The sequence below is a fragment of the Muscardinus avellanarius genome, assembly GCF_963383645.1.
Source record: "Muscardinus avellanarius genome assembly, contig: SCAFFOLD_46, whole genome shotgun sequence".
Lineage (NCBI taxonomy): Eukaryota > Metazoa > Chordata > Mammalia > Rodentia > Gliridae > Muscardinus > Muscardinus avellanarius.
Genome location: NW_027664364.1, coordinates 28,830 through 170,014, shown reverse-complemented (window position 1 = coordinate 170,014; position 141,185 = coordinate 28,830). Strand labels below are relative to the sequence as shown.

The 141,185-nt window shown below is 49.3% G+C and overlaps 4 protein-coding genes across 12 annotated transcripts in view; 2 read left to right on the top strand and 2 right to left on the bottom strand.

Annotated features, from left to right (window-relative positions):
* Positions 1–28,221, bottom strand: part of XYLB (xylulokinase) — a gene marked incomplete at both ends in the record, with an annotated part of 37,236 nt that extends 9,015 nt beyond the window's left edge. The window contains 14 exons of the mRNA XM_080720115.1: positions 1,329–1,402; positions 2,304–2,419; positions 3,778–3,893; positions 4,668–4,708; positions 6,569–6,650; positions 9,881–9,999; positions 12,272–12,344; positions 15,769–15,834; positions 17,531–17,659; positions 18,248–18,334; positions 19,767–19,847; positions 21,960–22,029; positions 26,181–26,263; positions 28,165–28,221. Of these exons, the coding sequence (XP_080576241.1) occupies positions 1,329–1,402; positions 2,304–2,419; positions 3,778–3,893; positions 4,668–4,708; positions 6,569–6,650; positions 9,881–9,999; positions 12,272–12,344; positions 15,769–15,834; positions 17,531–17,659; positions 18,248–18,334; positions 19,767–19,847; positions 21,960–22,029; positions 26,181–26,263; positions 28,165–28,221 (1,194 nt within the window). The remainder of the gene's footprint in view (positions 1–1,328; positions 1,403–2,303; positions 2,420–3,777; positions 3,894–4,667; positions 4,709–6,568; positions 6,651–9,880; positions 10,000–12,271; positions 12,345–15,768; positions 15,835–17,530; positions 17,660–18,247; positions 18,335–19,766; positions 19,848–21,959; positions 22,030–26,180; positions 26,264–28,164) is intronic.
* A 16,351-nt stretch (positions 28,222–44,572) lies between these two features.
* On the bottom strand, positions 44,573–54,845 carry LOC308279596 (3-ketoacyl-CoA thiolase B, peroxisomal; the record flags this gene model as incomplete). 2 transcript variants are annotated; one of them, XM_080720113.1, is made up of 12 exons in its annotated part: positions 44,573–44,648; positions 44,931–45,076; positions 45,174–45,229; positions 45,509–45,688; positions 45,826–46,016; positions 47,850–47,930; positions 48,220–48,318; positions 50,245–50,287; positions 50,783–50,862; positions 52,909–52,966; positions 54,414–54,507; positions 54,675–54,845. In XM_080720113.1, the coding sequence occupies 12 exons, from the start codon at positions 54,843–54,845 to the stop codon at positions 44,573–44,575; spliced, it is 1,275 nt and encodes a 424-aa protein (XP_080576239.1). The 2 variants fall into 2 exon arrangements, with proteins under 2 accessions (XP_080576239.1, XP_080576240.1); XM_080720114.1 differs by lacking the exons at positions 45,509–45,688; positions 48,220–48,318.
* Positions 54,846–57,120: 2,275 nt separating this feature from the next.
* MYD88 (MYD88 innate immune signal transduction adaptor) lies at positions 57,121–59,271 on the top strand (the record flags this gene model as incomplete). 8 transcript variants are annotated; one of them, XM_080720105.1, is made up of 5 exons in its annotated part: positions 57,121–57,448; positions 57,982–58,116; positions 58,463–58,643; positions 58,792–58,883; positions 59,117–59,271. In XM_080720105.1, 5 exons carry the CDS (start codon positions 57,121–57,123, stop codon positions 59,269–59,271), a joined length of 891 nt encoding a protein of 296 aa, XP_080576231.1. The 8 variants fall into 8 exon arrangements, with proteins under 8 accessions (XP_080576231.1, XP_080576230.1, XP_080576233.1 ...); XM_080720104.1 differs by having other exon boundaries at positions 58,463–58,697; XM_080720107.1 differs by having other exon boundaries at positions 58,463–58,624; positions 59,117–59,238.
* An 8,401-nt stretch (positions 59,272–67,672) lies between these two features.
* Positions 67,673–130,106, top strand: OXSR1 (oxidative stress responsive kinase 1; the record flags this gene model as incomplete). The annotated part of the gene is made up of 18 exons (XM_080720103.1): positions 67,673–67,742; positions 84,901–85,013; positions 88,182–88,290; positions 90,479–90,620; positions 97,022–97,077; positions 98,788–98,897; positions 101,899–102,000; positions 105,313–105,446; positions 111,831–111,879; positions 112,463–112,528; positions 117,504–117,626; positions 119,683–119,718; positions 122,682–122,828; positions 124,040–124,104; positions 126,925–126,977; positions 128,308–128,376; positions 129,404–129,468; positions 130,032–130,106. 18 exons carry the CDS (start codon positions 67,673–67,675, stop codon positions 130,104–130,106), a joined length of 1,584 nt encoding a protein of 527 aa, XP_080576229.1.
* Positions 130,107–141,185: the final 11,079 nt, after the last annotated feature.

The following is a 141,185-nucleotide window of genomic DNA, read 5'->3' as shown; positions in this document are numbered from 1 at the left end:
CTATAATTTGAAGCCAGGCGTGGTGGGCACGCTTGTAATCCCCGCGCTTGGGAGGCGGAGACAGGAGGATCGCGCAGGTTCGAAGCCAGCCGCGCTGGCGTAAGAGACCCTGTTTCAAAAATATAAAATAGGTCTGGGAGTGTAGCCCGGAGGTAGAAGGGCTTCCAGGAACCCCAGTACCACCAAAAACCAAAAAAAAGGCACCAGGGTTAATGTTCTAACTTCCCCCATTTAGCTCTGTGACTTTAAACTGAAACATAAATCATGCCCAGCATCACTCTATTTTTATTTTATTTATTTATTATTATTATTTTTTGCAGTACTGGATATTGAACCCAGGGGCATTCTACCTCCAAGCTGTACAGCCAGTTCGATTTTTTATTCTTTATTTTGAACAAGGTCTCACTAAGTTGTAGAGGGCCTCACAAGTTGCTGAGGCTGGTCACAAACCTGTGATCTTCCTGTCCCGGCCTCCCAAGTACCTGGATTACATGTGTGCGCCACCACGCCTGGCTGCATCCCGCCCATTTTATTTTTTGTTTTGAAAACGGTTTGCTGAAAGTGTCACCCAGTTGCTAAGGCTGACCTCCAATCAATGATCCTCCTGTCTCAGCCTCCCAAGTATTGGGATTACAGGCATGCACCACTGTGCCTAGCTGTTATTCTCTTTCTTAACAAAACCCAAGGTAATAGTGGCTCCTGTTTTCCTGGGTTGTTGTAATGACCAAATTAAATGACAGGGTTTGATGTAAGTAGCTGATACTTTTTTCCTTTCTTTTTTTTTTTTTTTTTTTTGTGTGTGTGTGGGAATTGAACCCAGGGCATTCTACCTCTGAACTACACCCCCAGCCTATTTTATTTGGAAACAGGGTCTCGCTAGATGGCTGAGAGCCTCATTAAGCTGCTGAGGCTATCCTCAAACCTGCAATCCTCCTGTTTTAGCCTCTCAAATACTGCAACTTAGTGAGCCTCTGTTTCAAAATAATAAATAAGAGCCGGGTGTGGTGGGCACGCTTGTCATCCCAGCATTCGGGAGGCTGAGACCGGAGGATCGCAGTTCGCGGACAGCCTCAGCTACTTAGTGAGGCCCTCTGCAACTCAGTGAGACCCGGTTTCCAAATAAAGAATAAAAAATAGGACTGGGGTGTGGCTAGAAGGTAGAATGTCCCTGCGTTCCATCCCCAGTATATAATAGTAATAATAATAATAATAATAATAATAATAATAATAGGGCTAGGGGTTATAGCCCAGAGGTAGGACATCCCTGGGTTCTATCCCCAATACCACAAAAACAAACAAAAAAACGGGAGTCAACGTAACATCCATACCTCCTGGTCTTCTGCATTAAACCTATGGCGCCCAATAATTTCAGGGGTGATCTCCATTACATCAAAATAAAAACCTGAAACAAAACCAAGAAGAGATTAGCTGTTGAGGTCGAAAGCAGATTAGCTTCTCAATAGACTTGGAAAGGAGCAGGGTGGAATGACCTAGATCTGCGTCCGGGGCCTCCCTCACCCCAGGAGAACCTTGGGAAATCCTCTGTGCCTTCTCTCCAACAGGGCGGGGGGGGGGGCAGGAAGGTCGAGGCTGGCTCTCCTTGGAGGTAACACTTTCTATACCCTCTTGACTGCCTGTTCAAGGAAGCAGCTGTCCAAACAACCTTGAAATACCAAGACGGGCTTAATCCAGGAGGGAGAGCTCCTCCCTGCTCCGAAGGCCCGCTCAGGAGCTGGGCACATTTCCTGGCAGAACCTTGTGTCCAGGGACAGTCACTATCATGGCTGCCATTTCTAGTGCTGTTACCTGGGGCTTCAAGGGGGACAGCAGGTGCAACTAAGGCCTGATCTTCCACTGGGCACACAAAGCAGCAGCCCAGAGCAGCCGCCTGCCTGGCCAGCCTTCACTCGCCATAGGGGGTCCCGTGCTAGCTTGAGAGGAACAGAGGTGTAGACAGGCCTGGACTGTGTGTGTGTGTGTGTGTGTGTGTGTGTGTGTGTGTGTGTGGTACTGGGGGTGGAACCTAGGGGCTTTCTACCTCCAGGCTATACTCCCAGACCTATTTTCTATTTTATTTGGAAACAGGGTCTCACTAAGTTGCTGAGAGCCTCACTAAGTAGCTGAGGCTGGCTTCAAACCTGTGCCATCCTCCTGTCTCAGCCTCCCAAGCGCAGGATTACAAGTGTGCGCCACCACGCCCGCCTAGGCCTGGACTTCTGCATGGCCTCCTCTGCCCAAGCCCGGGCAGCCCCTCTGCAGGCAGCCGCTGCCCCTCACAGCCCAGGTGTCACCCAACAGCCTACCCAGGTTCCCGCCGTTCCCCATCTGTGTAGACCGCAGCGCCTTGGAGAATTCGCTCCAGGAACAGGAAGCCGACTCGTCGCGGACCTTCTCTCTCATGAGGGAGCCGTTTTTAAAGCTGCAGAAGTGCAGGCAACTCTGAGACCAGGCCCCGGGTTTTGGAAGAGTCTCGGGCAGAGGGGCTGTGGTTGAGGCTGGACCACAATCCTCCGGCACTACGGCAGGGAGCCTGAGCCTCTGGTGTCCGCAGCTCCCGGCCCCTCCTCTGTCCCCGGGAGTTGCTGGAGTCACGCCACCCTCGGGCTCTGTTGACTCGGAAGTCTGCCCCTACGGGGCCCAAGTGGAGTCTGGGAGCTGGGGTTTCTGTAGAGGGTACACCCGGGTACCATAATGGGGCGGGCGTGGGCTAGACTGCAGGACCTCAATGTCTTCAGCAGTTCCTGGGATTTAAGCTCAGACAGGACTCCAAAGGCCTGTGGCCGGATCACAGCCTCCTGGGAGAACTGTCTGGAGGCAGGATCCCTTCTGTCCGTCACCGAGGGCCTCCCGTGAGTAGACATGTCACGACACCACGAAGGGCCTCCCGTGAGAAGACATGTCACGACACCACGAAGCCCTTGCTTTTTTTTTTTTTTTTTTTTTAGGTACTGGGGATGGAACCCAGGGGCATTGTACCTCTGAGCTACACCACCAGCCCTATTTTTAGTCTATTTATTTATTTATTTATTTATTTATTGCAGTACTGGGGATAGAACTCAGGGGCATTCTATGACCCAGCTACACTCCCAGCCCTATTTTTTTTAGTCATTTTATTTATTTATTTTTTTTTATTTTTTATTTTTTTTGATGGTGGTACTAGGTTCCTGGAAGCCCTTCTACCTCCGGGCTACACTCCCAGACCTATTTTATTTTCTTTTATATTTGGAAACAGGGTCTCTTAAGCCAGCAAGGCTGGCTACGAACCAGCGTGATCTTCCTGTCTCCGCCTCCCAAGCGTGGGGATGACAAGCGTGTGCCACCACGCCTGGCTAGTCATTTTATTTTTTTGAAACAGGGTCTCACTGAGTTGCAAAGAGCCTCACTAAGTTGATGAGGCTGTCCGCGAACCGCGATCCTCCAGTCTCAGCCTCCCAAAGGCTGAGATTACAAGTGTGCGCCACCATGCCCGGCTAAGCACTTGCTCTTATTCTGCCCATTTTATGTGGAAGCATGGCTCAGATGTGCCATGGGGTTGGCCCAGCACCACACGGGACGTAGATGGCGGGGTGAGTGTTTGAGCGTGGGTTTAGGGGACTGCCAGCCCTGGGCTCTCCTGCATCCTACTCTGAGGTCGGCGAGAGCAGAGGGGTCCCAGGGCTCTCAGCAGCATGCAGGCCTGCTCAGTGGAATGGTTCGGGGTGCTCATGAAGGTGCCATGTCCGCCCATCCTTACTGCCCCCAATCCAGGGAACGGCACCAACCCGCACCCAGGCTTACCACAGGAGCGCCATGTAGTGCTGCGGGTCAACCGGGTTACAGAAGATGTGGCCTTCCAGGGCGGGGATGGGCTCCTGGAGCCAGAGAAATAGGGTGTCGCTGGTGCCCAGGCTGACCTGAGGGCAGAGGGCAGAGGGCAAAGGGCAGAGGTGAGATGGCCCGGGCTTCTTTTCAGCCAGTGACGCTCTGTTCCCCTATTCAACCCCATCCCTCCACTCCTCCTACTGTAGGCCCACTTCCTCAGAGAGCCCCGTCTGACCTTCCCTGACCCAACAATTCAAAAGCCAGCTCCAAGACTCAGGCACTCATGGACGCCCTTTAGTGACTTTCTAGAACTTTCTACTTCTGCATCAGAATAACGGGTTAGAGCCAGGCGCAATGGCGCACGCTTGTAATCCCAGCATTTGGGAGGCTAAGACAGGAGGATCGCGGTCCGTGGACAGCCTCAGCTACTTAGTGAGGCCCTTTGCAACTCAGTGAGACCTTGTTTCAAATAAAGAGTAAAAATAGGGCTGGGGGTGTGGCTCGGAGGTAGAATGCCCATGGGTTCCATCCCCAGTACCTCAAAAAAAAAAAAAAAAAAAAAAAGAATGACTTCCCTGTCAGGTGCAAGAAGGCATACTGTATGGCTTCCCGTCCACCCAAGGAGCTCATAGCCCTCTGGCCCCAAGCCTTACCCCCTACCACTGTGCCCTCCTGACTGGCCGCTGTCAGGAAGACAGAACCCGCCTGCTCAGAGCAGAGCAATGCCCTTCTGAGGGAGGAGATGCGGGCTGCCCTGCCCACCCCTCTGGGGACCAGCCAGCCCGCTGGTAAGTAGCAGAGGTGCTGCTAAACCCAGCACCCGACTCCCCGGAGCTGAAACCGGCTTGGAAGTGGAAGTCACCTACCGCAATGTCGCCTTCCTCCAGCCTCATGCCCGCCAGTGATGCTGAGGGGGAAGGAGCCTATGGTTAGCTGGGGGCCACAGGGAAACACAGAGCGAACCACGGCGCCCCCAAAACAGCAGTGCAGCCCCCACCTCCCACCCCAGCCTGCAGGAGTGGAGCAAGCCAGTGGCTCCAGGGCAGGCCTCTGTGGTCAGGAACTCGGATTTGGGCTGAGAAGTCTCTTCCCCACGGGGGCTCCCCGTCAGGCGCCCCAAGGAGGACTGAGAACCCAGGAGCCAGAACGAGGCACCAAGAACACACAGCGCAGAGGAAGGGAAGGTGGGCCGCAGGGAGAGAAGGGGCCAAGGTCATGCTGACGCCCCGGCCCCAGACATGGCCCCACAATAGCAGTGATTGCTCATGTACCCCAGTACTGAAAGGAGGCCTGGTATACAGCAGGTGCTCACTAAATGCTGAGTGAACAAGCAACTGAATGGGAGGAGAAATGCACTCAAACTCTGCCGGTGAGATTGTAATGCTGAGATGACAAGCGTGCGCCACCACGCCCGGACGACATGCTGTTTTAAAATAAAAAGTAAGCTGGGCATGGTGGCGCACGCTTGTAATCCCCGCGCTTGGGAGGCGGAGACAGGAGGATCGCGCAGGTTTGAAGCCAGCCGTGCTGGCTTAAGAGACCTTGTTTCCAAATAAAAAAGTATAAAAATAGGTCTGGGAGTGTAGCCCAGAGGTAGAAGGGCTTCCAGGAACCCCAGTACCACCAAAAAATAAATAAATAAATAAATTAATTAATTAAATAAAAAGTAAGTCAGGCATAGTGGCGCATGCTTGTAATCCCAGTACTTGGGAGGCTGAGACAGGAGAATTGCAGGTTCACAGCCAGCCTCAGCTACCTAGTGAGGCCCTCTGCAACTTAGTGAGGCCCTGTTTCAAAATTAAGAATAAAAAAATAATGGGACTGAGGGTGTAGCTTGGAGGTAGAATGCCCCTGGGTTCAATCCCCAGTGTTGCAATGATAATAATAATAATAATAATAATAATAATAATAATAATAATAGAGAGTTGAGGTTGTCACTCAGAGGAAGAATACTTCTGGGTTTAACCCTTAGTACCAATAGCAATAATAATAATGTTAGAAAATAAATAGCAGGGCGTGGTGATGCACGCCTGTAATCCCAGCATTCGGGAGGCTGAGACAGGAGGATTGTGTTCATGGCCAGCCTCAGCTACTTAGTGAGGCCCTCTGCAACTCAGTGAGACCCGGTTTCAAAATAAAAGAATAAAAACTAGGGCAGGGCAGGGGGTGTAGCTTGGAGGTCGAATGGCCCTGGGTTCCATCCCCAGACCCGCATTAAAAAAAAAAAAGGCTGAGGGTGTAGCTCAGAAGTAGAATGCCTCTGGGTTTAATCTGTAGCGCGCAGGTGTAAGCAAGCATGCACACACACACACACACACACACACACACACACACACACACAGACGAGGCGCCCCAGCCCAACTTTAGGAGAGAGCTTTTCTGGGTGGGCCGGGGGCAGTGGTCAGGAAGCTAGCCGTGAGGCCCACCTGGCCTTCCTTCGGAGACCGACAGCCTCAGAAGCTCCTGGAGGAGAGGCGGAGGAGCCAGGCAAGGCGCAGCGAATGCGCAGCAAGCCCAATTTACGGGCGCAGACGGCAGGGAGCCGAGGCGGCCGCAGGGACCCGTGTGGACGGAAGGGGGGGGCGGGGCAGCGCCCCTATTTCCTCACCCAGGGTTCTCACCTGGAGGGAGCCACCTGCACAGCGGCTCTGAAGGGCGGTCAGGGCCAAGCTGGGGTAGGGACGGGGGCTCGGACTTCAGGAAGACCCAGGGACCCAGGGAAAGGCCGGTCAGCCCGCCTGCCGCGGCGAGTGGCCAAGGCACTAACCTGGGTTGTCCCCGGTGAAGGCCACCACTTTGCATCCCGGGGAAAATCCATAGCGCTGGACGAAGTAGGAGGAAATGGTTCCCTGAGGAGAAGCAGCAAGAGCCCTGTTCAGGTAAACCCGGCGGCGAGCCGGCACGCAGGCCACAGGAAGGCTCCAGGTCGGCGGCAGGGATGCGGCAGAGCCTGGCTGGTCCCTCCTGTTCACAGAGGCCTGATGAGCGCAGGCCAGGCTGGAGGCACAGGCGTGAGGATTGTCTGACCTTGAGATGACCTTGAGGACGGCTAGAACAAAGCAACCCCCAACCTGCTCCTGCTCTGTGAGCTGCAAATTCTGGATACTGCATTAAAAAAAAAAAAAAAAAAAAGTAGTCCGGGCATGGTAGCGCATCCTTGTAATCCCAGCGTTGGGGAAGCTGGGACAGGAGGATCGCACAGGTTCAAAGCCGGCCTCAGCTACTCAGGGAAACCCTGTTTCCAAATAAAGTACAAAATAGGTCTGGGAGTATAGCCCGGAGGTAGGAAAGCCCCTGGGTTCCACTCCCAGTACCACACACACACACACACACACACACACACACACACACACACACAGGACACCAGGAAACAAACTGCTAGGAGCACATCAGCCTTAAACACTTGATGATCATCACAGTGACTGGATTTACACTAATCAGACATAAGTGCAGAGAACAGTGTACTAAAGAAATTAAAAACAAACGTGGTGGTGAGTGGGGAGGGGCCTCACCTACAAACCTCAGGCTTTGGGGCCCTCCAGGAGAGGCCCGGACATCAGAGCACAGGGTCCCCCTGGGAAGGACTATATTCTTTAGGAACCATAACGAAATCCCAGTACTCTTAGGAGGCTGAGAGAGGAGGATCACAGCCTCAGCAACTTAGCATGAGACTCCATTCCAAGATAAAATATATAGCCGGGCACGGTGGTGCACGCTTGTATTCCCAGTATTCAGGAGCCTGAGACCGGACAATCGCGGTTCGTGGATAGCCTCAGCTACATAGTGAGGCCCTCTGCAACTTACTGAGACCCTGTTTCAAAAAAAATTAGGGGTAGAATGTCCCTGGGTTCCAAGTCCAGTATTGAAAAAAAAAAAAGATAAAAAATATAAAGGATCCAGATATGGTGGCGTACACCTGTAATCCCCGTACTTGGGAGGCTGAGACAGGAGGATCGCAGGTTCACAGACAGCCTCAGCTACTACTTAGTGAGGCCCTTTGCAGCTCAGTGAGACCCTGTTTCCAAATAAAGAATAAAATAGGGCTGAGGGTGAAGCCCAGAGGTAGAATACCCCTGGGTTCCATCACCAATACAGAAAAAAAAAAAAGGTCTAGGAGCCAGACATGATGGCACATACTTAAAATCCCCATACTTTTGAAGCTGAGACAAGAGGGTGGCAGTTTTTTGGCCAGAGAATTTAGTGAGGCCCTTTGCAACTTAATGAGACCTTGTTTCAAAATAATGGAATAAAATTGAGCTGCAGGTGCAGCTCAGAGGTAGAATGCCCCTGGTTCAACCCCCAGTATCACAATAAATAAATAAATAAATTAATTAATTAATTAATAGACTTGGGGTATAATCTGAAGGTAGAATTTCCCTGGGGGGGGGGGAAGAGAGAGAAAAAACAAGTATGAAACTAAACAATTTTTTTTCTTTTCCCCTACTACATCTTTGTTCCAAAAGTTTAAAATAAATGATAAGATTTCCTGGTGTCTGTGAAGAAGCTTTTGCTCCAGCTAGCAAACGCTTTGATTTTCTTTCTTTTTTCAGTACTAGGGATGGAACCCAGGGGCATTCAACCTCCGAGCTCCACCCCCAACCCTACTTTTTTTTTTTTTTTGGTGGTACTGGGGTTCCTGGAAGCCCTTCTACCTCCGGGCTACACTCCCAGGCCTATTTTTAGATTTTTATTTGGAAACAGGGTCTCTTAAGCCAGGGAGGCTGGCTTTGAAACTGCGCGATCCTCCTGTCTCTGCCTCCCAAGCGCGGGGATTACAAACGTGCGCCACCATGGCCGGCGTCCCAGCCCTACTTTTTATTCTTTATTTTGAAACGGGGTCTAAGTTGCGGGAGGGGGGGCCTCACTAAGTAGCTGAGGCTGGCCGCGAACCACGATCCTCCTGTCTCAGCGTCCCAACTGCTGAGCCACGCCGAGCTCACTTGACACATCTCTAACTCACCGGATGTGCACAGCAGCCGTCCAGGATGTGCAACATTATTCCCATTGGTCCAGATGAGGAAATTGAAGCCCACGTTAATCAAGCCATCATTTAGGTAGAGCCAGGACCCGTCTGGGCACAGTCTTCTCCTTGGTAATGCCATCACCCTGAAACCCCTCTGCCACATACCAGTCTGTATGTGCACCTACACCCCGCGATGGGCGGGCAAAGCATTGACCATGCCAATACTTTCTTTTTCTTTTTTTATTTTATGGTACTGGGTGTTGAACCCAGGGGCATTCTGCCTTCAAGCTGTATACCATCCCTCATTTACTTATTTAAATTTGTGTGTGTGCCGGGCGTGGTGGCGCACGCTTGTAATCCCCGCGCTTGGGAGGCTGAGACAGTAGGAGAGCACAGGTTCGAAGCCAGCCTCAGCTACTTAGTGAGGCTCTCAGCAACTTAGTGAGACCCTGTTTCCAAGTAAAGTATAAAATAGGTCTGGGAGTATAGCCCGGAGGTAGAAAGCCTCTGGGTTCCATCCCCAGTACCACCAAAATAAATAAATAAATAAATAAATAAATAAATAAATAAATAAATAAATTGTGTGTGTGTGTGTGTGTGTGTGTGTGTGTGTGTGTGTGTGTGTTACTGGAGATTAAACCTGGGGGCATTCTAACTCTGAGCCACTCGGGGGCATTCTACTTCCAAGCTATACCCCCAGTCCTATTTTTTATTCTTTATTTTGAAACTGGGTCTCACTAAGTTACAGAGGGCCTCACTAAGTAGCTGAGGCTGGCCTTGAACCTGCGATCCTCCTGTCTCAGCCTCCCAAGTACTGGGATTATAAGCGTGCACTGTCACACCCAGCTCCTCCAGCCCTTTTTATTTTTTATCTGGAAGCAGGGTCTTACTAAGTTCAGAGGCTGGCCTCCCACCTGTGATCCTCCTGTCTCAGCCTCCCAAGTACTGGGATCACAGGCATGCATCACAATGCCAAGACAGATTACTTAATTTATGCCAAACACTTGAGCCCTGCGTGTACACACCCGTGAGCTAGTGCGTGTGCCTACCTGTACCATCCTGCAGTGTTTCCAGTAGCTCCCACCCTCTGTCCCCATTCCTGGCCAGGGGACCTACCACAATTGAGCACGAAGGCGCCGGCGGGCCTAGCTTCTCCTCCAACTGCAGGGCGCAGGCAGCGAGGCACGCCTGGGACCACACTTTGTCCTGGATCTGCAGCAGATTCATTCCAGAGCCTGGGAGAGAAAGGAAACTTGTGCCCTGGACCGCTGAGGTGGGGAGTAGAGGGGATGGAACCCAGGGCCCTTCTACCTCTCCAGCCCTATTTCATTCTATTTTATTTGGAAACAGGGTCTCACTAAGTTGCGGAGAACCTCACTAAGTAGCTGAGGCTGGCCTCAAACCCTCCATCCTCCTGTCTCAGTCTCCCAAATACTGGAATTATAAGTATGTACCCTCATGCCTGGCTTTTTTATTTTTTATTACTTTATTTTATTTTGGTGGTACTGGGGTTCCTGGAAGCCCTTCTACCTCCGGGCTACACTCCCAGACCTATTTTTACATTTTTATTTGGAAACAGGGTCTCCCAAGCCAGCGCGCGTGGCTGGCTTTGAACCTGCGCGATCCTCCTGTCTCCGCCTCCCAAGCGCGGGGATGACAAGCGTGCCCACCGCGCCCGGCTGGCTTTATTTTGTTTGGAAACAGGGTCTTGCTTTGTTGCAGAGGGCCTCACTAAGTTGTTGAGGCTGGCCACGAACCTGACATCCTTGCATCTCAGCCTCCCAAGTTATAAGCATGTAACCTCATGCCTGGCTTTTATAGTTTGACATCCTCCTGTCTCAGCCTCCCAAGTACTAGAATTACAAGTGTGCACCACCACGCTTGGCTATCCCAGACCCTTAACTTAAGCACTGGGGAGCAGAGAGCAGTGCTGTGGTGCCTGTCAATCTCAGCCAATCAGGAGGCTGAGGCAGAAGCATCTCAATTCCACACACGCCTGGGCAATTGACTGAGATGCTATCTCAAAGTAAAATAAAAAGGGCTGGGGATATAGCTCATGGTAGAGTGCTTGCCTAACTTGCACCAGGCCCTGGGTTCAATCCCTAGCAACACACACACACACACACACACACACACACACACACACACACACACCACAGTTCAAATGTTAGAAACTAGCTAGCCAGGCCGGGCGTGGTGGCGCACGCTTGTAATCCCCGCGCTTGGGAGGCGGAGACAGGAGGATCGCGCAGGTTCGAAGCCAGCCGCGTGCGCTGGCTTAGGAGACCCTGTTTCCAAATAAAAAAATGTAAAAATAGGTCTGGGAGTGTAGCCCAGAGGTAGAAGGGCTTCCAGGAACCCCAGTACCACAAAAAAAAAAAAAAAAGAAAAAAAGAAACTAGCTAGCCAGGCGTGGTGGCACACACTTGTAATCCCAATACTTGGGAGTCTGAAACAGGAGGATCACAAGTTTGAAGCCAGCCTCGGCAACTTAGTGAGGCCTTCTGCAACTTAGTGAGACTCCGTTTTCAAATAAAAAATAAAATAAGGCTGAGGGTATGGCCTGGAGGTAGAAGGCCCCTGGGTTCCATCCTAGGACCACACACAAAAATAATTGTTAGAAATTTATCTTCATCGCAGTTTGTAAACAGCCTCAGCTACTACTTAGTGAGGCCCTTTGCAACTCAGTGAGATCCTGTTTCAAAATAAAGAATAAAAATAGGGCTGGGGTAGCTGGACGTGGTGGCGCACGCTTGTAATCCCAGCGCTTGGGAGGCTGAGACAGGAGGATTGCACAGGTTCGAAGCCAGCCTCAGCTACTTAGTGAGATCCTGTTTAAAAAAAAAAGACTTAAAAATAGGACTTGGGGTGTAACTCTGAGGTAGAATGCCCCTGGGTTGCATCCCCAGTACCGCGCGCGCGCACACACACACACACACACACACACACACACAAAATAGGGCTGGGGGTGTAGCTGGGAGGTAGAATGCCCCTGGGTTCCATCCCCAGTAAAACACACACACACACACACACACACACACACACACACACACACACTCTGCAGCGTCACACTTCACTCCCTTCCTCCCTCTCCAGTGTTTTTAACAGCCCCACATAGGGGCCCGTGTGGTAAGGAACTAAGCCCTCCTGCCAACAGTTACATGCGGGATCCTGGGGTGGCTCCTCTGGCCCTAGTTCAGCCTTCAAAGGCCACCAGCTTGCCCACCACCTCCAAGACACCCGCAGCCAGCACTACCCAGCCAGGCCACTCCCACACTCCGGACCCTCAGGCACCAGGTGAGAAGATAGACACTGCTAGGTCTTCAGCTGCTAAGTGCTGGAGTCATTTGTTATACAGCAAAAGATAACTAATACATTTCTTTCTTGGCAACTGATGAGAGTTGTAGGGTCAGCACCTGCCCAGGGTGGATAAAGGTCTCGGGTCTGTGTGCACTCTGCACCAGCACCGCCCCCACAGGACCCCCCTACAGCACCCTGGAGGCTTACCATCACTGTAGTCAATGGGGGAGTAGGAGCCAAGGAACAAGGATGCTGCAAAGCTGCTGACCAAGGAAATCCTCTGAAAAAGGAAACACACAGTAGTCACTTCCTTCTATATACCCTAGAGCTACTGAATGCCATACACACACAGAGTTGTATGTAGGTATGTATATATGTATATGTATACGTATTTATTGGCACTGGGGCTTGAACCCAGGAGCATTCTATCTCCGAGCTACACCCCCAGCCCTATTCTATGTTTAGTTTGAAACATGGTCTCCCTAGATGGATGAGAGTCTCACTACTTGCTGAGGCCGTCCCCGAACCTGCGATCCTCCTGTCTCAGCCTCCCAAATACTGGGATTACAAACGTGCACCACCACACCCAGACAGAAAGGGTTTTAAATTGAGATGACAAGTGGAAACTTTGAGCACAGTGCCCAGGGAGTGCTGGAGACTGGGCGTCCCAGGTAACAGCAGGTGGAACTCCAAGGACTGGTGCTGGGGGAGGGGCAGGGAGGCGGGGGCGGGCAGCGCTCACGCTCTGCAGTATCTGATTGGCCACGAAGCTGCCATGATCAACAAAACAAAAAGCAAAAGCCCTGTAAAAGAGCCGGTGCCTGGGGCAGCTGGCTCTCCATCTGGAATCCGCATGCTGGGGACCACATGCCCTGGTTTTCTCCCTCTGCTTCTGTGGTCTTTTTTTTTATTTTTTTTTTCATTGGCACGGGGGATGGAACCCAGGGGTAGTCTACCTCAAAGCTACAACTCCAGACCTTTTTAAAAAGTTTTATTTATTTATTATTTATTATTTTATTTATTTATTTTTGCACTACTGGGGATGGAACGTAGCGGCTCCAAACTAGGTACCTCCGAGCTACATCCCCCCAGCCCTATATTTTCGGGGTTTTTTTTGTTTTTTGTTTTTTGTTTTTTGAAACAAGGTCTCACTGAGTTGCAAAGGGCCTCATTAAGTAGTTAAAGCTGAGCCGGGTGTGGTGGCGCACGCTTGTAATCCGAGTGCTTGGGAGGCTGAGACAGGAGGACTGCGCAGGTTCAAAGCCAGCCTCAGCTACTTAGTGAGGCTCTCAGCAACTTAGTGATTCCCTGTTTCCAAATAAAGTATAAAATAGGTCTGGGAGTATAGCCCGGAGGTAGAAAAGCCCCTAGGTTCCACCCTCAGTACCACCAAAAAAAAAAAAAAAAAAGTAGTTAAGGTTATCTGCGAACAGCAATCCTCCGGTCTCAGGCTCCCAAATGCTGGGATTATAAGCATGTGCCACCATGCCTGACTAAAATTTTTTACTTTTGTTGTGAAACAGGGTCTCACTAGATTGCAGAGAGTCTTGCTAAGTTGTTGAGACTGTCCCCGATCTGACCATCCAGCTTCTTGTCTCAGCCTCACGAGTACTGGGATTACAGGCGTGCACCACCACACCTGGCTTTCTGTGATCTTTGCGTCTGGTCATGCAAAGTAGATGTATGACCACAGGACTCAGAATGAACCAAGATTCTCATGGGGTTTGGGTTTTAGGACAAATGTAAGTGAAAGCTGGTTTCTAAGAAACCACAGATCCCAAATCATGTGTCAGAGGAATCACCAATGGACGTGTGTTTATGTGTGTGATGTGCTGAGGACTGAACCCCAGGGGCATTCTACCTCTGAGCTACACTCCCAACCCTATTCTTTATTTTGAAACAGGGTCTCACTAAGTTGCAGAGGGCCTCACTAAGTAGCTGAGGCTGGCCGTGAACCTTCGATCCTCCTGTCTCAGCCTCCCAAGCACCAGTGGATTTTAACTGTCAGCCTGAGGGTCTATGACTCAACAGGAGCATCTTTGGCTCTGGGACCAGTAGAGCATCACCACCTCTTATCCCGTTGGGCCACCTTCCTTCCACACACAGAATTTGGAGACAAGCTGGGCGTGGTGGCACATGCTTGTAATCCCAGCATTTGTGAAGCTGAGACAGGAGGATCACAGTTCATGGTCAGCCTCAGCTACTTAGTGAGGCCCTTTGCAACTCAATGAGTCCCTGTTTCAAAATAATGAATAAAAAATAGGGGTGGGGGTGTAGCTCAGAGGTCGAATGCCCCTGGGTTCCATCCCTAGACCTGCAAAACATAAAAAAAGAAAATAAAAGAAGAATTCAATAGCAAACGCAGCAGAGTAATCTGGAAACTTGAATCATTAAATAACAAGCTGTATGCTAATTTCCAAGCTTCAAAAGGGATTCTGGTTTAGTGTGACCTGATCATTTTCTTATTACAAGATAAAAATCACCAGCCGGGGCGGGAGCTGCTTCTCGGGCAGCCTTAAGTGCTGACTTTCAGTAACTGTGCAGCTGGGGGAAATGCGGGCATCTGCATTCCATCCTGCACCACCATTTCCAAAGAGAACCCTGACCCACCCTGCAGCAACCACGGAGGAATCTGTAGACAGAGCCCAAGAGCACTAGGATCTCCGACTCAGGTGGTCCCCACCATTCCCACCAGGAACCCAGACCTCACCCTCCCGGTTCTGACAGCCTGAGACTTCTCTTTCCCATAATTCCATCCTCTCCTCCTCTTTGGAAACACGGAGACACAGGAAAAAGCAAACTGGATCTAGTGATGCTTACCGCCTGGGATACATTTTAAGGAATGCCCCACTGGGTGACTTGATCACTATGTAAACATGATACAGTGTATTCACACAGCCCTAGACTCCCCTACCCCAAGTGCAAGGTGTAAGGCTACAAACCTCTACAGCATGTCACTGCTCTGAATACCGTAGGCAATTGTAACACAAAAAATAGGTATGTGTGTATCTGAACATAGAAAAGATACATTTTTTACCTTTTTTTTTTTTTAATGTGTGTGCGTGTGTGGTATCAGGGATGGATCTCAGAGGCATTCTGCCTCTGAGCTCCACTCCCAGCCCTATTTTTTATTCTTTATTTTGAAACAGAGTCTTACTAGATTACAAAGGGCCTCATGAGCTGCTGAGGCTGGCCGTGAACCCGGGATCCTCCTGTCTCCCAAGTACTAGGATTACATGTGCCACCATGCCTGGCTCTTCGGCCTTTATATTATTACTGCTTTAAGGTATTGGGGACTGAACCCAGGAGCATTCTATCCCCAGGCTACACCCCCACCTCTTTATTTTTTTATTTTGAAACAGGGTTTTGCTAAATTGCTGAGGTTGGCCAAAAGCCTGCAATCTTCCTGTCTCAAGCCCGAATCAACTGTGAGTGTGTGTGTGTGTGTGTGTGTGTGTGTGTGTGTGTGTGTGTGTGTGTGTGTGTTACTAGAGTTTGAACCCAGAGGCTGCTTTCTACTTCCAAGTTATACCCCCAGCCCAGGTTTATTTCTTATTTAGAAACAGGGTCTCATTAAGTTGCCAAGGCTGGCTTCAAACCTGTGACCCTCCCATCTCAGCCTCCCAAGTACTGGGATTACAAGCAGGTACCACCTTGCCTGGCTTCAACTATGACACTCGATGCAACATCAACACTGAACCAACCTCTGTATGTGAGTAGGCCTCAGGGTTCTGCTGGTAAATCTTCGCAATCTGGTTTCCTGTAAACCGCTGGGGGGAAAGAGCGCAAATTCTTTGATGCCAAAATTCTACACACAGAACAAATACATCAATCCCAGCAAGTGAGTTTAACAGCATGTTCTGGATATGAGGTGGTATAATAAAAACTCTTAAAAGGCCCCCAACCTAGAAATGTCTGTAGAACACTCAAGACCATGTATTTTGGCCTTTGGGTCCTAAAATCTTCTAGATAATCAAATACTCAGGCAATAAGCAATCCCTCTGCACCCACCTGACACGGAAGTGACTTCCGCACCTCCCCGGGAGGGCCTCGCCCATGTCAGGACAGGGCAAACACGGCCCACAGGCCGTGATCTTCATACTACAGAGACCATGTTGGCCAGAGCGACAGAGCAGGGGACCCAGATTGTCTCTCCACCCACCAGCTGCTCATATTGCTGTTTCTTTTCCTTTTTTATACTAGGAACTGAACCCAGGGGCCTTCATGTCTGAGCTTGCCCTTAGCCCTATTTTATTTTATTATTACTATTAGTCTTTTTGTGGGTCTGGTTATGGAATCCAGGGGCATTCGACCTCCAAGCTACACCCCCTGCCCTATCTTTTATTCTTTGTGTATGTGTGTGGGTGGGTCTGAGGATAGAACCCAGGGGCATTCGACCTCCGAACTACACCCCCTGCCCCATTTTTTTACTCTTTATTTTGAAACCGGGTCTCACTGAGTTGCAGAGGGCCTCACTAAGTAGCTGAGGCTGTCCATGAACCGTGATCCTCCAGTCTCAGCCTCCCGAATGCTGGGATTACGAGCGTGCGCCACCACACCGACTTTATTTTTTATTCTTTATTTTGAAGCAGGGTCTCATTTTTTGAAACAGGGTCTCACTGAGTTGCAGAGGCCTCACTAAGTAGCTGAGGCTGTCCACAAACCGCAATCCTCCAGTCTCAGCCTCCCGAATGCTGGGATTACAAGCGTGTGCCACAACACCCTGCTTTATTTTTTATTCTTTATTTTGAAACAGGGTCTCATTTTTTGAAACAGGGTCTCACTGAGTTGCAGAGGGCCTCACTAAGTAGCTGGGACTGTCTGCGAACTGCGATCCTCTGGTCTCAGCCTCCTGAATGCTGGGATTACAAGCGTGTGCCACCACGCCCAGCTTTACTTTTTATTCTTTATTATGAAACAGGGTCTCATTTTTGGAAACAGGGTCCCACTGAGTTACAAAGGGTTTCCCTACATAGCTAAGGCTGTCCGTGAACTGGGATCCTTCGGTCTCTGCCTCCCGAATGCTGGGATTACAAGCGTGCTTACAAGCGTGCGCCGCCATGCCGGCTGACCTTTTTGTTTCGAAACAAGGTCTCGCTAGGTTGCTGATAGTCTCACTAAATTAATTGCTGAGGCTGGTAAACTTGCACTCCTCCTGTCTCAGCCTCCCAAGTACTGGAATTACAGGCACCACCCCCGGCTCCAAAGTATCATCATCAGTCCCAAACACAGCAGCAAGACACGAGGCGCGCAGTAGAGTTCACAGCCCTGAGCTGACCCAGGAGCTCACAGGAGGAGGCCGGTCGGCCTGGACCAGGATGCAGAGCATCTTGACCGGTCCTGGCTCCTGCCGGCACCCTCACGGCTTCTGTGACTCCCACAAAGCCTGGGTACCACTCCATCCTCGCAGGCACCCACCGAGAAAGAACCCACCCAGGTCCCCAGCCCGTCGCGGGCACTGCCTACCTCATAGGCTCGAGACCCCGTGAGGCCGCTGAGCGCCAGGGCACCCCCCACGGCAGCTTCCAGCTGGCGGCACTGGGCTGTGGTGCTGGAGTCCATCCACACCGGGCAGTCACCGATAGAAAAGCAAGCCTGAAACGTCGGGCAAAGAGCAGAGCTGCAAATCTGGGCTCTACCATAGGCACCAAGCGCTGCTTAGCACTGGCAGGCACGCTCCCTGCCACAGTGGGTGTGACGTCTTCCTTCCCCTGGAGATGTCTTCGGGAAAGCCCTGGGCCTGGCGCCGTGCGTCCATCCCCAGAAGCCTGAGGCTGAAGGGCTCTTGCAGCAAGGCACCCATGCACAGGGAAGTGTGCTGGGAAGGGCTGCAGCTGCAGCAAAGTACGGTTTCTGAGGGGCTTTTGGAGTCCAGGACAAGGGGAACCAGAGTGCTGCCTCCCCGCAGACCATCACCAAGGGGAGCACGCAGGGATGGCCCAGGGTCACCGTGTGCAAGGGCTCAAGGGATACAGGTGGTGAGCACCGCACCCCACATTCAGATACTAGGCAGAATCCGCCAAGGGAGGCGGGCAGACCGTGCTCACGAAACGGCTGCCAAAGCCACCTTCGTACACTCTCCGTGCTGCATGAAAGCCCCAGACGTCAGGGCCCACAGGCGCTGGGGCCCTTGTGCTGTCTCTGCAGAAGTTTCTCAGACTCACAAAACACGGCCACAGTCACCTGCAGCTGCCGGTGTAATGGGAGGGCTGGCGACAGGCTTCGCAGCACCAGGCTGGCCCCGGCCTTCCAGTATACGCTGCCATGTTGCTGCGGAGGAGAGACACGGGCATGCTCAGGTGGCCACACACGGGTGCTGCGGCCTCCTGGAGACAGGGGGACCCCAGACCACATGCCGGAGAACCAGCTCCAGGCCTTCCCTACCACCTCTGGGTCACAGGGCTCACCATGAGACGTGGTTCTCATCTCAGTAAAAGGGAAAGACTCTGCCTTGTCACCCCAAAACTTGTAGGAAGAAGGAAAAAAAATTATTGGTCTGCATTTCAGTGCTTTTTTTTTTTTTTTTTGGCGGTACTGGGATTGAACCCAGGCACAGTCTACCTCCAAGCTACACCCGAAGCCCTATTTTTTATCCTTAATTTTGAAACACAGTCCCACTAAGTTGCGGAGGGCCTCACTAAGTAGCTGAGGCAGGCCTCGAACCTGCGGTCTTTTCTGACTCAGACTCCCAAGTACCGGGACTACAAGCGTGCACCACCACGCCTGGCTCTGCGTGACTTTTTTTTCCTTCAATTTTTTTGTGGTAATAGAGATTGAACCCAGGGGTGTTCTACCTCTGAGGTTCTATATCCCAACCCTATTTTATTTTTAATTTTGAACCAAAGTCTCACTAAATTTCCGAGGCTGATCTCAAACCTGCAATCCTCCTGTCTCAGCCTCCCAAGTACTGAGATTATAGGTGTGCGCCACCATGCCTGGCTCCAAGCATCCTATTTTATTTTATTTTATTTTTTAATTAATTTATTTTTTTTGGGGTGATGCTGGGGGTGGAACTTGGGGGATTTCTACCTCTGGGCTATACTCCCAGACCTATTTTATATTTTATTTGGAAACAGGGTCTCACTAAGTTGCTGAGAGCCTCACTAAGTAGCTGAGGCTGGCTTCAAACCTATGCCATCCTCCTGTCTCCGCCTCCCAAGCGCGGGGATTACAAGCATGCCCACCACGCCCGGCATCAAGCATCCTATTTTATATACTGCTTCATCAGAAGAACTGGCTCGGATCCTTTGGCAAGGAGGCGAGTTACACAGTCTCCACGGTAAAATAGCTGGTGGCAATTTAACTGCATTGAAATGCGTGCTCCAAGCTGGGCGCGGTGGTGCATGCTTGTCATCCTAGGGAGGCTGAGACAGGAGGATCGTGCCGTTCGCAGCCAGCCCCAACTACTTAGCAAGGCCCTTTGCAACTCAGTGAAACCCTGTTTCAAAATAAAGAATAAAAAACAGGGCAGGGGGTGGAGCTCAGAGGTAGAATGCCCCTGGGTTCCAGAAAGAAAGAAAGAAAGAAAGAAAGAAAGAAAGAAGGAAGGAAGGAAGGAAGGAAGGAAGGAAGGAAAGAAAGAAAGAAAGAAAAAGAGAGGAAGGGAGGGAGGAAGGAAGGGCTCCAGGAGCAGCCCAACCTAGCACGGGCACCCTGCCCTGATGGTCACCCTCACAAGGCAGTTGGGGTGCTGCAAACAAACCTGGCCCGCCCCGGACAAGGCGAGGACTTGAGAGAAGTCAAAGCCCGAAGCCTTCATCTTCTCTAAAATGATGTCCAGAGCCTGGGAAGAAGCAGAGAAGCCGCCATGACTGTACCCAACCGCTGAACCAGATAAACCACAAGCCTCAAGATGACACACCAGGCCCCGCCATTATGACATGGGCTTCGGGCAGCTGAGAAAGGATAATAGGATCCTATTGCCCTGACTGATAATAGGAGCTGTACATGCTAGACTACGCTAATTAAACAGGTGGGCACACCGAGTTAAAAGGTCAAAGCCGTCGTGGCGCACGCTTGTAATCCCTGCATTCGGGAGGCTGAGACAGGAGGACCGCGGTTCGCAGACAGCCTCAGCTACTCAGTGAGGCCCTTTGCAACTCAGTGAGACCCTGTTGCGAAATAAAGAATAAAAAATAGGGCTGGGGGTGTAGCTCAGAGGTAGAATGCCCCTGGCTTCCATCCCCAGTAACTAAAAACAAACAAAAACAAATGAAAAGGTCAGCTGTGAGCGGGATGTGGTGGCACACACTTGTAATCCCAGTACTTGGGAGGCTGGGACAGGAGGGTCATGGTTCGCGGACAGTCTCAGCTACTCAGTGAGGCCCTTGCAACTTAGACCCTGTATCAAAATAAAGAATAAAAAATAGAGTTGGGAATGTACCTCGGAGGTAGAAGGCCCCTGAGTTCCATCCCCAGTACCCCCCAAAAGGTCAACTATGCTAAAAATATCTTGTGTGGGTGGGGTTACTAGGGATTGAACCCAGGGGTGTTCTACCCAATGTACATACCCAGTCCCTTTTTACTTATTTATTATTTATTTATTTATTTATTGTGATGCTGGGGATTGAACCCAGAAGCATTCTACCTCCAAGCTAGACCCTATCCCTATTTTACTTATTATTTGGAAACAGTCTTGCTAAATTGCTGAGGGCCTTGCTAAATTGCCAGGGCTGGCTTTGAAATTGTAATCCTCCTATCTCAGCCTCCAAAGCACTAAGATTACAGGCATGTACCACCACGCCCAGATCCTTTTTATTTATTTATTTATTTTATTTTGAGACAGTTTCTTGCTAAATTGCCAAATCTGGCCTCGAACCTCCTGTTTTAGCCGACTCAAGATCCTCCTGTCTCCGCCTCTCAAGTACTGGGATTACTGGCATGGGGATTACCGGCATGCACCACAGCATACAGCTAAAAATATTTTCTTTGTTTCCGGGCGTGGTGGCGCACGCTTGTAATCCCCGTGCTTGGGAGGCTGAGACAGGAGGATCGTGCAGGTTCGAAGCCAGCCGCGCTGACAGGAGGATCGTGCAGGTTCGAAGCCAGCCGCGCTGGCTTAAGAGACCCTGTTTCCAAAAATAAAATAGGTCTGGGAGTGTAGCCCGGAGGTAGAAGGGCTTCCAGGAACCCCAGTACCACACACACAAAAAAAAATTTCTTTGTTTATTGTACTGGGGATCAAACTCAGAGACATTCTACCTCTGAGTTGCACTCCATGCCCTTTTCATGTTTTTATTTTGAAACAGGGTCTTGCTAGGTTGCTGAGGCCTCACTGAGTTGCTGAGTCTGTCCTCCAACCCGTGGTCCTCCTGTCTCAGCCTCCCAAACACTGAGATTACAGGTATATGCCACCATGCCTGGCTCTAAATTCTTTTTTTTTTTCTTCTTTTTTGCAGTACTAGGGATGGAGCCCAGGAGCATTCTACCTCTGAACTACACCCCCAGCCCTATTTTTTATTCTTTATTTTGAAACAGGGTCTCACTAAGTCGCAAAGGGCCTCACTAAGTCACTTAGGCTGACAGTAAACCGTGATCCTCCTGTCTCCGCCTCCCAAATGCTGGGATTACAAGCATGCGCCACCACACCTGGCTCTAAAATATCTTAAATAAGTGGAAAAAAAGAGATGGCACTGGCTACACTTCCCAGTTGCCGCGGCCCCCTGGAACCTTCTGAGAGTCTCTTAGCCCGCGAGTACTGACACCAGCTAGGGCTCAGCCTGCTCCAGGAGCCACTTGGACGCTGACTTTGAGGACCTGGTCTCAACAGATGCTCTGGCTTAACAAGACCCAGAACCGGACGGCTTGAGCGCTTCCACCTTGCGGCTTCCTAGCAACTGCCAAGAGTCGGTGAGATAGGTTGGGGACAGAGGAAGGAAGGAGTCCCTGTGCTTACCTGGACCCACATCAGGACCGGAGAGGTGACCGTCAGCTTGTCCTGGTGCACGTGGACACCACCCTGCGTCCTGCAGGGGAAGAGGAGAGTGTGAGGCAGAGCCTCAGGGCTGTGGCGACAGGTGCTGGTGACCAGCGGTCAACCTCCCCCGCTACCTGTGGCGGGAGCTGGGGACTGAGCAGGCACCGATGCTGCCAGAAGAGGCTAGGAGCGGCCCAGAGGTGGTACCTCTCTGAAAGCCATCTTCTCAGTAAGCCTTCGAGATATAAGAGGCCCAGCCAGAAACGCAGAGATGGTGCCACTTGGTGCCGGCCATGAAGCAGGGCAGGGCAGTGTTGAATTAAAAGCTTCTGTGGGTTCAGCGATGTGGCTGACTACACAGCGGTGCTGCACCTGCAGGAACTCTCACCCAGCCAGCCATGGTGGAGCACACCCATAATCCCAGTACTCGGGAGGCTGAGGCAGGGGGGATTGCACATTTGAGGCCAGCCTCAGCAACCTAGTGAGACTCTGTTCCAAAATGAAACATAAAAAGGGCTAGAGGTATAGTCTAGAGTTAGAATGCCCCCGGGCTCACCCCCAGAAGCACCCCCCACTAAGAAAAAACAGTTCTTACTTCCCACAGCAGCCCAGGGAGTTCCTGAGCTGCAAGTTCTGGAAGGTTCCTTGAACCTCTCCTCATGCTGCTTACCCCTATTAAGACCCTCCTGCTGCCAGGGATGGTGGCACATGCTTTTAATCCTAGTACTTGGAAGGCTGAGACAGGAGGACCGTAGGTTCAAAGCCAGCCTCAGCAACTTAGCGAGACGCTGTTTCCAAATAAAAAATAAAATAGGCCTGTGAGTGGAGCCTAGAGGTAGAAAGCCCCTGCACTCTATCCCCAGGACCACCCTCCCCTAAAAAAGCTCTCCTGCAAAGAGATAATTCAATAAAATCCAGCTTTCAACTATGAGTTTAAACTTTATATATTAAACAAACAGGCCAGAGCCAGGCATGGTGGTGCACACCTGAAATTCTAGTACTTGGAAGGCTGAGACAGGAGGACTGCAGGTTCAAGAACAGCCTCAGCAATGTAGTAGGACTCTCAACAACCTAGTGAAACCCTGTTTCAAAACAGAAAAATAAGCCAGGCGTGGTGGCGCATGCCTGTAATCCCAGCATTTGGGAGGCTGAGACTAGAGGATCGCAGTTCGCAGACAGCCTCAGCTACTTAGTGAGGCCCTCTGCAACTCAGTGAGAACCTGTTTCAAAATAAAGAATAAAAAATTGGGCAGGGGCTGTAGCCCGGGGGTCAAATGCCTCTGGGTTCCATCCCCAGATCCTCAAAAAAAAAAAAAAAAAACCCAGAAAAATAGAGCTGGGCATGGTGGCGCAGGCTTATAATCCCAGCACTTGAGAGGCTGAGACAGGAGGATCATAGGTTCAAAGCCAGCTTTGACAACTTTGAGAGGCTCTCAGCAATCTAGTGAGACCCTGTTTCCAAATAAGAAATAAAATTGGGCTAGGGTGTAGCTTGGAGGTAGAATGGCTCTGGGTTTAATCCTCAGTACCAAAAATAAATAAGTAGAAGCCGGGCGTGGTGGTGCACCTTTGTAATCCTAGCATTTGGGAGGCTGAGACAGGAGGATCATGGTTCATGGCCAGCCTCAGCTACTTACTGAGGCCCTCTGCAACTCAGTGAGACTCTGTCTCAAAATAAAGGATAAAAAAATAGGGCTGAGGGTGTAGCTCGGAGGCAGAACGCCCTTGGGTTCCATCCCCAGTACCGAAAAAAAGTGTAGCTCAGAGGTAGAATGCTCCTGGGTTCCATCTCTAGTACCACGGATAGATAGATGATAGATAGATAGATAGATAGATAGATAGATAGATAGATAGATGGGCTGGGGGTATAGCTAAGAGGTAGAAAGCCCCTGGGTTCCATCTCTAGTACCACAAATAGATAGGTAGATAAATAGATAGGATAGATAGATATGATAGATAGATATGATAGGTAGATAGATAGATATGATAGATAGGTAGGTAGGTAGGTAGATACATATAGATAAATAGATAGAAGGGATGGGGGTATAGCTAGGAGGTAGAAAGCCTCTGGGTTCAATCCCAGTTGCACACACACACACACACACACATACACACACACACATACACACACAACTAAAATAGTAACCAGGCCAGAATCCTTACCAAGACGCCATTAGGTAACTAGGATCAGCATCCATCCCATCACTAGGTATCCAGCCCTTCCAGTCCCTGTAGAACACCTCTATTTCGTTTCCTAGGTGTCTTATTTTACATATTGCATAATCATGGGAACAGTCTCAGAGTTTACTGCAAAGAGGCAAGTTATATAACGAAAGAATAAGGCACAGAAAGATTTGCAATCTTAAAAAAAGTTCATAGCATCCTTATTTTTTATTTATTTATTTTAAATGAGCCAGGTGTGGAGGCACACACCTGTAATCCTAGTACTTGGGAGGCTGAGACAGGAGGACCACAGGTTTGAGGACAACCTCAGCAAGTAGTGAGACTCTCATCAACCTAGCAAGACCAGTTTCAAAATAAAAATTAAAAAATAAGGCTAGGGGTATAATTTGAAAGTAGAATGTCCCTGGGTTTAATACCCCCGCACCAAAATAATTAAAAATAAATAAATAAATAAATAAAAATAGAGCTTGTAGTGTAGCTCAGAGGTAGTAACACACACACACACACGCACTCACGCACGCACGCACACACGCACACATGCACGCACAAATGGAGTCAACTCAGGTCTACCTAAACAGGTAAAGAGATAAACTGGTGTGTGGGTGTGTGTGTGTGTGTGTGTGTGTGTGTGTAATGGGAGCACCACAGAGCAACAAAAAATATGAACTACTAACATCTGCACCACCAGAGATGACTCTCAAGTGGTTATGGACCAAGATGATGTCACTGTAACCAAAGAAACAGACCAGAAAAGGCGAATTCACCAACAGCGAGAACAGGGCCCATCAGCGGCCTGAGTTCAGTGGGGAGGGGAGAACAGGCTAAAGGCCACAGGGACCTTTCGGGGTGTCGTAAACATTCAATGTCCTGATAATGCTGGTGGCTTCACAGGTGTGGGTCTACCTCTGTCAAAACTCGTGAAATTATACATTTGTTTTTACAGTACTGAGGCTCAAACCCGAGGCTTTGCAGTCGCTAAGCAAGCATTCTACCACTGAGCTACACCCACCTCGCCCACATTAACATATATTTAACAGATTCCTTGTGTGTATGTGGGGAGGGGGGTGCTGGGGATCAAACCCAAGGGCACTGTACCTCTAAGATGTACTACCAGTCCTATTTTATTTTTTAGTTTTAACACAGGGTCTTTTTGAAACAGGGTCTCACTAGGCTGTTGTCAGACTCACTAAGTTGCTGAGGTGGCTTTGGCTTTGATCCTGCGAACCTCCCGTCTCAGTCTCTCTCTCCAATACTGGGATTATAAGCCGGTGCCACCACACCCAGCTTGGATTGGATTCCTTTTTTTTTTTTTTTTTTTTGCAGTACTGGGGATAAAACCCAGGGGCATTTTACCTGCAGCCCTATTTTATTTTATTTTATTTTATTTTGCGAGTCTGGAGGTGGAACCCAGGGGCATTTGACCTACGAGCTACACCCCCTGCCCTATTTTTTATTCTTTATTTTGAAACCGGGTCTCACTGAGTTGCAGAGGGCCTCACTAAGTAGCTGAGGCTGTCGGCGAACCGCGATCCTCCTGTCTTAGCCTCCCGAATGCTGAGATTACAAGCGTGCACCACCACGCCCGGCTTATTTTTTATTTATTTTTTTTAATGAAACAGCGTCTCACTGAGTTGCAAATGGCCTCTAAGTAGCTGAGGCTGTCCGTGAATCACGATCCTCCTGTCTCAGCCTCTCGAATGCTAGGATTACAAGCATGGGCCACCACGCCCGGCTTCTCTTTCCATTAGAATAAAATATACTCCGTAACACTGATACCTGTGGGGATAGGTTACTGAGATTGAACCCGGGGTATTCTTTCTCAAAAAGGAAGGAAGGGAGGGAAGGAAAAAAGAAAGAAAAGACAACTGACCAGATGAGAAAAGTTTTCACAGCACATGTCTGATTAGACAATCCTGTAGTTTGGTGAAGCTAACACAGTGTGGTCCGTGTATATAAAAGATTTTGGAAGGACTTCAAAACCACCCCCAAACACACACATGAACATCAGATACATACCCAAATTCTGGAAGGTCTCTATCAAAATGCACACTGTCCTCATAGAACACATTCAGTTCTGCATCAACGGCAACAACTTTCACCTAGAAGGCAATTTAAAAAATAATGTATAAACTGGAGGCCCACTCTTGTAATCCCAGTACTTGGGAGGCTGAGACAGGAGGACCGCAGGTTCTCAGACAGCCTCAGCTACTTAGTGAGGCCCTCCACAACTTAATGAGACCGTTTCAAATTCAAGAATAAAATATAGGGCTGGGGATATAGCTCGGAGGTGGAATACCCTTGGGTTCAATTTCTAGTACTGCAAAAAAATTTACAGATTTCTATGATCTATAATCAAAATGCACTAATGAAAGTATTAAAAATAGCCAGGCATGGTGGCTCACGTCTATAATCCTAGTACTTGGGAGGCTGAGACAAGGAAGATGGAAGATTTGAGGCCAACCTCAGCAACTTAGTGAGGCCCTCCACGATTTAGTGAGACCCCGTCTCAAAATTAAAATATAAAATAGGGAACTGGGCATGGTGGCGCACGCTTGTAATCCCGGTACTTGGGAGGCTGAGACAGGAGGATCATACAGGTTCGAAGCCAGCCTCAGCTACTTAGTGAGGCTCTCGGCAACTTAGTGAGACCCTGTTTGCAAATAAAATATAAAATAGGTGTGGGAGTATAGCCCGGAGGTAGAAAGCTTCTGGGTTTCATTCCTAGTACCACTAAATAAATAAATAAATAAATAATAGGGCTGGGGGTGTAGTTCAGGGGCAAAATGCCACTGGATTCAATCTCCAGTTACACACACACACACACACACACACACACACACACACACTGTAAAGCCTTTCCCTCCCTTTCTACACTGGAGCAGGGGTTGCTAACCTCACTAAGCAAGGTTCAGCCTCGCCACCTCCCTGGAGGCTCAGATGTACCATGGTAACCATGGCAACACGGCCTCTCCTGGGGCCATACCCATTTCTTCATTAGTAAAATGAAGACACTGGATTTAAGCACACACATCCATGCATGGCCAGGAATCTTAGCTCCCCAAACAGACAATGCCAACCCAGTGGTGCAGATCAGCTGTCCGGCACCTGGCAAGGAGGCTCTTCCTCAGCTAAGTAATGGGACCCAGAACCGGGGGTGAAGGGGATCATGTCTGCAAGGGTCTGGGACCAGGCAAGGCCGTGGGCTGTCCAGAGACACGTGATGGTCTCAGAGAAGTGGATCCCCAGCTCAGGCCTACAACAGGAGAAACCGAAGTCCAGCCTGAGGACAGGCCACTTATCTGGGGCCCCACAGGATGCTCCTTTGCTCCATTTGAAGAGAGGGTTTTGTTTTGTTTTGTTTTGTTTTGTTGGTGGTATTGGGGATGGAACCCAGGGGCATTCTACCTCCCAGCTACACCCTCAGCCCTATATTTATTCCTTATTTTGAAACAGGGTCTCCCTGAGTTGCAGAGGGCATCACTAAGTAGCTGAGGCTGTCCGCAAACCGCGATCCTCCTGTCTCGGCCTCCCGAAGGCTGGGATGACAAGCGTGCGCCACCACGCCAGGCTGAAGAGAGCTGTTTGACTTCGACGGTATTTATCCCCCAACACAAGTAAGGAGAAAGGGTTTCCCGGTCACCTCGTGCCCAGTTGGATGGCAAAGTTGGATTCGGCCCTCTCTGGCCAGCAGCCCTGCATCCCAGACCTAGGCACGCAGGTGCCAGCCAAGGGTGACCACGGGGAGGGGCAAAGTCCATTTGTACATTGTGCCCATTTTGCTTAAAAAGAAAGAAAAAGTTTCCAGCGACGATCGGGCTCCAGGCCACCGGCCTTTGGGTGCCCAGGTCCGCCGGTCCGCGGCTCCCGGGTGAGGATGCCCAGGCGCGCCCCGCCCCGGGTCCCTGCAGGGGCCGGGGTCCCCCGGGGGGCGCCCGCCGGTTCCGGAAGGCCCGGGTCCCGTGGGCAGGGCATCGCCACGCGGCCGGCCAGGGCCCCGTACCTGCTGCGTGCTCAAGTCCCAGCCCAGGCAGCAGCGGCGAGCGGCGCGCTCCGCCATGGCCCTGCGGTCCCGCTCGGCGTCGGTCCGTCTGTCTGCCGATCGTCCCGCCGCGCGACGGTCGCTGCGCTCCGACACCCAAAGACGCCGGCCCGCCCCTCGCCCCGCCCGGCCGGACTCCGGACCGAGTCACGCGGCCGGTGCGCTCTGGCGCCGCCTGCCGGCTCGAGCTGGCCTGGGGCCCGGGCTTGGCCCCTGGCCATCGGCGGTGCAGCCGATGCCCTCCAGGGTCACCCCTCCACAATGGCCATCCTCATCTGCGCTCTGCACCCGCTCGCCCTGACGCTGTCTGGCTTCCCCAAAGACTCCTGGGCTAAAGGCCTCAACTTTGTCCCTCCCCGACGCTCTGGTGGCCCTGGTCCCGGGACTGCTTCAGAGCTGTCTCCTGGGCACCCATGTTGGGGTGATGGCTCAGGGATCGAGGAAGCGAGTTCTGGGGTTGAAGGCCCTGGGCTCTGACTGGCCCCTGTCCAGACCCAGCTAATGTGTGAGGCTGGTACAGGAGGACCTCAGGTAGGAGACCAGCCTCAGCAATTTCGTTGGACCCCTTTGTAAAATAAAGGTTAAGCCGGGTGTGGTGGGGCATGCTTTGTAAGCTGGGTACTTGGGAGGCTGAGAAGTATTGCAGATTCTGGCCAGCCTCAGAACTTAGTGAGGCCCTCTGCAATTTAGTGAGACCCTGTTTCAAAATAAAGAATAAAAATAAAATAAAGAATAAAAAATAGGGCAGGGGGTGTAGCTCAGAAGTGGAAGTCCACTAGGTTTGATCCCCAGTACCACAATAAATAAATAAATAGCTGGGCGTGGTGGCACAGGCTTGTAATCCAGCATTTGTGAAGCTGGGACAGGAGGACCGCGGCTCATGGACAGCCTCAGCCACTTAGTGAGGCCCTTTGCAATTCAGGGAGATCCTGTTTCAAAATAAAGAATAAAAAATAGGGCAGGGGGTGTAGCTCAGAGGTAGAATACTCCCTGAGCTCAAGCCCCAGAACCACAAAAAATGAAAAGGAATGAATAAATAAACAAATAAAACCAGAGCTCAAGATGGCCCAAGAATGGGGCTTGCTCATGCACGGAAGCAGCTAGTGCTAATGGGCGCGTGTGTGCCAGGCATATGGTGAACGGGACAGGAACTCATATCAGACTCAGTTCCTTTCTTCGTAGAACTAGGAATGCCTTCTTTCCCTTCTGGCCCCTATGTCCATTTCTTTCCAGCAGTGATCCATAGCACTGGCCCATTGTACAGCCCTCCTTAGAGCAGGATTGCTCTCTCCACACCTGAGCCTGGCTTAGGCTGTGACCTTGAACCCTTGGCCCTGCACGGAAACGCCCGCCCCACCAGCACCAAGGCTGTTACACAGCAGAAATGGTCTGGCTGGTGTCACTGTGACCAAGCTGCCCGCCATCCCAGCATTCCTTCTCTTGTCCCGTCACTGATAACCCACCCTGAGGGCAAATAGACCCACAGAAGAGGAGTCCTCAACCAGATCTGCACAATAGGTGAGGTAGGACAGGGGAAATAAGTAAGTGGGGTGTGGCACGCACACACACCTGTAATCTCAGTACTTGGGAGGCTGAGACTGGCAGATCGCAGGTTCAAAGCCAGCCTTGGCACCTTAGCGAGGCTCTCAGTAACCTGTGCGACCCTGTTTCTGAATAAGTAAATAAAATAGGGCTGGGGGTGTAGCGTAAAGGTAGAATACTCCTGGGTTCCATCCCCAGCACAATACACACACAGAGAGAGAGAGAGAGAGAGAGAGAGAGAGAGAGAGGGAGAAAGAAGGGGAGGCTGTAGCTGTTTCCTTCTGTGTGTGTGTGATGCTCGAGATGGAACCCAGGGGCGCTCTACCTCTGAGCTACACCCCCAGCCCTATTTTCTCTTTAATTTTGTTTCCGGTTTTTTTTTTTTTTTTTTTTTTTTTGCGGGGGTGGTACTGGGGTTCCTGGAAGCCCTTCTACCTCCGGGCTACACTCCCAGACCTATTTTATATTTTTGAAACAGGGTGTCTTACACCAGCGCGACTGGCTTCGAACCTGCGCAATCCTCCTGTCTCCGCCTCCCAAGCGCGGGGATTACAAGCGTGCGCCACCACGCCCGGCTTATTTTCTCTTTAATTTTGAAACAAGTTCTCACTAAGTTGCTGAAGCTGCCCATAAACCTGAGATCCTCATTTTTCAGCCTCCCAAGTATTGAGATTAGAAACATACACCACCACACCTGGCAGACAATAGCTTTAAATCTAAAAACTTCAGCCAGGCATGGTGGCACATGCCTGTAATCCCAGTACTTGGGAGGCTGAGACAGAAGAATCACAGGTTCAAGGACAACCTCAGCAAGTAGTGGGACTCTCAGCAACCTAGCCAGATCTTGTTTCAAAATAAAAATTAAAAACTGGTGGCCGGACATGGTGGCGCACGCTTGTAATCCCCGCGCTTGGGAGGAGGAGACAGGAGGATCGCGCAGGTTCAAAGGCAGCCTCGCTAACTTAAGAGACCATTTCCAAATAAAAATATAAAATAGGTCTGGGAATGTAGCCCGGAGAAGGGTTCCATCCCCAGTAACACACACACACACACACACACACACACACACACACACACACAAATTGGTGTGGGAATTAGCTCGGAGGTAGGATGCCCCAGTACCAAACAAAAAAACAAAACAAAAAACCTAAAAACTTCAAGATGGCACTTATCTTGACCCTAAGGGGTCTGCTTTCCATTAGGAACACATTCCTGTCATGCCTTCACCCTTAACCCTAAAGATCTATGTTCCCTGGGACTTAAAGTTTCTAAAAAAATTTGGTAAACAAAGAATCCTCTAAGTCTCAGCACTATCCATCCAGTTAATTATGTACATATGTCTTGCTGACCAGCAGAGCATATTTTAGACTGATAAGAAAGGTCTGGAGGGAATGGTGTTAAAAGAGCGTGACACTTGGTCAAGCCCAGGCGCCTGCCATCAAGCTGATGTCAGAAGCCTGAGAATTCAGAGAAGAACCGGACTGCCGGCCCTGCTCTGCGCCCCCTGCTCACCCCCGCGGGGTCTCCTATAAAAGAACTGTGAGGCCCCAAGTGTCCTGCTCACACCTGAGGTGGACCGCGTTCTCCCTGATATGCGTACCCTCCACTTTTCTAAATAAACCTCACTGTCGCTGACTGGCTCCCCCTGAAATCCTTTTCTGCCACGGAAGCAAAGACCCTGCATCCCTGAGGTCAGTCCCCCTCCCCAAGCCTGGGAACTGCGCCGGACCCATCATCAAACTGGGATTCCCGTGACAGATTGAAACAGGGGTGTCTCCTCTTACAGAGACCTTGTCCTGTGGATTTTTTCTTTTTGGTGGTAGTGAGGATTGAACTCAAGAGCGTTCTATTTTCAAGCTATATCCCTAGCTCTGTTTATTTATTTATTTATTTTGTTTTTGTTTTTGTTTTGTTTATTTGTTTGGTGGTACTGGGGTCCCTGGAAGCCCTTCTACCTCCGGGCTACACTCCGAGACCTATTTTATGCTTTTTTTATTTTTGGAAACAGGGTCTCTTAAGCCGGTGGGGCTGGCTTCGAACCAGTGTGATCCTCCTGTCTCCGCCTCCCAAGCGCGGGGATTACAAGCGTGCACCACCACGCCCGGTTTATTTATTTTTGAAACAAGGTCTTGCTGGATTGCTGAGAGTCTCATTAATTTAAGAGTCTGTCCTCGAACCTGCGATCCTCCTGTCTTAGCCTCACATGTATTGGGATTACAGGTGCATACCACCATGCCCAGTGATTAAATGAAGCCTAAGGGTTAATGAAAGGTAAAGGAATAGTAGGAAAGTTTATTTTAAGTCAAGAAAAGATAGAGGACAAAAATAACCCCTGACACACATACACGTGGGATGGAGTGGGGGTTCCCCAAAAAGAGAAACCCCCCAAAGTTCTTAGGAGGTGGGCTTTTAAGCCGTATTGAGGTTCCTCATCTGCTCTTTTATGGTTGCTCAGAACCGAGTCTTGGGGAACTATTGTCTTTTTGATCAGTTTTTTTTTTTTTTTTTTTTTTTAATGGTACTGGGAATTTGACCCAGGGGCATTCGACCTCCGAGCTACACCCCTAGTCCTATTTTTTTTTTATTCTTTGTTTTGAAACAGGGTCTCACTGAGTTGCAAAGGGCCTCACTAAGTAGCTGAGGCTGTCCATGAACCGCGATCCTCAGGTCTCAGCCTCCCGGATGCTGGGATTACAAGTGTGCACCACCACGCCTGGCTCTTTTTGACCAATTTCTTTGTTCTATTTTATTTTTATTTGGAAACAGGTTCTCACGAGGGTAGTGAGAGTCTCACTACTTTGCTGAGGCTGTTTCCAAATAAAACAGAAAATAGGTCTGGGAGTATAGCCCGAGGTAGAAAGCCCCTGGGTTCCACCCTCAGTACCACAAAACCTGTGATCCTCCTGTCTCAGCCTCCCAAGTTACTGGGATTACAAGCGTGCACCACCACACAGGGCTTCTCTTGACCAATGTCAATCCTTGATTTGAACTGTTATCTCAATGGCCGTGGGCCCTGCTCTCTGGGCGCCCCTGGTCTTCCACCTCCTCCCCCACATCACAGAAGGTGACACAGATGGCCTTCTTCAATCCCTGCTGCTCCAAGGTCCTCAGCCCTGTCCCAAACTGAGATTTCTGGATGTTTTGTGGATAATAGGGGAGCGAAGAGAAAGGAGAAATCCCTAGGATACCATCACAGGAGACCTGAACTGGGGCAGGAGTGCTGAGGATGGACAGAAAGAAGCAAATGGAGCCGGGCGTGGTGGCGCACGCTTGTAATCCCCGCGCCTGGGAGGCTGAGACAGGAGGATCGCCAGCTTCGAAGCCAGCCTCAGCTACTGAGCGAGGCCCACAGCAACTTAGTGAGACCCTGTTTCCAAATAAAATATAAAGTAGGTCTGGGAGTACAGCCTGAGGTAGAAAGCCCCTGGGTTCCACCCCCAGTACCACCAAAAAATAAATAAATAAATAAATAAATAAATAAATAAATAAATAAATAAAGTAAATGGCTTGAGAGAGGTTCAAGACGCTCTGGGGAGCCTGTGAATGGGGAGAAGGAGGCCAAGGGTAAGGCCCGGTGTCTGGTTTAGGTGCTCTGGTTGTGTTATCAGAGTCCTAGGCCAGAGGCCCGACCAATTAGGTCTGTCCACTCACCCAAAAACCTAAACAGAAGCCTGACATAGGAGCACACAGCTGTAATCCCAGTACTTGGAAGGCTGAGACAGGAGGATGACACAGGAGAGGTCAGCCTCAGCAAGTTAGTGAGGCCCTGTTTCAAGATGAAAAATAAGAGCTCATAATCCCAGTACTTGGGAGGCTGAGACAGGAGGATCTCAGGTTCACGGCCAGCCTTAGCTACATGTGAGGCCCTCTGCAACTTAGTGAGACCCTAGTTCAAAAATAAATAAATAAATAAATTAATTAATTAATTAATAGATCTGGGGGTGAAACTCAGAGGTAGAATGCCCCTGGGCTCAATCCCCAGTTCTGCAAAATATATAAATAAATATAAACAAATAAATACATAAGTGATAAAATAGGATATAGCTCAGAGGTAGAATGCCCAGTACCACACACGCACACACAAACACACACAAAAAACCAAGCCAAACAAAAAACCAAACAAACAAACAAAACATTGTGGTGAGCAGCAGGAAAGGAGCTTTAATTGACATGGCCAAAGCTGGGCGTGGTGGCGCATGCTTGTAATCCCAGCCTTTGGGAGGCTGAGACCTGAGGATCGCTGGTTCACCGCCAGCCTCGGCTACTTAGTGAGGCCCTTTGCAACTCAGTGAGACTCTGTTTCAAAATAAAGAATAAAAAATAGGGCTGGGGTGAAGCTCAAAGATAGAATGCCCCTGGGTTCCATCCCCAGTACCGGGAAAAAAAAAAAAATGGCCGTATTGGGAAGCCCAGTGAGATGGAGTGTCTCAACCCTGTCTTCAGCGCTGACTTGAGCTTTGGATTTACAGAGAAGAAGAACTGGGTTGGGGGCAAGGGGCGTACAAGTTTCGGCAGTCTTGACCGGCCAGTGGCCCGGTGGGTCACTATCTTCATTTGGGCCACCCAGGGATTAGCAAGTGTCGGCAGGAACGGCTCAGAGGACAATCTCCATTTACTTACCTAGCAAACCGGGGTCCCGGAAGGGAAGCAGTGGGTCTTAGGAGACAGTTACTCTTGTGAAGGGGTTAGTGTGTTTATGTATCAGACCTGGGATCCTAGAAGGGTTAAGTGCGGTGCCCCTGAGATGATGGTCCTGTTTGGAGTGATCTGCCCCCAAGGTCAATAACCGCAGATTGCTAGGCGCTGCTCCCAGGGGGGTCTGGATGAGGACAGTATAAAAGCTGGCAATTGAATGTCCCCGCGGGTCTTGAAAATACTTTACTTACTCTTATCTTAATGTCCTCTGTCTCAAAGGGATGAGGTAGGTTAGGTAAATCTAGAACTAATAAACTTTGTGTTAGCGTGCCTTCCTGCTGAGCTGAGCAGGAATCAGATCCAACACTGTAGGTAATAAAGAGACGGATAAGCCCGGCGCAGTGGTGCGTGCCTGTAATCCCAGGACTTCAAGACTGACCTCAGCAGCCTAGCTAGACCCAGTTTCAAAATAAAAAATAAAAAGGGATGGGGGTGTAGCTCACAGGTAGAATGCCCTGGGTTCAGTCTCCAGTACCAAAAATAAATAAATAAATAAATGAAGCTGGGTGTGGAGGCACTTACCTATAATCTCAGTACTTGGGAGGCTGAGACAGGAGGATCTTGGTTTGAGGACAGCCTCAGCAATGTAGCAAGACCATCAGCAACCTAGGTTAGACCTTCCTCCTCCTCCTCCTCCTCCTCCTCCTCCTCCTCCTCCTCCTCCTCCTCCTCCTCCTCCTCCTCCTCTTCTTCTTCTTCTTCTTCTTCTTCTTCTTCTTCTTCTTCTTCTTCTTCTTCTTCTTTTTAAGGTACCAGGGATGGAACCCAGGGGCATTCTACCTTCGAGTTACACCCTCAGCCCTATTTTTTATTCTTTATTTTGAAACAGGGTCTCACTGAGTTGCAAAGGGCCTCACTAAGGAGTAGCTGCGGCTATTTACAAACAGCAATCCTCCTGTCTCCGCCCCAGCTACTACTTAGGACCTTTGCAACTCAGTGAGACCCTGTTTCAAAGTAAAGAATAAAAAATAGGGCTGGGGGTGTAGCTCAGAGGTAGAATGGCCCTGGGTTCCATCCCCAGTACTGCAAAAAATAAAACTAAAAAATAAAAAGGGCTGGGGGGTATAACTTGGAGGTAGACTACCCCTGGGCTCAATCTCCAGTACCACAAAAATCAATCAATTAGTTAATTACCAGAAATTAGGGGATGACTGGACGGATCAGTTATAATTCAGATTCACTAATTTATTATATGTATCTGAACTTTGATGACTCATGTATACATATGAGAGAATTTATCTTAGTTTATGTTATAAATTGAGTATTTCTTCTGTCTGTGCTATCTCGAAGGTAGTAAAATCCTTTGTAAGGCTAGTGGAGAGCTGGCAGAGAACGCAAACGCGTATTTTGAACTCTAGCCCTCAGCAGGGCAAGCTCGCCCAGGCTCGTTGGTGTAAGTTCCAGGGTGGGGGTGGGCCTGCCTCTGGTTAAATAAGTAACTCGTGCAGTGGAGGTTAAGATTTTTTTTAAGTTGATTTTGTGCCTATGTCTAGAGAAAAGTTTGATGGACTTTGATGCCTTGGCAAATAGATTTTAAAGAGCCCTGGACAGAGAAGTGCTCATCTTGACGCAAGCGTGGCTGTGCCTGGCGCGGATGCGTTTGTCCCCACCTCAGAAGTACGTTTGGTTTAGGGAAATTAAATGCTGCGAATATGGTCCATTTCCTTTCTCCCCTTGGGCTCTGCCTTTCCTCCGCTCCCTGAGCACCTCAGGCAGATAATTGAGCCAGGTACTTGTCTATCTGTGAAAGGAAGGTCCAGAAAGAAAAACTCCAAAAATTAGCAGCAACAGTTATCAGCGAGTGATTTGGGCATTTTATTTTATTTTATTTTTATTTATTTATTTATTGGTGGTACTGGGGTTCCTGGCAGCCCTTCTACCTCCGGGCTACACTCCCAGACCTATTTTTACATTTTTATTTGGAAACAGGGTCTCTTAAGCCAGGGAGGCTGGCTTTGAACCTGCGCGATCCTCCTGTCTCTGCCTCCTAAGTGCGGGGATTACAAGCGTGCGCCACCACGCCCGGCTGATTTTGGCATTTTAATTTGTTCAATGCTGTTGAATTTTTAGCTTTGGAACTAAAAGAATAAGAAAAAAAACAATCATTGGGAAAATGTCAAGCTGCTTAGAACTTATTTCTTTTTGCGGTGCTGGGGTTTGAATCCGGGAGCATCCTCCCGCCAAGTTACATTCTTTTTTTTTTTTTTTTTTCCCCCAATACAGGGATTAAACCCAGGGCCATTCTACCTCTGAGCTACACCCCCCAGCCCTATTTTTTATTCTTTATTTTGAAACATGGTCTCACGACGTTGTGGAGGGCCTTGATACTTAGCTGAGGCTGGCCACGAACCTGCAATCCTCCTGTCTCAGCCTCCCAAGTACTGGGATCACAAGTGTGTGCCACCACACCTGGCTTATCCTGGCCCTGTTTGCTTTTTGTTTGGAAACAGGGGTGGTTATAGGTATGCGCCACCATGCCTGGCTGCTTAGAACTTTTACTTTTTACTTTATGGCACTAGGGATTGAACCCAGGGACATGCTACCTCTCAGCTACATTTCTAGCCTGATTTATTTCTATTTGGAAACAGGGTCTCACTAAGTTGAGGAGACCCTCACTAAATTGCCAAGGCTGGCTTTAAACCTGTGATCCTCCTGTTTCAGCTTCCCAAATTCTGGGATTACAAGCACGTGCCACTGGGCCCGGCTTACTTAGAACCTTTAAACCATTCTGTTAAATAGTTGGCAAGTTAAAGAGGAAATAAAAATACCACACGCTATTTAGAAAGCAGGAAAATAGCTGGCCACAGCGGCACTTGCCCGTAATCCCAATTACTCAGGGGGCTGCGGATTGCAAGTTCAAGGCCAGCCTAGGCAATTCAGTGAGACTCTGTCTCAAAATAAAAACTAAAAGTTAGATGTGGTGGCTCACGCTTGTAATCCTAGTACTTCAGAGGCTTGGACAGGAGGGTCGCAAGTTCAAGGACAACCTCAGCAAGTATAGATGAGCTAAGAGCACAGCCTTGTCCCATCAAACAACTTCTGGCTGAAGAAAAGGGGGCCAGGAAAGCCAGGCGTGGTGTCGCACACTTGTAATCCCAATACTTTAGAGGCTGAAACAGGAGGGTTGCAGGTTCGAAGCCAGCCTCAACAACTTAGTGAGGCCATCTGCAATTTATGAGACCCCGTTTCAAAATTAAATAAATAGGCCGGGCATGGTGGCGCACGCTTGTAATCCCTGCGCTTGGGAGGCAGAGACAGGAGGATCGCGCAGGTTCGAAGCCAGCTGCGTGCGCTGGTTTAGGAGACCCTATTTCCAAATAAAAATGTAAAAATGGGTCTGGGAGTGTAGCCTGGAGGTAGAAGGGCCCCAGTACCACCACCAAAAAAAAAAAAAATTAAATAAATAAATATTGGGTAAGGGCTAATTGGGTGATGTGCGCATGTACGCCTCTACCATCTTGTACCCCATTAAGATGTATGACTGCAATGCACCAATAAAAAATTTTAAAAAACAAATAAATAAGGCTGGGGGTGTAGCTCAGAGGTAGGATGCCCCTGAGTTCCATTCCCAGCACACAAAAATTAATTAATTAATTAATTAAAAATTAGCTGGTGTGGTGGCACACACTTGTAATCCCAGCATTTGGGGAGCTGAGACAGGAGGATCGCAGTTTGAGGACAGCCTCAGCTACTTACTTAAATTAAAAATTAAAATTAAAAAGGGCTGGGACAAGCAGGTATGGTAGTACACAGCTATGATCTCAGGACTCAGGAGGCTAAGACAGGAGGATTTTAAGTTCAAGGCCACCCTTAGCAACTTAATGAGACCCTATTCCAAAAAAACCCAAAACTTAAAAAGGGCTGGAGATGTGGTTCAGAGGTGCTGCCGGGTTCAATTCACAGTACCACACACACATACACACACAAAGGGCTGGGAGTGTAGCTCAATGGTAGAGCGCCCCTAAATTCAATCCCCAGTACCTGAAAAAATAGCAGGAAAATAAAAACATCCACATCAGAACGTTTCGAATGTAGTCAACGTTGAATGCACAGCCTCCTTGTGTGTGTGGTAGAGGGCATTCTACCTTCAATCAATACCCCCAGCTTTATTTATTTTTTGGTACTGGGAATTGAATCCCAGAATATTCTACCTCTGAGCTATACCCTCAGTCCAATTTTATTGTTTATTTTGAAACAGGGTCTCACTAAGTTGTGGAGGGCCTTGAGTTGCTGAGGCTGGCTGTGAACTTGTGATCCTCCTGTCTCAGCCTCCCCAAGTACTGGGATTACAAGCATGTGTCACCACGCCTGGCTTCCCAGCCCTATTTTTTACTTTTTATTTTGAAACAGGGTCTCACTAAATTGCTGAGGCTGTCCTGGAACTTGTGATTCTCCTGTTTTAACCTCCCAAGTCTGGGATTACAGGAATGCAGCACGATACTGGGTTCTAAATGCATATCTTGAATTTTGTGTGTGTGTGGTACTGAAGATTGAACCCAGGGCCATATTACCTCTGAGCTACATTCCCTAGCTCAATTTCATTCTTTATTTTGAAACAGGGTCTCAATAAGCTGCGGAGGGCCTCACTAAATAGCTGAGGCTGGTCACGAACCCAGACTCACATGTCTCAGCCTCCCAAGTACTGGAATTACAAGGGTGAACCACCGTGCCCGGCTATCTTGAATGTTTTAATTAATGAGTAAAAGTAAATTACTATCATGTCGAGGGTAGAATTGTGCGCCCCAAAAAGATGTGCTCAAGTCCTAGTATCGTGAACACGATCGTATTTGGAAATTGGGTCTTTGTAGATGGGCACATACTGAACTAGGGCGGGTTCCATCCCAAAGACTGGCATCCTTATAAGAAGAGGGAAATGTGGGAGCTGGGGGTTATATAGCTCAGTGCCAGAGCTCTTCCATAGCAGGTACAAGGCCTTGGCTTTGGTCCCAAGCCTGTTCCTTTCCTTTTAATTCCTAGTATTGTTTAGTATTGTTTATCATACCTTCTCTTGGTCTTATTCTTTCTTTTGTGTGTGGTACTGGGATGGAACCCAGGGACATTTGACCTCTGAGCTACACCCCTAGTCCTACTTTTTATTCTTTATTTTGAAAAAGGGTCCCACTGAGTTGCAAAGGGCCTCACTAAGTAGCTGAGGCTGCCCATGAACTGCGATCCTCCTGTCTCAGCCTCCCGAATGCTGGGATGACCCCGCTCTCTCAGTCTTCTTTAAAAGGACTGAAATTGCCAGGTAGAGTGGCGCAACCACAGGTTCCGAAATACAGGAGATATATCTCCTGCCCCCTGGAGGCACTCGAATAGAGTAAAGATACAAAAAAGAACGCAAGTTTGTCAGAAACTTTCTGTTAATTCACTTAAAGTTAGATTTCCAGAGGGAGCTGAGTAATTTTTGTAAGGGGGCTGTAACCTCTTTATGTCATCCCAGCGGCTTGGGAGGCTCAGGTGAGACAAATACTCGAAATCAGCCCGGGTGACAGTGAGACCCCATCTCAAAAGCAAAAATACTACTGCTGCTGATGATGATGGATGATGGTCATTGGAACTGGCAGATGTTTTTGCATTTTCCCATATAATTAATCCTTTCAAATCATTTTTTGTTTTTTATCTTTGCTTTCTAGTTTTCATTAATCTCTTTATTTACATTTATTTACATTTTGCTGGGGATCAAACATGCACTCTATTGCTGAGCTACACCCCCACTTCTCTGCTCTCTGCTATTGTTTATTATTATTATTATTATTTATTATTTCTTTTTTTTTTTTTTGAGGTACCGGGGATGCAACCCAGGGGCATTGTACATTGTACCTCCAAGTGACATCCCCAGACCTACCTTTTAGTCCTTTTATTTTTGAAACAGGGTCTCACTGAGTTGCAAAGGGCCTCGCTAAGTAGCTGAGGCTATCTGCAAACTGTGATCCTTTGCTCTCAGCCTCTCGAATGCTGGGATTACAAGCGTGTGCCACCATGCCCGGCCTCATTCTGCCTTTGAGTTACATACCCAGCCCTTTCTTCTGAAACAATGTCTCACTAAACTGGTGAGAGTCTCACTATGTTGCTGAGGCTGGTGTTGAACCCACAATCCTTTGTCTCAGTCTCCCAAGTACTGGGATTACAGGTGTGCACCACCATGCCCCTCGCTGTTCCTATCTTTATCATTTGATTATTTACATATTTGATGGACATATTTAGCTATTCTATCCAACCTTAAGTTGAAACAACTAACTCATTAATTTCTCCTTTGTCTTTGCTAATATAAGCATGACGGACCGAAATTTCCCTCTTGCTGTTGTTTTAGTCGTAACCCACAGGTTCTGATACACAGTCTTTTTGTTACTATTTAGTGATAAGTGATTTATTACTTAGAATTGTTTAGAAGACTGCCAGGCGTGGTGGCGCACGTTTGTAATCCCAGCATTTGGGAGACTGAGTCAGGAGGATCATGGTTTGAGGCCAGCTTCAGCTACTTAGTGAGGCCCTTTGCAACTCAGTGAGACCCTGTTTCCAAATAAAGAATAAAAAATAGGAGCCAGGCGTGGTGGTGAATGCTTGTAATCTCAGCATTCAGGAGCCTGAGACTGGAAGATCAAGGTTCAAGGACAGCCTCAGCTACTTAGTGAGGCCCTTTGCAACTCAGTGAGACCCTGTTTCAAAACAAAGAATTAGCCGGGCGTGGTGGCGCACTTGTAATCCCAGCGCTTGGGAGGCGGAGACAGGAGGATCGCGCAGGTTCGAAGCCAGCCGCGCGCTGGCTTAGGAGACCCTGTTTCCAAAATGAAAATGTAAAAATAGGTCTGAGAGTGTAGCCCCGAGGTAGAAGGGCTTCCAGGAACCCCAGTACCACCAAAAAAACAAAAAACAAAAAAACAAAAAAAACAAAGAATTAAAAATAGGGAAGGGGGTATAGCTTGGAGGTCAAATGCCCCTGGGTTCCATCCCCAGATCTGCAAAAAAAAAAAAAGAAAGAAAGAAAAATAGGGCTGGGGATGTAGCTTGAAGGTAGAATGCCCCTGGGTTCTATCCTCAGTATGGCAAAAAAAAATTTTTTTTATATTTATTTATTTATGTATTTATGTATTTCTTTATTTTTTTTATTTTATTTTATTTTTTTTTTTGGTGGTACTGGGGTTCCTGGAAGGCCTTCTCCCTTCGGGCTACACTCCCAGACTTTTTTTTTTTTTTTTTTGAAACAGGGTCTCTTAAGCCAGCGAGACTGGCTTCAAACCAGCGTGATCCTCCTGTCTCTGCCTCCCAAGAGCGGGGGATTACAAGCGTGCACCACCATGCCCGGCAAAAAAAAGAATTTTTTAGAAGAGTTTTAAAATTTCCAAATATGTTGAAATGTTACAGTTATCTTTTTGTTACTGAACTCTAACCTAGTGACTCCAACCAGGCATCAGAATAACATTCTTAAAACACAGCTTTCAAGCAGGTGTGGTGGCCCAGCCTGTATTTCCAGTACGTGGGAGGCTGAAACAGAAGGATTGCAGGTTCATGGCCAGTCTCAGCAAATTTGTGAGGCTCTCCACAACTCAGTGAGACCCTATTTCAAAATAAAAAAAAAAAAAAAATAGGACTGAGGGTGCAGCTCAGAGGTAGAATGCACCTGTGTTCAATCCCAAACACACACACACACACACACACACACACACACACACACACACATTTGTCTAGGGCCCATCTCATTTTTTTTTTCAGAACTGGGGATAAAAACCAGGGGCATTCTAACTCCAAGCTATACCCCCCCGCCCTATTTTTTATTCTTTATTTTGAGATGGGGACTCACCAAGTAGCTAAGGCTGGCTGCAAACCTGCGATCCTCCTGTCTCAGCCTCCCAAGTACTGGATTACAAGTGTGCACCACCACGTCCAGCTTCACTTCCAATTTTTGACATAGCATGTCAAGCTACTAGTAATGAAAGTCTATTTTAAATAAATCTCAGGATGTATTTTTCTGTCATATTATTTCAAGTCCTCAATAGTCATATGTAACTATCCGCCACTGAAATGGACAGCGCCCGTATAGAACACCACAGAAACTTATATTAAACTACCACGGCGGGACACACCTGTAATCCTAGCACTTGGGAGGCTGAGATGGGAGGATTGCAGGTTCAAGGCCAGCCTCAGTAACATAGTGAGACTCTCAGGAACTTAAGACTGTTTCCAAAAACAAAATAAAGGGGGGAAAAAAAGGCTGGGAGTAGAATTCCAACCTTTCCATTCACGTAGAATGCCCCTGTGTTCAATCCTCAGTATCATAAAATAACTATTATTACTATTATTAATTTTTAAAAACTGTATTGGTATTGTTTAAAAGGTCCAGGACAGAGCAAATCATTCCAAGATTCAAACAACAGGTCTTACTGAGTCCTTGCTGACTCGGAAGTCCAGCCATCTGTATTTCTAACGAGTGCCTTGGAATGCGTGAAGTCTGTTGGGCCAGGTCCGCAGACCTATCCATGCGAGTCGGGCGTCCGAGCCCCATCCCCTTGGCCCACGTCCCACTTTCAGCCACCTGACTGCTGCCCTCCACCCTCCGAGGCTCCCGCAGCCACCTGCCCACAGCAGCCGGGGTATTTATGCAGGGCAAAGCTCATGTGGACACCCCCCTGCTTCACAGCCCCCGCTTTCCCCAGGAAAAGTCCTTCCCCACCCAGGTCATGCTGAGTGGGAAGGAGCATTTGATTGTCTCCTCCATCCTCCAGCCTCTGGCTCCCTAGGGCAGGCGGGGCTTGTTACCATAGAAACCGGTCCCTGAGCCCAGAGCAGGTGCAGGCAGCCCTTGTGGAATGAGCACGCCGGCCAGGTGGGGGCGCTGCTGAGTGCTCAGCCAGGCGGGCTGGGTGGGCTGGGCCAGGGGCTGAGTGGGACCTTGGTGGGGCTGCGGGCTCTGAGGAAGGAAGCCAGAAGCAGCCCCAAGTGGAAAAGCAGCACCTGCCTTCTGCAGCCCAAGATGATGTCTTGGCCCCAAGGGAGGAAGGAGGGAGGAGGGGAGGAGAAAGAGGGAGTCTGACCAAGGAGGAGCCCAGCACAGAGCCCACGTGGCGCATCTGGCACCTGTGATGGCAGGGGAGCATATGCTGCCACCCTGGCCCGTTCCTACGCAGACCTCCATCGTCCTGGCTCTCGACACCAGTCCCTGCCTCCTGTCCAGCTGCGGCCCCGGCTCATTCCACACCACGGAGGGCAGGTGGCCCCTCCCCAGCTCTGAGGCTCTGTCCCCAGGTGGTGCCCCTGCAGGCCATTGTGGCCGTGCCCGAGCTGCAGCTCTCCAGCAGCAGGGGCCCACCAAAGATGCCCAGGCCTTCGAGGTCTCCCCGGGCAACGGGCTACTGGAGGCCAGACCTGCCAACTCACCCCCCACCTCCACCACCCTGTGGGTATTGTTCACTGCCAGGTGAGCCCCCCCCCCCCCGCTGGCCCACAGGGCGGGGACCCTGCCCGGGGCCCTCTGACCTGGCCCCACTGTCCACAGGAGCAGCGAGCAGTTCGAGTCCACGCTGGTGGTGGAAGGCGTGCTCGGGGAGAAGGCTTGCACCCTGCGGCTCCGGGGCCAGGGCTCTTACGACGAGAGACACGTGGTGCCTCCCCAGCTCTGAGGCCTCCCCTGCCCACCGCGCCTGGCTGAGATACAGGGCCCAGGGCTGAGCAGGCCCGCCGGGCAGGGTCAGGGCTGGGGCTGAACAGCTCGCGGGATGGAGGGGCCCCTCCCGAGGGCCCTTTGTGGCGTCGCCAGAGCTAACAGGAGGACAGCCACGCCCTGGGGACACCAGGGCATTGAAGTACCCTGCTCACACCGGGGCGAGGAAGACAGGCCAAAGCCGGCACCGGAAGACAGCCACAGCCACCAAGACCAGAGGACACGTTTATTACCCCCGGCCGCCATCTCGAGGCCGCGGTCCCCTAGGAGTTACAGGGTGGCCGCGTGGTCTGTGCTGACGTTGGCCCAATGAATGGGGACGGCTCAATACTGTGTCACCAGCGGCCTTTCTCCAAATTGGTTCGAGTGCATTCATAGCCCCCACCAGTGCCGAGGGTCCTGCATGGTCGGCCTCCCTGTGTCCGCTCTGGCGGCCGCATCAGGACCGTCCAGGTGCTGACTCCAGCCAGGGGCTCAGTTCCCAGGGTATTCGAAGACAGCGGCGGCTCCCATTCCAGTCCCGATGCACATGGACACCACGCCATAGGCCCTGGGGAAATAGAACAGTGTTGACATTCAGGGAAGAGGCGGCCACCACCCCCGCCACGCCAGGCTGCAGGGACCAAGGCGCCGGACAGAGGCGGCCTCCCGCCCTGGGGAATCGGACCCCGCCAGTCACCCACGCACACACACAGGGCACAGGCGCGCTCTGAGGCAGAGTCCCCACAAGACTGGCCTTGGGGAGACAGGGACGGTGCCTCTCTACCCCTGCGCAGAGGGTGCGACCCCGACCCACCGCCAGGCACGCCCGCACCCCCAGACGCAGCCTCACCTCTTCCCGCGGCGCCGGAGCTCGTTGAGAAGCGTGACGACCTGCCGTGCCCCCGTGCAGCCCAGGGGGTGGCCCAGTGCCACCGCGCCCCCCAGGGGGTTCACCTTCTCAGGGGGGATGCCCAGCTTCTCCACACAGTACACAGCCTGGAAGGAGCCGGGGCAGCCGACCTCAGCCCTCCCTGCGGGGCTGCCCACGGAGCCCGGGCTGCCCGGCCACATGCTTGGGACGGATGAGGCTCACCTGGCTGGCAAAGGCCTCGTTGATCTCAAAGACGTCCACGTCCTCCACTGTCAGCCCTGCAGGCAAGGCACAGCCATGACCACAGTGGCCCCGGGCAGGGCTCCGGGTCCCCACCTCATTGTGCCAGGGTGCCCGGTGTGTCTCCAGGACACCTAGTGTGCCTGTCACCTGCACACGGGCGAGGGCCCAGCTGTGAGGACCGGGAGGCCTTGGGTATGGAAGGCTAGCTTGCCCTGCGTCTCGCCGCAGCACCCATAAGACCGGGCCGGACTGGGGCCCACCCAGCTGCAGGGTGTGAGGGGGCTCCAGGGTTGGGGTGTGAAGGAGCCCCATACCTGCTTTCTGCAAAGCAACTGGGATGGCATAGGCAGGGCCGATGCCCATGACGTCAGGAGGGACCCCAACCACCGCGTAGGACCTCAGGACCCCGAGGATGGGGAGGCCCAGCTCCTCGGCCTTGGACCTCCGGGCCAGCAGGATGGCAGCCGCTCCATCACTCACCTGGCTGGAGTTCCCTAGGGGAGAGAAGTGGTCAGGCAGGCTGGGAGCCTGCTCCCCAGCACCCGCTGCCAAGGCTGGTCCGCTCCAGGCTCCAGAGCAGAGCAGCCAGCCTGACCACCACCTCCCCTGAGCCACCCCGGCCCAGGCTCACCAGCCGTGGTGGAGCCGCCATCCTTGAAGGCGGGCTTCAGCTTGGCCAGGCCCTCCAGGGTGGTGTTGGGGCGGATACCCTCGTCCTGGGACACGGTGATGCTCCTCTTGCCGCCCTTGTCATCGTGGATGGTGGTAGTCACAGGCACAATCTCGGCGCGGAAACAGCCCCTGCTCTGGGCTCTCGCTGCCCTGTGGACCATGGGTGGCCAGGCTCAGGCTTCCGAGGGCTCCCTTCCTCGCTGGCCCCCTCCTGTCCATTGCAACAGACACGCAACCTCGGCCTGCCCAACTCAGGGCGCCCCTGGCTCTAGCGGTTATCCGAGGGAGTAGTGGGGCTTCCTTGGGATGCCCGCCTGCTCCAGGGAGAAGGAGGCAGGTCCGAGACCTTACAGGACCTTCTCTGCCATCACCCAGATCTCGAGATCTTGGCTGATTCCAACTTCCAACAGGAAGAAGTTTCGAGGTGGTGACTCCTTAGAACCCTTTATCCAGGAAAGACCAGGCAGACCGGCTGTCTCCTGTACACTGAAGTCTGCAGCCCCAGGAATATTTGTGCTGGGTTCTGGCAGCTTTCCTGTTTGACCTCAACACTGAATCTCACCTCACTCATTCCTCCGTTCCTGAAATTTGAAGTAACACACCAATGTCTTCAATGTATGGTCACATCTGCTTATGCATGTATGTATTTATAGATGTATGTATGTATGCATGTATGTATGTATCTATCTATCTACCTACCTATCTTTTTGTAGCATTAGGGATTGAAGCCAGGGGTGCTCTACTGCTAGGGGGTGTGTGTGTGTGTGTGTGTGTGTGTGTGTGTGTGTGTGTGTGTTTTGCTATGGATAGAACCCAAAGGCATTCTACCTCTGAGCTACATCCCCATTAAATTTTATTTTTTATTTTATTTATTTATTTATTGGTGGTACTGGGGGGTGGAACCCAGAGGCTTTCTACCTCCGGGCTATACTCCCAGACCTATTTTATATTTTACTTGGAAACAGGGTCTCACTAAGTTGCAGAGAATCTCACTAAGTAGCTGAGGCTGGCTTTGAACCTGTGTGATCCTCCTGTCTCAGCCTCCCAAGCATGGGGATTACAAGCGTGCGCCACCATGTCGGCTTATTTTTTATTTTAAAACAAGGTACCACTAAGTTACTGAGGCTGGCCTAGAACTTACCATTCTCCTATATCATCCCTCCAAGTACTGGGATTACGGGCGTGTACCACCATGCCCAGCTCCTTTTTTAATGTTGAGAGAGGGTCTCATTAAGTAGTCTGGGCCGGCTTTAAACTTGTGATTCTCTTGTTTCAACCTCCAAATTAGCTGGGAATACTGGGGTTACAGGCCTGGGCCAGCATGTAGGCTATTTTAAACTTCAACAGTGTTCAAGTACCAGGTGGTTTAGGGTAACCCTTACAACCTCGTGCAGGACTGAAGTGCCCTGCACCACTCCAATGGGAAGGAATCTAGTTTCTAGCAAATGCTCACATGCTTACCCAACTCCAAGATCTCAGAATCCTCCTCGCAGAAGCCGCAGGGCCCAAGCCCCGCCCGCCTTTGCTGTCCTCTCCGCCTGGCCATTGCTGGCTGCCCTAGCCTGCCACTGCCCAGTGGCCTGGGCCCCTGGCTTTGGCCAGCGTGGGCCCTGCCCTCAGCCAGGATGCTCCAGAGCTGGGTGGTGGGTCCGGCACGGCTGGCCCCACACTGCAGCCCCAGAGAAGCCTCTGACTCTGAGTCAGGCCCTCACGCCACAGTGTTAGAGGCGTACCGGCCCTCACCATGCCCAGTGAGCAGAGGGGATCTGAGGCCTGGCTACGGGGAACACAGACACTCGGTGTGCACAGACAGCGGGGCCCTGGTGAAGCCGCCCGGCCACAATGGCGCTGGCCCCTTCCCACCTCAGGCTGGGAGGAACGAGACTCGCAAACCCCTCGCTGCCTGGGTGGTGTTTGCTATTGTGGGACCACCAAAGACGGCTCATGCCACCCCCCATCCTCCCACTGCCTGGTGACACTCACTTCTGCTGGGAGGCCAGCGCAAAGGTGTCCTGCTTCTCACGGGAGACGCCAAACCGCTCAGCCACGTTCTCCGAGGTGATCCTAGGGCGTGGACAGCAAACCAGCTGCGGTGGGGCCGGAGGCCTGGGGCTGGGCCAGGCTGCAGTTCTGGGCCGCGGAGCAGAGAGGACCCGCGGCCCTAACCTAAGCAAGTGGAGGTGGGGGCCCAGGCATGGAGGCAGAGGCCAGTCCCACCACAGGAACACTGGTAAGGACACCCGAGGGGCCTCACCATGCCGGGCGTGTGGGCACAGCTGGGGAGTTGCCGATGCCAGCCTGGCCCTGGACAGGAGCTGAGGGACATGGCAAGGGAGCTCCGACGGGCACTTACCCCATGGGCATCAGGCAGTCTCTGGCCTTCTCGTTCTCCAGCAGGCGCGAAGTAATGTTCCCAGGGTTTCCTCTGTCGGCCAGGGACATGGACTCCACCCTGAGGAGGAAGGAGGGGAGCTGAGCCCTCCTGGGAAGCCCCAAGGATGGTGGAGACGCCACGGCAAGAGCAGGAAGGCCAGGGAGGCCTGGGCGGTGCAGTGTGGGAGGCACGGGCAGGCACCGGGCCAGCGAGGCAGAGCCGGCTGCAGGCTGCTGAGCCCCGACTCCACCTCCATCCCCGGACACGGCACTGTGCAAGCCACGCTCCTGGGGCAGGGCCACGCTTCCCTCTACAACTGCTGACACGGCCACCTGGGAGGCCACCTGGGAGGCCACCTGGGAGGCCTTCTACTGTCCCCTGCAGTGCGGGAAACACCGACAACCCAGGCCTGTTCCAAGCCCACAAACCCAGAGGGATTGGAGACAAATACCTTGTTTTGTTTTTTTGTGGTACTGGGGATTGAACCCAGGGGCAGTCTACTTCCAAGATATACCTCCAGCCCTTTTTATATTTTGTTTGTGAAACAGGGTCTTGCCAGGTTGTTAAGAATCTTGCTAAATTGCTGAGTCTGGTCTCAAATCTACAATCCTCTTTTGTTAGTCTCCCAAGTACGGGAATTACAGGTGTGCCTCACCATGCATGTGAGACTGATATCTCTGGAGCAAGTACAAAGCTCACACCCAAGGAATGACCTGTCTTAAAGAAGCAAGGAGGTGTAAAGTGCTGAGAGGGAGGCGAGGTGGCCAGTGGGGATAGGTCAGGAGGGGCTGAGAAAGGGAGGCACAGGCCTCAGGTTGGTAACAGACGACCTCGGCACATGAGGTCATGCCGCAGCTCTTTAGGCAAGAGAGCGCCTCTGATGATCTCCATTGCACAGGCTCTGCAGGTTTAGCTCAGCTACGGTGCCACTTGACTGTCTTATAAATGTCAACAGAGCTGAAGTAGGATCCCCCTTTGAGGACAAGGACCCTGAGTTTGGGAGGTAAGTAATGTGTCCATGGGCACCGGCCTGGGCCCAGCTCAGGCGGTCTGGCCCAAGAGCTCCCTCCCAAGTAGGATGCCCAAGGCGACACAGCAGGCCCGATAGACCGTCATAGGTGATAGGGCTGCTGTCCTGGACCAGACCCTTCGTAGGTAAGCAGATCCTCACCCTGCTTGGGAAGACAGCCCCTGTGGAAGTCATCAAGGTTACATTCCTGCTTCTCAAGCTACCACACCTACTTGTCCCCTAGTAAGACTAGAAGAGAGATAGCAAAGGCAGGCTGGGCAGTGGCCTTTGTTACGCCAAAGTCCATCTGTGGTCTTTGACTCCCTTCCAAATGAGACGTAAGTAAGGATAACCCGGTGCAGGGCAGCCAGGACCTGGCCGCGGGCCAGCAATGCTTCCTGTCAATACACACTCCACAGGGAGCAGAGAGACCGTGGGACACGGCACAACCCGGCTGCCGCACTCAGCCAAGCCCATTCAGCAGCCCCTGCCAGGACAGCGCCTGCCGGCCCCAGGCCCTGCCCAGAACAGCTCCTGGGGCTCCTCTGAGTGAAGGTGAGTGACTGAAGCACCAGAGAATCATCAGAGATCTCATTGTGACCCTCAGAGCCTGGTAGGCAGCCAGAAGTTTCCACCTGGGTACCAGGGTTGGGGACGAGGGGCCAGGTGGCCGGGTGAAACAAAGTCAGTTTAGAGAAGCCCAACTGCGCTTCTCTCTCCGCAGCACGAGAACCACAGGGGCCAGGGAAGGAAGGCCAGGATGTCCCCATCACGCTGCCCGCACTCCCCAGCCCGGCAGGTTCCCCGGAGGAAAGCTCGAGGGCGGAGACCAGCGGCCCGCCCCCAGGTGCTGAGATGCAGGAGGCTGTGTTTGTGGGAGCCACGGCCCGAGGGGGGAGGGAGAGCCCTGGAATCACGGCCTCTGAGAACAGAGGAGAGAAATTAGCTTGATTGTCTCTGTTGGTTAATGAGGTCTGGCAGAAAGAAACTCTTACCCACAGGCCATGCCAATGTCATAAGACCCGTTTCTGATGCCACCTGCAACAAAAGCATCTCGTGACCACCCTGGCCCCGTCCATCTGTCCTGGGGGCAGCAGAGCCCCTGCCCACAGCGCTCTAGGGGCAACCCAGCCTCAGGGAGGAAGACCCAGGGTGTCCCCAGAAGGCTCGGGCAGCGGCACAGGTGCTCCTGCGCTCTCTGTGCTGAGCCCTCTCTGAAATCCTTCTTACCCGTCCAGCAGAGACTGACTGTGTGTTTATGATGCTGGGGATGGAACCCAGAGGCGTTCTACCTCCGAGCTACATCACCAGCCCTATTTTTATTTTTGTTTGGAAACAGGGTCTCCCTAAATCGCTGAGAGCCACGCCAAGCTGCTAAGTTGCTGGCTTGGAACCTGCAATCCTCCTGTCTCAGCATCTCAAGTACTAGAATTACAGGTATGCCCAGCAAGACGGTGACTGTGCTCACCCAAACCCTCGGGGCCAAGACCCAGGCCAGGCCCTGGCCGTGGGCACCACCCAGGCCCAACTCACCAGCAATGTTGGCCACGGCCTGCAGCCCCGATGAGCACTGTCTGTTGACACAGGACAAAGGCACGGTCTCTGGGATGCCACTGCAACAGAAGGGGATTGGCTCTGTGGGAAGCAGCCTGTGTTCCTGGACCCTGTCGGTACCTTCCGGAGGGGCCAACGAAGGAGAACAGCCTGGCAGCTCTGCCCCCATGTCACCTAGACACCGGATGGGGGTAGGGCAGTTATTGGGCAGACCCTGTTCCTGCAGGCACTTCCTCTCCAGGCCCCTAAAACACGGGCCCTTCCATTCTGATTCCTCTAACTGAGGGCTGGGAAGTCTGTTTAGGTCCAGGGGTCCTTCTTTCTGTCCCTCTGAAGGTTCAACAATGAAAACTAGCCATCTGTTTCCTCAAAAGTATAGAACAGTGGACATGTTGCTAGGGCAGGACACCAGGGCAAATGCCATGTCTCGGGTACGAGGCCAGCAACCACTCATCCCCATCCCTACCAGGAACCACTTGGCCGGGTACCATGGCCTACTGGATCCAGAGCCTGTTCCCACTGGGACAAAGAACTCGGCTGGCACCACTGTTCTAACAGTCTTTCCAGTGGGGGCCCCCAAGGCTATTACCCTGGGAAGGCAGTATGGCTGCCACCCCCAATATAACCTTCCCTGGCCAACAGTACGGCCTTCTAGGGACATTTCCAGACCATCCTCAGGCCCACGCAGAACCTCAGGTAGTTCCTTGAACATCCTGTTGTGCTAGTGTGCAGCCCCACTTGGGAACCCCTGAGCTACGGACCGGGCCATGCTATCTGGGGACCCTTGCAGGTAGATGGCTCCCTGGGCCCCTTGAACGCCTTCCAAATCTCATAACCGCCTCTTTACCCATTCCACCATGTTTTCACTCAATACCTACTAAGCCTGAGACATCTTCTGAGGGATGCTGAGATCGGTACACAAAAAGTGACTCCACAAGTGGACAGTGGAATGCAAGCCCCATCACTGGGTACCACACGGTTGCTTGCTAGAGAGGAAGGTATCTTATTTGAAGCCATAGGGCTTAGGGGAGCCATGTCTACATGGTGAGACTGTGTTTGGGCAGGGTTTAGTTAGGGCACAGAGAACAAGTTGAGATAGAATTCTCACTTTCTGGGCATGGAATGGGCAGAATAAGGAGGATCATAGGCAGAAAGACTGGAACTAACACCAAGGAAAAAGAAGAAAGCAGCTGGGAGCTGAGGCTTGAAAGTCAGTCTGGGCAGGTATTGGGGAGAACTTGAACCACAGGCAGAGAGAGAGAGAGAGAGAGAATGTTTCTTTTACGGTTCTGCCCCTAGCTAATGTCCCTATCACATCTACTCCCTGCAAATGAACGACAAAGAGAAATGGGTCTTAAATCTACCTGAGCAGCCGGGCGTGGTGGCGCATGCTTATAATCCCCGCACTTGGGAGGCTGAGACAGGAGGATCGCACAGGTTCGAAGCCAGCCTCAGCTACTTAGTGAGGCTCTCGGCAACTTAGTGAGACCCTGTTTCCAAGTAAAATATAAAATAGGTCTGGGAGTATAGCCTGGAAGTAGAAAGTCCCTGGGTTCCACCCCTAGTACCACCAAAAAAAGAATCTACCTGAGCAAAAAACAGCAAGTAATCCTGGCCCTCTTGGGAGAGCAAGCACTGTAGGGCAAGAGAACCAAGGCTCCCCCTGGGCTCGCCCCTGCCCCAGGCGTCTGCCCCAGCCCCAAGCCTCTGCTTATGGAATAAGTCTGGAGTTCCCAGCTTGCCCAGCTAACAAAGGAAGCAGTTGCTCTTAGTGTGTATATGTGGTCATTAACTTTACAGATGAGGTCAGAGTCCAGATTGCCAAAAAAGTAAGCAATAAGTTGGCTTTGGCTACAGTCAGAACACAGAGAACCTTTGCTCAACTCTCAAAGCCCCTTGTGTCTTGGCTCAGAGCTGGTAGCCGCTTCCCCCTGCCCCAAAGTGGGGAAAAGTTCGGGTCCTCAAGAGCAGCATCCTAAGGTCTCTGGTTACCATCTTTTGACATCCAACCTCATCCTCCACCGCCCAGATGCTGAGTTCCCTGTGGCCGGGGACCACTCAGGAGTCACAGTGGCCAACCCAGAGCTACAAGTAAAAAAGATTACCTAAGAAACTGTGCGATCCGAGCCATGACAGCCCCAGCTCCAGGCTGAAGCACATTTCCTGTGGGCAACAACAGAAACGCCTTTCTTCAATGCCAGGTGGTATCCTGGCCAGTGAGGCACAGCTGTGCACACCGACCGTAAAGGCAGACCAGCTGGGGACATTCCAGATCTTTCTTCAGGAACATGAGCCCTCGGCGGGTCGCCTGTGGCTCTGGGATTTCAGAGTCTGGAGCAGGGGGACACAGCCAGGCACCAGCTTGTCCTGTTATACCCTGGTGCTGCAGGGTGCCAAGCTCACTTACCCATGCACCCCACTCTTCCAAATCAGCACCTGCCCTTTGAGCTAACATGAGATTCTCAAGGGAAAGAGGACCATAGCACAAAGCTTGAAGGCCAGCAGAACCGGCCCTGTGGGGGACGGAAGCGAGATCCTGAAAGCGTACACTCCCACCTCCCCGTGTCCTCCTCCCAGCCCTGCCATCCCTGCGGAGAGAGGAACAGTGGTCCCCACCTTGGGCTGGCACCTGCCGGATGGAACTGTGTCATACACTGTGTTGTTCTATTTTAAGAGGACAGGTGGAGGGATGGGAAGCAGGGTTGGCCAGCAGGTCCAGGCCCTGGGTTTACATCCTAGTTCTGAGGCAAATTATCTGGGCCTCTGCTGGGCATGGTGGTGCATGCCTGTAATCCTAGTACTTGGGAGGTTGAGACAGGAGATTGGAAGGTTCGAGGACAGCCTCAGCAATGCGGTGAGACTCCCAGCAACCTCTGAGCGAGATTCTGTTTCAAAAAACAAAAATAAGCCGGGCGTGGTGGCACACGCTTGTAATCCCAGCATTCAGGAGCTGAGACAGGAGGATCTGGGTTCATGGCCATCCTCAGCTACTTAGTGAGGCCCTTTGCAACTCAGTGAGAACATGTTTCAAAATAAAGAATTTTAAAACATGGGCTGGGGGTGTAGCTTGAAGGCAGAATGCCCCTGGGTTCCATCCCCAGTACTGCAAATAAATAAAAAATAAAATAAATAAAAAGGAGTTGGGGTGTAGCTTGGAGGTAGAATGCCCCTGGGGTTCAATCCCTAGTATATCTCTCTCTTTTTTTTTCTCTCTCTCTCTCCCCTCAGTCTTTCCATCTATAAAGAATGGGCTAGATGGTCTTTGACATTCTCTCTCTTCTGTCCTGTTGTAAACAGGAGATCAGGTTGCACCAGGAGACCAGCGAATAGCACATTAGTTTCCTGTCTTCGGAAGTGTCCTGGAACACCTAGGAGAATGTCTGCATTTGGGATCCCCGCTTCGTCATAACTACTAGGCAGAATACAAGTGGAGCAGGTGCAGAAACTGTCTAGGTAGCCTGGCTCTCAGGAGGCGATCATGTCGAACTCGGGAGAGTCCACCGTTCCCCTTAGTGAAAACGCAGGATCTGGAGGCGTGGGGAGGGGGCTCGGGAAGGACGGGAAGGCGGGGAAGGGCCGGGCGCAGAGCCTGCGCGCACGCTGCGCTCACCCACGGAGATGTCTCCCAGCTGCTCCGGCCTCAGCTTCACGTCCTGGAGAACCGCGGTCATGACGGCGGACAGAAGCTCGTCGGGGGTGGTGTCCTGCAGCGGGAGCGCAGCGCCGGTGAGTCCCGCTCCCGCATCTCACCCCGGGGAGACAAGGTGGCCAAAGCTCGCGCGCTGACCACCTCCGGCCCCGGGGCCACCGAGCAGCCGACCGGACCCCAGCTCCACCGTCTCAGCCCTGAGCCAGCCCCGAGGGGCCTCACCTTGAAGCCCCCACGCCCCGCTTTTCCGATGGCGGTCCGCCGTCCATGCACCACCACCACGTCCGCGGGCGAGGCTTGCGGGAAGCCGCTGGAGCACGGTGCGGCCCGAAGCCCCGGGCCCGACTCGGGCCGGCCACTCAGGTGACCCAGCACCACCTGCAGCCTCCACATCGCGTCCCTCCGACCCCTAGACCAGCCTAGGGCCTAGCCAAAGACCGTCGGAAATACAAACTGTCGCCTGCGCAGACGCGGAGCCGCCCTCTGCCCCAGACTGCTAAGCTCCGCCCACTGCACGCGAATGGTCATCGAACATCACGCCCACCACATCCGCAGCCAACCAGGAACAGCACAGCCTCAGGACACGCCCCTGGCCCAACCCCGCCCTCCAAAGGCTGGCCCAGAGGCGCGGTCTGGAAGCTCGTTCCACTCTAAGTCCCGCCCACCATGGCCTACTGAGGCCAATGAGGAGGCGACTATTTCTGAAGCCCCGCCCCCAAAACGTAGTTGGGCATAGTTTTCACCTTTGGCATTCTTTTGCAGCCAAAACCGTTGCGAGACCCTAAAGCCGTGTAAATTTCTTTTTCCCCGTCTTTCCTTCTTTCTTTTTTCTTCCTTCCTTTCTTTTTTGCGGCACTGAGGATGGAACCCAGGGGAATTCTACCTCCAAGCGACACCCCAGCCTGTTTTTTATTCTTTTTTTTTTTTTTTTGGTGGTACTGGGGTTCCTGGAAGCCCTTCTACCTCCGGGCTACACTCCCAGACCTATTTTTACATTTTTATTTGGAAACAGGGTCTCCTAAGCCAGCGCGCGCGGCTGGCTTCGAACCTGCGCGATCCTCCTGTCTCTGCCTCCCAAGCGCGGGGATTACAAGCGTGCGCCACCACGCCCGGCATTATTCTATATTTTGAAACGGGTCTCACTGAGTTGCAGAGAGCCTCACTAAGTAGTAGCTGAGGCTGTCCGCGAACCACGATCCTCCTGTCTCAGATCCCAAATGCTAGGATGACAAGCGTGTGCCACCACGCCCAGCTCCGTGTAAACTTCTTGAAATAAACTGGGTTTCAACCAGGAGCCCTTTCCTTCAAAGCCTTGCCCACGTCTCGCGGCCAGACAGAAGGCGGGACCCCCGGGAGCTGGTCTTGCTTTGGTTGGAGGAGGCGATCGGGACTCTTAATTCCGGTTCCCCTTCCTAGTCCGCTTTGCCCCACCCCTGGCCGCAGCACTCCCTCCGGAGGACCTAAATACTTTCCAGACTTCCAGACCTACTCCAAAGGGGTCAAGCTTTCCCGGTAATCTTTCCAGATGGACGAGGCAATTTGGGATTCCCTGACGGCCGGAGAACTCATTTTATTATGGTGCTAAGGAGTTGTCTGTAGGGTGATGGTCATCTCCGCCTCACTGAATAGAGCGTGACGAAGTGAACAGAGGACACCCCACACTTGTTATATCAATCTTGCAACCTTTTGGGGAAATTGTATTAGTTCCCACACTCCCCGCTTGGAGGGGTCCTCCATTAAGGCAGAAGCGACCCTGTATCCTGCAAGGACGCTGTCCTTACTAGTACACTATCTATAAATACCAGTTGAAGAATGAATGATCCGGGCTCCCCTGAGCTGGGCTATTGCCCAGACACCAAGGGCCAGAGAGTCCTGTGCATTCCAAACCTGAACTACAGGGACTGACCCTCTGTCTTTGGAGGGCAGGGCCACTTATGACTCCTAAAGGCACTAGGTCCTTTTTTTTTTTTTTTTTAGGCATCTTAGCAGGTACCTGCCCATTCTTCTTCTGATAGGATCCTGTGCTCCCAGAGAGCCCAGAGGATAGACCTGGTGCTCTGTCCCCCTCTGCCATCCTCTAGGACAGGATCTTATGAACCCCTTAGATTCTCAAAGAAAGGTGAGTGATGCTCCCCAAAAGCAAGGCCAATTTCCTATAAACCCCGAGGTAGGGACATTCTCTCCCCACATACACACACAAATATACCCACCAGACCCCTGGAGGACAGGTCGACCACCTACCCAGATCCCAAAGGGCAGGTCCATCTGCTCTGTGGCTCACGCCTGTAATCCCATCTACTTAGGAGTCTGGGGCAAGAGGACGTCAAGTTCAAGGCCAGCCGGTGCAAGTCAGGGAGACCCTGGCTCAAAAAGAAAAAGGAGGAGAGAGAGAGAAAGAGGAAAGGAAGAAAGAAAGAAAGAAAAGAAAGCAAGCAGGCAGGCCGGGCTGTTTTCCTAGCACGCGGCGGGCCCTGGATTCGATCCCCAGGACTGAAAAGAGAAAACCTCCAGAGGCGGTCCCGGCCGAGAGGCGGGGTGGGGCGCTGCACCCGCAGCTGCGCGGGACACCGGCCTGCACGGGGCGGCGCTTCTCCGAAAGCGAAAGCCGGCGGCGGCCGGGGAGGAAGCCGGCGGCCGGAGGGAGTGCCCGGGTCCGGGGCGGCCGGCCATGGCCGCGGGAGGCTTCGGCGCCGAGTCCGCGCCCCCGAAGCCCTCCAAGTCCTCCCTGCCGCTGGCTGCGCTCAACATGAGGGTCCGGCGCCGCCTGTCGCTCTTCCTGAATGTGAAGACGCAGGTGGCCGCCGACTGGATCACGCTGGCCGAGGCCATGGACTTCGAGTACTTGGAGATCCGGCAGCTGGAGGCGCGCCCCGACCCCACGGGCAGCCTGCTGGAAGCCTGGCAGGGCCGCCCGGGCGCCTCCGTGGGCCGGCTGCTGGAGCTGCTCGCCACGCTGGGCCGCGAAGACGTGCTGCTGGAGCTGGGGCCCAGCATCGGTGAGGACCCCACTTCCTGGCCGCGGACCCGGGGGTGGGGTGGGGGGGGGAGGCCGACGGCTTGCTGGGGCAGCAGCAGCCATTCTCGCCCCCAGAGACTCTGGCCCTGGTCTGGATGGAGGAGAGGGTCTGCGGAGGGAGAGGAGAGCAACCCGGGAGAGGCGGGCAAAGAAGATGGGGAGGGGAGGGAACCCTGGGGCTGGCCGAGTGTCAGGCGGGGAAGCTCAGGTCCCTGGAGCTGCCACTCACCAGCACCCGATGCTCAGGATGGGGTTTCTGGACCGAGGGGAGAGAGACACAGGCCTGACTTTGGTGGCTTCCCAGAAGTGTGTGTGTGTGTGTGTGTGTGTGTGTGTGTGTGTGTGTGTGCGCGCGTATGTATGTGCACACACAAGCTCAGCTTGTCAGAGCTGTGAAGCTACCCAAGTCCAGCAGCTGGAGAAGGCCAGAGAAGGTGGGACAGGGTTGGATCCTGGCGCTGGGTGCGGGCTGGGACACCCAGGGAGCCTGCGGTACCCTTTCTCTCCTCACAGAGGAGGACTGCAACAAGTACATCATTAAGAAGCAACAGCAGGAGTCTGAGAAGCCCTTGCAGGTGCCCAGAGTAGAAAGCAGCATGGCGTCCACCGATGAGCTGATGGGCATCACCACGCTGGACGACCCCCTGGGTACGGGCTCAGGTGGACGGGAGGGCCCGGCCACGGGCAGTGTGCCGGGCAGCGCACGGATGTTGGAATCAGATGCGCTGTGGGTTCCTGGAAAGACACGGAACCTTTCTGGGCCTCGGCTCCCGCGGCTAAGGGAGCACTCGCAGTCCTCCCTCAGAGTCGCTCTGAGGCTCCGGTGGAGCCTGTGTCTGTGTGCGGTTCCCAGGGCCGTGACCCTTTCTCTGAGCCATGCCCCTTCGGGGATGGGTGCAGGGCCGGGACCACGTCGCCTGGGCAGGAACTCCTGGCCGGGCTCCTCGCGGGCGTCCTGCGGAGCTCTGCCCGTCACCCGGTGCTCTGCCCCCAGGGAAAGTGCCCGAGCGGTTCGATGCCTTCATCTGCTACTGCCCCGGCGACATCCAGTTTGTGCAGGAGATGATCCGGCAGCTGGAACAGACAGACTACCGGCTCAAGCTGTGCGTGTCTGACCGAGACGTCCTGCCCGGCACCTGCGTCTGGTCCATCGCCAGCGAGCTCATCGAGAAGAGGTTGGCTGCGGCCCAGGGGCCCAGAGGCTGGGCTTCCCCTGCCACCCGGGCTCTGTCCAGCCTGGGCACAGTGGACCCTGCTGAGGCCATCCCCTGGGGTATGTTAAGTAAGCCGCCATGGCGTCTGCAGCTTGCCGCTCTTCCTCAGGTGCCGCCGGATGGTGGTGGTTGTCTCAGATGAGTACCTGCAGAGCAAGGAGTGTGACTTCCAGACCAAGTTTGCGCTCAGCCTCTCTCCAGGTAAGCTCGTCCCTGCTCTGGCCAGAGAGGAGTGGGTAGGGGGTCTTCAGAGGCCAGCTTTGCCTGCCCACGGCCATGGTGCAGCACCAAAGGTCCCTGCAGGTCTGCCCGAGCTGTGTGCACCTGTGTGCCTCTGTGGGGGCCAATGGGTGTCACCGAAGCTAGCTGGGGAGGGCTGAGGACTGGGCCTGCCCCAGCTTGGCCAAGGGCCTGGCGAAGTCTCTGGCTTGCAGGTGCCCATCAGAAGCGCCTGATTCCCATCAAGTACAAGGTGATGAAGAAGGAGTTCCCCAGCATCCTGCGGTTCATCACTGTCTGCGACTACACCAACCCCTGCACCAAGGGCTGGTTCTGGACCCGCCTCGCCAGGGCCTTGTCCCTGCCCTGAAGATGGCTCTGGGGCCACGGGGGTGCCCTCTGTCTGCCTGCCTGACCAAGCTCTTCTGTGCTGACTGCTCCTGTGATTGTTGGGGGAGGGGACCTGTGCCTCGCCCTGCCCCACCCCTGCAATCCTGGAGCTGCCAGCTCCTCGGACCCATCCATGGTGTCCAGCCATCAAGTGGACACCGCTATTCCTGTCCCACCTGCAACCAGAGGCTGCGAGGGTTTCCTTCACTTGCCGGCTTCTCAGCAGGACAGTATAAACCAGGTCAGCTGGCCATCTACCTGTGAGCCCCTCAGTCACACACCTCCCACCTCGCAACCTGAGAAGCAAGACGCGACCATTGGGCTCGTTCAGATCACTGCAGGAGACCGTCAAGTGTTGCTCTGGCTCTCCTGGGGGAGATGGCCTTGGCCAAGGGAGAGCTGGCCATTGCTGGACCACATGCTGGCCACTAGTGGGACCAGGGCCTGCTGGGGAGCTGCTTCCACAGTGGTACCTAGGTATCGCCTTCTGTCCACCTCCATCTTCTCCAGAGGCTTTCTTTGTAGGGAGGCAGGCTGATCCTGCCAGCAAAGCCCATCTTGAGCCTGTCTCTCTGCTGTGCTCCTCTCAGCTGCACCGCTGACTCCTCCCGGCCTCTTCATCACCTTCAGGGGTGACAAGTCCCTAGGAGACCATCCTGAGCTGAGCAGCCGGGGCTGTTTTGACTTCCACCCATCCAGATGGCTGTGGGCCGCCTTAGCTCCACCTAGCCTGGGATGGGATCCTGGCCTCTGGCCTCTCCGTCAGATGTGCACCCAGGGGCCGAGTCTCCAGGGCCACGTCAGCTGGGAACCTTTATTTTCGGGGCCACCCACAGAGAGCTCGCCCACCAACTTTCCATGCCTTGATGACCTTGTTGGTTGACAAATAGCAACCACACGAGAGCATCCCGTCCCAAAGGGTGTGGGCACGTGGCTACCATAATCTTCCCCACACGGGCACAAAGAGGCAGGCTCGTGTCCCTCACACACAGAGACACCTGCATCTAAGTGTACCCCTTGGTGCAGCTCAGGAATGGGGACTGTCCCACCATCGGGGCACAGTGGAGGCACAGGGATTCCTCGTCTCTCTTCCGTACTCGTTGAAACCAAGCTCTGGAACCATCCGCAGTGCCAGCCCTGACGGTGAAGTGCAGACAGGAGACAGCTGCTGGGACTTGCACGTGTGCGTGGTTCTTTTCCTTCTCTACCCGCATCGTGTATCTTCTGTCAGGAAGAAAATGTCCTGGTCCCAGGTGTCTGCACTCCAGGGCAGACCCCAGCTCCTAAATTTAATGGAATATAATTGGTCTCTGTTCTACATCCGGCTAGGCTGGAACAAGGTACCTTCCCTCGAGGTCTTGGGAAGGCATAGAGGCCACTGTCTGCATGATCTCCGTGAGGCAGCTGGCCCCCTTCGGCTGTGGGCATTTTAAAGAGAGGTCAAGCCAGGCGTGGTGGCACATGCCTGTCATCCCGGTACTTGGGAGGCTGAGACAGGAGGACTGCAGGTTCGAGGCCAACCTCAGCAACGTAGTGAAGCTCTCAGCAACTTCGTGAGACCCTGTTTCTAAGTAAAGAAGTCAAACAGGTCTGGGGTATAGCTCAGAGTTTCTAGGTTCAATCCCCAGTGCCGCCCCACCCCCAATACCCTGGGACGTACACCCAGAAGAAAGCATTGTCAAGAAAACATCTTTTACACCTGTTTTATATATGCTCTGTGAAAATTTCAACAAGATCTGAGAAAGATTTCCCACTTGTTCTTCTGTATCCTATGCTTATAATAAAGAGTATTCTATTTTGAGAAGGGGTGTATGTGTGTATAAGGTACAGCTCTCCCAGGTAAAAGAAGCTGGCTCTGGGTGGGTTCCAGAGGACTTGGTGGGGGCTTTCAGATAGCTGGGCCCCTTCTCACAGGCTCGAGCCTCAACAGTGCAGCAGACAGAATCAGGAATCCAGGCTGAGCTCCAGCAGCTCAGGAACCTGCTCCTCCAACCAGACTGGGTCTTCCCTGGGTGGGGCCACATCCTGGTCCTGGTCCTGCCAGTGGGCAGGGCTGCTCTTCCAGGTTTGCGGGAATTTGGAGGACCCCTGTTCTAACCATCCATCACCTGAGGATCCTGCTGTCTCCCTGCTGTCTTCCTCAGATGTATCTGTGATGATCAAAATCAACTGATCTCTGTAAAATATATTGCCTTTTTTCAGCCTAGAAAAATCTGGGGAGCCAGGTGTGGTGGCGCACGCTTGTAATCCCAGCATTTGGGAGGCTGAGAAAGGAGGATAGCAATTCGCGGACAGCCTTAGCTACTTAGGCCCTTTGCAGCTCAGTGAGACCCTGTTCCAAAATAAATAATAAAAAATAGGGCTGGGGGTTTAGCTCAGAGGTAGACTTTCCCTAGGTTCCATCCCCAGTACCACACACACACACACACACACACACACACACACACACAAAGAAGCTTGGAAGTAGAACACCCCTGGCCTCAATCCTCACTACCAAAATATATATATTAGGGAAATCCTATATACGTTCTCTTGCTTGAGTTTTAGAAGTTATTATCTGACCAGTTTAAGCAAAAGACTTGTTAGTGAATGTCTGCGAGACAGAAGGAAGAGGCTAAAGCCAGCGGTCATGTCTGCCCCTGGAACTCCACAAATAAGAAAGAGACAGAAAATGGCTGCTTGCTGGGAGGAGGACTCTGGGCTCCCCAGAATTTCCTCTTTCCTCAGAAGATCACACTCCACCGGGTCCCAAAGCACGGGTGCAGTGTGAAATGCGGCCTCAGTTCCCGTAGAGGAAGTGGTTAAGACAATCGCATTGTAAGGGGAGAGAGTCTAGCGGCTCAGAGGGGGTCAGGTCTCCTCCTCAGCCCTCTGTAACCTGTGAAGCGTAGTCACAGATGGAACTGTGACGTGTCCCCCTCCGGGGAAGCTCTGCCCGAGCTCCTGCTGAAATCTTACGCACAGGGACACCCTCACGACACTACAGTCAACCCCAGTGAATTTCTGCATGAGGAGATCCATGTCACAGAGAGGGAGAAGCCATCAGAGGTGCCAGGGCCTAGGGCTGGTCAAGGGGGGGAGGAGGATGCTGCAGGTGGCACCCGCCTGTAATCCCAGCTCTTGGGAGGCTGAGACAGGAGATTCCCAGGTTCAAGACCAGCCTCGGCATACCCACGTCACCTTCGTGATCTTGATATCATCCTGTAGTGACGATTGGCGGTCCATCAGTAGACAGTGAGAGGTACAGGAGTTTTTCTGTGATGTCTTTGTAACTTCCTACAAATTGACAATTTCTTGAAGATGAAAGTTTTGTTTGTTTGTTTGCAGTACTGGGGATTAAACCCAGGGGCATTCTACCCCCAGCCCGATTTTTATTAAGCCACCATCTCCGGCTCTAAAGGTTTTTTTTTTTTTTTTAATTAATTAAAGCCGGGCATGGTGGCAGACTCCTATAATTCCAGCACTTGGGAGGCTGAGACAGAAGGATCGCAGGTTTGAGATCAGCCTTAGCAATTTAGCAAGCCCTTCAGCAACTTGGCAAGACCTTGTTTCAAAATAAAAAGAAAAAATAGAAATGAGAGTGTAGCTCAGAAGTAGAATGCTCCTAGGTTCAGTCCCCATTACAACCTCCACCACCACACACACACGCACACACACACGCACGCACACACATACATGCGCACACACATACACACGCACACGCACACACACACACACGCACACACACACGTTAATATATAAAGTAAAAACCAAAGCCCCTGGATACTTTAGCAAAGAGTAAGGTTGAAGCCGTTCATAGTGGCATGTAATCCCAGTACTTGGAAGGCTGAGACAGGAGGATCGCAGGTATGAGGCCAGCTTTAGCAAACTAGTGGAACCCTTCTTCAAAACAAAAATAGAGCCGGGCGTGGTGGCGCACACTTGTAATCCCCGCGCCTGGGAGGCGGAGACAGGAGGATCATGCTGGTTCGAAGCCAGCTGCGCTGGCATAAGAGACCCTGTTTCCAAATAAAATATAAAAATAGATCTGGGAGTGTAGCCTGGAGGTAGAAGGGTTTCCAGGAACCCCAGTAAAACACACACACACACACACACACACACACACACACACACACTATATATATATATATATATATATATATATATATATATATGATATAATTTAATAACAGAGCTGGGAGTGTATCTCGAAGGTGGAATGTTCCTGGGTTCAATCTCCAGTACTAAAACAAAAACAACAGCCCTTGAGGTTTGGCAGGGGTGAGTGGAGGACTTGGACCCTGCGGGAGGGGCTTAGTTTGGTGGCTGGAGGCAGGGAGAGTAAGGAGGTGGAGAAGAGTATTTGCAACCTCTGCTTGGGGCAACTGCTCCCATGAAACCAGAAGGGAAGTGGTGCTGGCTGCCGGGACCTCTGTGGTCTGCGAATTTCCTCTTTCTTCAGATCAAACCCCACTAAGCCCATCCCAGTGGGCCTGACCCCAACGTGCAGGCGTCAGCTCAGTGGGCCTTGGTCCACCCCAGCCAAGTCTCAGGCTCCTCACAGGAAGGAGGGCTCCCTGCAGCTTAACGGAGGTGGAGACGAACGGTGCGTAGAATGCAGGAGTCACCTCTTTCTTTTCTATTTATTTGCTTATTCATTTTTGTGTTGCTGGGGATTGAACCCAGGCCATTCTACCTCGGGGCTACACCCCTGCCTAATTTTTTATTCTTTTTAATTAATTATTTATTTATTTATTTTGCGGTACTGGAGTTGAACCCAGGGGCTTTCTACCTCTGAGCTACACTCCTGCCCTATTTTTTATTCTTTATTTTGAAATAGGGTCTAAGTTGCAGAGGGCCTTGCTAAGTAGCGGAGGCTATCCACGAACCCGTGATCCTCCAGCCTCAGCCTCCCGAATGCTGAGATTACAAGCGTGCGCCACCACGCCCGACTTAGTCTTTATTTTTGGAATAGGGTTTCACTAAGTTGTAGAGGCCCTTACTAAGTAGCTGGGGCTGATGGTGAACCAGGATTAACCGGGATCCTCCCGTCTCAGCCTTCCACATACTGGGATTCCATGGTGTGCCACCATGCCTGGCTTTTATTTTTATTTTGAAACAAAGTCTCACTAGGTTGAAGAGAGTCTCACTACTTGCTGCAGCTGTTCTCAAACCTGCAATCCTCCTGTCTCGGCCTCCCAAGTATGAGGATTGCAAGCCCTGGCCACCACGCCCGCTAGGAATTGCCTCTCAGAAATGTATCCTGAGCCGCCCATGTGGTTTCAGTTTTTCTACTGGCCACATTAAAAAAGTAAAATGAAGCGGGTGAGATGAATTTTAATAATTGATTTTGTTTCAGCTCGGTATGGTGGCACACTCTTGTGATCCCAGTACTTGGGAGGCTGAGACAAGAGGATCACAGGTTTGCAGACGGCCTCAGAAACTTAGTAAGGCCCTCGGCAACTTAGTGTTCCAAAGTAAAAAATTAAATAGGGCTGAGGGTGTAGTTCAGAGGCAGAATGCCCCTGGGTTCAGTCTCCAGTAACACATACACAAATAAATGCACACGCGTGCATGTGTACACATGTAAAATGAACATTAAAAAGTAAATAACTAGCCGGGCGTGGTGGTGCACGCTTGCAATCCCCGCGCTTGGGAGGCTGAGACAGGAGGATCGCACGGGTTCGAAGCCAGCCTCAGCTACTTAGTGAGGCTCTCAGCAACTTAGTGAGACCGTTTCCAAATAAAATATAAAATAGGTCTGGGAGTGTAGCCTGGAGGTAGAAAGCCCCTGGGTTCTGTACCACGTACCACAAAAAAAAAAAAAAAAAAAAGAAAAAAAGAAAAAGAAAAGAAAAAAAAGACCAAAAAGCTTCCACGTGAGCACTGAGACAGGCAGAGGGCTCTCCAGTACGTGGCGCTCCAAACCCCCGTTCACTTGTTCAGGCTGGGTGCTAAAGGCTTAAACAATCCACTGGAACCGAGGAGCAAGCCTGTACTTCCTCAGATTTTGCAACACGCACTGGGGAGTGCTGTGGACGAGCACGAGTGCGGCGGCCACGCGGTGTGCATGGGTGACATCATGCAGACTGTGCCTGGAACCTGTTCTTCCCCGGCTAGCAGTCCTGTCGAGCCGGGTAGCACTGTTGCTTGACCTGTCTCCATCTCACTTCCTTATTCTGTCCTCAGCAAGTAATAAATAGCAGCTATCACTGAGTAAACGCCGGAATTAGACAGGTGCTATGCTTGGCAGGTCCAGGCGTTTCTAGAGGCAGGGCCCCCAACCTTTGTTAGCTTGTTTTCTCCACCCAGGGACATTCGACCTCTGAGCCACAACCCTAGCCCTATTTTTTATTCTTTATTTTGAACAGGGTCTCACTGAGTTGCAAAGGGCCTAAGTAGCGGAGGCTGGCTACTAACCTTCTGTCTCAGTTTCCCAAGTACTGTGATTACAAACTGTGCCACCATGCCTGGCTCCCCCAGCCCTATTTTATTCTTTATTTTGAAACAGGGCTTCACTAACTTGCAGGGGGCCTCACAAGGTTGCTGACGTTGGTCGGGAACTTGAGCTCCTCCTGGCTCAGCCTCCCCCTAAGGACTGGGATTACAAGCGTGAGCTACCATGCCTAGCTTTTAAAATCTAAATTTATAATTTTTCTTTCTTTTTTTTTTATTGTAAAACTGGGAATGGAACGTAGGGGCGTTTTGCCTCCGAGCTACACTCCCAGCCCTGTTTTTTTTATTTTTTTATTTTGAAACAGGGTCTCAATGAGTTGCAAAGGACCTTACTAAGTAGCTGAGGCTGTCCGCAAACCGCGAACCTCCTGTCTCAGCCTCCCGGAAGCTGGAATTACAAGCGTGCGCTACTATACCCAGTTTTTACTGGTATTTTTTTTTTTTTTAACTATCACTGTAGATTGAACCTGGGTTCTATCTCTAAACTACCTCCCAGACCCCCGCTCCTGCTCCTTCTTCTTCTACTTATTTTTTGTCTGTGGTACTGGGGATTGAATTGAACCCAGGGGTATTCCACGTCCAAGCTACACCCCCAGCCCTATTTATTTTTTATTCTTTGAAACAGTTCCTAAGTTGCGGAGGGCCTGAGTGGCCGAGGCTGGCCGCGAACCCGCGATCCTCCTGTCTCAACCTCCCAAGTACTGAGATTACAAGCATCTGCCACCACGCCCGGCTCCTTTTTATTATTTTGGAATAGGGTCTTGCTGGGTGGCTGGGAGGCTCGCTATGTCGCGGAGGCTGTCCTCGAACCCGCGATCTCCTTGTCTCAGCCTCCCAAGTACTGGGATCACTGCCATGGAGCCTCCACGCCCGGCTTTGAGGTTCTCATTGGATCCGCAGCCCTTTCAGGGCTCAGTTCTCCGCCCCACAGCGAAGGAGGCGCGCGAAGACGCGCCGCGTCGGACGCTGCAGAAAACTTCCGCCTTGAAAATAATGTCGTCACCACGCAAGCTTCCGGTCCCATTCCGTCCGCAGCCCAAGGCCTTTTATCCTAGTTGGCAGTCGTCCACACTCGGAGGCCATCCCACCCAGCCGCTCCCCAGGGCTTCTCCGCACCCAGAGGCGCCGTGCGCACGTTTCGAGGGTGTGCCGGCTACGCCGTGACGTCACTGCAGAGAAAGGGGTCAGGGGAGCAGGCGACGGGGGCTCCCGAAGACGCGGAGGAGCTCGCGGAGGGCCTGGGGGCGGGACCAGCTCGTGACGGACGTCCGCGCGCGCCTATCGTCTTTTTCATTCCTTCTCAAACCAACCAATGAACGCGACGACGGAGACGGCAGCGTGCCCCGGCCTCTAGAAGTGGCCCCGCCCCCTCCACGCGCCACTCTGGCCCGCCATACTTAGTGTGGCTTCCCACGCTGGACTAATGGCTTCTCTTCCTCGGCCTCCAGAGGCCCTTGCCAGACCCCTCCAGCATTTCCTTCTCTCCACCGCCAACGTCCCTCTTCTTGGGCTTCCTCGCTGGCTCGCTGCGCCTTCCGCCACACCCAAGATGGCGACCCGGAGGGCCCGGGGCCGAGGCGGGGCGTGCCCGGCGCGGTGACGTCAGCGCGCTGCGTGCCGGCAGGTGGAGGGAGAAGGGAAAGTTTGGCCCGTGCGTGGGGCTCGGGTGGAGGGCGGGACGGAGGGGCCGGGCCGGGGCGAAGCTTCTGTCGCGGCAGCCGCGGAGGCCGAGGCGGGCGGGCGCGGAGGAGCCGCAGGGAGGCCCGCCGAGCCGAGCCGGGCGCCCCGCCGCTCGCCGTCGGTGACCCCGCGGCCGGGCGCGCCGTGACCCGGGCCGTGCCCGAGGCGGTTGGCGGGGGCGCGGCGGGCCGGGTGGGGGCGGGGCGGCGCGGCGAGGAGACGCGAGGTCAGCGAGTGGCCGGAGGACCCGGCCCGCCGCCGCCGTCATGAGCGAGGACGCGAGCGCCCTGCCCTGGTCCATCAACCGGGACGACTACGAGCTGCAGGAGGTGATCGGTGAGCGCGGCGGGGCGCGGGAGGCGTGCGCGCCGGGGACAGATGCTGCGACCCGGGGCGGCGTGCGGGAGAGGCCTCGGCGCCGTGGAGTCGGGGGCCCGCCGCCCCGCGAGGACCCCCTCGGTGCCCGGGTCGTGCCCGGCGTGGCCGGGGCGGGGGGAGAAGCTGCAGGTCCCGGCCGAGCCAGGTACCCTGGGCTCGGGCCTCCTCGGCCGCGGCTCCCAGGTCGGGGCGAGGGGCGTGCAGTCATGTCCAGAGGTTAGAGAGCCGGGCTTGGCGCAGGTGGTAGGCTGGACGGAGGCCCGGTGTCCCGGGAGAGCACCGCCTGCAGACCAGGTTAGGGTGACTTTCGGGGGCCGTGAAGGGTGAGAGTCAGTCTTAGGAGCCCAGGGAGGGGTTTTTTCCGCCTCCCTGCGAAGGCGGGAGAGTTTGCTGTGCTTCAGGACCCAAGGCAGGCTGTTAAGGATAGAGAGGGAAGGCGGGGAGCCGAGGAAGGATGTTGGAATTTTAGGTGTCTTGGGAGGACTTGAGGCAGGCACGCGACTTGCTCCCGTACCTCTGACCGCGGGCGGGAAGGGGGTTCAGGAATACCAGGTGGGGAGCCGGCACCTTCCCAAGCGTGGATTGTGGTCCTCAGGGGCTTCCTGGTAGGGAGGCGGAGGGCTGTGGATGAGGGAAGGATTTGTTGGACAGTAGTTTCAGCGACCTTGGAAATAAAAAAGGAGTGGATCTAGCTGATCAGAGGTTCCGTCCAGCTGACATGAGCAGACCCCTGTGTATTGGAGGAAGGAGAATTGTCTACTTTGGCAGCGGGCTGCACTAAAATTAGTTTCATAAGGAAGGCCAGCTGAAGACTTAAGCTGACCGGGGGATGTCAGTGTTTGTGGCACTGTATCAGTTTTTAAAGAAATGGCACCCCCCCCCCTTTACTTGCCTCTTGTTTTAAAATAACTGGGGTCAGTCGGGGGTGGTGGCGCAGGCTTGTAATCCCAGCATTTGGGAGACAGGAGGATCCCAGTTAGTGGACAGCCCCAGCTACTTAGTGAGGCCCTTTGCAGCTCAGTGAGACCCTGTTTCAAAAAAATAGGACTGGGGGTGTAGCTCGGATGTAGAATGCCCCCAGTACCACAAATACTACTACTACTACTACTACTACTACTACTACTACTACTACTAATGATGATGATGATGCAGGGCGTGGTGGCGCACACTTGTAATCCCTGCGCTTGGGAGGCTGAGACAGGAGGATCACACAGGTTCGAAACCAGTCTCACCTACTTAGTGAGGCTCTCAGCAACTTAGACCCTGTTTCCAAATAAAGTATAAAAAATAGGTCTGGGAGTATAGCCCGGAAGTAGAAAAGCCCCTGGGTTCCACCCCCAGTACTACCAAATAATAATAATAATAATAATAATAATAATAATAATAAGGCTGGTAGTGTAGCTTGAAGTTTACTATTCCTGGATTCAAACCCCAGTTACCCCCACCCCTGCCCCACATAGCAAAGAGCAGGTCCCTTTCTACTCTCCTTTCTGGTGGGGCGTATTTATTTTTTCCTACGATGAAAAGGGTGACTGGTCATTCTTTGTGCTTTTGCTGTTAAGGTGGCATAGAATTTCAGAGTAGCAAGGGCTCTAAAGGCTTAATTGTTTATTAATTTGGTGTCCTCAGACCCATAGTGTGTGTGAGCGGTTAGTGCTTACCGCCCTTGCAGAGTAATCCAGGCTTCATTGAAGGTTAAGCGCTACATGTTGCCTGACCACCTTATTTGATTTTTTTGTTTTTGTGGTGATGGGAATTGAATTTATGGGCAGTTTACTTCAGAGCTATGCCCTCGGCCTTATTTTTTAATTTTTACTATGGAAACAGGATCTTACCAAATTGCTGAAAGCCTTGCTAAGTTGCTGAGGCTGGCTTTGAACCTGTGATCTTCCTGACTCAATCTCCCAAGTACTGGGATTACAGGCAAGTGCCACCACACCTGGCCACCTTCTTTTTGTTTTGGCACCTTGTAAAAAACTTTACAAGTGGTGTTTAGTGGTAAACATCTGTAAATAAAATAAAATAAAATACCTGAAATAAAATACCTGAAATAAAAATCTCTGAAATAGGTCTGGGGGCATAGCTTGGAGGTAAAATGCCCCTGGATTCAATCCCCAGCACCACAAACCAACATTTTACAGTTATAATTTAACACCACAACACTCACTCTAATTATAAATCAGTGCTTTTCGATGTTGTAACCATCAACATAATCCAGCTTTAGAATGGCCCCATCATCCCAGTGAGATCCCCTCAGGCCTGTTTATAGTCCCTCTCTCTTGTCATCTCCAGTCCCAGGCAACCACGAATCAAATTTGTGTCTCTATAGAGATGTCTTTTTCAGGACATTTCAGATAAATGGGGTCATAATGTGATCTTTTGTGTTTGAATTTACCATATTTTTCAAAACAAATTTATTCCCGGGCATGGTGGTGCATGCTTGTAAACCTAGTACTTGGAAAGCTGAGACAGGAAGGATCATGGCTCGCAGCCAGTCTCAGCTACTTAGGGAGGCTCTCTGCAACTTAGTGAGACCCTGTTTCAATATAAGGAGTAAACCTAGGGCTGGAAACCGGGCGTGGTGGCGCATGTTTATTTTTTATTTTTTTAATTTTTAATTTTTTGGTGGTACTGGGGTTCCTGGAAGCCCTTCTACCTTCGGGCTGCACTCCCAGACCTAGTTTTACATTTTTATTTGGAAACAGGGTCTCCTAAGCCAGCGTATGCGGCTGGCTTCGAACCTGCGCGACCCTCCTGTCTCTGCCTCCCAAGCGCGGGGATTACAAGCGTGCGCCACCACACCCGGCCGTGGCGCATGTTTATAATCCCAGTATTTGGGAGGCTGAGACAGGAGGATCTGGGATTGAGGCCAGCCTCAGCTACATAGTGAGCCCCCCCCACCCCCCACAACTTAGCAAGACCCTATTTCAAAATAAAGAATAAAAAATCGGGCTGAGGGTGTAGCTCGGAGGTAGAATGCCCCTGGGTTCAATCCCCTGTACCATAAATAAATTAATAAATAAAATGGCTGGAGGTATAGCTCAGAGGTAGAATGCCCTGGGTTCAATTCCCAGTACAGCAAAAAGAAAAGAAAAAAAACCCACAAATTTATTTATGTGCAATTTGCATTTGCCGCCCATGAAAGTGTTTAATTTAAAAACTTTTTAGTAAATTTGAAGAGTTGTTCAGTCATCACCGCAGTCCAGTTTTAGGACATTTTCATCGTTCCAAAAGGATGTCTCATGTCCACTTGCAGCAACTCCTTGTCCCCACCCCAGCCCCGGGCGACCGCAGGTCTGCGCCCGTGTGTTAGCTGCACTTAGGAATGCCTGCGCAGAGGTGGTCTGTGTGTGTCGCCCATGGGTCTTTGAGTTTGCACACTGCTTTTTTGAGCTTCGCCTTGTGTGTCCGTCCATGGTTCTTCTGTGTTGCGCCTCAGTTGGTGGGCACTGGATTGCTTCTGCCTTCTGGCTCCTTGGAATAGGCTTCATTTTCCTGAGCATGTGCCCAGGAGTGGAATTGCTGGGTCAGATGGTAAATTTAAGTTTAATTAAGACAACAACCAATCAGACACGGTGGCGCAGGCTTGTAACGCCAGTACTGGGAGGCTGAGACAGGAGGGGCGTAGATTCATGGCCAGCCCCAGCTACTTAGTGAGGCCCTGCTTCAAAATAAAGAACTAAAAATAGAGGGAGGGGTGTAGCCGGGTTCCAAGCCCTGTACCTTACACAAAAAACACAACAACAAAAATGACCGCAAAATTGCTTTCAGCATTGTATACTTTATCTTCTACTATCAACAGTATAGGATTTCCCATTTCAATTTTTTTCTTTTTTCTTTTTGCGGGTCTGGGGATGGAACCCAGGGCATTCTACCTCTGAGCTACACCCCCAGCCCTATTTTTTGTTCTTTATTTTGAAACAGGGTCTCACTAAGTTGCAAAGGGCCTCTCACTAAGTAGCTGAGGCTGGCCACGAAGCGCGATCCTCTGTCTCAGCCTCCTGAATGCTGGGAGGACAAGCGTGCACCACCACGCTCCGCAGGAGTTCCCATTTCCCCACACTCCAGTCAGCTCTTTTGGGGGTGTGTTGCTGGGGACAGAACCCGGGCCTCACACATGTTTAGCTGTGCTTTGTCACTGGGCTGTATCCCCAGCCCTGGTTATTTGGTTATAGCCATCCAAGTGGGTATGAAATGGTATTTCTTTCTTTTTTTTTTTTTTTTTTTAATTTGGTACCAGGAATGGAACCCAGGAGGATTCTACCTCCAAGCTATACCCTTAAGTCTCTTTAATTCCTTTATTTTGAAATAAGGTCTCACCAAGTTACAGATGGCCTCACAAACTTGTGATCCTCAGGTCTCAGCCTCAGCCCCCTGAGTAGCTGGGATAGCAGGCATGCACCTGTAATGTACCACCATGCCTGGCACTGGTTTCTTTAATATTGATTGTGCTTCTTATGTGGTAACTAAGAGATCTTTACTAGCCCTAATATATTAATATTTTTTGCTATATAAGTAATTACAGTTTTAGCTGTTACATTTAAGTCTATGATACATTTTGATTTTCTTTCTTTCTTTTTTTTTGTTACTAGAGATTGAACCCAGGGGAGTTCTACCTCCAAGTCACATCCCCAGCCCTATTTTTATTCTTTAGTTTGAAACAGGGTCTTGCTGGGTTGCAGAGTCTTTTACATTGTTGAGGCAGTTCTCAACTACCATCCTCCTGTTTCAGCCTACCACAAACTGGTTACAAGCATCAGGCCGGCTGAGTTAATGTTTATGTATGGTGTGAGATACGGCGAATTCACTGAGACAGCAAAGTAGAAAGACTCCCTAGAGTTAGTACCAGCAGCCAGCCTTCTGTTGCCTAACTCAGCCCCTGTGCCCGCGTTCTCACTGAGGGCAGAGCTGGGCATCAGAGCCTCACAGGCAAGGGAAATAGCCCCATTAAGAATCGGCAGGTGGCCCTCACATCCCTCCGCCGCACCGCTCTTGAGCCTCAGCTCCCCACAGGGAGGGGAAGAGAAGTTTTCCTGTGCATTAGGTACAGCCTAGACTAACCAGCAGGGCCAGTCACGTGTGTCTGCTATTACTATCTTCATGATTAGTAGCAGCAGCAGCAGCTTGTGCTGTGGATCAGACCAGGGCGTTGTGTATGCCAGGCAAGTGCTCTACCACCGAGCTACAGTCTTAGACCAGGAACACAGCATTTTGTAATAAACTATAATCCTCAAATGAATTTTTGAGATTTTTTCAGATTTCACTCAACTTTTTTGAGAGACAAATGATTGGGTTCTAGAAAAAAAGGAAGATCATTTAGATATTGTCATCAGAGAATTATATTCTGGGGAAATAATTGTAATGGTGTCTTTCTACATGTTAAATTATATACATTGGCTAGGCGTAGAGGCAGATGCCTGTAATCCCCATACCTGAGGAGATTTAGACGGGAGGACCATAGGTTTGAAGCCAGCCAGCCTCAGCAACTTCACTGAGACCCTGCTTCAAAATGAAAAAAATAAAATAGGGCTGGAGTGTAGCTCAGAAGTAGAATGTTTCTGGGTTTAATCCCCAGTATTAAAAAAAAAAAAGTGTTAGCTGGGCGTGGTCGCGCACGCTTGTAATCCCAGCATTTTGGGGGTTGAGACTGGAGGATTGCTGTTCGCGGACCGCAATTTAGGGAGACCCTATTTTAAATTAAAGAATAAAAAATAGGGCAGGGGGTGTAGCTCGGAGGTCGAATGCCCCTGGGTTCCATTCCTAGACCTCCCCCCCCAAAAAAAAAACCTCATTTTAAGCATGTTGTTGGAAGATTTGAAGTTTTCTATGTATGATTACTTATAAAACTGCAATTAATCATTTAGTATTTCGAGCCTTATTCATAGTCATTATGTTTTGTGTTTTGTGAGTGTGGTAGGGGTTGGTAAATTAGCAGTTTTGAGCATTATTGTACTGTATTTCACATCTGTCAAAGTAGTTGTTGAAGTAGGGGCTCTGGGGTGAGACCAAGTTGAATTCAAATCTTGGCTTTCCTTTTGCTCCTTTGTAATCTTGGGCAAATTAATTATACAGCTGGGTTGGAGTCTGCTTTTGTCTAAAAGGGGAGGAGGATAGTACTCCTGTCAGTCTGCTCTTCTGTGGATTGAGTGCTTCCTTGTGGAAAATGTTTAGCTCCCATTAAGTGTGCCAAAAAATGGTGGTGGTGGTTATAGCTGACTTTTTCCTTTCTCTTTGTTTTGACACATCTCAACTTTTAGTATTGTCATGAAATATGAAATGCTACATGATTTGAAATCCGGTAACATTGTATACTTTTGCATACTTCCAATCTGTTTTGTTTTGGTTTTTTTGGTGGTACTGGGGTTCCTGGAAGCCTGTCTACCTCCGGGCTACACTCCCAGACCTATTTTATACTTTCTTATTTTTGGAAACAGGGTCTCTTAAGCCAGTGCGATCCTCCTGTTTCCGCCTCCCAAGCGCGGGATGACAAGTGTGCGCCACCGCGCCGGGCTCGAATCTGTTTTTAATGCTTCTTTTCTTTTCCTTAGTTCCTGGCTCGTTCCCATTGGATGGATTTGGGATTGTGGTAGATAACCTTAATGTAGAAGTATAAAGCTGTTCCATGTGCTGCCAACAGTACAGCGGAAGGGCTGTGCACGTGGCCGTCATTATGCCTTGAAAACTCTCAGTAAATACTGTTTACCCCAGAGTGGCCTTAGAAAATTGAAAAGTTCAGATCAGGTTTAAGTTTTTTTTTTTTTTTTTTTTAAAGAAGACTGTGATTCACTTAGCTTTGGCATTGGAAGTGTCATCCTCTACTTCCTAACTAGGGATGGAACCCGGGGCACCTGTCTCTGAGCTACACCCCTAGCTCTATTTTTTATCTTTTATTTGGAAACAGAGTGTCACTAAGTAGCTGAGGCGGGCCACAAACCTGTGATCCTCCTGTCTGAGCCTCCCAAGTATTGGGATTACTAGTGTGCGCCACCATGTCTGGCTTATTTTCCGGTCTTTTTTTTTTTTTTTTTTTTGCCGGTCTGGGGATGGAACCCAGGGGCATTCGACCTCTGAGCCACACCCCCCCCCCTTGCCCTATTTTTTATTCTTTGTTTTGAATCAGGATCCCACTAAGTTGTGGAGGGCCTCACTAGGTAGCTGAGGCTGTCTGCGAACCGCAATCCTCCAGTCTCAGCCTCCCAAATGTTGGGATTACAACTGTGCGCCACCACGCCCGACACTTTCCTGTCCTTATTTATTTATTTATTTATTTATTTATTTATTTATTTATTGGTGGTACTGGGGTTCCTGGAAGCCCTTCTACCTCCAGGCTACACTCCCAGACCTATTTTTACATTTTTTTAAAATTTGGAAACAGGGTCTCCTAAGCCAGCGCACGCGGCTGGCTTTGAACCTGTGCGACCCTCCTGTCTCTGCCTCCCAAGCGCGGGGATTACAAGCGTGCGCCACCACGCCCGGCCACTTTCCTGTCTTTTTAATTTCTATTGATTCTTCACAAATTACACATGTTATGGTTTACATTGGTGTTGTTTGGAGGTGAAGCTTCCCGAGCTTCATGTCCGGCCCCTCCACGAGTGGAGGACCTGCCTGCGGCGCAGAGTGCCCCTGACCAGTGGGCCTGGCGCCCGACGTGGGACAAAGGGGCATTGTGGTGAGGCTAGCCCAGGACTCCGGCGCGGTGTCCAGTGGGCCATCTATGGAGTACCGCAAAGCAGACCTGGCAGTGCTCCCTGGATGTGACAGGGCCCATCCAGGCTCCGGTGCTCCTGCCGCCACTTAGCAGGACAGTCGCTCTCAGGGTTGCAAGGTGGTCGCCCGCTCCTAGCTTCGCGCTGGTGTCCGCGCCAGGAGAGCGCGGCCGAAGGACCGTGGCAGCCACGCTGCTCCTCTCGAGACCCGCCGCAGCGGCTCCCACGTCAGTTGCCTGGCCTGAGCTCTGTGGCTGGGCCATTACAAGAGAGGCTGCCAAATGACGCTTTCAGCTGAGGAGTGATTATTACTTTAAACAAGATAGGGCAGGGTTCTCTTATTAAAGAAAGGGAAAGTGTATATAGGAGAAGCAACTAAAAATGTTATTCTTGGGGTTTTTTTTTTGGCATTGGGATGGAGCTCAGGAGCCGTCTACCTCTGAGCTATATTCCAGCCCATCATGTGTTTTGTTTCGGAGACGGGGGCTCTCTAGGTTGTCGAGAGTCGGGTTAAGTTGCTGAGACTGGTCTTGAGCCTACGTTCCTCCTTCTCAGCCTTGCAAGTGCTGGAGCTTTTAAAAATTAAAATAGTTAAATAAGACATTGCACACAAGTAGTTAATAAATGTTAGCTTTAATCTGAAGAGGTAATTGCCCAGCAATTAAAAGCATGGTATTGAAACATGTAGTTCCGGTTTCTAGGCTCTACTCTACCCTGTGCAAACTTTATGACCTAAGTCTTACCTTTGCTCACGTTGTAAGGCCAGCAATACCTAACTCATGTGATTATGTAGTGATTAAAAAAAGATATAAGTAAAAGTGCCCGGCGTGTATGGAATACTGTGAGTGCCCAGGTAAGTGTTAACCCTGGCGATGGTAATGGTGAGGTAATGCTCCTGATGATGGGGCTGCTTTGGGCTTTGTTTTGCCCCAAGCAAGTAATTATTTTCCTTGAAAATACATTCTAAGCCGGGCGTGGTGGCGCACGCTTGTAATCCTAGCATGTGGGAGGCTGAGACCAGAGGATGGCGGTTCGCGGCCAGCCTCAGCTACTTAGTGAGGCCCTCTGCAAATCAGTGAGACCTGGTTTCAAAATAAAGAATAAAAATGGGGCAGGAGGTGTAGCTCGGAGGTTGAATGCCCCTGGGTTCCATCCCCAGACCCGCAAAAAAAAAAAAAAAAAAAAAAACCTTCTACAGCTGGGTGTGATAGTGCATGCCAGTAATCCCAGTATTTGGGAGGCTGAGACAGGAGAGTCACATGTTCGAGGCCAGCATCAGGAACTTAGTGAGAACTTGTTTCAAAACACAAACACAAACAAGATGGAGGGTGTCGTGTCTATAAAAAGGCTGTTCCGTGTTTTGTACTTCGGTGATTTCGTTCAAAGCACCCCCTCATGGTACCCTTGGGTAACATGAAGCTGTAACTATCTTCTGTATTTCTATCTTTTTTAATAAACTTTTTCAAATCTTCAAAAAAAAAAAAACCAAACAAACAGACAAAAACTCTAGGGATGTCGTTTGGAGGTAGAATTTCTCAGCACCTTAAAAGAAAATATTTTCTACTAATTCATTCATTTATTCATTCATTCACTCAATGAATATCAACTGAACTGTTGTGTGCCAGGCGCGGTTCTGGATGCTGGAGATTAAGAAGGGAAACAGACAGGATACCCTGCTTCAGGTCAGCCTGGCGAGTGGTGCAAAGGAGAAGAGCAGAGTGAGCAACACTGGGGACTGGCAGAGGCCTGAGGGAGGCTCCCCAGTGGAGGGAGTGTGCAGAGTGCCTGCCCGCGCCAGGTGGAGGCATGCTGCCCTGACAGGCTTGGAAGGTGGGCAGGGTAGCGGAGCCTGAGACAGGAGCATCGCGGGTTCAAGACCAGCCTCAGCAAAGCCGGGTCTGGTGGTACGTACTGTATCACAGGTTCAAAGCCAGGTCTGATACTTAGTGAGCCCTCCGCAACTCAATGAGCCTCTGTTTCAAAATAAAGAATAAAAAATAGGGCTGGGCGAGGCCTGGATCGGAGCCTGCCGCGAGGCAAGGCTGGTGCTGGGGCCTCCGAGGCTGGGATCAGAGCCTGCTGAGGGGTTCGGCTGGTGCTGGGGCCACTAGCTGGCATCGGAGCCTACCGTGAGGCAAGGCCACTATTGAGGCCTCTGAGGCCGGGATCAGAGCCTGCCAAGGGGTTAGGCCGGTGCTGGGGCCAGCGAGGCCGGGATCGGAGCCTGCTGCGAGGCAAGGCTGGTGCTGGGGCCTCTGAGGCCGGGATCAGCCTGCTGAGGGGTTAGGCCGGTGCTGGGGCCACTGGCCGGCATCGGAACCTTCTGTGAGGCAAGGTAGCTATTGAGGCCTCTGAGACCGGGATCGGAGCCTGCTGAGGAGTTAGGCTGGTGCTGGGGCCAGCGAGGCCGGGATCGGAGCCTGCCGTGAGGCAAAGCCGGTGCTGGGGCCTCCAAGGCCGGGATCGGAGCCTGCCAAGGGGTTAGGCCGGTGTCAGGGCCAGCGAGGCCGGGATCGGAGCCTGCTGGGAGGCAAGGCAGGTGCTGGGGCCTCCGAGGCTGGGATCAGAGCCTGCCGAGGGGTTAGGCCGGTGCCGGGGCCAACGAGGTTGTGATCGGAGCCTGCCGTGAGGCAAGGCCGGTGCTGGCGCCTCCGAGGCCGGGATCGGAGCCTGCCGAGGGGTTAGGCCGGTGCTGGGGCCAACAGCCGGCATCGGAGCCTTCCATGAGGCAAGGCCGTTATTGAGGCCTCCGAGGCTGGGATCGGAGTCTGCCGAGGGTTTAGGCTGGTGCTGGGGCCAGCAAGGCCTGGATCGGAGCCTGCCGTGAGGAAGGACGATGCTGGGGCCTCCGAGCCTGCTGAGGGGTTAGGCCGGTGCCGGGGCCACTGGCCGGCGTCGGAGCCTTTCGTGAGGCAAGGCTGCTACTGAGGCCTCCGAGGCCTGGATTGGAGCCTGCCAAGGGGTTTAGGCCGATGCCGGGGCCATTGGCTAACATTGGAGCCTGCCGTGAGGAAGGCTGGTGCTGGGGCCTCCGAGGCCGGGATCGGAGCCAGCTGAGGGGTTAGGCCAGTGTCGGGGCCAGCGAGGCCAGAACTGGGGCCTCCCATGAGGCAAGGCTGCTGCTTGAGCCAGCGAGGTCTGATCAGTCCACTGGGTAGCCAGGCCACAACTGGGGCCGTCAAGAGTGGGATCGGTATTTGCAACGCGGCATGCACAGAGAAATATCGCAGAAAATTAAAACTAGATACTTCTCCTAATCAGCAATAACTAGGAGGAAACAGGCAACAGGAAGTAGTCGAGCTATAGAAAGGGCCCTATAGTGAAGCAATTAAGGTGACCAATCAGAGGGTATGGAATAGGGGAGGATGGAGCCTCTTTAAAAAGCAGGAGGTACATAAACATATGTATCAAAGTTAATCACCAAACAAGCATGGGATCAAGGGAGGGGGAGGGAATGGGATGGGGGCTGGATGAGGGCTAATTGGATGATGTGTGCTTGTATATCTTCTCAAGTCTTATATTCCAATGTGATGTATGATTACAATGCATCAATAAAAATAAATTAAAAAAAAAAAGGGCTGGGGCTGGACGTGGTGGCGCATACTCGTAATCCCCATGCTTGAGAGGTGGAGACAAGAGGATCTCACAGGTTCGAAGCCAGCCGTACTGGCTTAAGAGACCCTGTTTCCAAATAAAAGATAAAATAGGTCTGGGAGTGTAGCCTGGAGGTAGAAGGGTTCCATCCCCAGTACAAAAAAAAAAAAAAAAAAAAAAAATTGGGTTGGGGCTGTAGCTCAAAGGTAGAATGTCCAAGTTCCATTCCCAGTAACTAATACACACACAGACACACACACTCAGCAACTTACTGATGACTGAGATTTCCAGCAACCTAGTGAGACCCTGTTTAAAAAAAACCAAAAACATAGAGCTGGGCGTGGTGGCACACGCTTGTAATCCCAGTACTTGGGAGGCTGAGACAGGAGGATTACAGAGGTTCGAAGCCAGCCTCAGCTACCTTAGTGAGGCTCTCAGCAACATAGTGAGACCCTGTTTCCAAAAAAAATATGTGTGTGTGTGTGTGTGTGTGTATGTGTGTGTGTGTGTGTATAAATAAACTTTGCCAGGCATGGTGGCGCATGCTTGTAATCCTAGCATTTGGTGGGGGGAGACAGGAGGATTGCAGTTTGTGGCCAGCTTTGGCTATTTTGCAACTCAGTGAGACCCTGTTGAAAATAAAGAATAAAAAATAGGTCTGGAGGTGTAGCTCAGAGGTAGAATGCCCCTGGGTTCCCTCCCCAGTACCAAAGGGGGGGGGAAAAAAGGAGAAAGCAGATCACATGGTGAGGTTGCTAAGCTCTATGGCAAGAATGAATGTTCCATCTCTGAAATTGTGAAGAAGTGTATTGTTACAGTTATCCTTTTATTCTAAGTTGTTGTTCAGAGTTTCCTACTGCATGTAATTTGTAAGGAAAGCATAGTATATAAGCAAGAGGAAGCATAGTGTTTCTAAGGCATGGTGTAGTCTGGGTACAGGCCCCTCTGGTGCTTTAGGAGGTATCCTTGCAGGTAAGGGGGGCTCCTGTCTTTCCAGCCCCAGCATGCTTTGGTTTATGTGTACATGCCATTAATCGTTAAGACAGGTATTTCAGGTTTTGTGTATATAAGAGAGCCAGTATTGGATTTTCTCCGGGTAGATTTGAGAATTAATGCTAATTAAAAAGAGCACCACAAGATTGTACTTTTTTTTCCTTTTCTTTTGGTGGTACTGGGGATGGAACCCAGAGGTATTCTACCTCCGGGCTCTACTCCCAGACCTGTTTTCTATTTTATTTGGAAACAGGGTCTCACTAAGTAGCTGAGGCTGGCTTCGAACCTGTCCAGTCCTCCTGTCTCAGCCTCCCAAGCGTGGGGATTACAAGCATGTGCCACCACGCCTAGCAAGATTGTAGATTTTTGAAAAAATTGGAAATGTACTAGTCAGTGAACACACCTACATATAGGTGTGTTCTGTATCCTTATAGGACCTTGTAGAGGCCATGTTGTGTCTTCTGTGACTTGAGACCACTTCCCTGTGATTAGTGCCCCTGGTGTTTCAAGGAGCTGGGCAGTGGCCCCTCCGAAAAGAAGCGAGGAGTCCAGCTTTCTTCCTTCAGTGCTTCCAGGAGGGTGGGTCTGGAGAGGGAGGAGTCCCTGTGATGGCGACCTGCTGTCCTTGTCCTTGCTGCCGTGCTTAGGGGAGTTCAGCCCAGAGGCCGCAGACTGCAGAGCACCTCAGTAGCAGCCTGTTGGACCGTTTTTATTATGCAGTGTTTTTTATAGTTTTATGGTCGTTTGTGATCTCTTGTGAGTGTCTTGGTTTGCAGTACTGGGATGGAGCCCAGGAGCATTCTACGTCCAAGTTACACCCCAGTTTTTTTTTTTTTTTTTTTTTTTTCCGGTACTGGGGATGGAATCTGGGGGCAGTCTACCTTTGAGCTACACCCCCAGCCCTATTTATTTTATTTTATTTTATTTTATTTTTGAAACTGGGTCTCACTGAGTTGCAGAGGGCCTCACTAAGCTGAGGCTGGCTGCAAACCTGTATCCTCCTCTGTCAGCCTCCCAAGTACTGGGATCACAAGTGTGCACCAACATGCCCTGCCCCAGCTCTTATTTATTTGAAACGATCTCACTTAGGTTACTGAGCCTGAGCCTTGCTAAGTGCTAAGGCTGGCCACAATGGCAGTCCTGCCTGTCCAGGCTCCCGGGCCCCGGGTCCCGCCTGGCTCCCTCTGGGTTTTGTGGAAGGCGCGGTGCTGAGGTTGCGTCCCCCTGTCTGTGGATGGCTGGTCATTTATCGGTGAGTGTCTCCTGCTCCATTGGACTGCTTTTGTACCTTTGCCAAAACCCAGCGGTGCACACGTGTGAGTCTGCTTCCGGATCTGTGTTGTGTGTGTGTGTCTGCTCAGGTCACAGTCTTTATTATTAGAACTGTATAGTGAGTCTGGAGTGGGATCATGAGTCTCTCAGTCATGTCTTGTCTGTTTAGGGTCTTTTTTTCATATAAACTTTAGAATAAGCTCATCTATAGCTACAAAATATTTTGCCAGAATTATGAGCGACAGTGCATTCAACTTGTGTATGAATGAGGGGGAGTATTGATGCCTCTACTTCTAACCCAGGAGTACCTTTGAAGATTCTGCGTGACAGTCTTCCTTTCATCCGTATTTTGCATTTGTTAGCGTAAACCAGACCCTGTACATGTTTCCCTAGACTTGTGCCTGTGTGCAGTTTTGGAGTGAGCAGTTGTAAAGGGTATTACACTTTTCAGCTTGTTCCATCTCACTTGCTCGTGTATGGTGATGAAGCTGACTGCATTGGTCATGGGTGTGGCCACTTTGGTAGGAGCTGCTGCACCTCTGCCCTTCCTCCTTGCCTCGTGTGCGCGCGGGGGGGGGGGGGGCACTCCAGAGCCCTGCCGCAAGAGTGGGGAGGAAGCAGCCTGTCACCGTTCAGTACCTTGTTAGCTGGAAGGTTTCTTTTGGTAGCTAATTTTTTGTGTGAAGTTGGACAGTAGTTTTTCATTATTCCTAGCTTACTGAAAGCTTTTATTAGGTTTATGTCAGATTTTCAAGTGCTTTTTCTATATCAGTTTGTATGATCATGGGGATTTCTTCAGTGGCCTTTTGTTCTGCTGTGTTAGGTTGTTGTTGTTTTTTTTAGAAATATTTTACTAGCCTTGCATATCTAGGATGCATTGGCTTGGTTGTGTATTTTCTGTTGTTGAGCTCAACTTGCAAATATTTTGTTAAAGATTTTGCATCTTCCTATCAGATACTGGCACATAGTTTCCTTGTCATGTCTTTATCTGTTGTTGAACTGTACTCACAGTTCTGTTTTTTATTCTTTATTTTGGAACAGAGTTTCATTAAGTTTTGAGGGCCTCACTAAGTATCTGACGCTGGCTGTGAAACCGTGATCCTCCTGTCTCAGCCTCCCAAGTACTGGGGTTACAGCATGCACCACTGGTTTAGCTGGTTTTCATATTGGCCTGAAATTAATTGGGGAATGTTTCTGCTTCTTCCTTTTTGGAAAACATTGTGCAAAGTGGCTGTTAATTCTTTTTTCATTGTTTAGTAAAACTCTTCATTGAAACTGTTTGAGCCTGGAAAAAAATTTTTTTTTCAGGACCATTACAATTACTTTTTTTTTTTTTTTTTTTTTTTTTTTTTTGCTGTACTGGGGATGCAATCCAGGGGCATTCTACCTCTGAGCTATACCCCCAGCCCTACTTTTGATTTTATTTTGAAACAGGGTCTCACTGAGTTGCAAAGAGCCTCACTAAGTAGCTCACTAAGTAGCTGAAGCCCTTTGCAACTCAGTGAACCTGGATCCTCCAGTTTCAGCCTCCCAAATGCTGGGATTACAAGCGTGTGCCACAACACCTGGCTTACAATAACATTTAATTAAAAATATTTATAATATTTGTTATCTAGTTCATTTTTGGCTGAATTTTAGTTTTTAAAGAATTGACCCATTTTTTCTAAATTACTTAATTGTGAGCAAAAGTTTATAGTATTTCCTTATCCTTTTGTTTTAAATTGAGATAGACCTTACCATTTTAAAGTAAATATTTCATTAGTTTTTTAGTGTATTATAGTGTTGTACAACCATCGCCAAAATTGAATTTCAGAGCAGTTTTACCATCCCAGAAAGCCCATGTCTATTAAGCAGTCACTTCTACGCCTCTCTGCCCAGCCCCTGGACCACTGCTGTGTGTGGGGATGCGCCTATTTTGAACGTTTCATACAAATGGAATCAAATGGGATGGCTCTTGTGCTGGCCTCTCTCCCTTGCCTGTTGTAGCACCAGCAGCATCTTGGCTCGTCACGCGGCCTTTGCTTTCATACTGTGTCCTTTCTGCCTCTGCCTCTGCCTCCTCCTGCTCACATTAGGTCCACCCAAAAGATCAAGATGCCTTCCCATCAAGGTCCTTGCTCTGATAACGTCTGAAGAGTCATTTCTGCCATGTAGCTGACAACTGGCTTTAGGGTTTAGGACTTGTGTGTCTTTGGGGCCAGGGCATTATTTGGTTTCCCTGTGGAGTTTAGATCTTTGTCATTACTTTCCTGCTCCCCAAGGCTCTCTTCTTTTTTTCAGTCTGTTTCTCTGTTGTTTAGATTGAGTAAACTATTGATCTTGTCCCTAAATTCACTGAATTTATCCTCTGTAATCTCCACTCTCCTGTTGAGCCTCTAGCGAGTGTTTTATCTCAGTAATTATATGTTTTAGCCATATAATTTCCATTTGGTGCTTTTAAAAATAACGTGTGGGGCTGGGGACGAAGCTATGTTGGAGCACATGCTCAGTGTGTGTCCAGCCCCGGGCTCAGTTCTCCGCCGCCACCCCCCAGTTCCATTTCTTTGCTGAGATTTTCTATTTTTTGTTTCAACAAAATTCCTGGTCATGTGTTGAAGCATTTTTATGATTGCTGCCTTAAAACTTTTGTCCAGCATTCCAGCACCTGATTGGTCTTGGGGTTGGCATGTTTGTTTGTTCTTGGTGATGTGGTTTTTCTGATTCTTGGTAGACTTGTCGCTTTTTGATAGTGTCCTGGACACCTCAGCTCCTACACTAGGAGGCCGCTGATCTGTCTGCGTCTTCCCCGAGCACATCATCTGCTGAGGTTCCGTGCGTAGCCCCATCCTACTTCTTCACGCTGGGCCTCCTCAGGTGCTCGGCTTGGGGCTTCGAGAGGGCTCTTCTCTCCAGCCTGATGTCTGTGGGGGCTGCCCTGGCTCTCTGGGGTCCCTGGGGGCTGTGGAGGTATGAGGCGGGCGGGGCCTGCCCTGCTGCCTGCACGGCTCGCTGTCCACAGGGGGACTAGCAGTCGCTTCTCTCCCTGGGTCTCTGCTCAGCTGTTCTCTTCCTGGCCCTCTGGCCAGGGTGCAGGCTTTTCTCATTTGTCTGAGCACCCTCCACCCACCATGTGCCCTTGGTGGTTTCAGGTTGCAGGCCTCTCTGGGGTGCAGTCTGGTATATATGGAGGTAACAGGGAAATCCTGTGAACCCACTGTCCTGCTTTTCCTAAAATACTCAGTTCCCTACCAGTCTGCCTTTCGGTCCTCTTAAGGTTGTGTGGGATTATTTTTAAGGCATTTAATTTGCAGGAGACAGGGAAATGTGGGCCTGTGCCATCATATTCTAAACCAGCACCCTAGCGGCTTTAATTCCCCCGTGCTGGTGTGTGTGGGCAACAGCAGGGAATGTTGAGCCTTTACCTTACTCACTTGCTCTTGAGGACGTCGCTCCACATCTGGTGTTCAGCAGAGGAATCACAAGAATTTCTCCTCCCTCATTTGAATTGTGTGGGATTAGTGATGTCATACTTGTGTGCACATCTGTTTATTTACTCATCTGTTTATTTTTAGGGAGTGGAGCAACTGCTGTGGTCCAAGCAGCTTATTGCGCCCCCAAAAAGGAAAAGGTGGCGATCAAACGGATAAACCTGGAGAAGTGTCAGACGAGCATGGACGAGCTCCTGGTATGCACATCCCCTTTCTGACTCCTCTGCGCTTGCGTGAGAGTGGGAATAGCGTGCGCCAACCCCCTGCCTTCCTGCCTAGTTCTGGGGGTTGAACTCAGGGGCGCTCTACCTCTGAGCTATACCAGCTAGCCCTGTGCCTGACCTGATTTTATTTTTTCATTTTGAAACAAGGTCTCGCTAAGTTGTGGAGAGTCTCGTTTAATTTCAGAGGCTGGCCTTGAACCACGTGATCCTTCTGTCTCAGCCTCCGGAGTACCGGGATTAAAAGTGTGTTGCCACCAAGCCTCGCTTTTTTTTTTTTTTTTTTTAAGGTTTGTTTGTTTATTTATTTATTATTTATTTATTTGGTGGCCTCATGCATGCTAGGCAAACGCTCTACCACTGAGTTATATCCCCAACTGCCTTTAAAATTTTTATTTTTAAACTGGGTCTCGCTAAGTTGCTGAGGCAGGGCTCAAACCTGTGACCCTCCTGCCTTGGCCTGCCAAGTATCTGGGATTGCAGGTGTGCTTCACTGTGCCTGTCTAGGATTTATGATTTCTTTATTAATAAATGATGTTTATTATAACATTTATGAAATTTAGGTAAGTGGAAAAAAGTTATAGTCTTACTCTAAGATAACATTTGCTGTACAATCTTTCAAACTGTACTTTTTTTTTTTTCTTTTTCTCTTTTTTTTTTTACGGTACTAGGGATTGAACCTATGCCCAGGGGCAGTCTACCACTGAGCTATATCTGCAGCCTTTTTTAATTTTTTCTTTTGAGACAGTCTTGCTGAATTGCTGATACTGGCCTCGAACCTAAGACTCTCCGGTCTCAGTCCGCTTGCCCAGCATCTTCCTCTAATATTGACATAACCATAGCACAGTTACCAGAACAGAGAAATTGGCTATATTGTCCCTCCAGCACCTCTCACCCTGACGGTGGCAGTGGCTGAGTTGAGTTCTTGCCTTCTTCATTTACCGCCTGTGTTGTGGCCAGTGCGTTGGATGAAAATGTATATATCCCAGCATATGGGAGGCTGAGACAGGAGGATTGTGGTTCGTGGACAGCTACTTAATGAGGACCTTTGCAACTCACTGAGACCCTGTTTCAAAGTAAAGAATAAAAAGTAGGGCTGGCAGTGTAGCTCAGAGATAGAATGTTCCTGGGCTCCATCCCCAGTATCACCAAAAAAAAAAAAAAAAAAAAAAAAGATGCCTTTCTGTAGCAGCTGGGATGAAGCCTAAATGGTTTAACAAACGTAAAGGTGTTTTATGATCTGGTCCCATGTAATTAAACAATGAAAAACCTTAAAAACCTACTTTTCTTTCCTATTTCAGTTGCCACACGTCAGACTTCAAAGCCTTGGCTGAGTAGGGCCCTCGTCCTGCCGCCCTCTCCATCGTGTTAGTGCCCACCTAGTGCTCCTCCTGGCCACCCTGCTGCGCTTGCTTACCCTCAGGGCCGCACGCTTCCGGGGATCCCCACTGGCAGCTGGCTAGCCCGTGCCGGCCTCTGCTCTGCAGAAAGACGAAGTGCTCAGCCTGGGCAGGTTGTGTCTCATACACCTTAGCACTCCTTCCTATTCAAAATCCACTGTGCCTTTCACGGTCACCCCACGTCCTGTGGCGTTAAAGCGGGTTCCCACCTCCTCTAGAGGTTTGTTCGTCACGCTGCCCACCCTAACTGGTCTTTCCCATAGGTGCTTGGAATTTTTTTTTCTTTTTTTTTTTTTTGTGGTACTGGGGATGGAACCCAGGGGCATTTTACCTCAAGCAACACCCCCAGCCTTCTTTTTTATTCTTTATTTTGAAACAGGGTCTCACTGAATTGCAGAGGGCTTCACTGAGGCTGGCTTCGAACCTTGTGCAGTCCTCCTGTCTCCGCCTCCCAAATGCTGGGATTAAAAGCGTGTGCCCCACGCCCAGCACATTTCCTGTCTTTGCTGCTCACCTGGTACACGTGGGCCGTCCTGCCAGGTTCCCCTTTATGTTCATTCCTCTTCACGTCCTGTACAACTGTGTCAGTAGGCAAGTGCTTCCTTTAGTTCCTTCTTCCTCCCTCCCTTTCTTAGTTAGTTTTTAGTGTAGAAGACTGTGTCGGTGGCTTTGAGGGCTGTAAAATGCAGACCATGATGTCTTTGCCATAAAGGAATTTATGTTGGGTAGAGAAGATGAGGAGAGGAAACCTGGCCTTTATGCCTCAGCGTCATGGGCCACTTACACCCGGGGCCCAGGACAAGGCCTCAGCAAGAGCCTGCTGTGTGAAGCGCGGCAGGATTGCCTTCACTCCGCAGACCGCCATCTCCTGTGAGCTGGCGGTCTTGAGAGGGACGCAGAAGATAAATAGGTGCCACTTACAGGTGGTCTGGTACGTTCCACAGTGGCTGGGAACGCACTTTTAAGTAATTGCCTTCCTGTAGCTCTCTGTAAAGGGGGAGGGAGGGGGAGAGGGGAATGAGCACACATAGTGCTCATCACCGCACATGCTGTGATGGGGAGAGAGACGCGGGACCTGGAGGAAGTGCTGTGTGCACTGAGCAAGCGAGGGTGCCCGGGAGGTGAGGGTGGCTGGCATTTGAGGCCGAGGGAACGCGGGCGTAGTGTCCAGGGCCAGAAGAAGCATGGTGCGCTGCAGGTGTTGTGTGGCCACATCACAGGCCGGGGCGGCGTGGGTGCGAGCGAGAGGCCAACAGGACACTGAGCACACCAGGGCTTCAGAAGACATTGATCGCTCCAAATCTGATTTGAGTTCCTAAACTAAGATGGGGTAGGTTCAGACCTGGCTCAGGCTTCTGCTCAGGATGGGGCTTGCGGCTTGTCTCTCTAGGGTGACAGTCGCTAATCCTTTCATGCAGGGCAGTAAAGTAGCACAAAGCCAGAAGGGCCCGCGGCGGCCCTGCCCCTGCTGGAGCTCCCTGCGCTACCCAGCGCTGCGGCCAGGGACATGTCCTGTGCTGGCCCAGAGGCCACGCAGGGAGCAGCCAGGCACACCACATGGGGTGTCTTCTTTTTCTTTCTTTTTCTTTTTCTTTGTTTAACCATGCTTGAAGACAGGACCGTGGAGATCCTGGAAAGGCTGTGACGTCGTCTTGGGGACCCCCGCCCCGTCTGGGTCGGCCAACTTACTGCGTTTGTTTTAAGCTTGTATGCCATGAATTGCCATGTTTTCTCTTCTCTGTAGAAAGAAATCCAAGCCATGAGCCAGTGCCACCACCCTAACATTGTATCCTACTACACGTCTTTTGTGGTCAAGGATGAGCTGTGGCTCGTCATGAAGCTGCTGAGTGGAGGTGAGTGGAGCGCCGCGTTAGCGGCCTCTCCTGTCCCGCGTGGCCCTGCGTCGAGGTCTGCCGAGGACCCGTGTGGGCTAAGGCCTCGCCTGCATTTGGTTGTTGTGCCTCCCAGATCTCTGCCCCCCATATATTTTATTTATTTATTGTGGTACTGGGGGTGGAACCCAGGGGCTTTTCTACCTCCGGGCTATACTCCCAGACCTATTTTATATTTTATTTGGAAGCAGGGTCTCACTAAGTTGCTGAGAGCCTAAGTAACTGAGGCTGGCTTTAAACCTGCTCGGTCGTCCTGTCTCAGCCTCCCAAGTGCTGGGATTACAAGCGTGCACCACTACTCTTTTCTATATTTTGAAACAGGATCTTGCTAATTCGCTGAGGCTGGCCTTGAATCTGTGATCCTTCTGTCTCAGCCTCCCAACTCCTGGAATTACAGGTGTGCACTATGCCATCTTTATCTAGGTTTCTCTATTTCTTGTATACTGAAAATTTGATCTAAAGGATTAATTCAAGTTAAATATTTCTGTGCAGAATACTTTGTAGCTGATGCTTTACATTGCATGTTACAGCGCATCAGGAAGCACTTGCTATCTGGTGTGTCTTTAATAGTAATTTTAAAAGCTGGGCGTGCTGGCACACGCTTGTAATCCCCGCGCTTGGGAGGCTGAGACAGGAGGATCGCACAGGTTCGAAGCCAGCCTCAGCTACTTAGTGAGGCTCTCAGCAACTTAGCGAGACCCTGTTTCCAAATAAAATAAATAAGTCTGGGAGTATAGCCTGGGGGTAGAAAGCCCCTGGATTCCATCCTCAGTACCACCAAGAAAAAGAAAAGAAGAAAATAGTGACGCTCATTTTGTTTGCTTAAATTTTTGACAGCTAGACCTTGCCTTGGGAAAGTTAGCTTTTTCCCCTTTGCATCTAGCAAATAATCTGTGAAATGATACTTTGGCTGTGTGACCATCCAGTTTCTCCTAAGTCTTTTGCCTAATGATGGAGCGTCCATTAGCAGTCTTTGTCTGAATCAGCGGCTCTATCAGGGCTATAACATGATTGTTTTCCTATCGCATCTTTTTTTTCATTTATAGACTGGCATTCATCTGTGAGGAATTTGGCCTTGTACGAGAAATGAGCGTTCAGCCTTTTTAGTGTAATTGAGCTTATTTTCTAGATTTCTTGGCACATTTTCTTATGATGAAGATTTGTTTTATTTTGGTTCTATGATCTTTAAGGGCTGTTGTATTCTAGAAACCTTAAGAATCTCTGCTAAGCTTTAAAAAGAAATCATTGTTGTAATCACCAGTTTTGGCGGTCAGCATTCAGCAATTTCGATGGCTGTGTAGGGATCACTCCCCCGTGTCCTGCAGTGCACGCGAGCTCCCCTCCTGGAAGAGTGCGCTGGTGAAGCACCCAAGTGTGTTGAGAGACGGCTGTACTGCTCTTCTTTTCACACTTGTCTTTGCTTTGCCTGTTTTGTCTATAATTTATGAACCTGAAAGCTTTAGTGCTTAAGCTAGTTTGTATACAAATTTGGTCTCTACTTTCCAAATATTTCTTTCTTGCCTTTCAATTGTGTTTTTAGATCTTCTCTTCTGCAGTGCAGAGAATCAAACCCAGTGGTATTTTTACATCTTTAGTTGCACAATACTGCATGCTCTGATCTACTGTTGGAGGCCTACCCTGATTTGTGATATCTTAAACTGGAATGTTACTGATGGGTGTGGTACACCTAGAAATTCTTCAGAAGTGGTTAAAAATCTTCCATTATCCATTCCAAATTCTCATTAGAAGTCCAAAGGAGATGCTGGTCTAACCAGCCATGTGGGTATTCGCAGACTACTTTTTGTTTTAAAATCCTACATAATTATCTTTTTTTGCCTCACTGGGGATTGAACCTAGGAGCGTTCTACCTCTGAGCTACATCCCCCCACCCTATTTTATTCTTTATTTTGAACAGGGTCTCATTAAGTTGAGAAGGGCCTCACTGAGTATCTGAGGCTGGCCGTGAACCTGTGATCCTCCTGACGCAGCCTCCCAAGTGCTGGGATGACAAGCGTGCGCCACCACGCCTGGCTTTACATTCCTACATAATTTTATGAAGAGGTTCAAAGGTGTTTTGATTCTAAAATGGCTCCAAGTTACATTGAATGAGTTAAGCATTTTCTTAGCAGCCTTTGTTTTCTGTTTGCAGGTTCTGTTTTGGATATTATCAAGCACATCGTGGCCAAGGGGGAACACAAAAGCGGAGTCCTAGATGAGCCCACCATTGCCACGATACTTCGAGAGGTGCTGGAGGGGCTGGAGTACTTGCACAAAAACGGGCAGATCCACAGGTGCGTCACATGACACCCTTGCCTTCGGACAGGGCCGGGGCCAGCATGCAGTGACAGCCCCTTGAAGCCGACCTCTTTCCTTCACAGGACTGGCCTTCCAGTGCCGTCGTGGGTCCTTGAATCGCTAGCTTGTGATGTGCTTAGACTTTCATCTTTATAACTTGAAAGCATTAAGTACTTTTTTGTGTGTGGTCCTGGGGATGGAGCCCAGGGGCATCTACCTCTGAGCTACACCCCAGCCGTTTTTTATCTTTATTTTGAACAGGGTCTCATTAAGTTGAGAAGGGCCTCACTAAGTAGCTGAGGCTGTCTGCGAACCGCGTTCCTCCTGTCCTCAGCCTCCCACATGCTGGGATTACAAGCGTGCGCCACCACGCCCGGCAACAGGTACTTTAATAAAATCAGAAAATGCAAAAAACAGGAAATAGGATTGATCTAACCCTAACAGGAAGTTAGAGTTAGAGAACAGGATGTGCGATTTTGCACCTGCGTAGTTCGCTCCAGTTTGGTGATAATAAGATAAAAACTAAGGGTGTAGATGGCCAGGGGCTGGCGGAGGAGGAGGTCTTCAGGCACGGCTTCAGCGCCGGTGAAGCGTCTTAGCCCTGGCAAGGCAGTTTGGAAAGCAAGGCTGTAGTGAACAAGGGGAAACTGAGCATTGGCAGCCATAAAGACGAGAGAAAATGGCGAGGCTGACGGCGGGAGCCGACCTGCTGTTCAGTAACACATTTGTAGGAGCAAAAGGAACTAAACACGGTTAGATGGTTGTAATGCACATTAGACATTTATGTCAAGGATGTTTTATTTTTCAAAGAACTTTTCTATCATGTCTCTCTTCCTCAGATTAATGCGTGGTAATTAGCACTCTCATGGCAAAGCTGCTCCGCTGTGTCGGACAGTAATTACATCTTTATGTTTCACATCAACACTCACTGTGTTTCACAGTGACATTGTACTCCACCCAGAGAGGAGCCTAAGGAAATCGGAACAGACAGTCATTACGTTCATGTGACTGCATGCGAGCGGCCGCGGTGTTTTTATGTTTTGTCTTGGGTTTTTTGGTAATAGGGATGGACCCAGGAGCTTCTACCTCTGAGCCACACCCCAGCCTTGTGTCTCCCTAAGGTGCAGAGGCTGGCCTCAAACCTGTGGCCCTCCTGTGCCAGCCGTCAAGGGCTTACGGGATCACAGGCGGGCACCACCACGCCTGGGCGGGGAGCTCGCGGCTGCCCTCAGCACAAGCCTGCGTCTGTGTTATTGCAGCCACATATCCCATAGTGTACATATCCCATAGTTTTGTAATCCATTCATCTGTTGATGGACATCTTGTCTGGATCCATAGTTTGGCTATGGTGAATTGTACGGCTATGAACATAGATACCCATGCATTAGTTTGGTAGTTTGGTTTCCATTCTTTTGGGCAGATACCCAGAAGTGGTGTTTCTGGATCATATGGTAGGTTTGTTCCCATTCTGAGGGTATTCATACTGTTTTCCACAATGGTTGCACTAATTTGAAGCCCCACCAATGATATATGAGACTTCCCACTTCTTCACATCCTTGCTAGCATTTGTTGTTTGAATGATGCCATTCTAGTTGGAGTTGGGTGGAATCTCAGGGTGTTTTGATTGGCATCTCTCTGATTGCTAATGATGGTGAGCATTTTCCATACATTTATTGGCCATTTGAATTTCTTCTTTTGGGAAGTGTCTATTTAGTTCACTTGCCTATTCTTTGATTGGGTTATTTGTTTTCTTAGTGGTGAGTTTCTTGGGTTTCTAGAGTTCTCTGTATATTCTAGATATTAGTCCTCTATTGGAGGAGAAGTTGGGAAAAAATTTTTTTCCCATTCATTGGCTCTCGGTTGAGGTTCTTGATGGTTTCCTTCGCTCTTCGGTTTAGTGCAGTCCCACGTGTTGTTTAGTTTCTTGTGCCGTTGGGGTGGCGAGGTGCTTTTGAGTCTTGTCTGTTCTGGGTCACTCCTCAGGGTTGGCCAGGAGTGTGACTACCAAGGCTTCTCTGTCTCTGTTGTGAATCTTCAGCCAGGACGTCTGTGTCTCAGCTGCGGGCTCCATAGAAGCACTGTCGAGCCCCTCTGGCTGGCCAGTCTTTTTGAGACAGAGTCTGGCTTAGTTGCCCAGACCCCCTTGAACTTGTGGTCTTCCTTCTTCAGCTTTCTGAGAAGGTGGAATTGCAGGCACGCACCAGCCCATCAGACTTCTACCTCGTACTGTAAATCCTAGGTTCTCAACCCTTACTACATACTAGAATCACCCAGAAACTTTAAAAATTATTGCTGCCTGGTCTGCTGCCAGAAAGTCATTTAACTGATCTGAGATAAAGCCTTGGCACCGGGACTTCTAGAGGCTCCCCCGTGAGTGTGCTGAGCAGCCAAGGCTGGGAGCTGCTCCTTAACTTCACTGCAACTTAAACAGGCGCGGGAGCGCCGTCCTAATGGTGGCAGGGATGGGTGTTCTTAGGTTTTGCTTCTCGTACACATGAGGTCCAGTAGTTACCACGGGTAGACCTCCGCCTGGCGGGTGAGGTCACAGAGTTTTCCTCCATCTCTACTGTGTTTTCTCCTGCTGTCCAGGCTGTAGAGATTTTGATTAGGTTGAACACGTCTCTACAGCAGGCTTTTCTCTGTATCTTCCTGCCCAGCTTTGTTTCCATTAAAGAGGTCAGCTCTGCAGAAATGTTGGTACTTATGCCTGAATGTAGGCTATTTTCTGCTTTGGTTTTAATCCATCACTTCTTTTGACATTTTAAAATTTTCCACAGCCGGGCGTGGTGGTGCACGCTTGTAATTCCCACGCTTAGGAGGCTGAGACAGGAGGATTGCACAGGTTCCAGTGAGTCGTGATAGTCGGACAGATTGCACTTTTGATTTAAAAACCATAACATAATTGACTATCTGGAGGAGGAGGATGATGATGATGATGATTTGCAGTACTGGGGATGGAACCCAGGGGCATTTTACCTCCTAGCAACACCCTTAGCCCTATTTTTTTGTTCTTTATTTTGAAACAGGGTCTCACTGTGTTGCAAAGGGCCTCACTAAGGAGCTGGGGCTGGCTTCGAGCCTATGCAATCCTCCTGTCTCAGCCTCCCAAATGCTGTGATTACAAGTGTGTGTCACCATCCCTGGCTTTATCTGAAGGGTTAATCAAGAAAAATAGAGTGAAGGCCCTGCTGAAAGATGGATTTCCGTCTCTTCACTTATGAAAGACAACTACTTACAAAACAGTATTTGAGTAGGTGATACCTAGACATGGCTTAAAACATTTAAATAACACAAAACAGTGTATGGTTAAAAAAAAGTCTCAGTCTCGCCTGTGCTAAATGATGTCGATATACAGTGTATAGCTTTGATGTGACTTGATGAAAACGACACTGTGGTCTTCCTTCCAAACCCACACCATCAGCCCTACAGCAGAAACGCCTCCTGTAAGTCCAGGAGCGGCCAGTCTACAGAGTGACCTCTACTCCTTGGAATGCCAAGGCCGAGACGCGCATGTGGCAGGCGCTGGGAGCCGTGTGGCCGTCCGCCTGCAGAGCGGCCTGTGGTGGCTGTTCACCCCTTGGCTGTGGCCTGGTGGAGTGGGGGGCAGACCCAGAGCTGGGGCAGGAGAGAGTAGGGCTGTTGCTGCTGTGATGTTCAATGGACTTTATTTTTTTGGTGGTACTGGGGTTCCTGGAAACCCTTTTACTTCTGGGCTACACTCCCAGACCTATTTTTTTATATTTTTATTTGGAAACAGGGTCTCTTAAGCCAGCACAGCTGGCTTCGAACCTGCACGGTTGTCCTGTCTCTGCCTCCCAAGCGCGGGGATGACAAGTGGGCGCCACCACGCCCGGCTCCAGTTGACTTTTTAATCGCCTTGTTTTGTTTCTAGTCCACTTCTTTCTAGAAGGGCATTTGAGCCAGATGGGTGCCTCTGAGTTCACTGAGATAATTTGGTGACTGGGAGGTGCCTGAGTAGGCGCTGGGGATGCAGGCCCAGCTCTGGCTTGGGGTGAAAGGAGAGACCGCGCTGGCCACGTGACCGCAGGGTGGGCTGGGCTGGCTCCTAGCACCCACCGCGGTAGGCAGGCTGCTGCAGAAACGGGAGGGAGGGGCGAAGCCATGCTTTGTTGCCACTGGACTCGATACGAGCGCAGAGGGGGCTGAAGTGAGTGCTGACTCAGTGGTCCTTGTCACCAGGGAATGTCCTGGGTTCTTTTTAGTTGTAGCACCTAGTCAGAGACTTTAGGTTCATGGGAAAAAAGCAGGTCAACCTCCAGCCTACTCCTGTTCAGCCTCTGGGAAAACTGTACGTTGCTTGGGTTTGTGAGCAGTCTGCAACACTCAAGAAGGTGATTCTCGAGCTGAATTTGGTACGTATTCAGGAACGGCGTTGCTGACTGGGTGCGATGCCACTGCTGCCGGCCGGCCCGAGAACATTCATCGTTTGCCAGAGAACAGCTATGTCAGAAGGCGAGGAAAGGGGCGGGGACGGGATGGAGTGGGGATAGGATGGAGCGTGTGCCGTAGTCTGGCTCCTTTTCGTCACAAGGCCTTTCTCCCTGAGTTGCCCGTGCTTGGCTTACCTAGTCCAAAGGCTGCCTTCCTTTGTTTAATTATGTTTTGAATTCTATAATAACGACAGGAGTACATTCTCTTAAAGTGGTCCCAAGCCTCTCTGACTTGGGTCCCGCTCCTCCCCGCATGTGTGTGGATGCAGTGGCGTCGTTGGCTGCCCGGCCCCATCTGACGAGTGTGTAGCAGTGTACGTCCGAGGCCGCCTGGTGTCGCTGCCTCCCTGACGCACGCTGCGCCTCGTGGACGGGGCCTCGCCTCCTGCTGAGCAGCCTCCTAGAACGCTGCCATTTTGCAATTACAGACACACCGGGAGCCTCTTGGGCTTTCAGTGTGCGTTGTGAGAACTTCTCTAAGCAACCAAGAAGTGTATTTGCTTCTCCTAGGGTGTAGGGGGTTTTGATTTTGCCAGACACTCCCGAAATGTTGTATGGAAGAAAAAGAGTTGTAGACCAAAATTGAGAAATGGCCCGGGAAGCCATAGGTGCATGTTCTGTTAACTGGATTTTGAAGAGTTGAAAATGGAGAGAATGTGAGACTTGAGAATGGGGTCACAGGGACTTGGATATTTCAGTGGTGTTTTTTGTTTTGTTTTTGTGGTACTAGGGATTAAGCCCAGGGGCATTCTATCTCTGAGCTACACCCCAACCTTTTTATTTCTCATTTTGAAACAGGGTCTCAGTAAGCTGCAGAGGGCCTCATGAGCTTGCCGAGGCTGGCCACAACCTGCGATCTGCCTTCCTCAGCCTCCCAAGCCTGGGATCATAGGCGTGGGCCACCACACCAGCTTAGTGATGTGCTTATTATAACAAGAAAGTATTCATGTATTACTTGGATTGTTATAAATAACAAAACATAGTGAGGTGTGAATGATTTATATCTTTCTATAAGTACAGAATAGTCCCTATATTCCAGTCCATACTGATCATTTAAAAAAAATTGATCAAGCTTATAATCCTGGACTTGGGAGGCTGAGACTGGAGGATCACAGGTTCAAGGACAGCGTCAGCAGTTTAGCAAGGCTCTCAGCAACCTAGTAAGACCCTGTTTCCAAATAAGAAATAAAATTGGTCTGGGGAGCTGGGTGTGTTGGTGCACTTCTGTAATCCCAGTACTTGGGAGGCTGAGATAGGAGGGTCACAGGTTCAAGGACAGCCTCAGCAAGTAGTGAGACTCTCATCAACCTAGTGAGACCCTGTTTCAAAATAATATGTAAAATGGGGCTGGCAGTGTAGCTTGGAGGTAGAATGCCCCTCGTTCAGTCACCAGTACATCAGTTAGGAGGCAGAGATTGAGGCACCAGAGAGAGCAATTTACTATTTTTTAGTGTTTAGTAGGAAACATATTTCAGAAAGTAGACTAAGATGAGGGTAGATGACGGTCCATTCTTCAGCCACTGTTACCCAGTCAAGAATATTTAACCACCTTAGGTTTCTATGCCTTGCGGCAGTCTTCTGTGTAATGTGTGGATTCTTGTACATGTGATGAAAATTTTATATGGGCTTTAATACCCTTTAATACAAAAAATAAAAATATTTTAAAATTGTTGGCATTGCGTCAATACAGTAAATGAACCAGATGCAGCGTGGTGCACACCGTAATCCCAGTGCTGGGAGGCTGAAACAGAAGGCTCTCAAATATAAAGCCCTTACACGGGGATGTTAGCAAGTCACTCTTACATAAGAAAACGGTCTGGGGGTGTAGCTCAGAGATGCATGCCCCTGGGTTCAATCCCCAGCAATTAATCAACGGTAATAATTGCTTAGAGTATGTCACTGCGGAAAGGTACGTTTTTTGATATGTAACTTTTTTTTCCTTAAAGAGATGTGAAAGCTGGAAATATTCTTCTTGGAGAAGATGGCTCAGTACAGATTGCAGGTAATGATCAGTATTTTTTAAAATTTTGATTTGATGGTCAGTAGAACCACAGTACTGGCTATTTTAAAGCTACTAGGAGATTTTTAGCAGGTTAAAAACCCCTCACAGTTGAACCTAAGGATATATAACTTATTAATATTTATTATATTTAAGAATTTGGTTAGCCTCTACTATATTTAAAAATGTTAAGGACTAGGCTTATTCTTTTAGTAAAAATACTTAGTACCTGTTGAGTACTCAGTATATATTACTGAGACTATTGTAAAGAAGTCCTTGCTACTTAGGCACTGTCACTGCAGTCTGTAGGTGATGGAGCTGTGGAGGGCAGAGGTGGGGCGCAGCTGCGCAGTTCCCCAGCAAGTGGCAGTCAGGGCTTCCGAACGTAGTTTACCCTCAAATGCACGGAAATGATTGCCTTTTGTTGTTGCTACGAATGGAACAGCGTTTAAAGTGCCTAAATATTCACGACTTTATGAGCTTTGAAAAGATTATTTTTTAAAGATTATCTTTTAAAATCTGTTTTGCATGGATTTGCTGCTTTACATAGTTACAGCAAATAATTGCTGGGAGATGAGTAAATCGATGGACTTCTAAGTGGCGAACTTTAAAGTTTGCAGTGTAGAACTATCCTTTGAACACCGCTTTGTCCATAATTTAGTCTGTTTTCAAATAGAGACCTGTTTGACATATTGCTGACCATTCTGAAATAGAAAGCAAGAGGAGGGCCAGTAAAGATATAGAAGTTGTTGGATAAAGTTTATAAATGTCTTACTGTATTAGCTAAGTTTCTTCTATTGTATCAGAAATTATCACTGCCTAAGTTAATACAAAAATATATATATATATTTTTTGGTGGAATTGGGAATTAAACCCAGGCGTATTCTACCTGCAAGCAATAACCCCAGCCCTTTAATAAAACAAAGCTGGGCCTGTGGTGCACACTTGTAATCTCAGTACTTGGAGGCTGAGACAGGAGGATCTGGGTTCACAGACAGCCTCAACTACTCAGTGAGGCGCTCTGCAACTTAGGGAGACCTTATTTCAAGGTAAAGGATAAAAAATGGGGCTGTGGATATAGCTCGGAGGTAGAATGCCCCTGGGTTCCATCCCTAGACCCGTAAAACAAAACAACAAAACAGGGTCTCATTTGGTTGCTAAGAGTTGGTGAGTTTCAGAGGCTGGTCTTGACCCAGTGGTCCTCCTATCTCAGCTTTTCAAATACTGGAATTACAGGTATGCACCACCACTATAAAAATTCCTGTCTACGGCAAGATTTTTTGAAGTATACTAGAACTACATGGAAAGAATCAAATAGCTAAGCTCTAATAAGAGGTCAAGTTAGGCTATGAAATTAGGGTCACTAATTTTATATGGGCCAGCTTCTTGAGCGCTTTTTGAATGGCATCCTAAAAAGGTTGGTTTTTATTCTGTAGGGGTTTTTGAGCTGACAAGGCCATGACAAAAGGGTAATTTAAAGAAAGGAAGAATGAATGTGACAGTGGTGTAGAAGGCATCGGGACGGGAACAGCATCTGGACGATGCTTTGTACATGTCACGCCACACCCCAGTGTAGCCACCAAGCTCAGAAGGGAAGAGAAATGGTCCTGCTGTTTACCTCCTCTGTGTGTAGGGTAGTGACTGTACCGCGTCAGTGTATCTCTTCAGGGTGTCACTGACCTTTTAATGCCATGCTGTTGCATTCTATTTCAGACTTTGGGGTTAGTGCTTTTTTAGCAACTGGTGGTGATATTACCAGAAATAAAGTGAGGAAGACCTTTGTTGGCACCCCTTGCTGGATGGCACCTGAAGTTATGGAGCAGGTACAGTCACGTTTATCTTTTTAAAACAGCTTAGGGTTTTGTTATAAAACTGAAAAAATGTGGCAGTGTTGGCTTTTATTTGGTGGATCAAGTTAGCTTTGGGAAATGCCATGTCTCTGTTCCTTGGTTAAAAATTCAGTGTGTCTGTCTGTCTGTCTGTCTGTCTCTCTCTCTCTCTCTCTCTCTCGTGTGTGTGTGTGTGTGTGTGTGTGTGTGTGTGTGTGTGTGTGTAGTGTTTTTCCTGGGGATTAAACCCTATTTTATTTTTTACTTTGAAACAGGGCCTCACTAAGTTGCAGAGGGCCTCTTCCTGTCTCAGCCTCCCAAGTATGGGAATTATAAGCATGCATCACCAATCACCATACCTGGCTTACTCTCTTCTTTTTATTTTTTATTTATTTAATTTTTGTTTGTACTGAGGATGGAACCCAGGCCCCTCTGCATGCTAGGTAAGCCCTCTCCCATGGAGCTATATCCCAACCCCCTTTTTAAAAATTTCAGACAGGATCTCACTAAATTGTCCAGGCCACCCTTGAATTTGCAGTCTTCATGCCTCAGTCTGCTAGGATTACAGGCATGCACCCCCATGCTCACCCTAGTCCTTTCTTAAAACCAAAACCAAGCCAGGTGTGGTAGCACACACCTGCAAGACCAGTGCTTGGGAGGCCGAGACAGAAGGATTACAGATTCAAGACCAGACTCAGAAACTTAGTGAGACTCAATAACTTAGTGAAATTCCGTTCCCAAAACAAAAAATAAAAAGGCCTGGGTGTGTAGTGCAGAAGTAGAATACTCCTGTTAATCCCTAGAAACACACATATACATAAACATAACCAAACCATTCTACAACTTTACAAAGGACACATGAAACTCAAATGTATACTAAAGGCAGTCTAGCACTGTACAGATGAGATTGGCAGCAGTTTATATGTTGCATGTGCGCACATCCTGGGGAAGGAGGACACTGAGTACCACCCGACCACAGGTCGTACGCAGGAACAGAACAAATAGAGCAGTAGGCGAAAGGCTCTGTGGTGCCCATGAGAGCCGGCCCTCGGTGTCCTGGGCGAAGATTGGCTGTCAGGGAGCAATCAAGTAGAGGCTACACCTGGCCTGCCTGATGTGGAGGAGGTTGAGCTGGGGAGTGATCTGCTGGCGGCCGTAGTGGAGAGTGGAACTCACCTGGGGGTCATCAGAGGTGGTCCTGTTTTACCAGGTAGCAGGGCAGCATGGGATATTGAGCCCTAGTGTGAGCTCTTACACCCCGAGCTCCTGAAACCTGTTTTTGCTATATTACCTAGATAGTAAATAACAAATTTAGAGCAGTATAAAAGAAATATGGCAACATATCTGTCCAACATTTTTTTTCTTTCTTTTTTTTTTTTTTTTTTTTTGTGGTACTGGGGGTGGAACCCGGGGCATTCTACCTCCAAGCTATACCTGCAGCCCTATTTTTTATTCTTTATTTTGAAATATGGTCTCACTAAGTTGCACAGGGCCTCATTAAGTAGCTGAGGCTGACCACAAACCTGTGATCCTCCTGTCTCTGCCTCCCAAGGACTGGGATTACGAGGATGCGCCACCACGCCCGGCTGACTTTGAATTCTTTTTTATTCTTGTTTTGTTTTTTGCGGTACTGGGGATGGAACCCAGGGGCATTCTACCTCTGAGTGACACCCCCAGCCCTGTTTTTTGTCTCACTAAGTTGCAGACAGCTTCACTAAGTAGCTGAGGCTGGCCTTGAACCCGCGACCCTTCTTTCTCAACCTCCCAAATGCTGGGATTACAAGTGTGTACCATGCCTGGCTCTATCCAATATTTTAAAAATATTCCTATCTTTTGTGACTTTGTTCATTGTAGAAATAATCATAATGTAAGACCATAATATAGAATATTTGGAAAACAAAAGACTAAGGATTACTGCAAAACATTTTGTTGCATTTTTCTCATATCTTCTATTTATTTGTTTATTTATTTTGGTGGTACTGAGGATTGACTCTAGGGGGGTATTCTATCCCCAAGCTACATTCCTAACTTTATTTATTTATTTATTTATTTATTTATTTATTTATTTATTTATTTATTTTTGTGGTACTGGGGTTAGAACCCAGAGGCTTTCTACCTTCGGGCTATACTCCCAGACCTATTTTTTTATATTTTATTTAGAAACAGGTCTCACTAAGTTACTGAGAGCCTCACTAAGTAGCTGAGGCTGGCTTCGAACCTGTGTGATCCTCCTGTCTCAGCCTCCCAAGCGCAGGGAGTACAAGCCTGCGCCACCATGCCCAGCTTCCTAACCCTATTTTTTAAGCTTTATTTTTGAAATAGGGCCTCACTAAGTTGCTGAGGCTGGCTGCAGATCTGCTAGTCCTTCTGTCTCAGCCTCCCAAGTACTGGGATTACAAGTGTGTACCACCACACCCAACTTTTTTTTTTTTTTTTTTTTTTTTTTTTGCGGGTCTGGGGATAGAACCCAGGGGCATTCCACCTCAACCTCTGAGCTATACCTGCCCTATTTTTTATTCTTTATTTTGAAACAGGGTCTTACTAAGTTGCGGAGGGCCTCACTAAGTAGTTGAGGCTGTCCGTGAACCATGATCCTCCTGTCTCAGCCTCCTAAATGCTGGGATTACAAGCATGCGCCACCATGCCCGGCTTCTATAGATGACATATGGTTGTAATTGTTTCAAACTAACAAGAATTTCGTGTTCTTTTTCCTTATAAGTGTTTTAGCATAAGTGGTTTTTCATGTAGAATCAGTAAGCATTGCTTTCAGTTGACTATTTTCTTATGGCAGTGTACCCACAGTTGACAGTTTCTCTTTTGATGAATATTCAACTTGTTTTCTCCTCATTACTAACGGGACTTAGCTTTTGCCTGCCTTGGATTATTTTGCTGGTTTAAAGTTGACAGTGTGTTCATTGCTCTTGGCACAGAGCGGGAACTGCTCTTCCAAAGGGCGCGGGCTGCTGAAGTTCACACACGTCTCTTTCCTTTCCAGGTCCGAGGGTACGATTTCAAAGCTGACATCTGGAGTTTTGGCATCACAGCGATTGAACTGGCCACGGGGGCAGCTCCTTATCACAAGTACCCACCAATGAAGGTGATGCTCGTGTTCAGACACCAGCAACTCCTCACAGCTCCTCTTCATTTGCCAGTCTTACGTAGCGGTCTCTGGGGGCAAAAATGTAAACACTCACATGTCTTTCCTGAAAGTCGGTTCAGCTAAAAAGAGAGGAGCTCGTGACAGTGGTCCATCTCTTTATTGTGCTCTGTGATCAGAAGTAATCAGCAGAGAGGGAGCAAATCTCTGATGTTCAGAAGACAGGGCTGTGCCGGGCATGATGGCCCAGGCTTTCAATCCCAGTACTTGGGAGACCAAGACAGGAGGATCGCAGGTTTGTGGCCAGCCTCAGCAAACTTAGGCCCTCTACAACTTAGTGAAGCCCTGTTATTCTAACAAAAGATTAAAATAGGGCCAGGGGTATAGCTCAGAGGTAGAATGCCCCTGGGTTCAATCCCCAGGACCACAAAAACAAAAACATACCAAAACTAGACAGTGTCTTTTCTTCTCTTCCTGGCTCTTGCAAGCCTGCGCCTAAGAACATGCACGTAGTTCCCTACCATTGAATTGCGAGGAAGGGATGGGCATTTGCTTCTGTACTAAGAGCTGAAATTGATCAGAATTTAGCTTGCTGTTCAAGCCTTCCTCAGAAGTCTCCATCTTTCAGTAGACCTCAGAGTTCCAGAACAGTGACTTCGGACATACTCCACCAGTTCACGTAACTGTGTGTGCTGAGATTCCTGGTACTTCTATTCCACCGTCCTCCAGAATCCTCACTTACCCATAGCTTCTGCACTGGACTCCTTCAGACTTGTGTAGAGGTTAAAATAGGAGTTAAAGGCTTGGTGCTTAGCATTGGATGGCTTTGTGTAAGAGTTGCTCTTTTTATGTTACACTTAGGTATCTTCTGAATCTTAGCGTGGTAAAATTATGGACCAGCATTTCTCATTTTAACTGTGTTCCTGATGGTCACCTTTGCTGCGCAGTCCTGATGGGGTGATGATCATTTCTACTCCATGGGGTTGTTGGGAGGTGATCTCTTAATAAGGAGGATTGCTGACATTTATTGAACATTTATCTGTTAGGCATTGTTTTAATTTTTTCCATATAATAATAACCGATATATGATGTTAATGTGCCAGACATTTAAATTCTCATTATTTATTGTATAAAAATTAAATTTTGCTTTGTGGTAGTCACTCGTAGCTATTATTAAGTGGCCTGTTACTGTGTCTAGTAGTTGCTTGAACTGTGGCTGCTAGCTCCGTGGCCGCGTTAGTGGCAGGGTGAGCTTTGATACTGTGAGATGGTGCTGTCACACACTTGTAGCCATTCTGTATGGCCACTTGCTAATTTTTGTAGTACATAAGTGAATTCTACTTTTCTTTTTGTAGCTGTAGCTGTTCTACTTTCCCACTTTACAAGATGGCTCCTTGACTTTGTTTAAAATAATGACCACCATTTAAAATTGTTGTTTAGGTATTAGTCACATTTGTGACTAATAGTCACATTTGGTGCACTTGAGAACCTTAAAAAAAGAAGTTATTCTTGTAGCCGGGTGTGGTGGCGCACACTTGTAATCCCAGCGCTTGGGAGGCTGAGACAGGAGGATCACACAGGTTCAAAGCCAGCCTCAGCTACTTAGTGAGGCTCTCAGCAACTTAGTGAGACTCTGTTTCCAAATAAAGTATAAAATGGGTCTGGGAGTGTAGCCTGAAGGTAGAAAAGCCCCTGGGTTCCACCCTCAGTACCACAAGACAAAGAAGTTATTCTCTTACCTTAAAGCTCATAGCAATGTAGAGAGAGACAAAACCAGTGAAAGAATTTTATGAAAAACCTCTGTATATCTCCATATTCAAAGCACCTCTTTTGCCAGGTCCTGTAACACATACCTGTAATTCCAGTCCTTGGAGCCTGAGACAGGAAGATTTCAGGTTGGAGGCCAGCCTCACCAACTTAGGCCCTTAGCAATTTAGTGAGAACCTGTTTCAAAATAAAAATAAAATAAAATAGAGGTATGAGTGTAGCTCAGAGTTAAGAATGCCCCTGCGCTCAACCTCCAGTCCCCCCCCCCAAAAAAAAGCACCTTCACTGCCTGCACCGTTGACAAGGTGTCATTTTGATAATTTGGAAAGTTAGTGGTATTTTAAGGCCATACATTATTTGCTAAGACCTCTAGGAATAAATGAATATTCACAGGTTATGAAAAGGGTCTATGTTTGCAGCTGCAAGGCAGGAAGCGGCTGTTGGCCACCGCGGCTCCCAGCTGGGGCTGCGCTGGCCCCGCAGGCTCCTGCCTCGTCTCAGTCGTGCGCCTCAACCTGTTGGCTCAGAATGAGCAGCACCAGCCTTACTAAGGTCATTTCTGTAACTACACTGAATCAGAAGAACACGTAATAATACGATTATGGCTCCTTTCATTAGTGCAGTGTTTTTATGTAAAAAATCAAACAGTATAGAAAGGCACAACCCAAGTCCTCTTATAAATACGACCTTCGTTCCTAGTTTCTCTCCACAGCAAGACAGCATCTGAAAGCCAAAGAAGATACAGACTTCAGATGGGCAAAATGTGATTGTCAGTCGTGGCGGCAAGGCATGCAGGGTGTGGACTCGAAGCCTGCCCGCCCCTCCCTCCCTTTCTTCCTCCTTCCTTCCTTCCTTCCTTCCTTCCTTCCTTCCTTCCTTCTTTCTTTCTTTCCTTATTTGTGGTGTTGGGGATGGAGCCCAGGGGCATTATACCTCCCAGCTACACCCCCATGTTTTTTATAGTCTTTATTTTGAAACAAGATCTTACTGAGTTGCAAAGGGCCTCACTAATAATTGAGCCTGACTGCGAGCTGTGGTCCTCCTGTCTCAGCCTCCCGAGTGCTGGGATTACAAGCATGCGCCACCATGCCGGCTACGGTTTTATTCACCTGGGGCATCACTGCTGGTTTCCGTGAGGGAAGTTGTGGAGGAGTCCCGGGGAGAGAAGGCCCCATTGCAGGAGGTCCAGGAAAACCAGGGCCGTGGCTAGGTAAAGTCAGCGAGGTCACTCTTAATTTTGCTGTGCTTAGGTTGTTTTGCAGGGTAAGAATTAGAACTGGGGAATAGGAAGAAATAAGGAATTCTGACTAAAGGACACAGCAGCGTCGATCTGAGTGGGCAGCCATCGGGAAAGCCAACCATCTATAGCATATTATTAAGGTGGAAGGCATGTAAATAACTCTGGTTTCTAACGTGAACTTTCAGAAGACAGTGTGCTTTTGCGTTGGGTGGGAGGCCGCCTAGGTAGGAGAGTCCAGGCGCATGCACCATGGGACTTCCCTGAACTCACGCCCACGAGCTCGTCCTGCCTTGGGACTCTTCCAGGTCTTGATGCTGACACTGCAGAACGATCCTCCTTCTTTGGAAACTGGTGTTCAAGATAGAGAAATGCTGAAAAAGTATGGAAAATCATTTAGGAAAATGATTTCATTGTGCCTTCAAAAGGATCCAGAAAAAAGGTAAGAGATGAGATAAACCTTATCTTTTTTTTTCACTTAATATGTAAGCCATTGTGGGAAGTCTTAAGACTTATGTATGTGTATACTTTTTTTTAGTACTGGGGATTGAACTTCGGCATTCTACTTCTGAGCTATGCCCCCAGCCCACTCCACTGCTTTAAATTTTTTTTTTTTTTAATTTTGAAATAGCATCTTAATAATTGCTGAGGCTAGCCTCAGATTTGTAGTCCTCCTGTCTCAGCTTCCTAAGTACGGGAGCTACACGCATGTGCTACCACACCCAGCTGCAAATTTATTTTTAGTGTCGAATACTTGTCAGTTACTTGTTTCCTGTAAGTGGACCAGAATTTCAAATAGCCTCCTTATCAATTTTAAGCAGATCGAATGGCAGGCGAACAAATTATAACATTCAGTGTGCGTGTTAACGGTGTTGTAGGGTTGGATGTCACTGGGTACAGCCTTTGTCCTTGTGCTCCCAGAGGCCTCGCCATACAAGTGGGCCTTGAATTCAGAGGTCCTGAGTTGCACGTAGGGCTGCGCTTGACTGTGCCTTGATTTCAGCTCCACATATGTAGCAGTTCTCCATCGTGGTGGTTCCACATCCACATCAAGCCAATGATGGGCCAGAAATATTCTGGAAAAAAATTAACCTGTACTTAACATGTACAGACGTTTTTTTCCTTATTCTCTAAGGAATAAGGTGTGACAGCCAACCATATATGTAGCATTTGCATCAACTAGATACCGTAAGTACACTGGAGACAACTTCAGGTGTGTGGGTGGGCTGGGTAGGTTATGTGCCAAAACTGTGTCGCTTCATAGAAGGGGCTTTCGCATCTGCAGAGGGGTCCCGGAACCAGCTCTCCTGGTACCACGGGGCAGCTGTGTACCCCACTGTGTTTGTTTTCCCTAAAGGTTGACAAAAGTAAGGCTTTGACACCTTGGTCGTGTCTCTAGTTATGTCATGGGGCTTCAGAATTTACTGTTGGTGATACGGAAAGGGTAAGAACAGGCAGAAAAGTTCTCACTTATTTATAAGTGGTTACAAAAGGTAACAATTTTGCTGCTGCCAAGTTAAAAAGAACAAACTCTCTTGTTAAAAATACCTAGAAATGCCAGATAATAGCTATTAAACTTGGCTGGGCATGGTGGCACATGCTTATAATCCCAGAACTGGGGAGGTTGAGACCAGAGGATCACAAGTTCTAAGCCAGCTTCAGCAATTTAGGGAGGCTGTCAGCGACTTTAGTGAGACCCTGTTTTCAAATAATAAAAGGGGCTGGGGGTATAGCTCAGAGGCAGAATGGCCCTTGGTTCAATCCCTAGTACCTCCAAAACAACAAAAAAAAAGCTATTAAACTTAAAGATCCTTGGATGCCAGAAATAATGAGGAAACCAAAAATTAAGAGAAGAAAAAGTAATCATGAACTAGTCTAGTGGTCACCTTCAGTGGTGTGCTGCTCATTCTAACAGCTCACTAGTTGGATTTCTAAGCCCCAAATTATGACCAGAGTTGACATCTTGGGCCTACTGAGATGGGACTCTTAAGATTCTGCTTAAGCTAAGACCTTCAGAAGTCTACATCCTTAGTAAAAGAATAGACCTAATTAGTATGAAACTGTCCATCACAGTCACCAAGAGCAGAGAGAAATCCTCCGGAGTAATCGAGCCCTTTGACCTTGCATTCCCCAGGTTGAGAGTCTAAATTTTTATTACCTGTGTTGTCCAGGAACCCACGGGACTAGAAAGTTAAAAAAAAAATGTTGCCAAACCAGTTTTATTTTTGGCTGAAGCAGTGGCAGAAATACACTGGAAGAGCAATTTAAATTCCAGGCTCTGTGATTTCCACTGAAGATATGATCGCAGTCCAAAATTACAGTACTCACAGTAAAACAATATACTACGAGCTGAAGTTGGCAGACATACGTTGAAGGATTAGTTCTCCAAGAAATTTAGATAAAGTAGTGATAGTGAAAAAGACTACAAAATAATCTATTTAAAGAAATTAAAGTCTTAAAAGAAATCAAAGTCATGGGAAGAGACCATACGCATGACTGACACAGTATTGTTAGAAATGAAAATAGAGTAATTAAAAGGCCAGACTAATGGAGCTCTGAGCATGGGCCAGCTGTGACGGCTTCTGAGGAGTTGAGTATGAAAAAGGAATGATCTCAGCTTCACAGGAAAGGAAGCTGATAGGTGCTTCCGCTGTGCCATCAACAACATTAACAAGTCACATTAACAAAATGCAGTGAAGTCACGGACCTCCTGACTGATGCCTCTAAGGGCGGCCTCACTTCTGAAGTGCTCCTCACCCAGTTCCACCAGACAAGCCCTAACCAGTGCTTTTCAGAATACCAAGGGAAGGAGAGGCTGAGAATCTGTCACAGGTTGGGGAGACTGAGTGCAGCAGGCACCCTGCGGAAAACGGGAGAAATCTGAATAGAGTGGAGTATTTTATCAGCGTTAATATTCTAGTTGATTTCTTGATAACTATAGCATAGTCATGTAAAGTGTTAACATTAATAGAAACTGCAAAGCTTCAATTAGGAATGGTGTACTCTCTTTGTGACTCTTCTTTAAGAATCATTTCTTTAAATAGTTAAAAAAAAAAAAAAAACAGGTGTGGCAGCACATGCCTATAATCCCAGTATTTGGGAGGATGAGACAGGAGGATTGCAGGTTCGAAGACATCCTCAGCAAGCAGTGAGACTCTCATTAACCCAGCAAGACCCTGTTTCAACATGAAAATAAAAATAGAGCTGGGGATACCTCAGAGATAGAAACACACACACACACACACACACACACACACACACACACACACCAGGAAATGTAGAAAATCAATTCCAGTTTATAATCCAAAATTAAACTTTGTTTAGGACATTCTAAGATAAACACAAAATCTCTCAATGTACTAGTTAAATGAAAGAACCATTTAAAAAAGAAAGACAAGTGTTTATTGCTGTAGCGAGTCCCAGGCACCATTACACACACTCAGCACATGCCGTCTTACCCATCCTCACAGTGGCCCCTGAGGGCAGCACTCTTACTTCTGTTTGACAGTGTTTTGGTTCCAGATTTTTTAGATTTTGAACTATTTACATATAAAGGTGTTAGGATGGGGACCCGAGTCTAAACACAAGGCTCGTTCTCGTTCCCCTGCAACATACACACTTAGTCTGAAGGTAATTTTGTGCAATATGGTTAATCTTGTGCGTGAAGTCAAGTTCCTGGTGTGACATTTTCTACTTGTCATCCTGTTGGCATTCAAAAAGTTTTGGACTGTGGAGCATCTCAGATTTGGGAAGTTTTGGTTAGGAATGCTCAGCCTGAACACGCATAGACACACAAATATGTACATATTCATATACACATCCACATGTATCGACTTGCCAGGAAAGGCAGAGAGAAGGTAGGGCAAGCAGTATTCAAAGAAATAATGGTGGAGAGCTTTACAGATTGGATACCTGTATTTTGAGATTAAAGAACCATCCTTCCTTCAGCCGGGCGTGGTGGCTCACTCTTGTAATCCCGGCGCTTGGGAGGCTAAGACAGGAGCATTGCACAGGTTCGAAGCCAGCCTCAGCTACTTAGTGAGGCTCTCAGCAACTTAGATCCTGTTTCCAAATAAAATATATTAAAAAAAAAAAAAAAGGGTCTGGGAGTATAGCCTGGAGGTAGAAAGCCTCTGGGTTCCACCCCCAGTACCACAAAAAAAAAAAAAAAGAACCATTCTTCCTGAATTCCAGGCACTTAACCTCTTCCCTCGTGTGCACATGTTGTGAAGCAATTTATATTTCGGCTCGGCGCAGACGTTTCAGCCCGCAGAGGGCAGCGTTTAGGCTGACAAGCACCTCGCATAGCCACAGTCCAGAGAGCCTGTAGCTCAGCAACGCAGCGGGAGGTGCCTGCCGGCCCAGAACTCCCCATCAAGCTCGCACTCCAGAGCAAGCACGCAGTTAGGGTGTCTTCACCTAAGTATTGTTTTCCACTCACCTCCTATCAATTAACTCTTGCAGAAGCTGAACTTGAGAAAGAAGGAAGCCAGGCGTGGTGGCGCACGCTCATAATCCCAATACTTGAGAGGCTGAAACAGGAGGATCACAGGTTCGAGGACAGCCTCAGGAAGTAGTGAGACGCTCTTCAACCTAGTGAGGCCCTGTTTCAAAATAAAAGTTAAAAAGTAGGGCTAGGGGAATAGCTTGGAGGTAGAATGTCCCTGGATTCAATCCCTAGGACCACCAATAAAAAGGAAATTATTAAAACCTAAAAGATGAAGAGTAAGAAGCTTTGTTGGACCAATAAATTGCTGAAACATTGAAATCTTGATGGAGTGAAGAAAAAAAAAAGAATAATAATGTCTAAGTTCACCTTTATTTGCTTTCTTAACATTTTCATTATTTTTTTGGCAGTACCGGGGATTGAACCCATGGCCTCCCATGGTAGTAGGCAAGCACTCTACCACTAAGCTATGTCCCTAGTTCTGCCTGTTTTTTTTTTTTCTGTTGCTGTTGTTTGTTTGTTTTTATTGGCGTTATTGAGGATTAGATCAGAGGTACTCTACCACGAGCTGTGTCCCCAACCCTTTTTATTTATTTATTTATTTTGAAGCAGGATTTTGCTAAGTTGCGCAGACTGTCCTTGGATTTGTGATCTTCCTGCCTCGGCCTCTCGGGTGGCGGGGATTACAGATGTGCACCACTGGGCCGGCTTCTCTTCATTGTCATAATAGTCCTCTGAAGCTTGAATGCACATTGGAATTAGCTGGGGAAATTTAAAATCTGTTGTTTGTGTTTTTCTCTAACATAATTCTGCTTTAGTTGGGGAGGGCCAGCCTGGTCATTGGGATTTCTAAACATCTCCCAGATATTCTAACTCACTGCAGTGTTTAGAACTGCTGCTCAGGCTGGTGTCATAACGCAGAGGCAGGGCACTTGCCTAGCAAGTGGGAGACTCTGGGTTCAAGGCCTGCGCTACAAAAACAAAAAATCCTGCTGCTCTTAGCCCTTGCTAGGTAATACTGAGCCATAGGGAGATTGTGGTTGTGCAGAATTGTACGGTAAGTATTAGGCAAAATAAAAGCTTGTAAAGTTGGTAATGCTGAATTTACCAAAAAGTTCTGCAGAATGATCATGCACAGTTAAACTAAAAATTCAGTTTCAGAGCCAGGCGTGGTGACCTATAGTCCCAGTACTTGGAAGGCTGAGATAGGAGGATTGCAGGTTTGAGGACAGCCTCAGTAACTTTGTGAGACTCTGTTTCAAAAGAAAAAATACAAAAGGGGCTGCGGATGAATCTCAGAGGTAGAGTTCTCCTTTATTGAATCTCCAATACCAACCTATTCCTCCACAATTCAGTTTGGGGTACATTTGGGGATTGTACTTTACTTATAGAATCTTCAGGGGTTTTTTGTTTTTTGTCATGGGTGATCTTTTTTTGTCCCCAGTATTGGGGATTGAACCCAGGGCCTTGTGCGTGCCAGGCAAGAATACATCCCCAGCCTGAGACTTCAGGGTTTTTTTGTTTTTTGGTACTGGGAATTGAATTGAGGGGCATGCTACCTCTCAGCTATACTCCCAGCCCAATTTTATTTTTATTTTTTTATTTTTTATTTTTTGGTGGTACTGGGGTTCCTGGAAGCCCTTCTACCTCTGGGCTATACTCCCAAACCTATTTTTTATACTTTTCTTATTTGGAAACAGGGTCTCTTAAGCCAGCACAGCTGGCATTGAACCTGCGCGATCCTCCTGTCTCCGTCTCCCAAGTGCGGGGATTACAAGCATGCGCCACCACGCCCAGCTCAATTTTATTTTTAATTTGAAACAGAGTCTTGCTAAGTTGCTGAGGCTGGCCTGGAACCTGTGATCCTCCTGTTTCAGTCTCCCAAGTCCTGAGATTACAGTGTGAGCCACTATGCCTGGCAAGGCTTCAGTTTTTTAAAGGGGAGTCTGAAATCTGATTTTAAGAATCTGTAATTAAGTTGAACTCTCTCACCCAGGCACTGGCAAAAAGTGGATGACTTGACTAGTTCCATTTTATGCTTTGCTAAAAATATGAGATAGATTTTGTTTAGCTTCTTGGGAAATAATATTAAGTAGCAAGTATACTGGAAGCCTCTAACAAACCATTCTTCCAGAAACAACAGTTGCTAATGAGTCTGCATTCTAGCTCTTCCTGTTAGGACCTCCTGCTGGAAGGTTCTGTCCTGAGCACTCAGTGTCTTCTCTCAGGCCAGCTCACTTTCTGCTTTCAGCACGTAGGGAAAGTGGAATGTGTACTGAGTTCCTATTTTGGTGCTCAAGAAACCGTTTTCTCATTTTTGAAGATGGAAAGTCACATTACCCTTGAATTTAACTGCAACACTTTCTTTTCTGGTTTTAGACCAACAGCAGCAGAACTATTAAGGCACAAATTTTTCCAGAAAGCAAAGGTAGGGAATTCTAGTTTTTATTCTATGTCTTTATACCATTCTCCTCAATTACCCATTTTATGTTCCGTGTTTATAAATTGCATTTTAAGATGATTATATTTGAATGGTGATGGCAGATAAAATAATTACTGAGGTCATGAGGTCACTATATATAATTAAGATATTTACTTTGGACTTTAGTAAATGTATTTGTTCAAATTAAACTTATTACAGCAATAATGAATATTAATTTTTGCCATTATAGTGTGTAAAAAACGTTAAACTCTCATTTCAAGGTTTCTACTGAATTAGTAAATATCTCGTTTCCTGAACATATGTTCCTATAATTGGAAATGTGGGTCCAACAAAGGACATAAAATAAAGTAAATTTCTCATGGATAATGGTGGTTTTAGCAGCACACTAAAGCCCTGTATTAGTTTCTAAAAGCATGGTAGTAATGTACTAAAGCTTCAGAGTAAATACAAAACTTTTTCTTCTTCTTTGTCATATAGTTACTGTATCACGTTAATTGTCAACATTTTGTGTCGATTTTATTGGTTCAATAAAACTTATAAGAAGAAAATACTTATCTTTCCACTTCAGAATAAAGAGTTTCTTCAAGAAAAAATATTGCAGAGAGCACCTACCATTTCTGAAAGAGCTAAAAAGGTAAAATGGGGCTTTAATTCCATTTTTGTAGCAGATGCTTGGTATAGATTTGCGTTATTTTTATCTTTTGAAAGTAATTGCTCTATAACGTTAACAGAAAGGAGGGTCGCTCTGTTTCAGCCCTTTCTGAAGCATTCTTTTGCACCTTCAGCCAGCCAGCATTGTTGCTCTGCTATGTTCCAGGGTAGTGCTCCGGCCACCAGAATGGACAGGTGTGCTAGCCAGCAGCCGGCCAGCTCGTTCTAACCTCCGTTAGCCGCCGCCCGCAGCTTCCAGACTGAGCTGTGACGTTACATTATTTATAGCTTTGGAAGTAAGTCCTTCATCACAGGACTGTCTTTAGCTCCACACTTCCTGTTGTTTTTACTGAAAGACCAAAAGAACAACCTTGTTGATGCATATGTAATTTCTAAGAACTTTGGTCATAATTTGAACCTAGAGAATTCATTAAGATCCCAGTTTGGGCTGGGCGTGGTGGCGCACGCTTGTAATCCCCGTGCTTGGGAGGCGGAGACAGGAGGATCACACTGGTTTGAAGCCAGCTGTGCTGGCTTAAGAGAGCCTGTTTCCAATTAAAAAATATATAATGGGTCTGGGAGTATAGCCCGGAGGGAGAAGGGTTTCCAGGAATCCCAGTACCACCAAAAAAAAAAAAAAAAAAAAAAATCCCAATTTGGGCAGAATCGTTCCTTGCCCTACTCTTGTTCCCTCTCCCACGCCCTCAAGCGGACTTCCTCAGTGTGGAGGGACGAGGCAGGCCTGGCTTCTGCTGAGGTGGACTCAGGGTGATGCTGAGGTCTTCTGATTCATGGAATCTAGGCTGGGGTGACTGGGGAGTGAGGATGATTCTGACAGTGTCTCATTCTCCTCCAGGCATTTCTTTGGGAATTATATTATTCAGAAGGTTTTGCTTAATAAAGAACTAAAAACTATACCTTGAAATGATATTCTTACTAAGCACTGGTAGCACAATTAACTTGTATGTACTTTAGAGACAGCCCTACATACACCTCTGTATCTACACATATATCTAGTTTCTCCAGACTCAGACACTTACATTTCATTATTACTTTTCTTCCTGCTGAGTGATCCTTTACCATGGCTGTCATCCACAGACACATCAGAATCATCTGAGCCCAGGCATGGTGGTGCACACTTGTAATCGCTGCACTTGGGAGGCTGAGACAGGAGGATCACACAGGTTCAAACCAGCCTCAGCTACTTAGTGAGACCCTGTTTCCAAATAAAGTATAAAATAGGTCTGGGAGTATAGCCTGGAGGTAGAAAAGCCCCTGGATTCCACCCCCAGTAACACACACACACACACACATCGCCTGGGACTTTAAAAGCAGCCACCTACTCTCAGTGCTGCTAGCTTGTTGCTGTGCAGAGTTCATAAGCTAGACTTCACCATAGGCATGCACGCATAGGAAAAGGTGGTATGTTAGTCCTGTCCACACTTTGAGGAATCCAGTGGGGTCTTGGAAGTATTCCCCCTGGATAAGGGGGTCTTGTGTCTACAGCTAGACCTTTGAGACCTCGAGTTGGGCAAAGCTTTCTAAGATATGACACCAAAAATAGAAGCAATAGAAGAAAAAGTACATAAACTGACTTCATCAAAATTAACAGCTTTTGTAAAAAAACAAACATTTGTGCTTTAATAGAGACTATCAAGAAAGTGAGAAGGCAGTGTACTGACTGGGAGAAAATGGTCACCAACTATGAGTCTGGTGTGGGCTGGTGGCTGCGAGTGGAGAGCTCCTGTAGCCACAGTAAAGCGCTACTCAGCCTAAAAGCTGGCAAAGGCTTTCAGTAGCAATCTCTCCAAGGAAGACATGCAGATGGCCATAAGCATGTAAAAGGAATATTCATATCATTTACCACAGAGAAATGCAAATTGAAATATTAACAAGGTGCCACTGCACACCTGCTAATATGGGTGGCTATCATCCAAGAAGACAGACGTCAGTATAGTTGGTAAAGATGTGGGGAAATTGGAGCCTGGTTACTCTGCCGATGGGAATGTTAAACAATGTCGCACCTTGGGAGAACAGTCTGGCAGGTCCTGAAACAGACTTGTTAGGTAAGGCGGCAGTTTCACTCCTCGGAGTAGCCAAGAGAAGTGCAAACCCATGTGTACACAAAACATGCAGCACACAAGTTCATCTGGGCATTGTATTCATCCTCACTTGAGCTGGGAACAGTTCCAGGTCCATCAGCTGGAGAGTGGACACACAAAATAAGTTGTTTCCACACTGGAGTGCTGCTTGCACCTCCTGTAGAGGACAGCTGGTGCTGCCTTAGGCTGCTCTCACTAGGGTTTTCCACTCTGACTGCGGTGGCAAGCTTCAGTGGAAGGGCCTGCAGTTTTGGAATTCCTTGCTAGCAGTGTGTGGGACTGTACTCTTTCTAGAGGCTGGATGGCGCCATGTGGTCATGAGAATAAACTGCTGAGACTCCACAGTGGACAGATTGCTGAGCCTTGGTGTTCAGCTAGGTCAGGTGGATTCTGTGCATTCCACTTACAATAGGTTTATTGAAACATAACTCTTTCAGAAGTCTTGGGGCATCTGTACTGATAGCATGCTATTGCATGTTATCTTTAAAACATGCTAGTGAAAGAAGCCAGTTACAAAAGACCATATGTTGCACGATCCCATCTCTGATAAGTTCAGAACAGGCATGAAGTAGAGGAGCGGTTGCCTAGGACCACGGGCCCTTCCGAGAGTGAGCAGTAACGGGTATGCTGTGTTTTGGGTGGTGATGAAAATGTTCTGAATGTAGTTGTAGTGAGGATTGCACAGCTCTGAATATACTAAGAATCACTGAATTGGATACTTGCAGTGACTCAGCTGTATGGTGTATGAGTTATATGTCAGTAAAACTATTTTTAAAAAGAGTATTCAAAGAACGGTACCACCACCAACAAAAAGGTCTTAGAAATTACAACATAAAGATGAAAAAGTCAGCCGGGCATGGTGGTGCGTGCTTGTAATCCCAGCATCCAGGAGACTGATACAGAGGATCATGTTTTGAGCACAGCCTCAGCTAATACTTAGTAAGGCCCTCTGCAACTCAGTGAGACCCTGTGTCAAAATAAAGAAACAATAGGGCTGAGGGTGTAGCATAGGGGTAGAATGCCAGATTCCATCCAGTATTACCAAAAAAACCCAACAAAAAACGAAAAGAAAAGTCAATACAAAGTTTGTACAATAAAACCGAGGAAATTTTATGGGAAAGAGAAGCAAAAGCCTAGAAGTAGATTTCAGAAAAGAGGAAGACATTGGAGGATCCTTTGAGAAAAGATGCAATGTTTGAGTAAAAAGAGATCGGAAAAAGGAAAACTGAAAAATAAAAGAAAAAAATAATGAAATAATTTTTAAAATGTCCACAACTGATGGTTATGTTTCCAAGTGCAAAGAACCTGAGTACCCAGAACAACAAACAAAAAATATTATTATTAATGCACATTAATAGTATTAATGTACATTCCTGTGACAGGTCAGAAGCCTTCCAAGGCCAGGAGGAAGGGCCAGGTGGGTGTGGCAGTGCAGGCTTGTCATCCTAGAACTTGGCAGACAGACAGGAGAAGCGCAGGTTCAAGGGCAGCATCAGCAAGTAGTGAGACTGCCATCTATCTAGTAAGACCCTGTTTCAAGATAAAAAGTAAAATAGGGCTGGGGCTGGAGCTCAGAGGTAGAATGCTTCTGGGTTCAAGCCCCCAGTTTCACCAAAAAATAAATAAATAAATAAATAAATAAATAAATAAATAAATAAATAAAAAGCTAGGTGTGGTGGCACACGCTTGTAATCCCAGCATTTGGGAGGCTGAGACAGGAGGATCATGGTTTGCCGACAGCCTCAGTTACTTAGTGAGACCCTTTGCAACTTAGTAAGACCCTGTTTTAAAATAAAGGATAAAATATAGGGCTGGGAGAGTAGCTCAGAGGTAGAATGTCCCTGGCTTCCATCCTCAGTATCCCCCCCAAAAAAAGAAAGAAAACTTAAATAGGGCTGGGGGTGTAGCTAGGAGGTAGGGCATCCCTGTCAACCAAATTGCAGTGGAACAGTTACCTGAAAAATAATGAACAAAAATGATTTCAGGCCTCTTCCCCCATGAACCAAATCATGAGTGAAATGTGGGGGTGTGATCGGGAGACATTTGGCAGAGCCTGGCCTCACTAAATGTACGGTGCTAGCGGTAGAGGAAGCGCTCGGCCAGAAGCAGGCAGCGGTGTGGCCCGGAAGCGCCGTCCTCTGGAGCATGGCCACGCTGCCCAGGCTGGAGGAGGCTTCTTCAAGAGGAGCTCCGCCCGCTGAGAGGGCAGGGGCAGCAACTCCCCTGTGTGACACTCAGCCGGCTCCGCGGGGAGGGGAGCAGCGCTTGTGCGCCCACGCGGGCTGACCAGGTGTGGTGATGGAGGCTCATCCACAGCAGGAAGGTCCTAGGCAATTCCTAAAACAAGCAAGTAATGCTGTGCAACATTAGAGGGGTGACTGTAAATTCCAAAAGAATAAGCCTAAATGATTCTTGAAAGCAGTTGTCTGTGGGTAGGAGACAGGTTAGGACTTCACTGCCTTTCTTAGCAAAACATGCATAGCTCTAGTCCTCTTGAAACCAAGTGCAAGTATAATTGATTGAAAACTTTTAAAAAGAAAAAGGTTCTTTGTCTTAAATATTTAAAACTTGTGTATTTTTCTTAAGTGTCTCAGTACATTAAAACATTAGTCAGGTTTGACCGGTGCCGAGGACGTTTTTCTGTTGTCTGGCTCTGGGCGCAGAGCCCTAGATGCCAGCCCTAGTGTGGCCTGTGACTAGAGGGGCTGGCGGGCCTGCACTTGATGGCGCACTTCTTTTGAGGGTGGTCATTATCCACTCAGCGGCTGAGGCGTTGGCGCAGCCGGAGGTTTGGTGGCGTTTTCTAGCTAGTGACCATAAACACTGCTGGCATCTGCATCTCTTCCCGACGAGCAGGTTCGGCGAGTGCCAGGCTCCAGTGGCCGTCTTCATAAGACCGAGGACGGCGGCTGGGAGTGGAGCGATGACGAGTTTGATGAAGAAAGCGAGGAAGGGAAAGCGGCCATTTCACAGCTCAGGGTAAGTGTGGTCGGACTGCGCGCCGGCTTGGACTTCGTGCTGCTGTGCGGCTTGTGCACTCCAACAGAGCGCAAGTGTTACTGACAGAAGCCCTTTGAACAGCCTGTTAGTAGGACCCACTTAGTTCTGTATGGAAAACTGGGCTGGCACATTATCTGAATATGATGGTATTTAGAGCATATATGAAAAGAACCCCAATCAAGGATGAAAAATACATCTGACGTGAAAAATATACTGAATTAATGGCCACGTAGATACTGCAGAAGAGAATAGTATGAAATCAAAGACCTACCAGTAGAAATCTTCATCCTCGAAGTCTGTGATTCCTTTGTGTGTGTCGGGGGAGTACTGGGGATAGAACCCAGGGGTATTTTACCTCCAATATATACCCCCAGCCCTATTTTATTTTTTTATTCAGAAATAGGGTCCTGCTAAGTTGCTAAGGCTGGCTTTGAACCTATGATATTCCTGTCTTAGCCTCCTGAGTACTGGGATTACAGGCTTGCACCATTATGTCTGGCCTTTTATCCTTTTAGCATAGGTAGAGCACACCTGTAATCCCAGTACTGTACTTGAAGGCTGAGACAGAAGGATTGCAGGTTGGAGACTGGCTGTGGCAATTTAGCAAGACCAGCAGCAGCCGGGCGTGGTGGCGCACGCTGTAATCCCAGCATTTGGGAGGCTTGAGATAGGAGGATCTGGGTTCGTGACAGCCTCACATCCTCAGAGACTTAGTGAGGCTCTTTGCAACTCAGTGAGACCCTGCTTCAAAATAAAGAATAAAAAATAGGGCTGGGGGTGTAGCTCAGAGGTAGAATGCCCCTGGGATCCCTATTTATAAAATAGGACTGACAGTGTAGCTCAGAGGTACAATGCCTGGGTTCAGTTTCCAGTACCTAAAACATGTTGATGTTGAAGATTTTGAAAATCTAGAGACATGACAACATAACTAATACATGACCCTAGATTGTGTCCTACTCTGGAGGAAAAACAGGAGGCCATACGGAATTCAGGGGTCAGTTGACTCTTGGATTATGGACAGTAAGTTATATAAAATTGTTCTATTACTGTTAAACTTACTGAAGTTTGACTATAGTGTGGAGTTATGTAAGAAAATATCTCTGTTCTTAGGAAATACACATACCATTAAATGGTAAGCAACCAGGATATTTGCAGTTTTTTCTCAAATGGTGTAAGAAACACATGATTTAAATATGTATGCACATATTTAAAGCTGGGCGTGGTGGCACATGCTTGTAATCCCAGCATTCAGGAGGCTGAGACAGGAGGATCGCAGTATTTCAGTACGTGAACTGTGTGTACCAATCAAACTAATGCTGCTTTGTCCTCATCGTTTCCTGTGTCCAGAGCCTTCAAGCTCTCTTCTTCTAGTTATGCATAAAATACACAGTAGCTTATTGTGAGCTGTCGCCACCCCACCATTCTGTAGAAGCAGACCGGAACTGCCTCCGTCTGCGTCTGGGATCCTGCCGTCCAGCTCCCGCTGTCTGGTGCCCTGGCCATGCCTTCCAAGCGTCTTGTAATCACAATTCTACACCCCAGCCGACTTTCTTGGTAGCAGACTCTTGAAATGCAACTTTCACCTCAGAGCTCTTCCATTTTGGTTCTAGGTTTTCTCTGTTAAAGCTCACCATCAGAAGTACTGTGCTCGAGAAGGTGCGGATAATGAGCTGGAAGGTGTAGGTTTAGTCTAGGACTTTAGGACTTGTTGCATTCATGACAGTAGAAAGAACCCTGCCTGACTGTGGCACGGGAACCCTGACAGCGCCATCGTCTTTGCCGAGTACGCCGGAGCTGTGAAGTGTTACGTGCAGCATGCACACAGATGTCTTCAGTACAGGCCGTCCTGGCACTTTCCTTTTTTTCAGAAAACTTTGTATTCTTATGGTATTTTTGCTAGAGTTCCTTGTGGGTTCACTTGTGAGTCAGAATGCAGTGGGGCTGCCTTGCACTCTGCATTACTTGCAGTTACTCAGCGCTGACTGTGGACCACCAGAGCCTTAGTTAACGGCCACTTATTTTGTCTTTCTTTCAGTCTCCTCGAGTGAAAGAATCATTATCAAATTCTGAGGTAAGTAGTTGGGATTATTGGGGCTGTAGTAAAGTGTACATGTTTCTGGTTTAGATGTTAAGGACCTTTTTTGTGTGTGTGCCTAAATGGGAACGAGACTTTCCTATCCGCCAGGTTTTAAAAGTTGGTTTAAGGCCTCAAATCTTCCTTCTTCGCTTAACTTGATAACTTGCTATTTTGGCTTGGGCTGCCTAAAGCAGAAAGCGGAGTTTTGCCTTAACCTCTGCAGGAACTTGTCAGTGTGCTACCTTTCATTTTTATGTTTTTCTCGGCCTTTTCTCCTGTCAGCATGTTGTGTTTTCTGGGAAGCCCTGCCGCTGCTTTGCCGACCTCACTCCCGCAGTTGCCGCCCAGGCCAGTCTGTCCCGCAGCTCGCGGCAGCTTCCAGCCGGGCTCAGTGCTCGTTGTGAAGGCACGTGAGCCACTGGCTAGTGAAGAACGTTTTCACTCTTATGTGCACAGCACACAATTAGTGTCCATGATTACGTATATGACTTGTCTACATAGCACTATTGTTTGAGACTGAAAACAAATTCTGTCCCTCAATATCTGGACAGGCCACTAGTCGGCAGCGTGTAGCAGAGCTGCTGTCACTCCTACTTGGCTTCTCTCTAGGTACACCACTACAGCTGCATTTTCCTGCCCTTGAAAAATTACACACGGCCGTGTTGGTTCTCTCGGCCATTGTGTGTTAGCAGAAGGAAGAGTCACTGGGGCTCGTCTCCTAGCCGACCACAGTGGCCTGCATCCCCGACCCTGCTCGTCACGCTCAGCTGTGCACGAAGTGACTCGGATTTTAATCCACTGACATTTTAGGCTTGGCCTTTTGAATTTTGCCTACCCTGACTACATTGATCAGAAATTGAGAACTTTTTGTATGTGTGGGTGATGCAGGGGATAGAACCCAGGGGTGTTCTGCCTCTGAGCTACACTCCCACCCTATTTTATTCTTTTATTTGTTATTTATTTGTTGTTTATTATTTATTGTGGTATTGGGGATTGAACTCAAGGGCATTCTACCTCTGAGCTATACCTCCAGCCCTATTTTTTATTTTGACTTTGAAACATTGGGGTCTCACTACTTACTGAGGCTGTCCTCTAACCTGTGATCCTCCTGTCTCAGCCTCCCAAGTAACTGGGATTGCAAGGGTGCACCCCCACACAAAACTGAGTGAGAACATTTTGTTTTAGACTTCCGTGCCTTTGCCTAGATAGTACCTCCATGTGAATTTTCACATGCTCATATTCTCATGCTCACTACTCTGCTTTGGTACTGGGGTTAAACCCAGAGGCGTTCTATAATGAACTGCATCCCTAGTCTTATTTATTTATTCATTCATTCATTCATTCATTCATTCATTCATTTGGTTCTAGAGATGGAACCCAGGGGCATTCCACCTCCGAGCTCTACCCCCAGCCCTATTTTTTATTCTTTATTTTTAAACAGTCTCTCACTGAATTGCAAAGGGCCTAAGTAGTAGCTGAGGCTGTCCTCGAACCACGATCCTCCTGTCTCAGCCTCCCAATGCTGGGATTAGAAGTGCATGCCACCACACCCGGCTCTTTAAAAAAAAAAAAAATTAATTAATTAATTTGAAAACAGTGTCTCAGTTGCTGAGACTGACTGGCTGTGAACCTGCAATCCTCCTGTCTCAGTCTCCCAAGTACTGGGATTACAGGTCTGGACCACCATGCTTACATTGTTTTTAATTTACTTATGATAAAGCTCATATAATATAACCCTGACCATTTAAATCATCTTCAGGACAGTGGCACTTAGTACATTCATACCGTAGTGCAGTGATCACCATGTTATATTAAGAATTTTTTCATCCTTCCAAACTGAAACTCTCCTCATTGAATAGTAATTCTGTTTTTTTCTCCACTCCTTTTTAAAAAAATTTTTTTTCAGTACTGGGGATGGAACCCAGGGGCATTCTACCTCTGAGCTACACCCCCAGTCCTATTTTTTATCCTTCATTTTGAAACAGGGTCTCACTGAGTTGCAAAGGGCCTCACTGAGTAGCTGAGCTGTCCACGAACCGCGATCCTCCTGCCTCAGCGTCCCGAATGCTGGGATTGCAAGTTCGTGTGCCACCACTCCCGGCTTTTTCCCCCACTTTTAATTCTCGGCAACCACCCTCTACTCTCTCTGTTTCTAAATTTGACTACTCTGTGTACTTCATATATGTAGACGCAAACAGTATTTGTCCTTTTCTGACTAGTATATTTCACCGAGCACAGTGTCTTGAGAGTTTATCCATATTGTCAAAATGTCTTTCCATTTTTAAGGCCAAATAGTATTTCACTTTATATGTGTACACACATATACATCCAGGTCTCTGTCGGTCACTGGTCGGGGAGCTCCCCTCGCTACCCCTTTGGCTGATGTGAGCTGTGGCTGCACCCACAAGTCCCCGCGCGAGGCCCTGCACTCCGTTCCTTCGGCCTGCTGGTTGTACAGTTCTATAAATTGTACAAAAACCATTAAATCATATACTTAAAATGGACTCATTTAAAGAGATGTAAGTTATTCCTTTTACAGTTGTTAAAAACTAAAAAGCCTAGAAATATCTGATTTCTATTTGATATATGTATTCAGAGAAGTGGCAGTAAGCCAGTATATGACCAAAAAACGACCTTGAAATTTCACCCTGGGCTGGGCATGGCGTGCGCTTGTAATCCCAGCATTCAGGAGGTGGAGACTGGAGGATTGCCATTTGTGGACAGCCTCAGCTACTTAGGCCTTTTGCAACTCAGTGAGACTCTCTTTCAAAAACAAAGAATAAAAAATTAGGGCTGGGGGTGTCGCTCAGAGGTAGAATTAGAATGCCCCGGGTTCCATCCCCAGTACCACAAAAAGAAAAAAATGAAATGTCACCCTGTAAGGCTCCCCCGGCTGTCAGTTGACCCGCCTCCCTTTCCACTCAAGCTAAGTGCACTGTTGTCTGGCTTTATTGTAGCTCTTTTCAACAACTGACCCCATGGGTACTTTACTCCAAGTTCCAGAACAGATTTCGGCTCACCTACCTCAGCCAGCTGGGCAGATGCCTACGCAGCCAACAGAAGCCTCTCTCCCACCCCCTGCAGAGCCAGCCAAGGCAGCGCAGGTAACGCGGGTGTGTGGGCAGCCGCTTGTGGGCAGGCGAGGGCAGATGTTAGCATGGAAAACTGGTTGGTGTGTTCAGAGATGTGGAAACAAGTTACAGATGCTGTCTCGCAGTTTTAAATGTTGTAGGTAAGAGTTTTACAAGGATCACACGTTTTGTTGTTTTTTGGTACTGGGGGTGGAACCCAGGGGCTTTCTACCTCCAGGCTATCCTCCCAGACCCATTTTATATTTTATTTGGAGACAGGGTCTCACTAAGTTGCTGAGAGCCTCACTAAGTAGCCGAGGCTGGCTTCGAACCCGTGCGATCCTCCTGTCTCGGCCTCCCAAGCGCGGGGATCACAAGCGTGCGCCACCACACCCGGCATCTCCACACGATTTTTAAGCAACAAAATAAGTTGCTAATGGAAGCGTTCCAGACCTGAGGGTGCTTTGGCTGGTTTAGCAGCGCTGCATCCGGCGTTGTGCTGCCTCCTGAGTGCCGCCGCCGCCGCCCAGCCCGAGGCTGAGCCGCTGCTCTCCTTCCTCATTTGCACCTGTATCATTGATTCGTACTTTCTCCAGTCTGTGGTTTCCCTGATTTACTCATTTTAAGATATCTGTCAATTTTGTTAAAACTCCAATCTGTAAGTCAAGCACACATGAATTCATTTCCCCGTGTGCTGAAAGGCGCCCTGTGACCACGTTTCTCAGGGCGACTCCTGGGATCCCCGAGGAACCTCGGGCTGCGCGCACCACATGACCGCAGGATATGTATGGTACGGGGACGTTTCGGGGTCCGACTGTCTATCACTAGGAGTCTAACATTTGAGGTGAAAAGAACTGGAGGTTGTGGGTTTTCCTTTGCAGCCTCACGTGTCGCCTTTGAAGACAGGTGTGCTGGGCACTCACAGTTAACCCTTTCATTCCTCCAGCGTTCCATTCTCCCATCATACGGGAGAAAATACGGTTTCTTGAGAAAACAGATTTGAAGATTAGAATGACTGTACAAATAAATAGAATGTTTGTCTTCCAGGAAGCAAGAGATGGCTGTACGTTGCTTTCTGTTTTTCGTGGGTTTTTTTTTTTTGCGGTACTGGGGATGGAACTGTCTTGGGCGTAGGACGGCCTCTCATGGAGAGGAAGGGGCTCAGGCCAAGTGGCTGCGCCTCCGCAGATGCCCGTTGCCTGCGCGCTGTGCCCCGCGTTGACTGTGCTCTCGGTGCATTCCAGGCTCTGCCTTCAGGAGCAGGCGCACAAGACCCCAAGGTTCCACTCAGCCTAGTGCTGCGCTTGAGGTAAGCGGACGTTCCCGCTCTGTGCGTTCTCCGTAGATGCTTCCACAGCCCTCCCTGAGAGCAGCTGGAGGATGGGTGGTCGGCTCCCCGCCCCTCGCGTCAGTTGGGGTTTGTCTGCAGGTGTGTTATTTTCTTGAGAAATGAGGCCGTTAGCAGGTGCTGCGACCAACAGATGCACATGTCCTTCTAGTTGTCTCCCTTTTCCCCTTTTTTTTTCATTCTTTGTGGTACTGAGGGTGGAACCTAGGGGCATTCTACCTCTGAGCTCCACCCCCAGACCTATTTTTTTATTCTGTATTTTGAAACAGGGTTTCACTGAGTTATGAAGGGCCTCACTAAGTGGTAGCTGAGGCTGGCTACAAACCGCGATCTTCCTGTCTCGGCCTCCTGAATGCTGGGATCACAAGTGTGCGCCACCACACCTGGCTTGTCTCCCTGTTTATAGTGACAAGAGTGTGAGCTTACAGCATAGTTTGGGTTAGAAAGCGTGCTCTGTAATTGTGAAGCAGTATATATAGGGAGTGTACTAGTTGATTTATCTGAAGGTTCGTCTTGTAATATGACAAAATAGGCATCATAGACTCTGGGTCAGCCAGGTCAAGGGGAGTAGTTTGTGATTGTGATCTGTCAAATAAAGATGAAAGCTGGGCGTGGTGGTGTATGCCCATAATCCCAGTACTTCAGAGGCTGAGACAGAAGGATCTCAGGTTCCTAGCCAGGCTTGGCAAGTTATCAAGGCCCTCTGTAGTTAGCGAGACCCTGTTTCACGATAAGAAAATAAAATAGAGCTGGGGTTGTAGCTCAGAGGTAGGATGCCACCGGATTCAACCCTCAGGACTACAAAAAATAAATAATGTATTCCAGTTAAGTCACTAAGCTCGTACAGAGCTTTGTGTGTGTGGGGGGTGGGGTGGGGTGGGGTGGGTCCTGGGAATTGAAGGATGTTCCGTGGGCATTCTGCCTCTCTGCTAAACCTCCAGCCTTTTCTTATTTGTCTTGTAGAACGTTTCTATTTTAGTGGGTTTTTTTCACCTTACAGAAAGAATAAACTAAACAGTTATGGATTAAACACAAACTATGTATGGCACTCTGATACACTGTGGAAGGGTACCAAGAAAAGAGAGAAAGAGCCGGGCGTGGTGAGGCACACTTGTAATTCCACTACTTGGGAGGCTGAGGCAGAAGGATTGCAGGTTCACAGCCAGCCTCGGCTACTTAGTGAGGCCTTCTGCAAATTGGTGGGACCCTGTTTCAAAATAAAGACTGAAAAATAAGGCTGGACATGAAGCTTGGAGGTAGAATGTCCCTGGGTTCCATCTCCAGTACCACAAAAAAAGAAAAAGAATGAGAGATAAGAGAAAACAGCCGCCGTGCCCGCAGCCCCGGCTAGCAGCGGGTCGCACGTGCCGATCCTGCGCTGGCACCCACGCGAGGTGGCGCGGGCCGGTGGGGGCAGAGGCTCTGCCAGGAAGGAGGCCGGGGCAAGCTACATTCAGCAGTTTCATGGGCTCCTCCAGGGCGCTCTCAGGAGGCTCTGAGCCCTCCACCATGGGTAGATGAAGTGCGTTTGGGTGGTAAGTGCTCGGCCGTGTGTGCTTTTGGACCGAGTGCTCTAATTTCTCCACCTTCAGCCACAGAACGCCCACTAGCGCCCAAAACGGGGCTACCCTGATGTGTGGCGCAGTGAACCCTAAGCACACCTCAGCAGTCTCAGCTGAAGTGCTGCGGCCAGTTAGCAGGTCTCCTATTGAGTGTGGGCCTGATCCCTTCTCCTGCCCTGCCGTCTACCACGTCCCGCCTGCATGCTGCCTCTGCAGTCCCCTGGCCATCCTAACCTCACGTGCTCACCTCAGGAGCCCTTGGCGCTAAGGGTGCCGTGCGCTGTGTTCTCTGGGCTGCCCGCCCAATCACCCGCTGTCGTGGGCGCGGGACCGGCGCACAGGCACCGTGTCGCTTTCATCCCCTCCCTGTGCTTGTACAGGGTTTTCTTTTTACTTTATATGCTCTTCTGTCCGAGTGTGTTTGCGGTTGCCTCAGCAGCAGCAGTGGGGTGGGTGGTTTGTAGAGCGCAGACTGATTTCCTTTGACTCCGAGGCCGGTGCTGGACTGAGGGGCCCACGCCTGGCACCTGGAGAGACCTTCGTGCTGCCTCACCCTGGACAGAAGGGCGGGCAGGGCTCCAGCAGGGGCGCCTCGTTCTCACGACACACCCACCCTCCTGATAAGGGACCCGCTGCCACCGGAACAGCGCTCGCCGGCACGCAGGGCAGTGCCCTCGCCACCTCGCGCCTCCTCAAGGTCCTACCTCTCACGGCGTGGGACCATGTGAGCTCTGCGGCTCGCTCAGACTCGTGGCCTCTTAGTGGGAGAAGGCCGCCATTGGGCAAGAGGGTCTTCTTGAAGCCACGAGGCTTTTATTTTATGTTTTGTGGTACTAGGGGTGGAACCCAGACGCTTTTTACCTCTGAATTATACTCCCAGACTTATTTTATAATTTATTTGGACACAGAGTCTCACTAAGTTGCTGAGAACCTCACTAAGTAGCCGAGGCTGGCTTTGAACTCGCACGATCCTCCTGTCTCAGCCTCCCAAGTGTACGCCTGGCGCTACAAGGCTTTTATATTGGCCAACCTGAGACGTGAGCCGAGGCTTATAGGACGGCTTGTTAGTAACTCTGGGAGGTGTCAGCATGCTCGCACACGCCCTGCGGACTGTGGGAACGGGACAGTCCTCTCGAGGCACGACTTCCTCATTATATTGGCAGGCTCTTGTGCATAGATTCAGAAATTCTGACTAAAGTCATTCGGTTTTCTTTTGTAGGAATTCCAAAAAAGAACTGAACGATATCCGATTTGAATTTACTCCTGGGAGAGGTGAGACGTCAGAAGGCTGACTGTGAGCCAGCTGCGGGCTTGCTGCCGTCAGAAGTGCAGTCTTTGTCTTGAGGGTGTGCTTTACTTAGAAAGGATAAGAATGTCCTGGCTTAGGTGTTGGGGGACACATGAATAAAATAAAAGCCAGCTTACTTGCCGCCAAACTCCTTTGGGAAAAGTACTTTGGCAGTACAAACAGTAATGAATATTGCTTACCACGGGCGGCAGCGTGCTAGGGTCACCTCAAAGGTCTCACCGCAGCCCCATAAGGAAACTTACCGTCCCCATTTAGCAGATGGTGAAATCGAGGGTTAGAGTCTGAGCAGCTTCTCGAGTGGGCAGCAGGAGTGGGGAGGTGCTGGAGTTCACACGAGTGTGCCGAGTCCAGAGTTCTCTTATCACTGAACACGCTGTTTATATGACAGTGCAAGGAAGTGCAGCCACCGGCTGCCTCCTGCCAGCCGTGCTGTGTGCTATTTCTGACTGTGAACTTTACCCTGGAACAAGGCTTGTTTTTTTTTTTTTTTTTTTTTTTTTTTTCGCCTTGTTACCCAGGGTTCTGCTTTGGAGAGTAGCCAGCAGATCCCTGACCTTTTGTCCCACAGTTCTTTTCCTGCTGTCTTAGAATCCACAGCTGGCCATAAGGGCCGGTTCAGATGGACAGGTGCAGCTGTGGTACTCTAGAGCCCTGCAAACTCGACCTTGAGGAATTCATTAGAATTGCCACTCCGCTGTGGGGATGTGTGCACACCGTCGCCCTGTTGGTCTCTGGCTCCTCCAGAGGTCTTGTCCAGCCCTTGAGAACCAGCACCAGGGTCCATGGAAAATGAAATTCATTGGGGATGGTCTGTCCTCATGTGTTTAGCTTGTTTGCACCCATTGCTCAGATTGTACCACCTGGAATGCTTACGCAAGAAGAAAAGCTGCCACAGTGAAAAAGAAAGGGTTTTAGCAAAGAGCTTGAGATCTGGTCCCCAGAGAAGAGATCGCAGTGTCATCTCCAGTTTATATACTAGACCTTCTAGTGCTGCAGCTGCTCCACATCCACTCTCGCGTCTCAGAGTTCAGAGAGTTCAGGTCTGGGTTATTCTCAAAAATAGCATCTCCTGCCGGGCCCTGTCGGCGGTCTTCCGGCCCAGCCAGCGCCCTCTGCCTTGGCTGCTGTGCGGTCGGCCCCGCCCCAGACCCGCTGGAGTCCCTCACTGCGATGCTCGTCAGCAGGGGCGGGCCCCACCTGCCTTGTGGGTGCTGTGGGCTTAGTAGCCGGCTGCTTGGGTCTGGCGGTGCTGCCACCACGTGAGGAGTGAGCTCCTCCTCCTTTGTCTTGCAGACACAGCGGAGGGCGTCTCGCAGGAGCTCATTTCTGCCGGCCTGGTGGACGGAAGGGACTTGGTAATAGGTAAGCGCACGTGCTCTGCCCGTCTCTGCTTACCCAGCACCCGCAGAACCACTGAGCAGGTCTGACGGCCTTGGCCGAAGTGACAGGTACCCAGGGATGATCCTGACTCCCCCAAGCGCCCAGCTCTATCCTGCTATGGGTTTGCTTCGTGACCTCGGCGCACGCCCAGGTCACCAGGACACTCATAGGAAAGATGGCAGCAGTCACCACTTAGCAGAAGCTCGGCCATTTCTAACCTATTTTGGTATGTCTGGGCTTCGTGGGGCAGAGGCCCTCAGATGGTAGAGATTTTGTTCTAGAAGAAGCAAGGAGGGACGGGAGAAGCATTGCGGACAGGAGAGAGCATCGGGTAGGGCAGGCGGCAGCCTTTCCTGCCAAAGGCCAGATAGTAGCCCGTCCCCGCTGGCGTCCCCGCTGGCAGCCCCGAGCGGCCTGCCATTTAAAGCCGTTCTTAGTCTGCAGGCGCCAGGCCATGCTGTTGGCCCCGCTTCTGGCCCATTCACAGGCAAATCATACCCCTGTCCTGACTCTTTCCTAGGCAAATAAATGCATCTTAAAGAAAGTGATTCACCAGTGAGTCAAGATTTACATTATATAGCTCAGACATAAGTTTCAAATACCTTTATTTTTTAATTGATTATTTGATTTTTTTGCTGGTTGATCTCTTAAATCTTCCATTTTGATTGTATAAAACTCGCCCACCATGTATGTTTTAAAAACAAGGTTGAAGCCGGGCGTGGTGGCGCACGCTTGTAATCCTAGCGCTTGGGAGGCTGAGACAGGAGGATCGCACAGGTTCGAAGCCAGCCTCAGCTACTTAGTGAGGTTCTCAGCAACTTAGTGAGACCCTGTTTCCAAATAAAATATAAAATGGGTCTGGGAGTATAGCCCGGAGGTAGAAAGCCCCTAGGTTCCACCCCCAGTACCACCAAAGAGCAAAAACAAAAAAATAAATAAATAAAAACAAGGTTGAAAGTGAGTTCATGTAGCTTCTTATTTGCCACCTTCTCTGTTTGTGTCATTACAGTGGCAGCTAATTTGCAGAAGATTGTGGAGGAACCTCAGTCAAATCGATCTGTCACTTTCAAACTGGTACCCCCTTTTTCTTATTAAGCATCTTTTCACTGGGTGTGGTGGCTCATGCCCATAGTCCCAGTACTTGGGAGACTAAGGCAGGAGGGTCTTAGGTTTAAGGACAGCCTTAGCAACCTAGTGAAACCCTGTTTCAAAAAAAGTAAAAAAAGGACTCTGGGGGTGTGGCATGGCAGTAGGAGGCCCCTGGGTTCGCGCCCAGTACCGCATACTCACAGAGACAGCTCCGCATTTGCGCACTCGCAGCCTCCACAGACCAGCCTTCCTGTCTCCTGGATGAGGAGTGTGTTAAAGCATCGTGGATTGTGTTCATTTAGCCTCCCGGGGCCTGGGCTGGCGTCTCCCAGTGGCCACCCTCCCCAGAGCCTCTGGCCCCAGGCCCTCTGCTTGTCCCAGGGAGATGCGGAGCCAGCCGGCTTCAGTCTTTATCCAGTCCCCATCCTTCCTTCAGCCTCCTGTCTGCGCCCGAGGCCCGCCACCCTCGCCTGCCTCCCCGGGCAGCTGGGATTGCTACCTGCAGTTGTTTGTGAGTGGCTGCAGCTTGTCATTTTGTTGGTTCCCAGGCATCTGGTGTCGAAGGCTCGGATATTCCCGATGACGGCAAACTGATAGGATTCGCCCAGCTCAGCATCAGCTAAGCCACCGCTCTGAAGAGGCGCCTCAGGAGATGCCGCACGTGTGTCTCCATTGCTTCTATCAGCCTGACCCACTACTGCCAAAGAGCCTGGCAGCACACCCTCCAGGAGCTTTACAGTTCTCTACGTTCTTCCTGCCGTCATCCCCATTTTCCCACAGGGACGTGAAGTTGGATCCCCGTGGCCGCATCCCCTCAATGCTCCCTTAGTAAAGCTGCCGCCCGCCTTCCGTCTTCTGCCATCCGGGAAGCGAAGCGGCCGTGTGCCCCGGGCCAGGCCAGGGCACTCGCCCGCTCATTCTTGCCTTACTCCAGAGACGGCCCGGGGAGGAGCCGCGCCCCCACCAGGACGTGGGCAGCTTGGGATAGCTCTACCACTGAAGTAGCAATTAAAGTTGATTGTTCAGCTGGAGCCCAGAGAATTTAATTAGTGTTTTTTTCTTTGTACCTGATGTGAATTCTAGCAACCTTCGTTAGGAAAAAGCACAGCCTCGGACGAGGCACCTGCGTGTTCCTGTGCTTGTGGCGTGTCTAAGTGTCTGCTCAAGCTGCTCTCAGGCACCCTTCTTCAGTGCTCCCTCCAGAAAGGGTTGCCAGCCTTAACTCCCGCTGGTGCAGAGCCTCCGACTGTCAGGCTCCAGCCAGAGCCCTCCCGGTGGGACTTTGGACTGTGTTTGCAGAGAACATCCAGTAAAGCTTATGAAAGTTAATTTTGCCAGAGGAGGTTTTGGGACAAAAATTTGTAACCTATATCATTGGGGAAATAATTTATTTTCAAATTTAAAAATATTAAATTTGAGACAGAAAGCTCCTCAAGCTCTACTATGGACACCAGTGCTGCGGGCCTGCGTCCTGCAGCAGTGGGCGAGCAGACTGCGGTGTCCACAGCAATAAAGGAGGCCCGCCCTCTGCCCTCCGCCCTCCGCCCTCTGCCCTCTGCCCTCCTGCACTGGCTGGGGGCTCCGCTGCGCTGAGCCTGGCTCACGACAGAGAGCAAAACCACATGTGCGTGGCCTTTACGTTTTATGAGTAGACAGTGTTCATTTGATTTTCTACAGAAATTATATCAATTATTCTTTAGGTTTAAAGAAGCACTCAAAATGCAACATGTGAAGAACCAGGGGGTGGAGTTCTTTTTTCCTACTATCTCATAGTCAGCTTTTGTCTATGCTAGTGACTCTGCCAAGTTCCCAAGTTTTATATATGAATGGGATAATCAGTCTGGCCTTAAATAGACACACAGAGGGCCCTGGGCCCGCGGGAAGGGCGAGTTGGCCCCAGGACCGCCAACCCGCTCCAGCCTTGCCGTCTGCCGGCGGCCTCCTGACCTGGCGCTCTGGGAACACACCTGAATGCTCTCCCAAGACCCGGCGCGCCACTCTTCATTCTGAGGCTGCCGTTTTAGTCCTGGCGTTCTTCGCCTGCTCTGGGGCAAAGGCATGTTGGCAAAGGGGTGGAAGTTGGGAGGAAGGGAACATGGATCTGGCCTAGGGTTGGGAGGAGAGTGGCCTGGATCGCATACCAAAGTCCTAGGCCCCAGCAGGAGGGGTGCGAGGGAGCCTGCTGAGCAGGAGAGAAGAGACCGCCAGCTTGCTGGGACGGGACTGAGCTGCTCTCTGTCTTTTTTTTTGGGGGGGGGCTGCGTCACAGGTCAGGGAGGTGGAGACGGGGTGTGGAGAGAGGAGTCCTGACACTAGCTGCTCTGAGGAGCCATCCCTGTGCAGGTGTCAGGAGCCCCCTCGCTGTGCGCTCTCTGCGCTCGTCTGCCTGGCTGGGAGCTGGACACATCACCACGCCCCGGGCAGAGGCACTGACCCTGCCTGACTGTGGGGAATCCCTCTGCCGCTGTGCGGTGTGCTGAGAGGCCAGGCAAGCGGAGGCTGCCGGGGAGGGAGCGCGTCACCAGGGCCACCGGGTCTCGGCGCACAAGCTGATACGTGCCAATGCTGTTGTGAGACGGAGGGTCTTTCTCGGTTACTAGTGGATTCATTTGGGGGGTTTGCCAAAGTTTCGAGCCAATCTTAGAGCCAGCTGATACTATTTAATATTCTGGAGAATAAAATAATGGTGTATCAATAATTGGAGGCTCCTGTGACACGCTGGATTATGGAGGATGTAAAATACCCAGCTCCCCTCTGACTTTGTATTTTACTGCATGTTTTCTTCATTTTTAATCAATAAAGAGTACGTTGTCCTCGGGGTGTGAACCCTTCACTGTGGCTCTGCTGGGGGACGGTGGTGGGGAGCTGGGCCGAGTCACCGCCAGCTTTACCCTTTCGCGGGAGTGGATGAAACCACTGGGCAGCTGGGGAAATTGACACCAAGAGGAAAGTCTGTGGTGGCCGAGGGGGCGGGTGGGCGGGCTTCTTCCTCTAGGCTTCGCTCTTGCTCCAGTCCTTGGGGCAGAGGAGATGCCAGGTTCAAGCCCTTGGGAGTCCCAGAAAGTGCGGAGTAGGGCTGAACTTGTCCCTGCTTGGCTTTGTGAGGTCTCATGGAAGATCCTAGGGTCCTTTGTATTCCTGTCCCCCAGCTGCTGGGCAAGTGATTTCCTTGAGTGTGAACCTCCCCAAAAGAAGTAGCCAGAATCCTAGGCAGGACCTGGTGTTCAGCGCCCAGCAGCTGATGAGTTGACTTGCAAGTAAGTTACAGATGTGAAGCAGTATTGCAGGAGCCTGGAGGAGGTGTCAGGAGGCAGAAGAGGCAAGTGGGCCTCTGCCTGCCCCAGCCTCAGTCAGGATCAGAGCCACAGCCTGAGGACTCCTGGGCAAGATCATCTGCCCCAAGTTTGCTTTTAGCTAGACTATTTTTAGAACAGTTTTAGTTTCACAGCAAGAGTGAATGGAAAATAAGAGTTCCCACAGACCCGCTGGCTCCACACAGGAACAGCCTTCACTGCTCTCCGCACCTTACACAGAGTGGCACCCATGATACGATTGATAATTACTTGATAAGCATCGTTACCACCCAAGGTCCACAGTTTACATCAAGGTTCATGCTTGTGTTGTGCAGTCTATGGGCTTTGATAAGTGTGTAATGTAGAGTCAGCAGTACCTTATTAAACAAGATGATTTCCTAGCCCTAGCAGCCCTCCGTGCTCGACCGTCCTTCCCTCCCCGCTAGCCCTTGAGTCACTGACCTCATTATTAGAGGCTTTTGTCCTTTTGTCTTTGTTCTGGCAGGAGGTGGTACTGGGGACTGAACACAGTTATTCTACCTCCGCGCTACAACCCTGTCCCTTTTGGGTTTTGGAAACAGGATCTCACTGGGCTGCTGAGTCTTGCTAAGTTGCTGAGGCTGGCCTCGCGCCTGCGATCCTCTCAGCCTCTCAGTAGATTGTATTCTTTTGCTTAGTAATATGCATCTAAGTCTCCTCCATGTCTTTCTATAGCTTGATAGCTGTTTGTTTGTTTTGGTACTCAGAATTGAGCCCAGGAGCATTCTACCTGTGAACTATATCCCCAGCCCTTTTAATTTTGAAACCGGCTCGCTAAGTTGCTGAGGATTCACATCACTGAGGCTGGCCTTGAACCTGTGGTCCTACTCTCACAGCCTCCAAGTGCTGGGATTCCAGTTGTGCACAACTGCCCAGCGATAACTCACTTTTAGCTCTGGATTCCTTTTTTTTTTTTTTTTTTGGTGGTACTGGGGGTGGAACCCAGAGGCTTTCTACCTCTGGGCTATACTCCCAGACCTATTTTATATTTCATCTGGAAACAGGGTCTCACTAAGTTGCTGAGAGCCTCACTAGGTAGCTGAAGCTGGTTTTGAACCTGCACGATCCTCCTGCCTCAGCCTCCCAAGCGCGGGGATTACAAGCCTGCGCCACCACGCCCGGCCCTGGATTCCTTTATACCACAGTTTGTTCATTGACCTATAGAAGGACCCACCCCATACTGGGGATTGAAGCATTCCACCCCCAGCCCTCAGTTTTATTCCTTATTTTTATTTTTATTTTATTCTTTATTTTTATTTTTTTTTTATCACCGGGCGTGGTGGCGCACGCTTGTAATCCCCGCGCTTGGGAGGCGGAGCAGGAGGATCGCGCAGGTTCAAAGCCAGCTGCACCCTGTTTTAAAAATATAAAATAGGTCTGGGAGTGTAGCCCAGAGGTAAAAGGGCTTCAAGGAACCCCAGTACCACACACACAAAAAAGCAAAACCAATTATTTTTTTATGCCGGGCATGGTGGCGAACGCTTGTAATCCCCGCATTTGGGAGGCAGAGACAGGAGGATTGAGCAGGTTCGAAGCCAGCTTCACTGGCTTAAGAGACCCTGTTTCCAAATAAAAATATATATAAAAAAATAGGTCTGGAAGTGTAGCCTAGAAGGGTTTCCAGGAACCCAGTACTATATATATAGTATATGTATATGTATATGTATATGTATATGTATATGTATATATATGTATATATGTATATTTATATTTATTATATATATATATTTATTTATTTATTTTGGTGGTACTGGGGTTCCTGGAAACCCTTCTACCTCCGGGCTACAATCCCAGACCTATTTTATACTTTTTATTTGGAAACAGGGTCTCTAAAGTCAGCGTGGCTGGCTTTGAACCTGCGTGATCCTCCTATCTCCGCCTCCCAAGCGTGGAGATTACAAGCGTGCACTACCACACCCGGCTCTTTCTTTCTTTCTTTCTTTCTTTCTTTCTTTCTTTCTTTATTTATTTATTTTGGTGGTACTGGGGTTCCTGGAAGCCCTTCTACCTCCGGGCTACACTCCCAGACCTATTTTTACATTTTTATTTGGAAACAGGGTCTCCTAAACCAGCGCAAGCGGCTGGCTTTGAACCTGCGCGATCCTCCTGTCTCCGCCTCCCAAGCGTGGGGATCACAAGCGTGTGCCACCACGCCCGGCCTTATTCTTTATTTTTAAACAGGGTCTCACTAAGTTGAGAGGGCCTCACTCTGTAGCTGAGGCTGGCCAAGAACCTGCAATCCTGTCTCAGTCTCCCAAATACTGGGATTACAAGCGTTCGCCACCACACCCAGCTAGGACATCTTAATTGTTTCTAGGTTTTAGCAATTATGACTAAAGCTGCTGAAAATGCCGGGGTGCAGGTTTTTGTGCGGACGTAAGTTCTCACCGTTGGGTAGACGTGGAGGAGGACGGCGCCTGGGTCATACAGTAGAGGCACGTTTAGTTTTGTAAGGAGTTGCCAACTTGGCATTTCCACCAGCAACGAGCGAGAGCTGCTGCCGCTGCATATCCTTGCCAGCGTCTGGTGGTGCAGTCAGTGTGTTGGGTTTGGCCATCTTAATAGATGCTTGGGGGCGTCTCATTTGAATCTCTTTAAGCATAATGCTGCCGGCATCTATTTCTGTGCTTGGTTACTATCTGTATATCTTTGGTGATGCAAGTTTTCAGATCTTGTCCCTTTTTCCTATTTTAATTTTTTATTTCAAAGGAGTCTTAGGCGTATGAAAAATCTTCTAGGCAACGTGCAAAGAATTCACCTTTACCTGTCCTGCAGCTTCTCCATACGTAAATTAACATCTTATGTAAATCCACACAGAACTATCAAAACCCGGACGTGGTGGCGCGTGCTTTGTCACCCCAACATTCAGGAGGCTGAGACAGAAAGATCGCAGTTTGCAGCCAGCCTCAGCTACTTGGGCCCTTTACAATTCAGTGAGACCCTTTTAAAATAAAGAAAAAGTAGGGCTGGGGGTGTTGCCTGGAAGTACCATGCTCCTGGGTTCAATCCCCAGTACTGCAAAAAAAAAAAAAAATTTATGTGTATAAACATGAATTTGCCAACAGATAGTTCATCACGCCTTTTAATTCTTATTGATCTTTAAGGGAGAAATGACATGTTGGTTAGCTTAATTTGATGGCTTTCAGTGTATGTGAGGTTCGTAGGTGAGAGGGTTGCTTATCCATGATTGACAGGCTTTTGCCATTTTGATCTGGCTGTTCATTGATAACAGCCAATTATCAGGCATGTCTTCTGGAAACAGTTTTCTTCTAGGCTGTGGCTTATCTTATTTTCTTAACAGTATCTTTTGACAGAGAAGTGTTTGATTTTAATGAAGTCCAGCTTATCACTTATTTCTTTTTTTAAATGAATCTCAATTTTTTATTGGTGCACTGTATTCATACATCATAATGGGATAAAAAAAATAACTTTTGTAGACATACATGCACACATCGCCCAATTAGCCCCTACCCAATCCCCACCCGTTCCCTCCCTATCCCTCCTTCCAATCCTTGGCTTAGTGGTTGACATCTAGTATAATAGTAAGTTATCCAAAATTAACAATGATAATCTCACATAACAGTTTCATTTGTCTGATACCAAGCTTTTGATGACATAAAGATAACATTTCAATATTTCTTTTTGTTTTCTTTCTTACCAGAGAATATTTTTTCTTTTTTTTAGGTGAAACTATCATACATTTATTTATTTATTTTTCAGAAAAAAATCTATCCTAATATGGAATATGGACTCTAGATACCCAAAATGATCTCAAAAAAAGAACAAAGTTAGAAGATGTATATTTTCTGATTTCAAACCATATAAAGCTACAATAATTGAAACAGTGTAGTACTGTTTTAAAGGCAGATATATAAACCATTGGAGTTAAATAAAAGCATAGAGATAAATTCTTCCCTATATTGTCAAGTTATTTTTGACAAGGTTTCCAAGAAAATTTGGTGAAAGAAGTAATAATATTTTAACTAAATATTGTTGAAAAATAATAATTACATGAAAAAGAATAAAATTGGACCCTTACCTAACACCATATACAAATATTAACTCAAAATAGATAAAAGACCTAAATATAAATCTTAAGACTATAAACTTTCAGGAGAAAATCTGGGTCATAAAACCTCACAACATTGAAATTGGCAGTGATTTTTTGGATATGATTTCAATGGCACAGGCAACAGAAGGGTAAACAAACTCACTAAAAAATAAAAAAAATGTATATCCAAAGACAGTGTAAACAGAGTTAAAAGTTACTGATAGAATGGGATAAAATATTTCCAAATGCTATATCTGAAGGTATATTAATATTCCAACTAGAAATCCTAAAAATTAGCAACAATAAAAGCAAACAATACAATTTAGAGATAGGTAAAAGACTAACATAAATAATGAATCTCTGCAGATAACCAATCTTAGTTGTCTGTTGGATGGAAAATCTTGTTTCTCTGGTTCTGGTGTGTGTTACCTATTTCTTCTTTGTAGTTAATCTCTGAGTATTTTCTCTAGCGCTGGTTTTGAAGACATAAATTCCTTCAGTTTCTGTTTGTCATGGAAGCTTCTTATTTCTCCATCTAATTTGATAGAAAGTTTTGCTGGGTAGGAAATTTTTGGCTGGAAGTTGTTTTCTTTCAGAGTTTGGAATACGTTACTCCAAGTCCTTCTGGCTCTCATGACTTGGTTTGGGAAGTCTGGAGTGATTCTAATTGGTTTTCCTCTGAATGTCACTTGGCCCTTTGTTTTTGTTGCCTTTAAGATTCTCTGCTTGGCTTCCACATTGGTCATTTTGACAATTATGTGGTGTGGGGAACCTTTTCTCTGATCCTGTCTAAAGGGAGTTCTATGTTTCCTGGACCTGTGTATCGACCTCTTGCTCTATGTTTGGAAAATTTTCTGCTATTACTTCCTTGAAGAGATTGTTGATCCCTTTGGTTTCACCTTCTTTTCCCTCCTCTATTCCAATTATTCTTAGGTTAGCGCTCTTAAAATGGGCCCATATTTCTTCAATGTCAGATTCCTGCTGTCGGATTTTTTTTTTCTAAATTAGAAACTATGCGTTCATTTTTGGAATGATCATCTTCTAAGAGCGAGATTCTGTTCTCCATGTGGTCTAATCGGTTGTTTGTACTTTGAATTGAGGCCTTTACTTTATTGAATCCTTTATCTCTTTTTGGCTCTCCCTGAATTCTTTTCGAAACACCTCTATTATTTCTACAGTTATTTTCCTGATATGATCTTCTAGAAATCTCTGAATTTCTGTTTTATCAGGTTCTGATGTTGTGGGGTTGTGGGCATTCATTGCTCCAGTGTTATTCCTCTTTCCCATGATTTCGGAAGTTTGTGCCTTCTCTGGGTTCTTCCCTTGGGTCACTATGACTTCACTTAAGGTGCTCTGGATCTCGAGTCTGTGGTATCTCAGTCCCCACTACTCCTTTACTAGGTTGTATCGCAGATTCTCAGACCCAGGGAGTCAATCGAGGCTGCTTTAGACCATGGGGAGTGCCAGGTTGGGCGTTCTCCTATGGTGTGATATCTCTGCCACCACCACTCCCCCACTGGGTCAAGTCCCTGGGAGTACAGTACTGGGATTTCTTCTCTAGGGGCCGCAATTTGACTCACTGTTGTTGAGAGCACAGATAGAGCTGTAGTGGACTCGGTGAATTTGCTGCTGCTGCCGCCGATAGCAATATGGCGCCGCTGTCACACCCTCGGCTGTGAGGCTGGCGTATTTCTTCTCTGGTATTGAGCTCCACTCTTAAGTCTCTGCAGGGTGTGCTGAGCCCAGCCCCTGGGAGCTTTAGACGCTTCCTGCGCTGAAAAATCTGCCAAATTCCGCCTGGCCTTTCCGCAGCAGCTCACCTCGGCTCGCTGTCCGCCGCTCCTCTCTGGAGCCTGGTGGGCTGTTGAGTGCGTTGGTCTGGTGCCGTCCAGTGAAGTCGCCGCTGCCGCTGGCAGTAAGGCGCTGCTGCCGCCTCCTCGGGCGTGAGGCTGGCGTATCTCCTCTGTGGCTCTGAGCTCCGTTCTGGGTCCCCCTCCTCTCTGGAGCCTGGTGCTGCAAGGGAAGATCCACTTATTTCTTAAGTTTATGTTTTATCTAAAAAGCAATTCTCATGCCTCAGGTCATCTAAGTTTTCTTCTATGTTGTCTTCTAGGAATTCTTGGTTTCCTGTTTTATATTTAGGTCTATGAACCACACCATTTGTTGAAAAAGCTGTCTTTCCCCTATTTATTAGGCCTTTTTCAAAGATGAGTTGACTGGGCCTGTGTGTGTTCTCTGCCTGTGTTCCAGCGATCTCTTAATCTATTCTTTACCAATGCCATAGTGATTGTAGTGGTTTGATTAACTATAGTGTTAAATAAGTTCTGGAGTATTGTCAGTCTTTCAATTTTTCTTTTCCTCTTCAATAATTGTGTGTGTGTGAGCTGGGCGTGGTGGCACACGCTTATAATCCCAGCACTGGGGGGGGCTGAGACCCGGAGGATCGCGGTTCGCAGACAGCCTCAGCTACGTAGTGAGGCCCTCAGCAACTCAGTGAGACCCTGTTTCAAAATAAAGAATAAAAAATAGGGCAGGGGGTATAGCTCGGAGGTTGAATGCCCCTGGGTTCCATCCCCAGACCCGCAAAAAAAAAAAAAAAATGTGTGTGTGTGTGTGTGTCTGTGTGCGTGCACACGCCTGTTACTGGGAATTGAACCCAGGGGCATTCGACCTCTGAGCTACACCTCCCTCATTTTATTTTATTTTTGAAATAAGGTATTGTTAGATTGACGAGAGTCTCACTACTTGCTGAGGCTGGCCATGAACCTGCGATCCTCCTGTCTCCCGCTCCCAAGTCCTGGGATTTGATCTTTTCCATACCCCTTTCTATTACTGGTTTCTAGTTTAATTTCATTGCGGCCTGAGAACAGACAGTGTATGGTTTATATTCTTTTGAGTTTGTTAAGACATGTTTGTCGTCGGTGATGGGGAAGGTCCACGTGAGTGTGAGAGGAATACGCCTCCTGCTGTGCTGGTTCTCGTGATCTGCAGGCATCAGTGACACTCAGATGGGCGGAGGTGCTGAGTTCACCTGTGCTTGGACTGCTCTGGCTGCCGGGTCTTCCCTTTTCTGACAGAGGCTGTTAACCTCTCCAGACACGGTGGTGGGTTCCTGGCACGTCTGGCACTTTTACCTGCTGTGTTTTGATGTGCTCTTGATGGGCACAGACACAGTAAGAATTGTCACGCGTCTTTATCATGATGTGGTGCCCTCTATCCCTAACAACAACTTCTTTTACTCTGAGGTCTCTTCTGCCTGAAATTAAAGTAACTACTTCCAGCGTGTGTGTGCTCACACGCACACGTGTGTGTATGTGTGTTTTGCAGGGGATCAGACCTAGGGCTCACACATGCTAGGCAAGGGCTCTACCACTGAACTCTATCTCCAGGCCCTGTTTTGCCTGCCCTTCCTTCTTTCCTTCCTTCCTTCCTTCCTTCCTTCCTTCCTTCCTTCCTTCCTTCCTTCCTCCTGTTCTTTCATGCTGAAGATAGAACCCAGGGCCTCAGACATGCTAGGGAAGTGCTCTGCCACTGAGCTACATGGCCAAGCCCTTTTTTAACATTTTATTTTGAGATGGGACCTCAATAAGTCACCTACTTGGCCTCAAACTTGGATTCCTCCTTCCTCAGCCTCCCAAGTAGCCAGGGTTGTGGGCACATGTCACTGTGCTTAGACCTATGTTCTTTTTCCTTTCTTTTACTAGGCATTGAACCCAGTGGAATTCTACCACTCAGCTATATCCACAGCCCTTTTTTACTTTTTATTTTGTAACAGGGTCTTGCTAATTTGCCAAGCTGGCTTTTGAACTTGTGATCCTTCTGTCCCAGTCTCCTGAGTACTGAGATTACAGGTGTTATACCACCATGTTCAGCTTTCTTTCTTTCTTTCTTTCTTTCTTTCTTTCTTTCTTTCTTTCTTTCTTTCTTTCTTTCTTTCCAGTACCAGGGATGGAACCCAGGGGCATTCTACCTCCGAGCCACACCCCAACCCTATTTTATCGTCATTTTATTTTTATTTATTTATTTATTGGTGGCACTGAGGGTGGAACCCAGAGGCTTTCTACCTCCGGGCTATACTCTCAGACCTATTTTTCTTTATATTTTATTTGGAAACAGGGTCTCACTAAGTTGCTGAGAGCCTCACTAAGTAGCTGAGGCTGGCTTCAAACCTGTGCGATCCTCCTGTCTCAGCCTTCCAAGCGCGGGGATTACAAGCGTGCGCCACCACGCCCTGCTTTTTTTGTTTTAATTTTGGAACAGGGTCTCGCTAGGCTGCTGAGGGCTTCACTTAGTGGCTGAGGCTGGTCTCAAACCTGCCG